We start from the raw sequence: 144,179 nt of genomic DNA on the forward strand, positions 1-144,179 counted from the left end.
GTGTAATCTGTATCTCATTCAGATGATACTCATCTATTACTTTTATCAGAGAGGATCTTTCAGAAGAGTAGAAAAGAAAGCCGAAGTACTTTCGTGGAAAAAGTAGCTAAAGAAAAATCGTTACGTGTTTATCCAGACTTTTTCATAAAAAAGATCTTTTTGTTAAAAGAGTTTAAGTAATCTCAATCTTTTCTTTCTTTCTTTCTCTTTTTTTTTTTTTTGAAAACTGATTACTTGATACAATCAGACAGTCATATTTTTCTATTGAATAATACTGAATGTATAAAAATTTAATAGTGAACACGTTGTGAAACGCATAATAAACGTTATATAGTTAAAAATGAAAAAGAAAAAAAAATAAAAAATGTTAAATTTGCATTCATGCTTCATATAAATATTGATAATATATGGATGAGCTAAGATTTAATTTAAAATTCTTTTTTTTAATTTAAAATACTGAAATTCAATTTAGATTTAAAATCTGTTTATTGCTCGTTGATTAATTAATAAATTACTTTGAATAAAATCGCAAAATAAAAATCGATATCTCTGTTAATTAATACATATGTGGCTTTTGCAATATTTCATTTGCATACAATTCCCAAATGTTTTACATTTTATTATCTGAAATAGAATTATCAACAGCAGTTTCCAACTAGGCATCAACTCTACTCTTGTTTTGTTTTTACCAGCGTATATTCGGCAAAAAAGGAACATAATTCGGATAACTCGATTAAATAGTAATTAGAAGAAGTAAGTAAGTAAAACTCCAAAAAAATATTCATAAAATCAAAGAAGAGAACAAGATATAATTTTCAATCAGAAAAAGTTTATTCATAAATAAGAAATTTTTTTCATCGACTTTTATATTATTTATTTGTTTATAAAAGGATACTATAAGTGATCTTACATTATAAAAGGATACTATAAGTGGATCTTACATTTATTTAGATATTTATCTTATGCATGTTAGATTATCTTTACTGCATGTATATACGTTTTACGTTGTGTCTTTACAAATTTTTATTTCATTATTTTTGTTCAGTAAAGATTTGATGTTCCATTATTTTTAAAACTTTATATACTTTCTCGACTTTAATATAAATAAAATATTTTAATAAATATTTTAAAATACTTTAAAAAATATTTTAATATAAATAATATAAATTTAATATGATATAATATAAATTATTTCGCTATTAATCAAAATTATTTTAGTAAACTATTAGAAGTAAATCATATATATAATCATGATATATATAATCATGATTGGACATAAATTAATTAATTGTTAAATTATAATTGATCAAAATTAGGTATAATCCAATCTTAGACATAATTGATATTAATTTTTTGAATTCACGTTATAACCATATATACTTATAATTATATATTTACGTTATAGCCACATATATGTTATAACTATATATAGTTGGAAACTCTTTAAACAAGATTAAACGTATTACAATAAATGGATTCATATGCACGTCACGGCAAAGTGTTAAAAAGCGTCGCCTATAAATATCTATCTCTCGTCCCGTTGGCTTTCGAGTTTTTGCATGATATTTCGCCGAGAATCCACCCCTGTTTCACCGACGTGCTCTTCGCATACACATATATGGCAGACGCGCACACTCCTTCGATGAACGCGTGCAAGGGCGTCTCTCGACTATAGTGCGCACTCTCATAATTTCCAACCTGAAAATTTATAATAGTGCTGTGCGAATGTACGCATTTTCTGAACAAAACGTTAAACATAGATATTCCATTCTTCGTAAAAGGTTTCCTTTGTGTTTTTCATATGTTAAAAAAAGTTTTAATTACAACGTGATACGTAGTTTGCTCATTTTTATCATAGCTTTTATGATATAATAGTCCGTTACATAATTTTAATTACATAACAAATATGGATATTATAATAATTTTTCTACATTTTTTGTCGTTAACCTAATATAGATACGCGCATCGAATCTTTTTTTAGAAGTAACAATTTTATCAAGTCTACTAATATTATCCGACTGTAATTTCTTTTAATTAGGTGTTAACAGTGCAAAGAATCAGTGAAAAGTTGGAAAACTTTTCAACGTTTCATCATTTTTTTTGGTGCCGTACATCCAAGGAGAAGAATTCAGGGAGAAGCGTTTTCCTTAGCCTGCCACGACCACATGGTGCTATATAACGGTTTTCTTCTCTACGTTTAATTTTCTCAATCAATCGATACACATCGTTGATACCACGAAGCAACGATATTGTATAGCTTTTTCCTAGATTGCAAAAAAATTGAAACAAAACATATAAGTCGCGATTTCACCCCTCGGCAAGAAAAAAGCGCCGGTAATAAAACGGCGCGAAGCTCTCGCACTTTTACCCTCATGATAGTGTCGGCCTCCCCTGACAACAACGCATGTCCACGTATACGTCGTGTCGGTGAGAATTCCTCCAACTGGGTGGGGCGGTATACAAGCGCCTGCGTTGGATATCCAGGAGCGTATCTCTTGGGTTATCCAAAATATTTCCGCTCCTATTATCCTATTATCAATTCGAATCGCCGACGACTTATCATTAATCATAAATTCTCTCTTTTCCTTCCTCTTTTCCTCTCTTCTCCCCCCCCCCTCTCTCTTTCTTTCCGCATAAAGAGTGTCGATAGACGTCGCGTCGTGTTCCACTTGACGTATATTCATACAGATCTTTCGCGTGCCCACGTTCGACTTTTTCTTTTTCACAGTCTGTCCTCGACTATACACATCCCCTTCTGCTACGCCAACTCACCCCTTTCATTCTTACTCTGTCTGCTCGGTAAACCCGGCACGATTCATGTTGGTTCGCTGAGCGAAATGATAAATCTACGGACGATGAGCGAAGTGTTTGCTCGCCTTCGCACTTACGGATCGACTTTTATCGAAGCCCGCGGGTCAGGCCTTACGTTAGTAAGAAGCAGACAACCGGTAGCAAAGTGGCAGCGGGAGGAAAATTTATTGGCGTCGGGGACAATGTCTCTACGGATGTATACCCATACCGTTACGCATGAATATCCGCCGGATCGGTAAACTTCGGAAAAAATATTGTACAAACGCAAGTTTCCTGTTAACTTTCAACAGATATAATATTACATAATACAATTTTTTATTTTCTTTTATTTCCGTGTTTCTAATAAATTCTATTTATCTGAGAAGGCGGTGGTGACTCGTGAAAAGAAATGATAAAGATCTATGAATGTTCTTATTTATAAATAATTTATAAAAAAGAACATTTATATATGTAAAAAATTTATATGTAAAATAAGTTAAAAAATTAATAATTTGCTTGTACATTCGTAAGAGGGTGGTTAATTCTCATTTTTTTCAATATTTTCTGTGACCATATGTATGTGACAAGAAGAAATTAACTGACGTCAACAAAGTTTAGAAAGATTAAGAAGTACTGCGTTTTATAAAGTTTCAAGAGAATATTGTAAGAGCGTAAAGAGAAGGAACGCTCATCTCAACTTATTGAAGCACGTAGAAAGAAACTCCCGCTTAAAACGTTGTTTTGAGCAAAGTTTTAAATCTTTGGGAAGAATGTTTGATAATTTTGAACTTTTGCGCAAGACTTGATAGATATAAATTTTTCCATAGATGATTGGCTCCGCTTGTGAAACTTTTAGACGATCTGACAAAGATTTTGCATCCTCCGGTGAAATAGTGGAGACTGAAGGAATCAACGAGCGGTTAGCACCCGTATGTGACGTGAAATTTATGGTCTGGTAATTTAGCGAGAATTTAAAACATTCTGTCGGAATAAAATTGCGGGGAAACACCTGCGCGCCAGCCTCATCAGAAGCCTTTTTCGCGTTTTTCGGATTACAAGACAAAAGAATGAACGTAAATGAGATACACACGGGCAGAAATTTGAATTGAGATCGAGTTTGAATTGATTTTTCTTGTTGGATAGAATTGGAGAAACTTATTACTATCGAATCGCATACTTGCTTATCGTGCCAGATGTATTGCGCTCTTTGATGAAGGAGTTGGGGAGAAAGAGATGGGAGGTTGTTAAAGAAAGGACGGATAAATCTCGACGGAAAGAACGGATAAATCGCACCCATCCACTAAGCACCTATCCGCAATAAGAGAACACCCCTCTCCTCTTTCATAAGCCGGCTGGCTCTTGAGACCCTTATCTTGCGCGCGAGCGCAAAATCCTATGTGACGATACAAAGAACTGGAGAAATTTTTAACGTAAAAATAAAAAGTTAACTATGATGTATGTGTGTGTGTAAATGGAAGATTTTCATCTCGTAGGGCGGAACGTGCGCTGTCGTGCCGGTGGAATTAAAGCGAGGGTAGATCGACCGATAAAAGGAGGACGATCGGAATTGTTCCGCACTTGCCTGTCCGTGACCAGCTCTTTTCTTGTCTATACGAACCTCAATCCATCCTCAACATGGCATTTTTCTTCGAGAAATTTACAAAAGCATATCGATTAGTTTGCATATCACTGGAATTTCCGGTCTTAAATGTCAGCATGATAAAAATTTCACTTTACTCTCTGATATTACAATATTACAAAATCTTGGAAAAATGTAATACATGAACATTTCGTTTTTTCATATATTATTATATCATCGTTTCTGATTATTTTTTATTTGAAACTTTAAATTTTAGAAGTAATAATTACAATATAAATTACAATATTATAGATTAAGAATTAAATTTGTACAAATTTAAATCCCTTTTGTGTAACACCTCTATATTTTATTTGAAAAAAATATCAAAACGGTACCATCTTGCGAAGAGAATATGCATGAATGGCTTAAGCTCGGTTTACGGCACGCACAAAATCTTCGTTGAAGCGTATGTTCCGCGATAAAATCCATCCGTCTGGTTAGCTCGTATGTGCACGCCGTCCCCGATTCGATTTTATTTTCAACAGTCGGTGAAAGAATTAAAGAGACGATAGGAAAGTCTCGCGAGAAATGGCGGAAGAGTCGCACACGTTTCTGTGAACGTTTATACGTCAGCAATAAGACGATCCAGCCTCTCGTTTTCCCGCTCCCTTCGCTTCCACACCCCCGAGATTTCGATTTATCGCAAACGCGCGCGCGAAAAACCGCCGTCTGGCGCAATGGGTGGCGCGGGAAAAAATTGTTCGAAGTCAGTTAAAAAAAGATTGGTGGAAGTTCCTCGTCGACGCGCGACAGGCGAAAGGATTAAAGAATGGATAGATAAATCTCATGAGAAATAGCGGATAAATCGCGCTCGTCCACTAAGCACACATCTACCCTCAATAAGATCCTGTCCCCTCCTGTTTCATCTCCAGCCTTTCCTCCTTCTTTTTACTCGCGTTCCAAAACTCGATTTATCTCACGCGCGCGAAATTCCTTCCGCAATATGAAGCGCGCAAGAAAATTCTCAAAGACGTATGAGTAAAGACAGCTCCACTCGAGCGAATGAATTTCCTACCTTGAACTTCCTGCTTCGGTTGAAAAGTTCGACGATGAGACAATGGAAAGAAACAGTACATATAAAGTTGCAACGAAATAGTGAAGTGATATAAATGAAACAATGCTGGAGGTATTCATGACGGTGGTAAATTTCACAAGTCACAACGCGTTTCGTTTAATCATTATGTATGGCATAATATAAAGGTGCTTTTTTACATGATATTATTATGCACAAACGATGATAACAGTTGCAATCTTTTGATGTATAGTTGTAGTTTATTCAATTTTATATTCACAGTAATAACGCGTACTCTAGAATTTTATTTTTATGCATCGCTTGCGCGTTATATGATCATTATGTAATCATAAATTTTACAATTTTACAATAATTTGTGCTTCTCTTTCTCTTTGTTTTTCTCGAATCTATTTAATTCTAATAATTTAATCTCTTGCGATAATATATATATATATATATATATATATATATATATATATATTATTAAACAATTAATATGTTAACCAATTAACACAAAATTCGATTATAAAAGAATAAATAGATGTGAAAAATTAATACAACGCAACAGTTTGAAATTGAATCTTGCACAATTTTCCAGTTTGCTAAGCAATAACGTAATTAATTTGATTATCTGAAAACCGATAGCAAGAGAAAACATCTTTTTATGTACAAAGCTATTATTTTTCATCCTATCTCAGGTTGATTTTCTAAAGTTGGTACAGACATTTATAAGACGTTACAGACATATATAAGTACATCGGAAATGGATTGCGAATTGAATCCTACTTTAACATGATTGCACCTTCGGAAATACATCGATTTACTGAATAAAATATGAAAAAAAAGAACACAAGAGTAAGAAAGGATATAGGACAGCGACATCACCAAACTGATCCGAAATATCGACTGACTATATCGGCCGATTCCCGACAATCTAAGCAGAATTTTCAACTTTTCGCGGCAGTAGAGCCGCGAAAAGAGAATTTTTAAGGAAAGTCGGCGAGACCGGGGCGAGAGGAAGAAAAAAAACGCGTTGTCACCTTCTTGCGCGTCTTTTTCGTCGACGAGCGTGTCGACGGGCAACGTACCACTCGTAATAAACGATAAAGGGAAATAAAAGTGGCTTCACCCAACAAAGAAGGGAAACCAATGCGACGGAAGAGGGACAGACGTAGTGGGCGACATCGTGGTTGGAAGCAAGAGAGGGAGGAAGAGAGGAAGGGAGGAAGCGGAGTGGAGCGCGTCGGCGTGTGTACCAGTCCGTTTCCAGCGACACGATGTGCTTCCCTATGCTTTTTGTTTTAATTTCCTAGAGGCTACCGGCTCCCCATTTCGCTCCCCTACTCTTCCCTTCAAGCGTTCCTTTTTTTCTCTCTCTTCGTTCTCCCCAACGTGTCTCCCTATCCTCCGTCACTGCTCGCCGTTTCCCTCGTGGGAGCTCCGCGAAATGTACCACGGCGGTTTTCAGCACTGTGGATGCTGCTAGGTATATATCCTCATCCTACCCCCCCTTCTACTTCCCTCCCTGCTTTCCTCCGTCGGTTTCCTCCATCCTCCCACACCGTCCCCACCGCGCCCTGTTTCTCGCTTTCTCTCTCTCTCTATCTCTCTTTTCTTTCCCTCCTACCCGTTTATCCCTTCCCCGACGGGTTCTCTCATGCCGCCATCCCTCCGCCACGGAGTAAAGGGCTGAACCGGCCAGTGCAATTCCCGACGAGATCGGCGTCGAACCCGCGTTCCTGGTCGGCGATCGCGCGTCAATCTCCGACGCTTCTCGTATGCGTCACCGGGACGTCTTTTTTATCTCTTATTAAAGAGTTGCGCTTTGAAGACGAATTATCATTATTTTAATCGAGTCGATGATGTGACAATCCGTCTGAAATATTAAATAACCGGACGTCAAGATCCTTCGGGATTGAAAGGGGTGGGGATTAACGAAAAAGTGAAAAACCGATATGGACCAAAAGTGATACCTGGCGGGGTGGACACGACGCGGGATATATATCTGAAAACACGGAATATAAACTCACGATCGGAATTTCGCAAGAGATTAATCGCCGCGATGTCAACACCGTGCGATGTTCGCTACGGCGCGCGGAACCGCGATCCAGCGATCCAATCCAGTGATATCGTGCCGCGACACGTAAGTCTCGTCCCACGCGACGCACGCGTCACGACGGATCCTCGGAGCAGGATTCTGCGAGAATTCGGTGGTCGCGTTGCGGTCTCGTATTGATCGGATCCACATCGTGGATCGTAGATGACGGGCTAAATCCTGGTGGTGCGGGTGGTTTCCCCTTCGCCCTTTCCGTTCACCACAGCTCCAAGTTATTTTCGGCGCCTGTTTGATGGACGGGTTATTCTATGCACGAATATCGTTATCTCTCGAGGAGACAGCACATTTCGAGATTTTTCGCGATGAAATTTTCACAATGCAATTTCATTCTCGACATTTTCGCTAATTGAACACGCCCGCTGATCGACCGATCGGCCGAATCCGCTTAACTCGCGAATCCGGGATTTAGTCCTTTCTTTTTTTTTTATGCGGAGTCCTTATGACTGTCGTTCGCTGGCACGGATGCGCTCGCCTACGGCGATTAATTAAAATAATCCCTTGGCGCGCCCACCGCGCGTAAATTATTACACGATAGTGCCAGGCGTGTCCGAGAAGTTCTAGGACTGAATGAATGAAACGGGAAATCAGAGCGAACAGAGAACGTAGATTGATATTGGCACGAATGTCAATCAATTGTTTCCAGATCAATTTTTGTCAAATTTACACTACGTTTGACCGATTGTCAAACAATAACTATCGCCATTTTGTTAAATCAATCTCTAGGCGGACGTAAAATCGCATTATTTAATTTCAATTCAACGTTATTTAATTTCCATGTCGCGTTATATTGAATGCTATTGTGCAGGTGACGTCGTCACTGTACCATCGCTCTTCGTGAAAAAGCCTTTGTTTGAGAGCATTCTTTATCCTCTTACAAATTTTTTTGGATATCTTATGACTGCGGCTGAAGTCAACATCAAAAAGGAATATAGCTTGGTATATTAAAATTATTACAGACTGTACACAAAGGAATTCGTAATACATTATTAAAAATTATCGAAACAAAAAAATACGTGAAAAATTAAGAATAAAATAACATAGATATAAATTGTTAATAAAATATAAAAAAAGATATTGAAATTGATAATCGATTAAATTGCTTTTTTAAATCTTTATTGTGATTAAAATATTGTGTACGTTTTGGAAACATAATTACTTTCAAATAATAATACGAATTTTTCTTTTATCCAAATTTTTAATTTTTCTTTTTATCCAATTTTATAATAACGGATATTAAATACACAGATTTGATTAATTGCAAATTAGTAGTTAAAATAATAATTAAATAATAAAATAATAATTAAATAAATTGTTACATAGCTATGTAACGTAGAAAAAGAGAGTAAAAAATAGGGTAAAAAATGGCGTTATTGCAGAATACTTATAAACATTTCTTGAGATTTTACCATTGCGTTTGTTGCAATCAATAATTGCGCATTACATTTCTTCCGCGAAAGATTTCGATGTTCCATCCAGAAGCCCTGAAACTTTTATTGGACACACCTTGCAATCCGTTTGACATGAACGTTACAATACGTTGCATTTCTAACAGATCAGTCAGGACCCCATTGCTGGATTGTATTAATTGAATCTCGAAGTAGACGAGACCTTTCTGATTTACATGAGGAGATAGTCTGATTTCTCTCGGCGACATTTTATTTCACTTTCTTGCGGTACATTAAAATATGCATGATAGAATTGGATCGAAGTTTGACATTTATATTCGACTAAAAGTATTTGATATTGAACGTATTCAGGTACTTTAGAAATAACTTGGAATTCGTTATCCTGTAATCTCTCAAAAAGAATTTTGCTGTTTTATGTATTATTTAAATCGGAAAAACTATACATGTGCGCGTTTTATTATTATCTTGTATGTTGTGTTATTATTCTTGTGTATTATACATATGTGAACGTAAATAAAATTGTATATAAATTACGATTATTCTCTCATCACAGAAACATCTAGGCTATATTACATCTAGGAAACATTATTTATATATCACATATATCTATCTTATTATCCATTATTCTTTTTATATTGATCAAGATTGCTTAAGATCAATATTCTTGGGATTCAATTATTTGTTTAATTTTGCATTATTTTTTGTAAAAATATAGAAGAATTTTAGTTTAATATTTAAATAATAAAATGTTTCATGAAAAAAGTGAGTTAAAAAGTGTGAAAATAGTATTCGATCATATTTCAAATTTAAACAAGTCAAATCAAGGAATATATATATCTAAAAATGAAAATTATATCCAATACAAATGCACGAAATATATGTGTAGTAAATGGGCAAATTCTTTACTACAGAAAAATTTGATTTTTAATATTACACGTTCGTATCATCGTATGGATAGCATCGTGCATCCGTTTGCTCTTGCTGTGATGAGTTCCAGCTGGTCTTTCGGGCGTATTAATTGAATCTCGTCGCGAATTCGAATCAGCCTAGTTATCATTAATTCAAGACGTACTTGGAAGCTGCGGAAAATATTCCACTTGCTTCTCCGATTTCTGCTTGTTATATCGTTCACGTGAGCATTTAATTGCCTACGTTTGTCTTCGCAACATCGCTACAGACACGAATTTCAGCCGTCCGCTGAGGTGTACTAACAAGATTTTGTCGTAGATCAGGATAGACTGGATCGCATTAATTCACGTGAAGCCCGTAAGCTGTGAAAGACGCGCTGCCGCATTTTCCACCTTCTCCGCGTTCAAATTTTTGCAAAGATTTATGGGAGATGTCTGCTGCATAGATTTGTTATGTGTTGAGCAGCGCAATTATGTTGTTTAAAATAAATGTGTTTTTCAAATATATATTATTATTTTTATCGATTATACCTATATTTTATATATAATTGTGTAATTAAACTCTTAAACTTTTCGACTCCCATAAGATTTTAAATTTTATACATTTTTATATTTTATATATAAAACAGTAAACATTTTTGTTATTTTATATTAATATATCTTAAGAATTTTAAAATTGAAAATATCACAGGAAACATTTTTGATATTTTATATTAATATATCTTAAGAATTTTAAAATTGAAAATATCACGGAAAATTTAAAAAATTCTTTGTAACTTTTTTATATTTGAACTTTATTAAGTGAAAAACTTTATTAAGTGTAAGTGGTTGATTTATATCTCTTACAAACCTCTTATTACATATTTTATTAATTCTTTATTAAGTGGTTACTTACTAGTGCTCCGTAATTAAGTTATTCATTACATTCCTTTGGGCATCCTTTATAAAGAGAATATTTAATGCTAGAAATGTGTTACGTGTTTGTATGCATTACAAACAAAGACTCCTACACAAAATTATTGTTTGTATGGCAAATGCGTACGGAGAATCGCGCTAATTTAATATACTTAATCATTTATTCATTCATCCATTCATCTGTAACTGTTAGTTAAATCGTTATTTTAAGCAATGTTTTTAATTTTAGCACCTTTGTGGAAATAACAAATGACTTGTTTTACGTAACAAGCATATTTCCGAGTCTTGGAAAATCTTTTGCTGTAACACGCTTTCGCCAAATTTTGTTCTAAAGATATGACTGTCGTGCGCCCGTAACACGAAACTGCAAACACTCTATTTCGACGAATTATTTTCCAACCCCCATAAAAATTGCACGTAAGTCCTCCCTGGGGTTGCGTAAGTTTTTCCACGTTACCGGGTCATGTCGTTGTGCTCACTTCCCCGTGTTGGGTTTTTAATAATTGCTTTAGTTGGATTTGAACTGATCCTCACGACGTGCAGCATCCTATATTTGAACGTATTAATAATTCTGGCGAATCAAGATAAAACTGACACCTCCTTTTATTTTCTGCGCCTTATTCTACCGCACGTGTGCCCATTCCGTATGCACGACTATATGTGGATTATTCCGTTTCTCGTGTATGTAGGATATATAGGAACTCTCTATACACAGTTGGTTCCTTTTTAATTGAATTCCTTGTACAGCTAGCTGCCTCTTTCTCAAGTAATATTAAATATCTCTGGATTTTTGTATATTTGCTCATAACAATATATGAAAAACGAATATGTTTAAGTTTGTAAAATAGAATAAAAAATTGTAATATTTTATAAAGAAAAGAATAATTTTACATAAAAGGGAAAATTATTTTTAAGCTAATTTTATGATAAATTTATATTTATATTGTTAAAGTATTATTTATATATTACTATGATAAAAACTTTTTTTGAATGTATTACAAAAGTTGTTTCTATATAATGAATAGTTATAGCCAGAATTTAATAGTTTGAATTAATAGCCAGAATTATATAGCCAGAATTTAATAGTTTGAATTAAAATATCTATTATGAATTAGATTAATTGTTTTATATAAAAAAATTATCTTGTACCTAAGTCTGTCAAAAGGTTCTTCATTTTATTCTCACGAAAAATCAATTTTTTGGTATATATATATATATATATATATATATATATATATATATATACTATATATATTTTGATTTTTAGTTAATCTGATTTTACTTTCAAATATTTTTAGATAATAGATATGTATAGTATAAACGGTTATTTCTTTTTTTATATCGATTTATATTGAATACATCTATTTTACTTTTTAAGAAATCTTATATTTATATATGTTTGCTTTTAACGAAAATTTTATTGCAAATTGTTATAAATATTGTAAATATTTTAATCTTTTAAATTTCTAGATACCTTGGTAAATGATATTTCGTATTTTTGATTATATATGTTAAAACAGTTACATAGAATAATGTAAAAGATATATATTTTTATATATTTTTATGGTATTATTATAATAATCTCTCTCTTTCATTCACATACAAGGCATTAAATTTTTATTTCTTATTAACATTCATATATTATTTTTATCATTTATTAACATTCATATATTTATCGAATTTGCATATACATATTGTATTGTGGAAAAAATATTTGCAAATTTAAATATTGGACGTTCTCTTATTTCCGTTTAAAATCCACTTGATATAAAAAAATCAACCCAAGAGTGGATTTAATCCGAGTTATAAATTTCCGGCCGTGGAGGGCGTCCAAGTTATCTTGAGTAATCAGGTACGGGGTTAATGAAGGAGGTAATTTCAGGGCGTAATTTGCGAGCTACGAAATGTTGTAGATGATTCGGTTGGTAGAAAAAGGGTCAGTTGAAATATTGAAAAAGCGAAAATGACTAGAAATGATTTTTCTAAGCAAGCGTGACTATTTCGCGAGTCGATCGAAGATATGGACGGAAAGAAAGAACCTAACTTGATAATTTTATTTTCCGGTAATATAAGCAGAAGAAACGTTTTAAACAATCGTAAATTGTATACGATTCTTTTCCAAAGTTCTTCAAGTAATCGTTTGATAAGAACGTGAATTTTTCCAAGTGAGCGTGAACGTACAGCTTATCGTATTGGAAAAAAAATAAGAGCAAAAACGCTAATGAAATAAATAATGAAAAATACTCTTACATTTTGCCTCTGTTCAATCTCTATCAAATTTTATTGCGACTTTTTCTTCCTCATATATACTTACATACTCTTTATTTTAATCTTTGTTTATTTTTATTTTCAATTATTGTACTTTTTAGCTTTCGTACTATTATAGACTTTTTATAGACTATTTTCTCAATAAAAATAAATGCCCTTTAATTTTTACAATGAAAAGATATTATTTTATCTTTAATTTTTGTGGAAACAATAATATCTTTTATCTTTTAATATCATTTATCTTTTAATTAATGTTATTATTTAAAATTATTAAAGATTAAAATACAAATTATTGAAATTATAAACTGGCGACTTTAATATTTATCTATTTAAATTGAAATTGTGTAATGTTTTATTATTCTATGTATTATGCCTACTCTATTTTTATATAATTATAAATTTTAAAAAATACAATTAAAATAATGATAAAAATAATATTAACGCGCATGTTTATTTTAATTATTAAAATAATCATAAAAATAAAACTCGCGCGCTATCAGATCTCAAGTAAAACAATTAAAATATTTTGCCGGAATAACTTGAAATGACACTCGGAACTTTCGGAGGACTCTTATATTCGGTTATGTCAGCATTAATATTGACATTTTGTATGCTCTTTCGTTTTCATTGAAAGTAATAATAACCTGTGACAGCGTCGTAAAAATGGACGAGCAATTACATTGGGGAGAAAAAGAATTTCGCGGAGAAATTTCGTTTCTGTTGTTTCTTGCGACTCCTGTATTTCTCTTTGCTCGTGAAGTGCGCTTTTCCGACCCGCGGCCAGAAAAAGCGGCACGAAAGAGTTTGGTTACATCGTATTTTACAAGATTACGTCCCATAACTGGACAGGTCGCTCGTCGAAAAAAGTTTCGTTCAGAAAAACGCGAATAGAAACGAGGAAAGAGTACGCGATGATGGGAACTGATTAATCCTGCACCTTGGCGCTAGATAATGCTAATTTGTCAGAACTTTCTTATTTCTTCGTTATCCACTCCGCGCTCAAGTCGACGATTGAAAAACTTCGACATTCAGAACCAAAGAAAGTTGTCACTCGACGAGCGATTGGTGACAGGGGTCGAGCAGAGAAGAGATATGGAGATGAGGGGTGGAAAAGAGAGACAATTAAATGCCAATAATTGTGGCGATTACCAACCGATAAATCGCCATTATCGACAACTTCATTTAACGCGTTAATTTCTACGGCATTGAATGGAACATGCGGTTACGATTCGTAAATGATTATTTTAATTGTACAATATCGGGTTTCCCCAGGCTAATTGCTCGCTATTCAAAGTGATAATATGCAGCAGCAAACATTGCGTTGATAGTTGAAGTAACAGAAAGAAAAAAGAGAATAGAGGAGAGGAAATAGGTCGAATAGTTTAATATTTGCACAGGCGGTTGTAAAAGATAAAAGAGACTAGTCGGTTACAAAAGGGAGCACTATCCCTTCCGCGGTCGGCAACAGTGCAGGGTTTGTTACATTATAAAAGAGGCTTGATTGTTTGAACGAACTTCAATTTTAATCGCGTGCGACTTTGCGAAACTATACCACGGATACGTCTGCCACAGTTCTATCATAAACAGTAGATTAAAGGTGCACAATACCGACTTCTAAGGCATAATCTCTTCGTAAGAAGGAAAAGCACAATGCACCGTTGGAAAACGTCACTGCCTGTTTGTCGAAGTTATTTTCCCAGAGGATCGCGCGCGACCAGATCTCAACAATTTTCTACTATTCCTTTTTTTTGTTTTCTTTTATCGGATACGTTTCGGTTGGCCGCGCGAACAATTGCGTCGCACAGAGGTTCTCAATCCTTGTAATCGGTAAACTTTTAGTCGTGCAAGCGTGTACAGATTGGATAATTTAATCAATTTTCCTAACAAAACAATTGCAACGATACTTTGACAAGAAAGACGTAAGAAATATATTTGTAATGTTCTTTTTACACCGCTTTCCTCTTTTCCCCAGGATATTTAAAAGTTTAGAAATTGATCTAACGTTCGGAAATAAATCTATCAGTGAAAACTATCATAGAAAAAAATCATATAAAAAAAGAAAAACGTTGAGCGCTCGAAAATCCAATTCCCGCGTTAAAATCAAACGAAATCAAACATATAACTTAACGAAGTATATTTGCACCGATAAATTTGCGAAGCACTGATGTAACGTACGTTTTTTGTGTGCCCATTGGTTTGTACATTTTATCGCCTTTAGTGGCGTGATATTTTCTATGTTCAATACGGAAAGAACCGCAATCTCTTACCCAACTCGTACATACATAATACGCACATTTGCGCATACATAATTTTTACGATATGTATTTTTGTTATCTTAAAATTATCTTTTCAACATTAAATGCAAATTAAATCGGATCTTTCTATAAAATATTTGCAATTATATAGGCAAAAAATTATACAATTATGTCCTCTTTAAATAGATAAGGTTTATCTTAAAGCTTCTTTTTAATAAAATACCTATGATTATTTCAGATATTCAGATAAAAATTATGAATCCGGATTTGAAATCCGGATATCCGAAATCCAGAATCCGATCTGAGATCCGGATTCGTCGCAAAATCTGGTTTCTCGGATTCTACAATTTTATGATAATGAATTTACGTTATATATACTTACACTGTAGGAGATTGTGTAATCAATATAGAGCAATCTCGTTGAGAAATACCTGAGTATTAGTTATAATTAATTGAATTAGCACATTTCTGATTCAGTAAAATAGCCTACTTAACCTAATAATTTGTCTAATGATATTGAGAAACTGAATTTTGGGGTCGGTGATGAATTTAGAACTCAACAAATCTAACTATTAGATCCACTTACTTGAATCTGTCAAATCCGGCTTATCAAATCTAAATATTCGGGGATTCATGCATCTCTCAAACTCTAAAATCTAGATTTATAATTCTCCTAGTTCACATTATATCTTTTGAAACAAAGGGAATTATTAAATCTTTTAGAAATGTATGAATACATTTTTGTCGAGAAAATGTGTACGAAATATTTTCATATTTATAAATAAATAGATTTTTAGCTGTTTTTGTATAAAGTAATTGAATAAATATTTTATCGCTCTTCTCATTCTTTATTTAGCTCTATAATGAGCTTTTTAAATAGAATGACATATTCGATATTGATAATAAAATTGTATGCGCTACGTTGCGCTTGTTATTTTTCTTGTTGGCAAGTAGATATTGTCCTGTCATTGTCGGGCAATTTGTGAAATGTACCTTTTATCGTAAAACTCTCTAGAGATTTATTTGTCCATCATTCAATAGTTATTATTAACAAAATACATTTAAGCTTTAACAAAATACTAAAATAAATAACAGCAAATTTATGTACTACATAAACTTTTCGAAATTATTTGTCAGCTATAATCATTAATAAAGATAAATCGTATGATTATTTTTTTCTTACAATTTATATTTTACCTTCTATATTATCGTTTTAATTCCTGTTTCTTAAAATTAAAAAAATTAAAAATTTATCATATTGTTCATACATTTATATTTTAGCTATTTTATATTTTATTTCGTTTGCGTATAATATTTTAACATCGCACTATCTCATATATATTACCTTTATTGTAAATTTTGTACATTTTAAAAACCTGCGTTATATTTTTACGATTCTAAATATATATATTTGCTGACAGAGAGATATAATTTATGATCACAAAATTTCTAACAAATTAAATATATAAAAGTATATAGTGTTTTTGTACTTTAGCTAGAAATATAATCGAGAAATACAATTGTTCAAGGGACATAATGAAGAAATGTAATCATCACGGCGCACTGCTTGTCATAAAATGAGGTGCATTATCGAGCTATCACTTATATCTGACCAACCACACTTTCGTTGCATATACATACACATAGCGCGCCACATTACTCTTTACTGCGTACATTTTAGCACCTAATTCCGTTATCAGGGGCGGACCCGCTTGAAACTTTAATGGCACCTTAAAAGCTCAACGTTTTATACTGCGATTAAATATATGTGTTAAATATATGCAAATTTCTAATTTGTTCGCTTCCATTATTTGCTCAGTATTACTATTTCTATGATGAATAAATACTTACAATAGGATACGATTACAGAGGAGCGACCGAATTTCATCGAATGTACATTTTATCGTTTAACTCATGCTGTAGAGAATTTCATTATTGTTAACAGCATTTTCAGTGTTTGCCATTGACATGGATACAAGAACACGCCTAGTCTGTCGGTGAGATAGATCGAATGTCCTCGTTGATTGCTTCCTTCAGTTTTCCTGCTGTTCCACGATGATCAATGATACTGTCGATAATGATGAACGACGTATCAGAACCGCATTTTTCTATAGTCGGCTCCCTCTTGAAACGCCCGATCGAAATTTCATACGCCGCTTGAAAGAAAGTAAAGATTTGTAAGTGTCTCGTAAAGATTTTGATAGAGCTTCATTTGCATGTTTAAATTCTATACATATTTCTCACGAAAAAAGATTTTGCTAGTTCATCAAATATTATTAAGAGGTAATTTTTGAGTAAAATGCGAATACATTTTCTCCCGAAAAATAGGAAACTTCTCAGTTAATACAATTTCGTCCCTGACGTTGCTCTATGTTCATATACTCTGGCATGTTAGGCAATTTAATCTCGTGCTCTCGCAATTTTTAGTTTTTGCACCGATCACGTGTTGATTTTGGTTCACGCTTGGTTTTGCAATTTTCAGAAAATTCTATTGCAGAGATACTAGGATAAAAAAAAGATGAAAAGTTTCTGCGATATAACAAGCGAAATACAGTTTATAGCAATTTTGATAACAGTCTCTCTTGTAGATTTAATCTTTATACGCGACTCGTAAGAGATTGCCTGAACAAAAGGAGAGCATATCGAAGTCTTTAATGGAAAAAATAAGCATAGTAACAATATATACGGCGTTATTTTCTATAAAGCTTTCAAGCGGAATAATAGCGCCAAGAAAAGCGGGGGAGTTAAGCGACACGTAAACAAGTTACACGCCACGGTAACATTTTTTTGCTACCGGAAGTCCCAAGCAGCAAGAGAGTGAATATGTCTCGATCGTTTGTCTCTCTCTTCCTCTCTCTCCAATGTGCTATAATATATCAAATGTGTATCACACATTTTTCTTATCATTTCTTCAATGTGTTCTCAATATAGGATTGCCTCAGGACAGTCTTTAGTGCTTTCTGCTTACGCGAATAACACCTAAAAACGCTCGATATCAATAATGTCATAAAACGCTATAACAAAATGCAGGCAAGTGACGATAATAAGTGATAAATAAAATAAGTGATTTTTAATTTTCACGTTGTAAACAGTATATTTACACTCTAAAATTATGCGCATAATTATTCTTGGATAATAATCGCGTAATGACATTATGAGAATTATTAAAACGCGTGCAATGGGCAATTTACCGAAATGGTTGCATAAAGTAATACGAATTTATCTTGTAGCTAATGACGTATGTAGTACAGTATATTCTTCGCTGAACTAATTGTAAGTGCAATGTACTTTATAAATTAATGATTTTTTTATATTTGCCCATATTTTAAATTATCTTATAAATATACATATCTTTTTAATTATTTATTGAAAAATGCATTGCATAAGCATTAGTACTTTGTTCTTCTCAAGTTGAATTTATTATGCAAATTATATCTATCTTTTTTGCGTATTTATATATATTTTTTATATTCTAATTTACATGTTCTCGCTTCAGTTTATTAAAAAAATCAATATATTTTTATATTTGTTTTATATATTGTTATACTATGTAATCTGTAAGTTTTACTTGTTGTCTTTTTTATATATATAAAATTTAAATAGAAACGTTTGAGTATTATCTTATTTTTTATATTTCTGCTAATCTTATGTGCTTAACATACTTTTAATTAAGATTTTTTTTATTTAATACTTTATTTTATAATGTTTATTATCATATTGCTTTATTCCCTCGTATTTCAAACATTCAGCGCGAAATTATTCATTATCGCTACAAAGAAGATTTACTTTATATTTTATTAATAGATCACGAAAAATTTATAAGAAACACAACAAAGAAAAATACCCTGCGAGCTTGAAAACACAACTTTAATTTTTTTATTTTTTCATATTATTAGGTTAGAGGAAGTTTTTCGCGCAGAAGGTAAAAAAAAATCTCAGCAGCGGAGGTTTAGAAAGTTTTGCGATTACAAAGTTTCTATTTCTCTATCTCATTTTTGATCTCTTATTTGTTTCTTTTTCTGCAATTTCAGTTATGATATTTTGTTTAATTGTTATCCTTATCTAGTCGAAATCTTTCTCACCAATTAAATTATCTATTTATTGTTGAATTCCATAAAATCATGACAATATAAGTGTTTAACAAAAGAGTTAGTCAATTTGCGAGAAACGAGTAGAAATTAATCGAGTTTTCTGGCTTTTGATTTGCTATGAAACCTCGTTTTTTCATGATACCAACATTTTTCGCTCTCTGAAAACCTCGAATATGAAGTTTCACGTTGAGGTCAACGGTACATATGCGGAAGGCTCGATAATCGAGTGCTGCACGTGGTAGAATTTTTTATCAAAAGCATCTTTTTGCCAAGATCCCAAAACGTTTCTCTTCTACATGGATTTTTAACATCTATCTACGGCCGTTTGCGACGCTAATTGCATATTTTTCCTACATTAACACTTCTGCAGCTGGCTCATTTTAAAAGAATTTCCGCTTTAAACATGCTAGTTATACTTCAAATATCCATGAAATTAGTTGATCGCTGCTTTTCCTTCAAAAGATATAATGGCTCAACTTTTCATTAAATATGAATATAGAAATAATTTCTATTAAAGGAAATTTTAATATGTAACATATTGAAATATATTGTGTATTTATATTTTATATACATATTTGAATATTTTTTTTTGCTTTACGTATGATACACTCGTGATATGTAATATTTAAAAATGTGCAAATACAATTTGAATTTAAAGCTCGAAATAATACCAAATATTGAAACTACTGATGAATATTATTAATAATAACAATGTAAGTTTCATGAAATCATTTTACCAATAATGTAAAATTCGTAGTATTTATTTCACAATCAGATTAATTTTTGCTAAAAATTTAATGCACAATTGCGTCAAATTTATTTTGTTAGTTTTATTTATACATATAAACAATGAATTTTTAATAAAATATTAACTTTATCAAACATGCGCTTTTTTACAAAATATGTATCTATATCTTGTTTAATTGTTATGCATACATGTTTACATCATGTTATTTACATCATGTTATATTTTTATTATTATTTTATCCGTAATATTTAATTCTATACAATGAATTATAACATTATAAACTCCTTAGAAAGCACGATTTTTTCATATATAAATTAAAAACAAAATTGAAAAAACTGTAAGGATGTTCTTATCATGTAATAAAAGTTTCAATTTCAGATATTTTATATCATGCTGTGTAAAAAGAATTTTTTAATTAAAAGTTGAAACAATATTAATTCCATACAGTAGGAACATAATCTTCACATTAACGTTAATGCTAACGTAAATGTTAACTATAAACTATTAATATGTAGATACACCAGTTTTTGCATAATACATGTCGATTTTTAAAAAATGTTAGCGAAACGCGTAACATTTACGACAAATTATGCACATGTATAATATGAGTCGATATCCAATGCATAATGAGATCGTAATATGAATGAATATTAGACATCGAGAATACAGGTTTTCAATTGATTACTTTTGCATATATTATACAGCTTTACAAGCCGCTTTTGATAGCATCCGTGGGGAAGAATGATTTTAATTTTCATCATGTTTTGAAAGATATTGTTTGCAAATGTCCAGCAAATTTTATGAATCTCGAGAATGAAGAGAAAAATTCAAATAGTGGTGCAATCGTTTTAATTTTTGTTTATGCTTTTAATTAAGATAGAAAATGTAAAGAATGGCAACTATAGAAACGTAAATAATACATTCAATTTAATTAAGTGGATTTATATTACATTAATAATTGTAATAAATATAATAAATAAATGTAATAAATATATACATATATTTATAGAATAGTGGATAATAAAACATTATTGATAATAAATAGTATAAATATTGGTTAATATTTAAAATGACGAGTAAATTTACTTTTTATTTTTGAAGAATTACGATAATATTATACTTAAAAATTCTTATTTCATAATATTATTTGTAAATATATTAAAGATATTTATATATATTATTCTTTCAATATATAATGATAGAATTTTAATAATAATTATTATAATTTATAATCATTATTTTAAAAAAATAGTTTTCCTCTTTAAAAGCTTACGCATTAAGTTGTTACGTCTCTTATATTATAACTTTTTATTCACCTTTAATATTAAGTTAAATCTCGAGTGAAATTTTTTTTAGAAATAAAAGATAAATCCATTATATTAACAGAGGTAAAAGCATAAAAATTTTCTACATTACGATTTAATCTTGAAATGTATCAATTTTTATATCTCGTAAAAATCACAAGATTTTCAAATTTCAAATTGACATTACTGAAATAATTCAGTTTATTTGATTCACTTTACTTTCAAACATTGAGTAGCGTCTTTGCAAAATTGTCAGAATTGTCTTGAATGACCCTACTTTGCCATTACTTCCGACCGACGCAAACCACCGAGACTAAACGCGACATTTGACAACGATTGACCCGGGTAATTGATACCAAGCCGTAGGTTAAATTCGTGCTCAGTATTACTAGTTCTTTAACCGATGCGAGCGACCACAGCTCAATTTCCCACACAAGCGCACATAGAGACACAGAAACGAAATTCAACTCTTAAGTAGAGCAGAGACGGAATACAATTTCGATAGGATACGAGAGGTACATTCGGGGAGACTCCCGATACTATCGGATTAGAGAACGAGATATTTTATTTTCCTCGCGTTACAGTAGGACCAGATAGAATTCTCGCATATCGCGATACAAATCGATCCAATACCTAATTTTAAACTACGAGCCTCTGCATTGGAGGAATTTCGCGATTTTTCTTGTTCGTTACGAATGTTTTGCTCGGCGTACGTTAATTTTTAAATATACTAGAAAATAATTTCGCGCAATGCTTTGCAGGCCAGAATTTTTATAAATATAATATATTGAAATATTCAAAATAATCATCAAATCGTAAAACCTTATATTTTATTTATTTAAGATAATTATTAATATAATAAATATTTATGAATTATAAATATTAAATAATTCAAAAAATAATTTAAATGTAAATATTAAAAATAGTAAATATAACACTAACGCATTAACTTGCTTATAAAAATAACATATATTATCCAGGAATTATTATAGGGATTTTAAAGTTAATATATTATTATTTAAACTCTTAGTAAAATTTATCGTTAAATCGATTTCATTCAGCCTATATCATCGTTTCGATTGTATCATTTTCTACCAATAGTATTTAGATCGCAAACGTGCCATCTGGCAATTGCCCAGAGAAACGATAGCTGCAGGGATTAATTTGAAAAAAAAAAATTTCGGCTTTTGGAATAGCATGGAATACACGAGGAAAGGTTAGCCGTACATAGTTCGTGGGATTCAACGCTTTGACGCAGCACTGTAGCTGATGCTAGAGTTAATTGCCGGATGCAATTGCCAGATCCAAACCGACAAGCTATATTCAGCTTGCATGCATGTAAAGATATGTTGCCGTCAGTCAATAAGATTTGCATTTTGCTATCTTGGTCAAAAGTTATATATATATGTCCTCAAATTTGTCATATAATGTTATGTTTCTTAATATCACTTCATACGAAATATCCAAATCCTAATACACTTTATATTTTGTTGCTTCAATTTGTGGAAGAGATTTATGATGATATTATGTAATATTATCAACTTTACTATGTCTGAGTTATTTATATGCGATGCTCATATAGATTACAAGATGAAAATATTTAAAAAAAGAAAAATATATAGTTACAACTTATTTTATATATATATATATATATATATATATATATATATATATATATGTGTGTGTGTGTGTGTGTGTGTGTGTGTGTGTGTGTGTGAATTTATCGATGTAAAATAAATTTATTATATATAAATATTACATAAAACAGGCATGCTCGGTTTTGCGAAGTTTAATTTTATTACTTTGGGAAAGTTATCTAGAACCTACAAAAGTGCAAATCGAACTTCTTCCTAAGAAAATATTTTCTAATAGAAAATTCTTTTAAATGTGAGGTCTCAATATATGGAAAGTTTAATAGAAGTATATTTTATCAAGTACAGCTCGAAACGTGTTTTGCAGTAGTTTTTCGCTATATCAACTAAAGATTATTAGAAAAATACATTATTTATAGAAGATATTATTTATAGAAGATATTATTTAAAACATTTTTAACAGTTTTTTTCATTTTAAAATTATCATATTTATGTCAATGTCAATTTTGTGTGTATATGTGTGTGTGTTTAATTGACATAAATATGATAACTTTAAATTGATATGATTTTTTATCTTTAACATTAAATAAATAACAATAGAATCTTGTATAAAATATCCTCGCTAATAAATAAATCATTTATAGAATAAGCATTATTTTGCAAATGGCATTATTATATTAAATTGTGTTATTGTCACGATCATTAGCGCACAAGACCGCGAAATTGTTATTCTTCTAGTGCACTTTAATTCTGTATGCGCGTTAATGCCTTTGTCTTGCACATGGCATGTTCAGGTTATAACTGATGTGATGCTTATTAGGAACTATATAAAATATATTACTCTATTATGTAAAATTGCACTGTCAACGTCATTTGCACGCCATTGCACACATACCTTAAAATGATGGCAAAATTGTGAATAATTATTTCTCCAAGATCATCTAAAATAATTAGCGGCAACTATATAACTTAAATGTTCGTGGAGTTTGCTTTAAAATAAAATTATTAAAAATTTACAAATACCTTATAGTTTTCACATTTGATGATTTTATTAATATTAATAATATATTAATAATAATAATATTAATATAATATTAATATCAAAACAATATAATATTAATGAACGAAAAACATCCATATTATAACAATAATAAAAAAAAGTAGCCATATTTTTTAGAGATAATTTCCAGTAAAGCAAAGTAAACAAATATGTCATGCTTTATATATATTTGTTTATTTAATTCCTTTTAAAAAATATGTGAAAATATTTTTAAAATATTATAATTATATATTTCTTTTAAAGCAGAGTTGTAATTTTTTATAAATATGTAGTAATTATCTATAGCTTAAATCAGCAACAGAAATTACCACTAATACATTAATTACATGAATGCAATTATCGTATAAATTTATTATCGTATAAATTGTAAAAATTAGTAATAAAATTTAATTAATTTACGAGCAGTAATAAGCTAAAAAGTTGAGGAATTAAGAACAAATAGGATTTATTTCTTGTTCCGCGATTTAAAAGTTTCAAATTTGCATAAATAAAAAAACTGAAGAACAGTCGAGCATCATTATAAATGTTAAATCTTTTACAACTTTCTGAATTTGTCTATTACATTTAATTTTTACTTAATAGAAAATCGCGTACTTAATAACAATAAACTAATTATAATAAATCACAAAAGCATATCTCTTTTTGTAAATTTCATGCAATAAATTTGCTTGACACTTAAGCATGCATAAATTTGCTTAAATATGAATATAAGAAAAAATTATTAAATACTCATCTATATACCTTCCATATACGGCCTACACATTTTATTCCTTCACACTTTGCAAAACCGCGGATCTCGACAACATAAATCCATATTTCCGCAAAACCGCCTGCGAGCGCGTGTTTCACGTGAGCTGTTATATCCGCAATGCTCGTAATTGTGTATATGCAGATAAAAACCTATTCAGAAGTCTAGTTTATTAAAGCGCTCGGCGTGTGCTTATACGCGCTTGTACGGGACGTATAATACATATCACAAAAGTGCCAAGCCGATATATTTCTACGCAAATTCACAATATACATACATACGTACTGTAAAAATTTAATTACCGAAAACAGATAGCGAAATTTGGAATGAATTTTGATTCGAATGTTTTCCGCATTTCGCATATTGTACATATACATATATACATATATGCATATAGACTTTTTGTATGCACTGAGAAAAAAATCTGGTTATATTAATTAGAAATCTGTTGGAATATGTCTGTTGGGAAATGGACGAATCAGAATTCTTTTAGGAATTATCAGATTATTAACTCCTATGATTAACTCCTTCCTGTCAAATTTACCAAATTTTCTTGTTAATAATACTAAATTTGTTAATAATACTAAACTTACTTTAAAAATGGCATTACTGTGTCCATGTTTAGTTAATATAACAAGAAGTTTTATAGATGTAACTAGAAAATACTAACCAAATCCTTGTAGTAGAATCAATTAAACGTTCTAGTTATAAAAAATCGAGTCTTATTGTAATAACTAAAAATTCTGTTTGGTTTAACCAAAATGCCTTCTATCAGATACGTCTTGTTGATACCACCAAAACGATTTTTCTTAGTGTGTTATACTTGTTAATTAGATGTAACACTGATTGATTTGCGTATCACGAACTAGATAGGTATCTTTCTCGACGTTGACGGAGAGATATTTCTTTTCAATGAGGTCCTCCGGGATATGACGGGAGAGCATCCGGTTCCCGATAAAGCCGATAAATTTCCGGCGCGGCAAATGTCTTCTCCGATAGCAATTAGTATTCATAAAGTGCGCTGTGGGGTCCCCCGGGGGGAGTTTTGGCTGAAACTTAATCCACCGTATTGCCGAACAAATGTCCACCAGTTAATCTCTAAGCGTTCTGTGTGATCTGCCTGATCTATCGCGTATATTCGTGCCGTTACTTTCAGTGGTTGCTGCCGCGTTGCAACCGCCGCTGCAACAATGATCGTTTCCGTTTCCCGCCGCCGTTACGCCTCATCTTTTTCCTTACTGCTGCTCGTTCTTATACCGAGGTCACTTGCTACAGTTCGCGCCGATGCTCGTCTTCCGCAGCTTAATGCACACCGTAATAGAGAAACGAAAGCACAACCCGTTTTCCGTAGGATAGCCTCTTTTTATAGGAATACGCCGTTGAGATCGAGACGTCTCAGGATGATTAACACGTATCGGAAAATCTTCCAGTGGTTGCGCGCAAAGTACGCCCTACATTTTTCGCTCGCTTAAATCAGCGAGAGAACGTTACGACGACGAACGATCGAACCGTAAAATGCATTTCTCGAAATACGAAGCGCGCGCGCGCGCGCACGACTATTCAGGTCTTCGATTGATCGGCATACGTCATTATCGATTTGACGTAACAGTAGTGCAGTTTCAGAAAAAGCGAGGTTTACGTCAGGGCACGTGAATGCTCCGAGTGAAAATGTTTCGTGTCTTTTTCATATGTCTCGTACCGTGCTACTCCGAAAGTTTATCTCGGCGCAGCGGTGCTTTGAAACGCAATGAATTAATCATTTCATCTCAACTTTCTGTCCGCACTTTATTTTTGTATTATATTAATTTGACTAAATTGCTTTTTCAAAAATCTTCTTAAAATATTTTATCTAAGCTAAATTATATAAATATAAATTATATAAATGCTACATTTGAATTATTTTTATCAGTCGCGATTGTTTTTTTTTTTTATCATTTCTTAAAATATAATATTTCTACGATTTTCCTATAAAAGACAGTCGTATTATAAAGATTTGGCAGAGAGAGATTGCAAAGAGAATAAAATGTCACAAAGAAAATTTCTCGAATATTGAATTGTTTCCAATGTATCATTTCACATTGTTCTCTTATCATTGTTTGATATCGTAAACTCGTTAGGAGAAAATGGCTTTGAAAGCTTTCCTCTTTTTCCGCGTAGAGCTCTGAGATTTTTCAGGAGCTTATACGAACGCGCTAATTAAATAGAAGCATTTCATTCTTATTGCTAGTTCTAGGAGAAATTTTTTCATGAAATTAATATGTAAATAATGTCCATCTCTTTCGAAAGATATACATAATAGAAATGAGATATATTACATAATAAGAATACATTAACTTATGCTGCTTGATTAACATCGAGACAAGTATAAAGAAATATTTTTAAGAAATTATAGTAGTATATAACGATTATTAATCATAAGAATAATTTTTTTTAACAATACCTAATTATATTAGTTTCTTTGATAATTTTATAGATTCTTCTAATTTTTGAGCAATGTAAAGGTTTCTGCATATTAAATATTAAATGTTTGAATTATTTTTTAATCAGTTTTGTATATAATAATCTTTTTTTATCTCTAAACGTTTATGTGAATATATGTATATATATATAAATTACTTAAAATAAGTACTGTAAAATAGACATATTATTTAGATTTTATATTTAATATGCGTCGAATAGTCGATTGATCTCTTTAACATCGTAAAGGCAGTCCTTCGCGTTTATATCCAGCATTTCGCGTTCGTTTCTTGAAATCTGGAATTACGGTTATATATACGATAAATCATGATATATGGGCAATTATATCTTTACGAGGTGCTCTTTAAAGTTGCGTCGTGTCCGTGGTAGCGCATCTCTTACATACCAAAACTCCTGGGCTTTCAACAAAAAGCAGCTTACTTTCCACATTTTACGACAACCCGTGCGTGTCCTGGCTACAGGGGCCAGACCGAATTGCTCCCACGAACTATATCCACTTTGCTCGAATTTCAAGAGCAACGGTGGATCCTTAAAGAGGCAACTCCCTCGTAATCCCCGAAGCCGCACATTCGAGGGAGGCTTTAAACCAGGATATCCTCTACGAGCTTTGGGTTCCACAAAGATGCGAACTGGCCGCGACTTGGATGTTCAACAGCATTCATATAATGTCTTCTCACAGTAACGATATACTCTCTTGGCAATTTACCGGGATCATGCTTATGTGCTATTGCAATTACGTTGCTTCGATCATCTCTATCGATACTTTGATAAATCTTACGGAGAGCATATATTGTAAGCTTTCCATGCTTAATTAATTTGACAGTTATCGCTGATAATAAAAATATTCTGTTATTTTGATAATATTAATAAATCTTTTTTTTAAATATCTTAAAAATATAATTTGAGATTTCGTGATTTGATAGCTTTTTTGCTTTTTTTGGTGATATTTCTACAAAAATGATAGATTTGAATTATTAGTAAATGATAGATTTGAATTATTAGCAAACGCTTTTAGGAGACACATAGCATCGAATTACTTTCAAAATGCGGATTTTACATTCGCCTAATACTACTTACTTTCCATATACATACGAAGTAACAAAGGAAACATTTTTCCACCTGCACTTTTCCACGCGTGAAAGTAATGGCAAATGTCTTTCCACACGCTTACCTCTGAATTCTCCTCGATTTTTACACAGGCAACTTTACTCGTGTAAAAAAGGCATAGTTTTTCTTGGAAGGATAAATATATAAAAAAATTATTCTCAAATATCTATAAAAAAAAGACAGTATATATAATTTTTATATTATACCAATCGCGGTATAACTTATTATTGTGATTCAAGTGATGATTGTGAAACTTGGCGAGATGAAAAGTTTTTTGTGAGATGATGCATACTCTACGATATTTTTTAACTAAATCACAAACAATTTGAGAAAAGAACACATCTCAACGATAAAACACGAGGATATTATTCACTGTCATAAACTGAAATATGCGGATATTATTCGGCGTAAGAGTTAAAAGATATTTTGAGAAAATTGAAACTAAATTTATCGCAAAAAATTTTCGATTGAAAATTAAACAAATCTTAAATAATCAGTAATTGTTTTTAATAATGGAAATTACTAGTGCGTGAATAGATTCTCATTCTTCTTATGTTCTCATACATCTTCTTTTTATTATGATTATCATATATATTTTATGTAAAAGATATTGATGTTGATATTGATGTTTACGATAAATTGGAAAACCTATAAATGTGCTTATGTTGGCCCGAAGGTACGATGTCTTTCTCCCTGAAGGGCATAACTGCGTGTTCTCTAGAAGGCTTTTGCTAACGCGTAACTTATGCCCACTCGCGCAATATCTCCAAAACTTATACAATATCCGCGAGACTGGGAGAAGGTGGCCCACATGGGTCTTCGAGTTTGCGTCTTCCTTACTTCCATGAGGAGAAACTTTGGCGCTACCCGGGAAAGAAGAAGTTCCATGACCTAGAGCGTTTCATGCCTCTTGTAATATTCCGACAGACATTGCACGCCACCGAGAATGCACCTGCGATGCCAGTGTGTTAGGTAATGAGCGAAAATTAATATTAATTACAGGATTGTCAACGCATAGTTGACTTTTGGTAACTCGCTCGAGCACTCGTCAGAATTGTGCAATTCAAAGTTCTAACAAAAGGAGAAGTTTCACTTTAAGAAATGTTGAATAACAAAGTCCCGCATTTGTACCCACACATATACACTCTTAAACACAAAGATATAAAGTTGATTGTTTAAAATTAGTTTACTGTTGCTTTGCCTTTCTTCCGAGCCAATTATTTCGGTATGCGTTATTTCATATTAAAATTATAGAATTTGAAATTTTTACCAAATTAGTTTACTATTGTTTTGCCTTTTTCCCAAACCAATTATTTCGATATGCGTTATTTCATATTAATATTATAAAATTGTTTGAAACTTTTTGCAAATTTCTGTCCATAAGCGTTTGTAAAATTACTTTAATTTTTGATTGCTCATTATCACAATACCGATTTTATCGAAAATAATATCTTAATTTTCTTAAAAACATTAAATATTAAAAATATTATTTTTAATACTTTTATTTGAATATAATTTAAATTATATATATATATATATATATATATATATATATATATATATAATGAATGAATACATTAAAGTGCTATATACTTGTTTGTTTTACATTATATTAAATATTTCGAAAAAGATAAGAAGTAACAATTGATTTTCTTGCTTCCAACAGATTCATCCACTTAAACATTGTATCTCTCCAGTAAGATACGTTTTCATCTGATTTACGTTACTGCACGTATCTTTACTCACAGTTGTCTTCTGTCAAGATAGAACAACGCAGTTTACATTATGCAAATCACGCGTACTAGTGTTTTCTCAAATGTCGCCCGATATTTACGTCCTTAAAACGCGTCTCTTTTTGCATCTCTTTCTCTCTCTTTCTCTTCAAGTTAAATAAATTATTTATAAATAAATTATCGATCTATTTATCTCTTTTTCTTTATTGCGGTAGCTTAATGTCACTGTTCGTTCATAGCAGAAAGACACAAATCGTTATTGACGTTATCGCAAGTTACTGACGCAGTCACTAACTTGTTACGACAGAGGACGCGTTGACAGTTGGATCACGTAGTTAATATTATGCCTGAAACAACGAGACACTCTAGGTGACAAAGCTAATGTCCCGTAAGCGCTTTCTTGCACGACATCGTCTGTCTTTCTGATGTCGTGAATGAATGTCTTTGGGACATTCCGAAGTGGCGTAACCTCAGCATGAATATTATGAGAAGCAGGAGATAGATCTCAAGTTACAGAATGCAAGCTTCAAATATATATATATATATATATATATATATATATATATATATATAGGTAACTCGATTTGATACATGGTATGTCGTCATACCAATTTCTTGAAATAGAATAAATAAAAAGATGGCTGTTCTCTTTATTTGCTGCAATTTTTGTGACTTAATCTAGGACAGTTATTTATCTCTATATTTAAAAAGCATACATCTCGAAGTAATTGTTCTTTGTTTTCTAAATAATAGTAAACCGTCATTCTATCAGTATTCTGTATAAGCAATATTAAACTAAAAGAAAATTAAATAAAATTCTTATAAAATATTTCGAAAACTTTGAAATTATTAGAAATCATGTTTTTTATATTTGAATTATCGTTCTTGACAGGTTTTTTGCTGAAACTTATTCTTTTCATTAATTTATTATTCTTTTATATTTTCTCACATTTTTAATTTTATTTATATAATATATGTTTAATTTATGTATAATATATAATTTTCCTCTAATTGAAATGTTTAATAATTAGATAAAAAATAATTTTTTTTTTAAATTATACAATCATATAAAGAGAATTAAAATCACATAGAAATAGCAAGATTTTTAAGAAACCTTTCTGAGATACAAAATAAATAACATGTATAAGAATTATATATTTTTTTCTTTCATTATTATTTTTAAAAATCATAGACAATGTTATGAAAATTTAATTATTATCTATAATTTTTATTAAAAGAAAAGTGTGTTTATGAGTAATAATATTGAAAACAAATAAGATATTTTTTACGTTATTATTATCTTTATGTGTCTGCTATTATGTCCTTTGAAAATATTATAGGAGTAGATAGTATAATTTGAATCAAATGTTGCAAATAGTTTATTTCGAAATTTGTCCTACTTATTTTTTTTTTCTTTTTTTCCTTATTTCTTATATCATAGTTGCACATCTATGTCAGTGTAGCGTTAAAATTTCCGCTTTTTGAACGTCACGTAACACGAATTCGAATCCACTAGCATGATTTTGTATACAAGGAGTGTACATGTAAAAGAGAAAAAAAGCACTCTATAAAATATAAAATAATATTGGCGATTGTTATGTTTAATAAAGGTTTTTTTTATAAATAAGAAATTATATTTTTATGTTTTTTTATGCTTATATGCAATATTCATAATTTCCTCTGAAAAGAAATTTCGATGCGGTAAAACAACTATTATTCTTTTTAAACTGTCATGAGATAAGAAATATGAACACTTGAAGGAGCCTCAAAAATCCTTCTTCCACTTGCTCTTTCTCTCGATGTTTCGTCTTCTCACATTATTTCTTCATTCAAACTCTCTTAAAACATTCTTGCTTACGGGAATTTCGAAGTACGACGACACAGCGGTGCACCACCACGCGTCGTTCCTCCAACTCTTTACTCAGTAACGACGCTGCTCTTCCGAGCGAGACATCAAAGTTCCTGTTTCCAGGACGAAACGTAGAGCAAAATACAAGCTGCCAAATGGAAGATCCGCACGCACGGCATCCGCATCGCAAGCCGGCGTCGCGACGTTTGAGGCTGCACGTCGGTGAACGCTCGGGCGCTTGCTGGAAAGCTTCTTCTGGGTCACGGGAGCGAGAATCTTCGGGAAGGTTACGCCCCATGTACCGACATGTGTCTGCTCCGTTATTTCCAACGCTCTCGCAAGAAATACACACAGCGCATCGGCGAAGCGGAAAGCCGAAGTTTCTTTCCCGTTTTCTGCGGAAGTGCCTGTGCGAAGAGAGGACTCGCTGTAACGAGCGACCGACCGATCCATGCTTACAAACGTAAGCGCGCGGAAGTTATCGAAGTAGTTCCGAAAGGGAATGGGAGAGATCATGCCGCTTTCCCTCGCTGCTTCCGAAACGAGGCGAAGATGCAGTCTGTAGATCGTGCCGTAGCTACATGTTGCCGGAAATCTTATGATAATGGTCATTGCGCCAGTTTGGACTAGCGTATCATAGCTGTGAAGCCTGGGATAAGGCGAGTTTCAGCAGCCGGCAAACGTTAACGCGGTTAGCGTTGTACTTTAGGTGATGAAGTTATCATTGCGCCGAAGGTGACGAAGTTAATATCGCGTCTCGGGTGAGATATCATCACCCGGTGGCGGTAACGCGGTTTAATCCCAACTATGGGATATTCTCGGGAACACTCTCGGAGAAAATGGAACTTCCTTTGAAACATCTAGCTTTCCTATGTCGGCTTCTAAGTTCCAGGAAAGAACAGACGGATTCGTGTGTCGAAGAACTTGTTGAACTTGAAGATATCAAGAAAGTTACATAGCGTTCGAAGTATACGGCCGATCCTTTATGTAGCTAACGTTACGTCTACGAGGCTGAATTTCGCGCCGAGTTTCAACTGACGAAGTTGACAGTATCTCTTCTACTGAATCTCTTTTCGGATCGTATTCTAGGCTAAGTTTACATTGAACACACAGTGCGAGTCAAGTCAATTGTTAGCGACTGTTTACCTGAAATGAAACGCGCACGTCAAGATTTACCGTGTATGATTACTTTAACTGTAGTAGGGCTTATTTTGCTTTATATTATTCTTGACAAATTAGAGCATGTGATTTTATCGCGATTCATTAAATGTTGCATCTGCTTATTTGTCTTTGTCTTCACGGCTGATAAAAAAGAGAAGTCGATTTGAAAATAATGTAATATCAAAAGTAGAACGATGATCATTAATCAAGAATGCAAAAGTGAATATAAAGGGAATCTTTCTGTAAAGGCATATTGATATTTTTTGATCTCGATTGAAGTTGACTGGAATAATGCTCAAGAGGCAATGGAATACGCGAGAGTAGACGCTTGCAAAGTGTAATGTTACGCTCATGCGAGATTTCAGAATAGAAGCGACGTTGCAAAACGCCCCCGTGATCCTTTTATTCAACGTTTCACATTCGAAATTAGCAGATGGAAGGGTAAGCTTTGATGTTTGAGCCGTTGGTACACTATATATATTAAGTTGCCGATGCAACGGTGGTTTTCGAGTAATTGCATCAGTGTAATATCGTCTTACGTGACATCAGTAGATGTCGGACATCGAAAAAAAGTGTCAAAATATAGGACTCGTAGAAAATATCTCACGTTTCTTTCTCGGATCCGATATTAATCTCACTCTCTTTTTTCAAGTCGCTGGAATTACGACGATGTTGTGCAAATAACTTGTAAAAAAAAATTCGATTTATTTCCGGATGTAATGGTTAGTTACTGAGTAAGCGTTTCTGAAGCGCTGCTTGTGAAGGATTGCGCACGGTTGTTCGTTCTTGCACGTTTCCGACTAAAAAAACATGAGATAAAAAGAATGAACGATAAGTCCTAGCGAGCAAAGAACGATTCTGAAAGAAGTTCCACGACATCAAGCTCATTAACAGAAAATTATCTAGCGTATCTAGTAAATAAAACTCTCGGATAAATATCAAAGTAATGCCACAAGCAGGTGCAAAAATTTCTTCCCAGGACTTATATATATGTGATATATATATATATATATATATATATATATATATATATACTTTTTCTTCTATCTTTAATATTTTAGAATAAAATTAAGAAAATTAAGAAAATTAATTTTTGATTATTTTTAATAAAATAAAATTTTAAATTAAGAAATTAAAATTATTAATAATTTCAAGCCCTATATAATTTACCTTTTGGTAAAATATAATGATATGTGATATTTTCACAGCAATTTTTCATTATTGTCGATTTAGGCAATTTAATCGATTTTTGCATTTTGAAATACAAGTTTTCTGACTTATATTATTGTTGGTAGAGTGTCAGCCAAATGAAGAAGAACAAGAGATAGGCGGTGCGAAGGAAGATTTAGGCGAACAGCATCGCTCGCGTTGAGTTGACACGCTCTAGACATGTCCTCCATGCAAACGAGCCCTGATATCTCTTGTTCTGTGAGAAAGGAATTTTCAAGCACATGACAACTAGAAATTTGGTTTATGTCACGCAATTTCTTAATAATTCCATAAAAAGCTTGATACAATATATCTAGTTTGAAGAAATAAGTTATAGTAGCGTCTATGATATTTATATATTGGAGATTTTGAAACAATTTGATTTTGATCACTTTGTTGTATTAATTTCTTTATTTTTTTAAAATTAAAATAATAATATTTATTAATTTTATTTATTTATTTGTTTATTTCATCAATTTTGATTTTGTTTTGTTGAATTTAGTTTAACTAATTTTTTAAAAAGTTACTTAGAAAAGAATATACATTTTTTATTGAATAAAAAATTACACAATAAATGTTGAAGTAAAGGTTACATATTAAACGAATTGCGCTGTTATTCACCGATAAGTCTGCATCTATTTTAGATATGTAATGATGTAAAGTGCGCAGATTTCTCTAAATCTCCATTGACCTTAATTCTGTTTTATCAAGCAGCCATGTAAAAATTCAGATTTTTTTTTTGAGCTTCGATATGTCGAATATCTCTCATCAGAAACATTATCGATATCGGTAGAGATTATTCGGAAAACTTGTTTAATCTTACGATAAAATCTAGAAATTTCGAGAGAACTTGTTTATTCGCATTAATCATCGATTCTCGGATATGGTAGAATCAAACTATGTCACATTTCAAATAGGTTTCGATTTTCCACAAATATAAAATTTGATCAATATCCTCAAATATTTGGCAAATACTTCCTTTAATTTATGTTTCCAAATTGTATACGATAAATTAATTTATCACATTCATAATGCAATACTTTACGCATAATGTTATGAATTTAAAAGTATAGAGATAATACATACAGTAAATGAAATAAAAATTTATATAAATAAAAATAAAAATATTTTTAAAAATATATATCTTTAAAAATATATGTATTTAAAAATATATGTATTATATTAAAGTTATATTTTTAAAAATATACATATCTCTGTTTTCCGAACGAATTCAAATTTTTATGGTGAATCTTTTATTTAGCGAAAAAATATAAGATTAAAAATATTTTACAAATTTGCTATATTGATAAAAAATACGGGATAAAACCGACATATACAATTAATTGCCTTTATTGAAACAAATATAATTAATTGAACAAATTATATAATTACTGCAATTAAAATTTAATTTAATTAATTTAATTGATTTAATACGATTGATTATTAATACAGTTGTATTATTGACATATGATGATATGCTGTTGTATTCCAACACAATAGTTTGTTTACTTATTCAATAAATTATTATAGCTTTTTTACATATATTTCGCAATATGTCAATTATATCTTTTTATAATATTTTTCTAAAATATATCCTTGAGATCTTATGAAGTAACGTTAATATTTATTTAATGAAAGGAGATTTCAACAGTAGTTTTCTAAATTTTAATGTTTCATTATTTTTTACATTAAAATGAATAATTCTGAAATAGGTACGTATAATTTCCAAAGTTAACTGTGAACTAAATCGTTTAGAATTCTGTCCTCATTATTGAATAAAGTGTCGTCGGGAAAATCAATAAAATCACGTTTGATACATCATAGATGAGATAGAAGTTTACATATACGTTCGTGTAACTGTAACTGTAGAAGGCAGCAGAGTAAATAAAAGTCGCATAAAAAATTTTGAAGTATCTAACTTTCAATGACCTACTTGTCCCAGCTGTTTCTTCCGCAAAACAAATTCTCTCGACGTCTCGATTCGCATCAAGCGGACGAAGAATTGACGTGTCCGCAGACGTGAATCGAGATCGCGCCGATAACTTCCGTGTTTACATCGTCGTGATGGTTTACATCGTAGAGTGCTGGTGAATGAAGACGCGAGGGACGCACGGCAACAACGGTGGCGGCTTTGAAGCAGGTTTGAACGGGCCAGCCGGAAAAATATGGTGCACGAGGGCACGGGTCTATGGCACGCAGCAGGATTCAACGCATCGAGGTGGCTGATGATCATAATACACGGATACCGAGCCACCACCCTCGTTCTGTACGTCCTGCTCAACGTATTGGTGCGCACCGGTAAGTATAATCATCTTCCGGAATTTCCTGCGATGGAGTTTTGTTTTCCCGCGTCTTGTTTGCGTACGCTACGTTCCTTGTCAAAGCTGAGCGGATTCTGGAGCTGCGTAAAGTAGATACAGCTTCGAGCGCTATTCGCATCGGATGCTTCTTTTCGCTTTACCTATTTGACATTCTTTCACATACATATATACACACATACACATATGCCCATATATTTACCTATACATATATTTATATATTTTCTCATAAAAATTTATTCTATAAATATTATGAATTTCTATAAAATTTATTCTATATATATTATATTTTTATTCTAAATATTGGACTAATAAAAAAAACGATAACCATATATGTGTTATTTCAATAATGACAAGAATAATAATAATAAATTTTTATAAAATAAATGACAAATTATTTGATAATTGTATCAATTAATCGTTTATGAATATTGCTCATAATTAATTTAAAAAAAGAGACTTTATATACATGAGATTTCCCGAGATATATATTTCATGGGATCATTCTCCTGTCATGTGCAGCCTTGGAATTATTTGATATCTATAAAAAATAGTTTGAATAAAATCTTTTTCTTTCCTCGATAAGATTTTACTAAGCTATTTCGTTTATATAATATATGAATTTGTAAATAAAACAAGTTTACAATTTATTTCTACTACTTCAATGTTATATAAAATAAAAATTATGAAAAAGAACAATGTAATTACGGACATTATTTGAATGTATAAAAGATTCTTGCGATTATATTGTATTAAATATTTTAATAACACACATCTTTTATCAAAATTTTAAATTTCTATTATAAATTAATAATGATAAATAAATCTGTTTTTATTGTAAATAATTTTACGTAATTATAATATTGTCAATAAATAATTAATAATTGCTCACAATTATTTTACGTTTATGACTCGCAAAAATTCATTTATATATATAAAAGAGCTTCATAAAATTTTATCGAAAATTCAAGTATACTTATCTTGCTTATCTCTCAAATATTGTAATAACAATGATAAATTGGCGTTGGCAATCTAGACACACGATATGATATGACGATACATCATAGTTTACCACTCAAAGGATTAATGCATTTAAATTACGTTCTAGTATGCACAGATATACTGCTGCATATCGATATGAGCATTAAAAGTGGAATCAGGCTGCATTTGTATTCACCATATTATGTTTTATGAATTCGATAACATCATTCGTAAATAAAACGATGATACACTTGCCATTCAATCACTTGCAATAAAATTTATAAGAACATTTATTTTTTTGCATCAATATCAATCATGTTATTAATAGAATTTTAATCATTTTGCATATTTTCAATCCCGTTTTAAAGATATATTTCATAGTAATCAAAATTGTGCATGTTTCAAAGATTTAATAAAAAATATTTATTTGCACAAAATAAATTAATAACTATATTAGGTAAAAAGAAATATATATATATATATATATATATATATATATATATATACATTATGTTTTGCATGTTGATGTATATTTATTCGAAATATACACATTAAAATTGCTATGAAAAATTAATATTCTTTTAAATGTATTTCAAATATGTGAGTTTTATATAAGAACGCTATAGCACTTTATATGTAAAACGTATATAAACAGATATGAATAAAAATGTGTGAAAAATATTCTAAACATCTGCATCGTATAAAATATGCGCCGAAAAATGCAAAATTTCGCGCACGCTGTTTTATTAAAAATATAACTCTTACCCTTTTTAATACAGAAAAACTTTATTTTTTAGCTGTGGAGATGCAACAGATAAAATCGAAGTTGCATTATTGTAAAATTATTGAAGGAAAACATTTGCTGTGTCTTATATTGTATTATTCCTAATATATTTTATTTCTATTGTTACATTGATTTCTCTCTTGTTAAAAATTAAAAAAATATGAATATGAATATATATTTAGTCAAATATATTCATATACATATCATATTCTTATTTCATCAAATGAAAAATATTTAACATACTTTATGATTCATATTAAATTATTTTAAATTAATTATATATATATATATATATATATATATATATATATATATAAATGATTATCATTTCAAAATTTTAAAATGATCATTTTTATTTGTTAATAGTACAATTAATGATAGCCGATTGAATGTCAAACATATACATAACTCTTAAAATGTTATATGTAATGTGAAGAAATATAAAAAATTGATATTTCAAACAGTCTCGAAGTTGTTGCTCGTAACAATTTTCACGATGACAAATGGACAACTCACTCCCTTGTTCAAGTCTGAAAATATTGCACAGCTTGGAATAAAACGTTTATTCTTAAAAAATAGATTCTATAAATCTACACGGGAAAAACTAGCCGCGCGATAAAAAGGGGAGTAGAAAAGCTAAAAAAGAATAAAACGCAGCTGTGTCAGTCTTTGGAGAAATTTGGTGAAATGCTCTTAAACATCACACCATGCACAACGCGCTGCCACAGTAAAGTCTTTATTGCTATTTGAAGTTGAACCTTTGAGATCATTATTTTTCGGGAAGTGCATCTATATGACCTCCTATATATGCGCAGCGATATTTTCTCTGGATTCTTCATTAGAAAGGATCCGTAAAAAAAGATCCACGATTGCGCACCGTCTGTTGCCAAATCAGCCTTCAACGGAATCTTTATACACTCTCAGTTCGACAAAGCAACGATTACGTCTATTCGAATACATGCCCTGACGGCCACGATCCAATTATCGGCCTGTAAGTTTCAATCAGTTCGAGTAGAAAGTATCCACATCCGACAGTTTCGATCAGCATCCCGTGAGGAAAAGTTTTGAACGTGAAATTTCCGATTCGATCCTAACTTGGACATTCGAAAGAGTGTATAACTAAGTCTATCTTTTTAAAATTAAACATGGTTAGGTGTGAGTACATAGTGATTGTGAAAAAGAAAGAAAAAAAGCAGAAATTTGAAAAAAAAGTACTTGAAACTTTGAATCAAAAAGAATCATCAGCTCATACTATTGTATTTCTAGCAAGAATATGCACAATATACATACAGTTTCATGTATAACTGATAGTTTTCAAAAGAAGATAACAAGTTCCTTCACTTCCATCATATATGAATAAATGGTTGAATAAATAGTTTGCACATTGTTCGCGTCGTAGCACGATTATATCATTTCCTGGATATTGCGAGTTGATAGCGTCAGTGGGAAAACGTATTTTCCTCGAGGAACGTAATGGTGAGAACTACAAATCGTTACGATATATGGCTCTCGTGATGTTTGAGATGTCGTTGCGCGTATGTGAGCGGATAAAGTTCTACAAAGCCGACGTCTCCGTTTAGCGGAAATGGTGTTCAAACCTCCATTTCCCGAAACAACGCACGTAAAAGGACTTTTGGCAACAAAGTTGAGAACTATTTTTGTGACACTTGCATTTAAATTCACGTTCATGTTCGTTGATTGTATTTGGAAATACATATATGTATAATAAACTTTTATTGACAAATTTCACATACATTTTATGAGTAATGGCGTCTGTTTATTTTTTAAAAAATTTCATTTTCTTTTTAAGCCAGAAAGAGAGAGAGAGAGAGAGAGAGAGACAGAGAGAGAAGGAAAGACATTCTCACATACAGTGACTGCATTAATAAGAAAAGTTTCTTAAAGTATAAATTATTTTTTATAGTGCAAAGTAATTTTTATCATATCATATGTAATTAAAAATTAAATTCTCATGCGGATTAAATTGCAGTTAAATTATAAGACATTTAACGACTCGTAAAACGGTACAAGAACTGTTAAAAGAATAAAACGATGTCAAACTAAGAAGTTATCTCCTAAAAACATGATGTAAGTACCGGAAATAGTTGGAGTATAAAAACTTCGTTCAATAACCAACCTCGAAGTAAATGACAGCTATATATTAATCATTAAAGATTCCATTTAAACGTTTTTATCGATTGCAAAAACTATTTTCACCAACTAATATTACTAATTAACTATTTTCACCAAACATTTATTTACAAATTAATATCAAAGGGCCTAGAGGGATAAGCATGTAAAAGTTGCCCCCGCACATATCAAGTCCAAGATTGGCATCATGGATTGGCACCTATGTGTAAAAAAATCCTGTAAATATCAACCTTAAAATTGCATTTTTGTAGTTATGGAGAGGGAAAGCAAAATAAAAAGAGTGATTTTTCTCGAAAACGGGTGAACCAATTTTGATGAAAAAAATATATGTTACGAACATCAACAAGACTATTTTGAGAATAAATTTTAAAAAAAATTCTGACAAAAAATACGTGTAAAAAAAATGTTTTAATATTTCAAAATTATTTTTTGAAGTTACGTTTTAGAGATACATCTTCAATTTTTTTTAAAAAAAAAAGATGCTAACGAAAAAGATGCTAACACAGCAAATCTCATAGCGTTAGAGTTCATCCAAAGTGATGGAAATTCTTTCTATAAAATGTGATTCGACATTTTTTTTGGTTTCAGACTTAGCATCTTTTTCGGATTCAGGAGGTGCCAATGGTGACATATGATTACAGACTAAAATTAGTTTAATATAATGTCAACCGGTCAGTCGAGATCGATATGCGTGGCTGGAGTGAGAGTGTGATGTGAAAACGTGGTGCATGCATGATTTTCATCATTTTTCCATGAAGTACCTTTATGAAAAATTTGGAAAAAATAGATGTTAAAGCAGACATTTTAAGATTTTTTTTAAAAAAAAATTGAAGGTGTATCTCTAAAACATAATCTCAAAAAAAATTTTGAAATATTCGAAAATTTTTTTTACTTGTATTTTTTGTCAGAATTTTTTTTTAAATTTATTCTCAAAATAGTCTTGCTGACGTTCATAACATATATTTTTTTTATCAAAATTGATTTAACCGTTTTCGAGAAAAATCACTTTTTTATTTTGATTTCCCTGTCCATAACTTCTACAAAAATACAATTTTAAGGTTGATATTTACAGGATTTTTTAGACACATAAATACCAATCTATGATGCCAATCTCGACTTGATATGTGCAGGGGCAACTTTTACATGCTTATTCCTCTAGGCCCTTTGCTCTTGGAGTTCTTTTCATATAGGAATCTTCTAAATTCCAAATAATTATTAGAACTAAAGTAACTACAGAGTTTTAAGTCCTATTAATGCTGTATGAGTTTCGAAATATGTATATGTTGCAAAAATAATAAGCAATATATACGGTTTACAACAAATATTAAACATGACAGTTCGACAAATATTAATTATTATTAAGCATTTTGGTAATTTACTTTATCTCGGACAAAGTTTCTACATATTTATTGTTAATTTACAGCTATATTTGTAATAAATTACATCAAATAGAAGGTTCAATTTAATGGAAAATGTATGCAATTGGAAATTTATTTAAATCAGCAATTGATTATCTTATTGATCTTGCTTCTATATAGATAGTATTAGATTTAGTTTATTCTATCTGATTATAAGATAATATTTTTATTTTTCTGTATTTTTTTGTTGTATATATATATATATATATATATATATATATATATATATATAGCAAAAAAATATGTGTATGTGTATGTGTGTGTAGCAAAAATACAGAAAACTAAACATTGAATAAAGATATTATCTCAGATAGAATAAGGATATTGTCTATATGAAAGCAAGATCAATAAGCTATATATATAATCTATTGCTCTCTCTCTCTCTCTCTCTCTCTCTCTCTCTCTCTCTCTCTCTAAATATAAATATAAATATAAATACATATATATATATATATATATTTATATTTATATATACATATTTTTATATATTTTTATATATACATACATGTAGAACGCGAGAATTATTATTATTATTATAATTTTTTCAATCTGACATATTTATGAACAATAATTTGTGAATATTTTTTGTAATAGATATGTAATTCGTTTCAAACTTTTCTTCCTTTTTTCTTCTTTTTCGTTTTTTTAATTATTCTTATTTTCAAACATAAGCTTCAATTTTCTATAAATTCATATATTCATCTTAAAGAGGATGAGTATGCTTGAGACTCACTTACATAATCACGCATTTCCATATTGCCACTTAGGTAAGGCATCTAACCTAACCATTGCCATACAGCGCACAAATTTCATTTCACATTTTTGTTTTTTTCATTCGAGATTTGTTTCCATTTGTGTGATCGAAAGTAAGTAAAAAAATATCTGAAACTTCTCGGTATTAATAGATTTCCGATTGGCAAAGATATTTCGCAACGATCTATTAATAGCAACATATTTTTAAAGTGGAAAGAATTGATAAAGATATTTATAAAACAGGAGCATTAATTTTCTTTTATCTTTTGGTATGCGCGAGGAAATAAAAGTTTAGTTTGTGTTGTTACACTCGAATAAAAGCAAAATCAGAGCATTGTCTTCGTTATTCACGCAATAATAGCATTTCATGTGTTGATTGGTGGAGGAAAGGAAGCAGCAACATGTATATCCATGATATTATAATAACACGAAAATCAGTTGCTAAGATAAGTGCCGGAATAACATTGCGGAAATAACAGCGAGTATATATTGAGGGCGACAAAAGAGAAAATAGAGGTGTGATATTGGATAGTTGTGATATTGGAGTATCCTCGAGAGATGATTTTTAATATTCACAGATACTGTTGCGTGTGTTGATTTTCTCGCTTTCAGTACATTCAGTCGTTCGCTGGAGAGTTTCGATGTGTGTATTTCTCGAAAACCTGGCTCTTTGCATACTTTAACACGATTTGAGCTGTTGACTGAAGAGGACATTTTATGGGTGCACTAACCCTTAACGTCAATGCACTTCTCAGTACTAGATCTTACGCATTGTTGAGTTACAGGCTGAAACGCATTGAATGGATATCTTGAATGAGAATTTTCCCGAAATACTCGATCCTTAATCGATGATGGGAAATCGAGTACCATATCAGAGATTGTATACAACTAAATGTTTTAGTTATTTTTTATTTAAAGCTCTCTTTTGTTTCCTTTTCAGTTCTCTTTCTTTCTTTTTTCGATGTTTCTAAAAATAGAATAGAAAAAAACATACATACCTCTAAAAATTTTTTAATTTTTAAAACTAATCTTTTTCTAATATTATCTTCAGTATTTTACCATTTCATCCATACTCATTTTACTATTACATCTATACATACACACATACTTCAGCATGGAACAAGAAATAATTAACACGATAATTAACTCTTTGAAAGTTAGATACAATTTAAAAAAAATTTGCAGTCTCAGATATTATTAACATGTCTCTTTCAATTAAGAATTCAGAATTCTCTTTTAAATGTATAATTATCATTATTGATCCACTCAGCAAAAGTCATTAAAGCGTCACATACAAATCGCGACAGTCGACCGAGGATTATTAATCCTAATTCGCAATTCGCACGATTGTAATTTCAAAATTTACATTCGAACATAAATTGATTCACGCAATTACAATTAATGTTTCTTCAATTTGTTTCCAGAAATGCTTTTCAATATTTCAATAACAAATGTTGCAGATAGATCGCCTGTGAATGCAATAACCTGATACGCATTGTGCGAGCAAGTCGACCCTATGAATAGAGTTTAGAAAGTACTGTTTTAGTTTGAGAGTAACTCCATGCGGGGTCCAAGCGAACGCAACATCGGCGAGTGTCATTGTTTTCGATCCCGGGACAAAAAGCACTCGATATGCGAACAGCTTCTGGAGTAGTCTAGAGTCTAGACGGAAGTGTCAATGCATAAAGCCATTGTACATTATGGGGTCATAAAGAATTTAGAACTACGAAAAGAAATCTAAAACTGCAAAGGAAATCAGCAAAGAGAGAAAAGAAGAAGAGAAAATGTCTATCTTGCAACATATACTTCTTCTCTAAACTCGTAGCCTCCAACGAAAACATGCTGTATCGCGAAATAAAGTTTTGCGATATGAATTGCCACGTAATTTCGCGAGCATTATTATGTTTGTCGCAAATATTGTATCAATCTCTCTGACGGGAAGATGCACTCCAATCCTAATGCAAAAACGTGCACAGCGCGAGAAGCTTAATGGATCGATCACCGCCCGTCAGGAATATATAATAGACTCAGCCGCGGCGTGAAGTTGTGAATTACTTTATCGGAAAAGATAAAAAGTCGGGTCGTGAAAGATTAATCGGCGTGCCGGCGACACGCTCCTTCATCAAGCGTGTGTACCCATCTTTGTGTATTCATCTCTGAAAACTGTCACCAATCGCGCGCTCGTCCTTATGCGCGCGTATTTGCTATTCAAATGAGCGGAGGGACGTGTCGATAGAAGTCCTTAAGTGCATAAACGACGAGCAGCGTGGAAGAGGCTCGGCTCAGTTCGGTCGAGGCGATAAAGCGACGGTCGACCACAAATTACGAAGACGGAGACGCAGTTTCGCGAGGCCGTGCTGCCTGATAATCGAGAGCGTCAATAAAGCGGCTCCGCCAACAATTAATTATGGATCCTATCGACGTACCGCGCACGTAACTATCGTTACTATCATTAGACCGCCGTTAAATCGGAATGAGATCGAGTGAGGCATCCGAGATATGCGGGGTACGCTTATGCAAAGAGAGCTGCGATATTTTCGCGACTGGAGAAAAATCACGGCACCGCAGTCGAGACGTTTCGCTTTAAGGAAACTTTTATCTACGTCAGTTTCTTTTTTTCCGTTGGATTGATTGCGAGACGTTGTCTCACCGATCGATTCTTGTTACGAACTCGTTTTATGTTTAATCCATTTTATCGTATAATTTAATATCATATTACCGAGATGATGTCGTTTGTAAGAAATCATTACTGGTTTAAGTTTTATATGTTTTTCAGGAGGATTATAAAATAAAAACATCAATTCTCTTATACATTTAAAGATATAAACGTCCGTGCAATCATTTCGATGTGTCAAAGCGATCTGAAGCGTCACCGATTCGAATTCATTTACACTCGTGCTCGAGAAATAAAAGAACGTTTTTAAAAGAGAGAACTATGACGGCTTTAATAATTCAAATAATAACATGAGATACAAGGAATAATTAATAAAAATTGCCGTCGTAAGGATAATGTATATACAAAACACCAGAAAGAAGGAGAGATAGAGAGAGGAAGAAATCTATTTTTAAAAGGAATCTTTTTCACATTACATAATATATGAAATTATTCATTAATTTAATAATTTCTAAGCTTTACGCTACTGAAATTTGTTATTTCCACACATTTGCTGCAAACATTTGTTAATCAATTTAAAAGATAAATAATTACCGTGTGGCAGTTTTGATCTAGTTTGTAAATACATGTGTGCATGTATATGTATGTCAGGCATGCGTAAAATTAATCCATAAATTTACTCGCCTGGCAAATCTCGCAAAGCATAGCTTCGCTATAAAAAGCACTTGTGAATGATTAATCTGATCGCGTTTGGAACTAAATTACCTTATTAATACCGTATTAAAAGGCGTATAAAATCCTGACAGCAAGAAAGTGCACTTAAACTTTGTACAGCCCGTTTAAGAATTAACAATCGGGAAATCATTAAGGCCGGAATTTCGCGCTCGATATTCCGGCGAAATTATTCTCACGGCCCTCCGAAAAGCGATGTAATACAGCGTAAAGCGTTTAAATATGCGATTTACACGCTTCTCGCTTTATTCTCTGATGCAAATAAGACAACTTACACACACACGTGCACAAGAGCAAAAGTTCCCCTCTGTTGCAAATTATGACACCGTTTAATACGCGCGGCACATACCGTGCGGATGCGAGCGTGTTCGCGGATTACACGCTCCGATACTTGGTAACAAACTGTGCCGAATTCGCGTGTGACAACGATATTCACCGCGGCGTAATAAAGCACGGGTTGCGGCTTCGATATACCGTGAAATTCAGGCTGGCGCTCGCGCCAGGTGTGCTACTTCCGTTTATCTTACACATTGATTTGTTTCCGCGGTGGCTTAAGCATGCGACCCCGAGCGAACGTACTCTGCGCGCTCAGGAAATTTCGACGCGCTAAAAAGCTTACCGCCGTAAGCTCGCCTCGAAGAGTTTCGAACCGAGTTTCTCGAACTGTTTAAGATAGTAGCGCGGTAGTGGTGATCGAAGTGACTCCGGGATCCACCCTCTTCTGCAAGGGATAGAAAGAGAGTCGGAATTTTGAGGGACCGTGCTTACTTCGTTAAAGTTACGCCCGCGGCAGACTTCTCGAGATCTTTGCGCGAGTTCGTTTAAAGACTTTCGTTACTGATTGGTGAGAATGTTAGATTCGCGGACTTATCCAGGATGATTTGAAGTAATTGGCGAAGGCAGTGTACTTGAAAACTTTAGGGAAAATCAGATAAATCAGAGAAAGATTTCGGATTTTATATCAGAAAATAATTTTATATTGATAATTTCAAATAAAATGTCTCTATCTCTACAGGGGAATTTATCCATAATATTTTATATTATTCATAAAATTATGTACGTATGTAATGTATAACGTGTTTTCGCACATTTAAAATGTATTAGATTTAAAATGTATTATTATATGATTCACGTATTTTGCATTTACGCATACGCTATGTATATTTTACAATATGGCTTAATAATTAATTATTTAAAAAAATTTTTTTAAGAATGATAAAAAAATTAAATGATATAATAGAGAAAATTTGTCTTTTATTCTTTTAAATATTTGATCATATTTTTTAAAATAGGTCCATTTCTCTTTTATGTGTACGAGTCGCATGTGGTTAATGCCGTGGGATTAAGTAACAATGAAAAAAAGCTCAGTTTTAGTGAGACTTTTATGTAATTATTTTAAAATTAATGCAAATTCCTCAACTGTAAAATCTGAATTTACGTAACTGCGAACTGCGGAATTCGCAAATGCGATATTAAGCGAAAACTTTTTCTCGGTTCTCGTTGCAGTTACCTTACGCGATAATCATAATGGATATAAAGGTTTCTTTTGTCGGTATGTGTGCGCGATATAATTTTATTTTTATCAATGTTATAAATTAAAATTTTACCTCTCCGTTATAATTCTTTGAATGCGTTAAATTTTACGTCATGCACGTTTGTGACACGTACTATTTAATCTGGTTAAACATGAACATTTGTGCCATCCATTGAGCACACACATACATGGCAGGAAAATATTTCTCTCGAAATATTAAAGATTGAAAACTTTTTTTTTTAATATAAAACTTGTTAAATATCAAAAGAAATATTTCAAAATGTTAAACAGTGGAACGATGAAATTAAAAAAGTAATTGATCACTCGAGATTAATATCTTTTAAATAACGACTCGTACAATCAAAGTCCAACATCTAAAACTGAATATCCCATGGCTTGTTGCACGGCTGAGCCTCTAGCGAAATTTTGAAGCTCAATGCATGGCTGAAAAGCAAATTAATCGCCGTAACTGTAACCGATGCTCGTTTGGCCGCTGGCTAAATTTACCACGATTTATTCGCATTCGAGCGCGCGCTTTCTCGCAGCACGAGTAGCGCAATTTCGTGACACTAAATAAGCTCTAGTAAAAGAAAATCAAGACTATACATCATACATGTCGCTAAATATACTTGCACGAGCCAACAAGAAGCGAGATCCGGGTGTGTTTCATACTCTATATATCCGAGACCATCTGCACGCTCGTCTGGTGGGAGTATCTTTCTCCTTTTCTCCTTTTAGTCATTTCTGGATTCTCGCACTTCTACGAGAAATGTCCACACACAGAAATAGTATATTTAAGTGAAATAGAATTAGCGCGTATAACATGTCAAATAAGTTTAACGATTTAAAGGATACAAAGAAAACGAACGACACAACGAAAAGAGCATGATATAAATGTGTCAGGTTAAAAAAAGTTATGTATAAATATAAATATAAATATAAATATATATATATATATATATCTGATATATATATATATATATATATATATATATATATATATATTGATGACTTTGTGTTCTATTTGTTAAATGTGTCATAAAATGTAGAGCCCCGAGGCGTGTTTCCTCTCGCAAAACCGCCTCTATCCCGTTGTAAAAATATCGCTTTTCCCATTTCTGATTTATTTTTTATAAATTAATGCATTGCAATGAATAATTAGTTACGGGTTTGTAAACTATTGCATTTTGTACATTATTGCAGTATTGTAAACTATTATTTTAGATTTTAAAAACATATTATATATTGTACTATATAATTGATCTTGATAATTGTATTAACATATCGCAATATTAAAATTTGTAAAAAGAGCCCTATCTAATAACCGTATCTTAAAAAAAAAACATAAAGTCGATTATTATAAAATAATTTGAAGTTGCTTCTTTCCCATGATGTCAATTAAATTTTGATATGCATTCTATATTTTTTCGTATAAATAAAGAAGATCATTGAACGAAAATTATGTAATTTGACAGCTTGAATGCGTAGTATATTTAAAAAATTAATATAGAATGTGGATAATTTTATTTGTTTGATGCGAATTTACTGCTTTTGAAGAACGAAAAAAATTGTAATATACTTCTTTCGAGTTTGTAATATATTGAAAAATTATCGTTACAGAGATTGTATATTTTCGCATTATTTTTAATGTCAAACGTGGGATTAGGATTCACTCGTGATGTGTTGCTTTCTTTCTTTCGCTATTGGTAGAAAATGAATAAATATTAAATTAATAAACAATTAAAAAGATTATTTAAAGATTATTTAAACAGAAACAAGTATTTTATTGAAAATATTTTTTTAAGAGATAAAGGAACTTGAATAAATATTTGATATTATGATTGATAACAAATAATACAAAATAATATAAAATCTATTAGAGATGTTTATAAATTATCCAATATTTACAAAACCTTTATACTATCTTTATATAAGAAATACAGTTCTTCCCAAGCGCCATTAATTATACTACTATTAGCAACTAGAAGAAACGGCAGATATATAAAAAAGGTCATAAACGCGGTTTGTCTACCTCGAAATGGAAATTCGAGATAAATTATTTTGCAGTTTGGAAGTGCTTTGTGACTTTTATAAAATTATATACCCGCTTTTCAGTAAAAATAGTACGTTTATTGTACGGTGACGATTTGCAATTATATATAGCTTTCCACAGTCAGTTGTCAGTTCAATCAGCATAAATCTCTATCCATCTTAATTTCAGTGTAAATACATCTACAATCCTCTCACTCGGAAAGCATCGCAGAATACTCTACGTCTAGTGGATTAGTATCTTAAGAGTAGAATCGATTGGCACTCACCGATGGATTACGAAAATTTCAAAATAAAGAATATTTCATCAAAATTCTTTTTTTTAAGCAATTAAAGTGCTGTTTTAAAAGCAATTAAAATGTTTAAACATTTGCATTTCAGTAATATTAAGTGAACCAATAGCCATTATTTTAACAACTGAATACAGCTTTTATAAAACTATTTCTTTGTGTTAGCTACACAGAATTACAAAAGCTTTTAGAGGCGGGAAGTACATGCACAAATTTATCTCGGAACAGTCGAAATTGTATTCAAAATAGAAAACAATGGAATAATGATCGTTTTATGTATTAGTTTCCAATCCGATATGGCATCTCCAATTATCCTCTGCAAATTGACGTGCAAAATATCATAACACCTTAATTGTTTTTCATTTTTAGCTCAATTACGATCAACTTCCGCCAATACAATTGCGCATCTTTATATGACGTGAAACTTTTACAATTATATATTGTAAATGCCGAGACTGTTTATACTAATGTAACTGAAACTGTAGAATTATTCGATTGATAGAACAGAGAACTTTCCAGATGCTCTTAGCTTGATAAAATCTAAATTCAAATAGTTTATTTTGAAAATTATTAAATCTAAACTATTTCCAGAAAGAATTATAAACACACTTATAAATATATAATTAATAACACACACAGTTACATATATTTACAAGATGCATACATATGCATATACACGAACCGCTTTTTCACGTTTAAAAATAAAACATCAAATTACAAGAGAATCTCACCATTTGTAATTGTCCTGTAAACAATGTAAATACATTTTTAAAAATAATCTTATTCAGATCTTCTTGAATATATCTTGCTATTTTCAATATTGTACTTTTTCTGACATGAATATAGTTTAACTTTTTTTATTATTGTGAAAAAAATATTAAATTTTCTACAATTTTTTAATTATACGAATTTATGAAACTCTTGTGCAAAACAAAAACAAAGTTATTTTGTTTCCAGTTCTAATAGTTTTACGTTTTAATTACGTTTAAATTATTTTTATGTGTTTTTATGAAGTATACAGAATGTTGCGGTCAGAGTTAGAATCGTTACTTCAAAAAAGTAACGCGTTACCGTTACCGTTATTTTTCGTGAAAAATAACTCGTTACCGTTACTTTTTATAATACAAAAATTAAAATAATTTATTTTAAAATATAATAATTATTTTATAGTATTTATTATAGTTGATTTTAAAATATAATTATTACTTTTATAGTCGATAATTATAAATTATTCCATCATTGATGTTCTTCATATTCAATTTTTCATTTATTGTAATTTAGAAATTTTAGATTTATGAATACAGAGAAAAACATCATGCATGTATATAATTTTCCAAAATATTTGCAAATTGTTTTGTAATAAGAACAGATTTTTCAATTACTAAGGGGATACTATCCAGAATCACAAAATTAAAGTAACGATAAAAGTAACAGTTAAATTCGTTGCCGTTACTGTAAAAATATAACGACGTTACCGTTACCGTCACAGACAGATAAAAGTAACGGTTACCAAAAAAAAGTAACGGTAACGGTAACGATGTTACAAGTAACGCGTTACTTCCCAACTCTAGTTGCGGTATACCATCCGCCTTTCCTGAGCATTGCCACATTTGTATTTTTTATTATACATTATAATAATAACAGTAAATATCAGAATGTTCATGCATAATATATTTAATTATAGAACAAATTTAAATGATCGCGAATATTTATGCGCACAAATGAGATATGATAAAACAAATATTCGGAACGATTTTAATATTTTAGCCTAGCTTAACCAGTATTGAAAGAAAGTTGAAATTAGTACGAAAGATGCACATTAAGTGGAAATTTAGGGAAATTACAGTTGCTTAATCACGTAAATTTTCAAAGTTTCAAAGTACATGCAAGTATTAAATCGTAATTAACGAATTTCGCAGTGGGGAAAAATTTTTACTTCCCTCTTGCAACCTGTAAAAAACTCGTCAAGGGATCAGATCTCATTCCTGTTTACCAAGATTTAAATCTTGACTGAAAACGAATGTTATTTATTTACATGTTTAATATGCACATATAAACATAGAAAGTCTTAAAATATATATTTTTAGGAAGTGCTAATGCTATATTCTTTCGTGTTTTTTTTCTTAATATATTGTAGAATTTTTATAGTTGAATAAAATCGTTTGGAATTGAGAAATTATGCATTTTGAAATTAAACGCGTCATTAACCGAAATATATAGGAAAGCAGAAAGAACATGACTGCTCTTGTTTTTCGTAAAAATAAGTCCATTTAGCCACATAATTACATAATTCATGAGAGTGACCATAGTTCGCGAACTGACATCAAACTTTTCCGGATACGTCTAATTCCGCGCAGCACGAGGACATCACGTTATTCCGGCTGTGTCACTTGCGGCTAACGCACCGTAGCCGCGAAGTGGTATGCGCGAGCTTAACGTCGTAATTTAACGTGCCGTGTTTCGCGAGGAAATGCATGCAATTCTCCGCGGCCGACGCTTTTAACGAAGTCGGCTAGTAATTAATCGGAAAACGCGGCGTAATCACGGTTACGTCAAGAGACGCAATCATTGAAATTGCGTTTACATAGAAGATAATTATAATTGCTTTATACTACGTTGCTTTCTGTTGTATGATTAGTGACAGATGTTCAACCGAATAAATAGATTGAAATAAAAACGAAGAAAACTACTCTTTGAATTTATTTTGTTTAATAATTTTAAATTAATTGAAAGATGTCGCTAACACGAACGTCTCATGAGAATTTTTTTTCTTTCACTTTTTAAAAATATTTTTTCACATTTTATATATTTCTTTATTAAATTATTATATTGTACAAATAAACTGTAATATAAAGTAAGTTAAATAAACTTGTTTCATGAAAGTTTGGAATAATCGTGATAAAGAAACTACCTGAATCAATAAAACATTAGAGATTCCTTATTTTCGAGAAAAATCTCGAAAACAAGGAATTATAGAAGAGAAATAAAAAATACGTGCTACTAACTAATTCGGAACATGAAAAATTTGAATCACACAACTCCTAAATTGACTATATAAAGTTGCACAAGTTCACGTTCCCATATACGCGTAAAAAGTTGGTGCAAGTTTCATTTAGAAGTTAGCTCAGAGAGATAGTCTTTAAACTTTAAATGATTAAACGTTAAAATACAGATTAAACAATTTTCAAGAAAATTAAACAATTTTCTTCGCGCATTTTTATAATGTCACAAATCTCGATAATTTAAAAAATACAATTATCCAAGAAAATTATACATTTTTATTTTGTACATTATAAGAACTAATAATAATTTATAAATGAAATAAAATATATTTCTTGATAAAGACTTGTTTAAAACAATAAATATCTATTTATAAACATTTAAGAACTGGGAGAAATACACAAACTTAGACTGAAAATTAATTACTGATTGAATACACAGTGATAGCGATTATTGATAAATTTAAATTTCTGTTTATGAAAATCAACGCAAAGGAAGTTCTTTCTGCTCGAAACAAATAGGAATAATTGACTGTGATTGATTGTATTATTAACATAATTGGGAAAAAGGTGTTTGAAAATCTTATTTTTTGGCCTATAATTTTTTATAATTTTGATGTGAATGTTCAATAGAATCAATAAGATTTCAAATATTTTCGAAGGTTTCAATCGTCCGTTGTACTTTCCTTCTTCGTCTTCAAATGGATAAATCATCTTTCTTTTGTATCTAAAAAAAGAGATATGTATAATCGATAAAAAAGAAATCGTCCATGGTTTTGTTAAATATTTATCTAACATTGTTTTATTAAAAATACGTGGCACGTAACCTTTCGAAAATAATAAAACTTTCGTGATGTCCTTAAACTTTTGCTATTTGTTTTTGCTGGCCTCCCGGGGTTTATCCCCATGTATTTCGCAGCAATGTGATGCTTGAGATTTAAAGTTGAACGTGAAGAGAAAGCAAATGAAAAAACAAAAAACCAAAAAAAAGAGTATGGTATGCGGCATAGTATGATCGAATTAATAAACGAAACTCACCTCTCTTATTTGCCGCACTTGTATTTATCAGAGTACAGGCCAATTTTATTGCGGCTTCGTTATATTGAAGACCGTTTGCTCGCTCGTCGAGAACCGCGCATTAGAGACGAACGATTCATTTCATTCTCCCGCAAAGCGAGGAAATAGCGGTTAATATAACCCAGCAGGTATTGAAAGTAACGGCCTCTGCTTATAAAAAGTTACTACGAAGGATAATGTGCCCCACGAGTATAACGTAGCGATGAAATTGAAACCTTTCACCAATCGTTAATTGAAATCATCGTGAAAAATAATCGCAGGAAGCACAGAGTTTTCTCGTTTTTGCTCTGCAACATCTAAAACGTTGCGCATTATTATTTAATAATTTTATCTTATTAAATATGTGTCCGATAAATAATCATAAACATGTCTGTATAATGAATTTTAATTATTTCAATTCGAAGTATGTTTAAAGGAGAGATGGAGAACAATTAAAATTATTTTTAAAAATATTTATTCAGAAATAAACTGAACATTAATAAATCAGAAATAACACACTATTCTCTCTTTCTTCATTTTTAAATGGACAAATGGTTAATTAACATAATTATATATTATTCGAAATAGAAAAGTTGAAATTTAAAAACTTTTCGAAAAAATGATTGTTCTACACAACGTCATATGACTATCATACACACATATATACATAATTAAAGCTCTTCTCTAGGATATGGTAATTAATTAATAAATTTAACGTACAATTTAAATATTCCTCGTCAAAGATAATTTGAAAAATTATTCACAATTATTATCATACATTCTTTTTATATATATTAAACTTTAGAAAAATAAAAATTTAGGAAAAAAATAGTAATATAATATATAATTTGATATGTAAATCTTATAAATTCTAAGCAAGATTAAAAAATTAAAAACCTTATGCAGCTTATCATGGAAAAATGGCGATAATGGAATAGTTTTTCTTTTTCTCTGTAAAATCTAAAATAGAGAAAATTATTTTCTTTAGTAAATGCATTATTTATCAATTATTATTCATTGAACAATTTCTCATTGATTATATATAATTATGTATACAAGAGGTATACGCTTATATTAAATTATTATAATTGTACAATGTATATATGCATACATAATGTGTATCTATATATTGTTTCATGTTCGATTATAATAACTAGAGTTCCGATTATAATCTCTCATTATTATTACTCAACATGAAATAAAATTTATTTTATAGAATGTATTCACACCCTTATATTTACATACTTCACACGTGATTGTATAAAAATTTATAATGTTTAAAATAATTTAAACTTAAATAATTTTTACAAATTTACTTTTATTATCTCTCTCCCTCCCTCCCTCCCTTCCCCCCCCTTTCTACACACACACACACACACACACACACACACACGTGTATATATATATATATATATATATATATATATATATATATATATATAATATAATATAATGTAACATGCATATGACATTATTAAATTTGTTATTATATAAGATAATATGTACTTTATATTTATCTTCTATTTTCTTATACATTTTGTAATATTTTATAATATTTTTGCAATTTAAAATTACAATTTATTTCTTTCTTAAACAAAGCATTTCAATTTTTCAATATACTTGCAAGTTATATATATGAGAAAGAAATAGAGAGAGAAGTTGTTGATATATATTTCTCGATTTGTTATAATATTATTCATGTTTTACATCTCGCTTTCTGGCGTCATTTTTACCTTCAAAATATATTTATTCTGCTCGATTTTACGAGAAGTATAAATATCAATGTCGTTAAATTCTAACTTTGAAATGTTTCTTTGAGTGAATTTTATTTTATATAAAAGGTAGAAATATATATAAAAATATTCTATTAACAAGATATCTCTGATTTTCATTACGTGCGTAATATATGAATACATATATGAAAAAAAATATATTTTATCTCAATTATATCTTTTTATGAATTTTGTTGTTCACTCTCTTTCATCAACAATTTAATTAATGCCCTTTATTGAAGTGTTTAACTTTATTAATCGAAGAGAATATTATCAAAACAAGATACACTCATTTTTAACAAAAGGCTAAATTAATAATATTCGAATACGCATATTTTTTCTAATAAATAATTCTATTTCAAAGTTTTAATTATAATTTAGTTAGTAATTAAATACTTATATATATATATATATATATATATATATATATATATAATATATTTATTATGTAATATGTAGATAAAATATAGTATAATATCATATTGTAATCCCTCCAATTTTTCCAGATATATAATAAATAAAAATACTCGGTTCTTTTTAGACATAGTATCAAAAATTTTTGTCCGGATTTTATTATTTCACATTTTTAATATTGAAAGTATGTTTTTATTTTTATCAATCAAGCTTGTATGTTCTTGTTTTCTATTAATCAGATCATCATATATGTATATTTCTTACGATCCAAATACTTTTAGTGTGATAAATACTATATTAAATAATGTATAACGCATCGATATGATGTATTAATATTATATAATCTTTTCGCTCAAAAAAAATGTAATAAAAGAATATATACGTATATATGAATGATGATTACATACATATGTATATGTATATACATATTCATATATTCATACATGCATATTTACTATTATTTTCATGAATAGATTTTTAGAAAATCCCGGATATTATATGCAATAATCTCTTCCAAGATCATACAAGAAGATTGACTAGTATATTAAGCATTATATCTGATGTACGATGTACATTATATATCATTTTTGAAAATTTATGAGGAAATCTATAGTATCATACATTAACCGAGCTACTTTACTGCGATAAAAAAGAAAAAAAAAGGAATCGCTTTACTTAAATATTTTCTTAGCATTATCGACCGTCTTCTATAAGTTGACTGTCATATTTGCAAGAAACTTGATTTTTCGTTGTCGATAATATAATAGTGTCCTCATTTATTCTTATCTTCCATAAAAATAAAAAATTTTATCAGTACTAATGATAGATGAGATTGCGCCGAAGGTAGTACTTTTCTTTGACGTAAATTTCACAAAATCTTTTCGGGCAACCAAGCGGGTTTCAGGTCACCGAATACGCCTTCATCTTGAGTGAAAAACGGGTCAAGAAGGACTAGCAGATCAAAGGACACGAGCACAAAGCTAATATCTCAAATGTATATCACGCGCGTTGCTCATGCCTCCGGCGAACAGTAACGTTTCTAGGAAATCGCGTACGGAAATTTCATCGTCACGAAATGCGAACAATATTCTCAGACATCCCCATGTAATCGGAACAAGGACCTTCAACCATGCTGAAATGTGCGCATCTAGTCTTACATTTATGTATAATTAATTATACATTTCATAAATTCATAATCACGCACCGTTGAGAAACGATCATAGTAAGTAACTATGTAAATTCTTGAACAATTAATCAATGGTAATTAGTGCTTGGTTGTATAGTTCCAAACTTTGACATCCGATATTTCGACTTGAAATTCATGGTAAATTAGTAGGATCTGAAAGGATTGTTGAAATTTAACTATAAGTTATTAATTATTAAGTTATAAATTATAAGTTATTAATTAATTATTACACAAAAAGATTTCGAAAACCGAATTTTCTATCCCAAAATTTATCCTCGTATTGATTTAAAGAAAAAAAAATAACAAGTTGAATTGCTACAATTTTCGATTTATTTCGCGCTCTTTCATCGATTTCTTTTTTATACTATTTTTATAGTTTATGTTGGAAGTTGGCACAATTCCAAACATCAGATTTCACATTTAAACTTTTTACATTTGGTGTTATCCTCTTTACAATTTCATAGCGTTTTAGCTTTTTGACGTTATATTTTATTTACTTTTATTCGGGTGAAATAATGGCCAGACCATCAAGGCGCATGTGATCGTTAACGGCGCAGCTTGTCAACAAAGGTCGCCGACCGGACGACTTCCTCGTGAGCATCTTCTAACGAATTCACCCCGCCGGTCATACTATATCGCCGAAGCCAGCGGTAAACGTGGAGTCTGAAAAATAGGCGTTAAATCAAAGCAGTCGTTACGAGGTCGAACGAGGTTTAACGGTTGCCCGCTCAAAGCCTCGGCGCCGCGCCGGAGGGATTCTCGTTAAGAGGCTTTCTGCTGGACTTTAACCACCCTCGTGCCGCGATCGTCCCTACACAAACATTTGTACGCGTGGGATATAGATTTTTTACTTGGTATCTTCTTTGCGGAAGCAAAATAAATGACTTTGCGGAAATCCGCGTGGTATGGACAGATAACTACCTTTCTGCATCCAATTTTCCTTTAACCATCGGGAAAAATAAAATTATTTCGATAAGACATAACGCGTCCAATGTAACGTAGCCACAAGAGCCATCACGCATGACCGGCAATATTCCGTAAATTTTCATGGATGAAAAGTGATGCATATAGTGGAAGGTACTTTTTAGCCACGTCACCAGTTTGCAAGCATCTTCAACATATTGAAACGCTTGCACGTCAGAATCGATAGACATGGGTATGAAATATGATGTAAAAAAAATTTTTTTGCATCTGCATTACTTATTTCCAGTTCAAATGGTAAAAATGCAGGAAAACAGTATATATCGGTTCTTCTTGTTGTGTGTGTATAATTAATACGCACGCTATAGATATCGCATATGTATATTTTATGAATTTCAAATATTATATCACAAACAGTATTGAAATTCATAAAATATGTTAATGAAGTGCGCATTATATTTTATATCATAATATTTTCTCTTAAATGACATGAAAATAAATTTGTTGCATACAAAAACTTTCAAAATGACGTTTTAATATGAATACAGATATACAACATTTACAATATAATATGCATTGCACAAGAATATTTTATTTCTTTTTCGATATTTTATACTATAGCTAGAAATAAAAATTTTTAACCATTAAACATGTTACAGAAACGTAAGAGAAATATAACATAGCTACATTTTTTGTTAAATATAAATGTTCAAGTAAATATAATTATAATAATAATTATGTAACTAGACATTTGAAGAAAAGAAAATTCAATATCTTCATTTATTTATAGAATTATAAATATATAATAATTATTTCTCAAAAATATATTAATAAGATCTTTTTTGTTGATTGTACAATTCAATTAAAACTTGTGATATTATAATATTATGTTGAAACAATTGATATTTTTTTTCGACCAAGGAAATTATTATTGTTCTTCTTGCAATATTTTCTTACATGTATGTTTGTATAAAATATAATTCTATATATTTACAATTACATTGCTTTAAAATGGACATTATAAACATTTCTATTACATTATTTAGATGCTACTGATATATGTGAAAATTATTATCATTTAATTTATGTGCTACTGATATATATGTGAGAATTATTATCATTTAATGAAATTTTATGATTAGATGCTGCATTAAAGCTGAAAAATCAGAAAGATATAAAACTAAGAGTTTGACTCATATTTATGCACAGACGAGCTCATATTATAACGAAGTTCGACCTCGTAAAAGCCAACGTGATTTAATGCCAATTTCTCGGCGCATCTAATGGCGGTTACCATCGGATAGCCGATGACCTCCGGCACCGAAAACTCGGCCGGCTTTAGCATCCGTACGATAAGAGACTAGGCTCGTTACATTTCACGCAAAATTGCGTGTATATGATAGCTATGTTGTTACTGTCGTCCATCACTTAACGGAAATAATATTCGTAAAATACATATTTCGGTATAATGCTAATGTCATTAATTAGTCTGTGACCTGTATGAGAGAAAGACTATAATTATACTAATTTGAAATTTAACAGGAGAACTAAAATAACAGTAACAGTCACACAGGAGAAATTACGTCATTGTTACATCAACGAAAATTGCTCAAATGAACATTGGATATCGTCTCCGTTCAGGCAAATATCAAGTTGATTATATAAATCATGTTAATGTAACCGGAAATTTTATCAATATATAATAGTTATAATTGTTGAATTAATTATTTCTCAAATTAATTATATAATTTATTCAAATACACCAATAGTACTTGTTTAAATCAAGTTAATTTTTTCTTTGATGTGAATAGAGTTTCTCTCCTATATTTTGACATTTATTTATATCATTATTGTAATATTATAGCTTTTTATTATTTTTTTATTCATAAGTTATATGTTCGTAAATTTGCATAAGTACAAAAATTATCGAAAGTTTGGCTATAATATAATTAATAATTAATTTGTTTCAGAATATCCAGTGGCGGTTACGGCGGAAATAGTCGATGTTAATATAAATGTTAACATAAACTCGGTGGACGGCACAACAGGGAGACCGTTAGACGTCGACCTACCACCAACTTTGCCAATGACTTTCGGCACAGAAAACTCAACATCAGTTTCGGCGCAATCAGGATCCACAGCCTTGATGCCCTGCGTTGTCCACAATTTAGGAGAGGGCACGGTGAGACTTAATTATCAGAACACATTTAACCCATTGATTATCGTGTGATGTACAATAAGTAGTTACATTCCATTATTGATTATTTTACAAATGCCAATCAAAATTGTCACTTTTTCAAAAGTAATATAAATAAGCAAAGAAATTTCTATGTTTTCCATAATAAATACATAAATTGTATGTATATCTAATCTGAAAATTTAGTTGAAATTTTATATGGATTTATTATTACGGCTTAAATTTTTTCATTGCAATAAGAAAAAAGAGAATTTACATTTAAAACAGTATTAATCATCATAAGCTTTAATCGATGGATTAATAGTCTTCAAATAGAGTACAACCATATGGTTACCAATATTCTATAATAAGCACAACGAGGTTTCTCTACAACTAGCATTATCACTGCGAAATTCAGATTATACCTATTAGTTAAATTCGATTTTATTTGTATCAGTATTATCATATATGATAAGGGAAATTGAGTTTTCTTTTAAAGTATAATGAATAATGCGAACATATAACACTAATCAACGAAAGTTTTCATTGAAAATATTATTTACAAATAATATGTAATTTAATATATATCATAAAACTGTATATGATAATAAATAGTACGGCAATAGAAAGTGGCGCAGGTTAAATTTAATATTAAATACAATCTAAGAATTCTTTGCTTTCTGCGCGAATTATTGATATGATTTACTTAAAACTTAAAATATTAAATGAGCGTAATTTTTTTCTTCTCTCTTATTTTTCTCTCATCAAAACATCAGTAAAGTGCTCAGTAAGTGCTTGTGATAATCGATCGATGCTTTTTCGTGAATAAATATTATTCTCAATGTTCGACGTGATGTTAGATTGACATTGTCGTGTAGCACTTTTATCATTTAAGATTTTTTTCTTGAAAATGGCTGATATTGCACATAATTAACGAAAGAATATAAATATACTATCAATAATACATGTATCAAAATTATTGTAGTAAATTCGTTAAATAAGGAAAATCAATCGATAGATTACTTCAATGCGCACCATTACTTGTTTCTTTTTTTAGTTGACCCCGAGAGACAAAACAGCGTTACGCTTATTTGCACCTTAATTACGTATGCAGGACGAACCGGAGCAACGTTCTTGCAATTGTACAAAGTAAAAGCATTAGTGTCATCTAATTTCGACGCGGCAAAATAAAAGCGAGGGTAAACAAGATTTTGTCGGTCTAAAGAATTTTCAACTTCAACGCTCTTTTCACAAATCTTGATAATACGATAATAATTTTTCTTTCTCGATGATACTGACAAACAAGATTTACAGTATGCAATAGATAATAGCTCCGTAGAGAGAGTTTATGAAAAATTAAACAACTCCGCCAATATGAGATGTGCATAAGTTATGAGATTTGTCGATTTTTGCCAATGCCAGGGGAAATGATATACATTATTTATTCTTTTATTTCTCCACATTCTTCTTTTTTACACTCATTATTCTTATCACACTTCTTTTTCTCGGTCTACTTAATTATTTATCTACATACATATTGCTATTTCTCACAATCATCCTTCCATTAGATGCAATATTCTTGCAAATTATAAAAATATATAAAAGTATTATGGTTATCTTATAAAACAACATAAAATAAAAATATGAAAAATAACGTTAAAATATAAAATTACATTAATAATATAATAATATAAAAGTGATATCAATAATAATAAATAATAATTAATGTATCATAAAGATTACACATTATGATTTCATTTATGTGCATGTGCAAAATATTTTAATACATAATATATTCACTTTCTCCCTCTATTTTAAATTAAATAAAGTGATTTTAAATATAATAATTCAATATTTTGTAATATGATACACAATGTGTGTAAAATTGAAAGGTACAATTTAATCATACTTAAATAAGTCATATTTAAAATATTTTATATGCAATCTTACATTTTATATATCATACATGCATTAAATTAGAAACACGTGTAACTTCGTAAATTTAAATTGAATCACTTATTTGGAAAGTCATGTAAGTCTAGTTTTAAAACATTATAAATTTCAATAATATGTAAATATAAATCGATGCAGTGTGTAGATCATAACTGGATTCTCGATGCTAAAGTTATTTGAATGTAGGTGATTCGATAGCTTTCCGGATATCGATAAGCTATTAAGCAATACAAATATCTCTCTAATGAGATTATGATGTAGAAAATGATAAAGAATTCAACATGCAAACATATACACATAAACATATTAATTCACAATCAGACCAACTTAGAGAAACAGATAAAACATTCTTCTCGTCACATAAAATTCCGCGGTATAATTTCATTTTGGAAGAATGGAATTCGTGGCAAAAGAATTAATGCCGATTACAAGTTTAAAGCGCCATTTAATTAATTCGATGTTTTCAACTGCATTCGCGGCTTCTTACGCAGCGCGGCAACTTTACAATATAGCAGACGCGCGAAACTCTTCTGGCGGTTCGCAGTTAACATTGTTATAAAGTTTGTTTTCTTTGTTTGCACAATAACTTTTCCACGCATATCAGCACGAAGTTTTTTCCTACGAAGGATAGCAACACTACAGATTTACATGTCGCAGTCGACAATGGTATCCGGAATAGAAAAATCCTCGTGAGTTAAAAATATATACGAATAATAGGAGAAGATCTGTGAAAATATCAAAGATATCGTTGTCATTTCAATAGACGAATGTCGGCGTAGCCTGTCATAACTTAAATGCAACTTGTACTGGTTTGCTCGCAATAACGTTACGCTGATTTAACATGCGACGCAAACATGGAGCAATACAATCAAATAGAGTTTAATGAACCGTTTAATGAACCTATTGCTTGTTCAACTTCATTCGCCATTGCATATACATATATCAAAGTTGGATAACGTGACGAGAGTATTAATTATTGACTACGTTTGAAATAGGTTTAATAATCGGGCAATTCATTGATTCGCGAAAAGTAAAGATAATATAAAAGTTTATAATAAATTATATAAAACTTATTACTTAAAAAACGTCAGTCTATAAAATTTTATTGTTTACAATTTTTTTTCTTGCTTGTGATTTCGCATTAAGAGCTATATATATCTCCAATTCAAGATTGTATAATTTAAATATAATGAATTTTCAATATTTATATAAATAATATTATCATACGCTTATTAAAAAAAATTTTAGAAATAAAATTTTTCTTTTATAATAGCAAATAACCTTTTTATAATATTATAGACTTAATAAGATTCTTGATTTTTTTCTGGAAGGAAATTTTAAAAAAAGCATCGCACGGAAGAATGTAATCCACTCTCGCGTACGACGTTTGACCATTTCTAGAATTTCAAGAATTTAATTAATTAATTTACAGTACCGTGTCGCGCGCGGTCGGATCTTATTAGAAATAGTTCCTTTTGCATCTTAGAAGATGTAGTTACGGCTAGGCGTAAATTGCCGCGCGACCGAAATTCCAAACTGCAATATTGCATTAATGCTACGATAAATTTGAAGCGCTATTTTAATTAATTTAATATTTGCGGCGCATTGGTCATCCCGTTATTTATACGCGCCAAACATAAGTGATGATATGCGATGCTGTCACGAGTAACATGAAAAATTACACGTAGAGCATTTTTCTTCTTTATCTTTGCTGTTTTAATTTGAGAAAATGTCGGAGCGAAGTTCTCTGATGTTCATACGCGTCCGAAGAAGTTATCAAAGAAAATTACATTGGAATGTGTCATAAGTAAAGAACAAATAATATCAGAGTTGCAAAGAGAATTTTCGAGATGAAGAAGGCAAATCTGTTTTGAAGTACGTTGATTACAGAAATTAAATTTTTTCTATTTATTAATATTTCCTATTTATTAATTATTGGGAATATATTAATTAATCTAAATAAACTAAATGTTATCTTTTGGTATTTTTTTTTGTTACAATCTCAGTAATAGACACTATCCTTTTATTCGATATGACTTACTTTCAAAAAGATAGAATGCTGTTTATCCACACACATTTACACAAATTCGCATTTCTTTATATCACATACATACGTTTACACAAATTCACACTTTTCCATTCACATACACATACACATATCGTCGGATAAATATATTGTACAACGTAATTATAAAGTCTCTTGAGATAAAAGAAAATTGAATGGATACGCAACATGTGTGATTTAAATTATATTCGGCGGGATTTCAACGAAGTATTTTATTGATATGAGCACGATATATTGGCACGGAAATTGCGCGACGAAAGATTAAAATTAGATAAAAATTGTTGGACATATTGTTCTCCAAAAAGTAATTGGAGTCATTCGTGGCATCTCGTTTGTCAGTTTTGCAGTCGTTTACTATCGCGCACGTTGTTCCTCGGGCGATGTTCCGGAAGTTATTACGGAATTATTACGCCCTTCCCACGAGCGCTCGAGAATAATTGGCGCGTTATAGGACAGAGGAGAGCAGGCGGCGCGCGTGAGTCAAACGGACACAGGTAGAAATCGATAGGGACAGCCTCGTCGAACGACTCGCCCGGTCGTCGTTATATATCCACCGTCATTGTCAGATACTACACGCGCGTCGTTTTGCGAGCATATAAGATTTCATTGCTGCAAACTGGAGCGAACGCTGGCTATAGCGAAAACGAACACCGGAGCACCACAAAGGGAGTCAAGAGATGGACTATAATAATAAGAATCAGCGTGCGCGCTTTTCCATTTCATCGAATTGGTATTTCAGAGAAAATTAGATTCGCCTGATAAACTCACGATGTGTGATCACGGGCAAGCTTTCGCTTATACGGCAATGTGAGAACCTCGTGCATACGTTGAGAGCGACGTGAATTATGATGCTGCATACGGATAACAATGAAGATAATAAATGATCTTTCGCACACATGCAAGAAAGAATATATTCCTGCAACTAAAATTTGTTAGTTCACCAGGATATATGACTAAAAAAATCTTTTTGTTTAATAAATAAAATTATTTTGTAAAATATTTTTGCATTAAACAATTAAATTATATATATATATATATATATATATATATATATATATATCATATACTTATAAAATAATTCTTAGGCGAATGTTCAAACGATATTTTAATATCATAAGTGAATTTCACGCCTTTTTTTGAGTGTCTGCATTGTTTGATATTATTACGATTTAAAATGATTTAAAATAAATACGCGTTTAATACAACGCGTTAAATGCAAATATGAATTGCGACAATAATGAAAGTACGAGGGAAGATTTTGATATTTCCAGCAAAGATTTAAAATCGTATAATTCGGACACGTCAAATCCATCGTAAGTTGCACAGCTCATACACTCTTGCCCTTTCTTCTCTCGCGGTGATTCATTTTTTTTTCTTCCGTTCGAGTGAACGGAAGTAACGACGTTACCATTCCGAGTACTGGGAGTTGCTGGTAGGTTGCGGAAATACAATCACGGCTGAGCGAACTAGGTCGCACACCGCCAACCTTTTTATCCGTAATTTACAGCAATATTTGGAATTCGTTCAAGAGAGACGAACGCCCGAGCATAAATCTAATTATAACGGGGTCGGTTAGATTGCGGAGCTCGGCAATTCGAAGATGTCTCGGTATGAAAATACACGGATGCGCTCGATTTCTCGATGTATCGGCAATCTTAATGAATGCGATTGTGTGTATTCTCCGGTCGGATACAAAAGATGCCGAAAAATTATCAGAACAATCAATCAAGCATTTGCGATAATTTATATTTATAATATTCTATAATTGCAGCCACAATTAAGGCTAGATTTAAAAGAGAAATGAAAGGGATGATAGTTGCATTCGGTCGTAAAGTAAAAAATGCTCTACTTACTAAATTAACTCTTTAACTATGGGTATGTATTTATTCTTGTCATCTATTAATATATTAATTTATTCTTGTCATATATTAATGACAACTCTAGTTAAAAGATTAATTAATGAATTCAATTAATAAATTAATAAGTAATTCAATTAATAAATTATTTACTTCAATTAATAGATTATTTGCTAAAAAATTTTCGTGAGATATTAAGAATAATAATACACATTATCTACATATATATATATATATATATATATATATATATATATATTTTTTTTTTTTAAATTTAATATTTTTTCACAATATTTCTTTTATTAAGAATCGTAAACGATACTTATAAATATTTAAAAAATATTTTTTTTTATTAAGAATCGTGAACGGTGCTTATTATAAAAAATATAAGAAAATTTTTTGTTTTATATATGCCGAAATATTATTCAATTCATGTATAAATTTTGAAGTTTTTGCGACATTTTCACATATATTTGGATATATTTTCTTTATTGTATTTTATTACTCACTAATATAGCTGCTCCACTAATTGTAGAATATTTTCCATTTCATATTCCAGCATTTTAACAAAAATTATATTTGCTCCTCTAAATTCATTTTATTGAAAGCGAAAAGAAAAGGGAATATGAATAAAAAATTGCTTTTTATTGAATATATAAAATAGATAGAATTATATAAATGATAATAAATATTAAAATATTATATAAATTATATAATAAATATTAAATAACACAATATTTATAAGAATCAATTAACTGGAAAATTTGTTAAAAAGTTTCAAACAATCAAGAAATAAGAAGAAGTTTTAAATTCTAGAATTAAATAAATAAAAATATGTGCTCTCTCTCTCTCTCTCTCTCTCTCTCTCTCTCTCTCTCTCCCTCCCCTCTCTCTCTCTCTCTCTCTCTCTTTCTCTGTGTGTTCTTTTACATATTTGCAATCTACTATTCTCTCTAACAATAAATAGATGACATATTACTTATATATTGCTATTTTTACTAAAATACACAGTCTGATATTTATAAACTTATGCGACATAACGTATGAAATATAATTTAAAAATTGTCTTTATTTGTATAGACAGCAAGTGCTACTTTATGTAACTTAAACTTATGTGCACGATTTTTTAACTTTCTTATATCGAATCTGATTCATATGCATAAATATACATTCATTTGCAAGCATCATAACATACATATAAACACAAAATGTATTCTTCTTTATTAATAATAATGTTATTACATCTTCATAAATTTATATGTAAATATGATTTTGCTCTCGTGCTTACTTACTGCGCAACAAGAGATCAGAGGAACTCGACCGAAAGAGAGAAAGAGGACGAGAGAATTTTCTACATTATTTTGTGTACTAAAATACAGATTGCATAAAGTTAAAGGGACTTTATACACGTGAGATGACCTATTTAACATTACTGTTTCGGAAACCATTGAATATTTTATGAAATGTATTTATTACAAAAATGAGATGGATTAGCACAAATATTATATCTGTCATATTCTTTCTTTGTGAACTATCAAAAATTATCAAAAGTATTAAAAATATTAAAAATAAATTATTTCACCTTTTAAATTAATTATTTTAAATTATTATTTTACTTTTATGAAATAAAACCATATCATTCTTGCTGTAAAGTTTGAAAGATAACCAGATCAAATTATGTGTAATAATATCTAAATGTAAGTAAACAATTCTGTTACACAATGTAAAACAAGTAACAAAATAACAATAAATAATAAACATAAGGATAAAAACAAAAATATATGTATTAATATTGAATATACACGAAAGCATTTCAATAAATAAAATAACAAGAGATATGGTATACAGAGTACAGTTACTAATGTTATTTTATTTATTGAATTATTGTAATAACAAAAGAATCAATTAAAATATCTCTTCTAAAAGAAGGAAAATACGAATGTCCAATATATTTTATTGAAATATAAAAAACTGCGCGTGCATTATTCGTGCAGAAAACGAAGAATTGAAAATATTAAAGGAATATCGATAGAACGAATAATAAAAGAAAGTATGGAATAATTATTCGAGCAAGTGTATATACGTACTCGAAGCGTTTGCAGGGCACCGTCATTACATCAAACGCAATCTTTTTCTCGTCATCCATAGTCGCGCCACATCGAACGGGCGACCGACTTGTAGTGGAAAAAAAATCACATAACAACTCGTCTATTTTCTGCTTTCCTCTCTCTCGCCCATTTCTCGTTCATTAATATCGCACTGGAGCACCGTGGAGAAGCGCGCGTATACGCGGTGCCATTAAAATATTCAAATCAAAGCGAGCACCGCGGCTTTTGTTGCTCGCACCGTTCTAGTGTGCTTTCCTTTTTTCTCTTTTTCTTTTTTTCTTTCACAAAAAATCGATTTTTATTTTCACTTCTTCGAGGATTTGAAGCAGCAGTTATTTCGCAATTTTGCTCGAATAATCTCCGAAACCTGCGCGACATCGTTGAAATGACGAAGTGCGCAATCTGTAACTCGTTATGCAATATAATGCGATGGCGAATGATTGGCGAATGCGGGAGTGAGAGACCATAGAATTGTGCGGTGAAAACTCTTTGGGAATCGCTAACGACCTGCAACTCGATAATTGGGCAGCTGCAACGAGAAATCTCATCTGCGCGTGAAAGCAACGCAGCATCGGATGTGCCATCTCGCGCTTCACTTGCACCCGGATATCGCTCAATAAACGTGCACCGCACTCGGAGAGACGCTCCAAGGTGTGTAGATAAACCTATACGGTATACCCGATGGCATTCCGTATTCGAGAAGATGCTGCGAATGCACACCTGCTCGCGCGTGCGGTCCATAAAAACAGCGCGGTGCCTCGAGAAATCGCGACGCGACCGATGGAGCACGGAAATGACGCGCGCGACTTCCGGAGAATTTTAACTTCACACGACGATGAAGAAAGTACATTGGGGTGCAGCAGGTGCATGATCTACTAAGCGGATGAAGTTGCATGAACGAGCGCGTCTCGCTTTGTCACATCATTTTTTCTCTTTGAGTTAAATAAAGATTGTTATTAAGAATCACGTGCAAATGTTATATGTGAATTTATAATTGACATTATTATTTATAATATTTTATTTTTATTTTATAATTAATATTTATTATCTTGATGAATGTTGTATTTTAAATGATAATCAAAAGAACGTTTTTAATCTTGATTGATGTAATCTCTTATTAACTTTTAATATTTTTACGTATGCTTTACAAATAAAAAAACAGATTATTCAAATCAAATAATAATGTATTATTATCAATTTTATTAATATACGTTAACAATAATTCTTTGAAACTCTAGACTCGATCGATATTTATATTTCTGTTGCATCGTTTCATTGAAATACATGGCCAGTATTCTAGGATATAAATCGATGTCGCAGGTGACAGTCAGGTAATTTCTTTTATCGAGAGAAACGATTCGAGGGATGCAGGGCATCGGGATTGTGAAGATGGACAACGGGAACTCGTGCCATGAACCGGAATCGCGCGCGGCCCGTTTCGTTGCACATAAATTGTACATGCACGATCGATGCAGCCGATACTTTCTAAAGAGTAAGACTCAACCGTCATGCTGGCACGTATGAGGCATGATGGTTACGAAAAATCGCATCGGGAAATGTGACGGGGGTCGAATGTTGGATATATTCGACGAGAATTTCTACTTGCCACGCGACGAACATGTGTGGCATAACGTGAGAACTGACAAATACCGCGCGAGTGCAGTGGATCCATGAAATTCTAGTATTCTAGGGCCGGAATAAGATCTGAAATAGTAGTAAATCGCACTGCGCGCTATAAATCAATTTACGCGCTTTGAGTTGCCAACGCTACCATTATCAGAAAGTTTATTTTTTGAACGAAAATATATCTTTCGGATGCAACATAATAATTGTTAAAATGTTTCTCGAATATATAAAATAATAACATATATAACATATATTTAATTTATCGTTATTTTCTTCTTATTTTTTAAAATTATCGAATATATTTATATTTAAAATTTATTTCATTTTATCAATATTTTTCCATTATGATTTATCGATAACACATAATAATAAAACAGAAATATAACATAAACATGCTAATTGAAGACACAATAGATGCATATTTTATAAATTGATATAAATATAATAAATCACTAGATATAATCTAATGTTATTACATTTGATTTCATAAATATATTCATAAATGTATTTTCATTGTTTATGTTGCGCTAAATGCATATGCGGTATATTTTATATATAACTAATGCATTCAAATTTATTACTCCTGAGGTAGCTTACACTCGCGCGAAATTACAGTGGTATCCATCACGCCTCCATGCTTCTCAAAATGCGTCGGGGCAACAAATGCGTTAAAAAAAAAGTTATACATTAGAGCAATTATATTATATCAAGGGAATGACTTCTCCGATCCTGGAAACGACACACCGCGGCGACTTTGCAATTCACAAAGCAGTGTTGGAAAAGCATCTGCATAAGCATTTGTTTGTTCTCCGATGCATTTGCATCTGTATCACATATAAATAGATAGAAAATTATGTCGCTCATATGCATATATCGCGAGCATTACTTAAGAACTCGCAAATTTAACCAACAAAACGAAAAATAGAAAGAGAGAGAGAGAGAGAGAAGAAAAAATATAAGAGCACAAGCACGGTGCATTACGCAAGAAAATAAACTCGTATGGCGGATATAAATAGAAAGATAAATAAATGTGACAAATAAATAATTAAATATCACATGCGCGACAAAGGCTTTTGTGTTCGATAAATACATCCAATCTTTATGACGTAAATTATTCGCTGTTTTATCTCTTGTGAGAGCGATCCGTATCGGTGAAAATTGCGTGAAAAAAGAGGCATGCGAAAGGCCGACAGCGGTGCATGCATTCATTCAAGAGGCTTTTATTGACGTCAGCGAGTAGGATCGATCCAAATTGGTCGAGCGCCGCGCATTCGGCGGTGCTCTCGGAACAATGAGTACGTAGTTAATCCATTTTTTTTCTTAACTGTCGACTTTTGCGCGAAACTGCACCGATCGCAATTCCGTGGCCCATAGGCGTTCATCGATGCAGAAAATCGATGGCGTAGCGAAAATGGAAAGAATGCAAATGCACATACATACATATTCTCGCGTGTAACGGTGTTAAGTATCCCATGCACGTATATATATATATATATATATATATATATATATATATATTGTACATATATCGTATGTATACGCGTATGTACTTATATGCGCCCGCGGGGATTTGCGCACGTGTGTGCGATTCATTCGTTGAACGGTGCAACAATAAGTTTTTGAAATGATAGCTTGATCATGAAAAAGTTTACATTTTGATATATAATTTTATCTGAGAGAGATTCGATATAAAGTATAATATTTTATTTGTAAAAGTCGAATTATTTATTCGATCAAATTGGGATATATATTTGTACTCGATAGTAATTTTTCTTCTCTATAGAGAGAAATATTACAAATATTAGAATATTAGCATATTCATTTAATTATATTCTTCTTTAACGCATTTTTAGTCCAGAGTTTTTATAAGTAGCTATAAAGAGAAAAATATAAAAATAAATAAAATACTGGCATACACTGCAAGTCGTTATTGGAATCTATTTTTTTTTGCGATTCACCGCGAAGGACGGTATTTGCATTTTCGAATTTTAAGTAAAACGCACTGTATACTAGAGCACCGCAAGCGTCAGTTGGTCAAAAAGTAGAACGGGTACAGCATGAAATGCATAAATCATGGTGCAGCATGAATTAGGAGTGATCTGCAAAAAATAGTACTTTTAGTTATATGCATACATGTATTATTTGCATCCAGTCAGTGAGTCACCGGCTGCACATATATAAATGCGATACATATGTGATGGTAGAGAAAATATATCTATAACCCGACGAAATGCATATTTCATTGCAGCATGAGATAAGTGCACTTGGTTAAAAAAAATTGCAGTTCCCAACGGAAGCGCTGATGAGAATTACTCTTAAATAAGAAAATGTATTTAAAAAATGGCTCCAAAGTGTAAGAAAGAAAATTCACAAAGCGGAGCGCAATTATCGCCCATTTATATTGGCGATAAAATTGGCGCTTTAACGTTTAATGAAGTGTCATATAATGCTGTTAAGTGAGACTGAACCTTACGTCTGCAATAGACTATTATTTGAAGTACGGTGCATTGTCATGAAAGTACATTTCACATACATTACGCTTCTTTATTCTTCGAGAAACTGCCCGAGAGAGAAATTACTCTAAGACCGAATTGGAGAGATACGGAAAGGCGTTATTATACCTAAGCAGTGTGTTACAAGTACGGGGCCTTGTATTTATCGCACTATTTCGAGAATGAAGGGAAGAGCGGAACGAGAGAGAGAGAGAGAGAAATTGATGCCGAAATGTATAACATAGCTTTTAATTAATGATTTCATTGTCTTGCACGCAAAATTTCCTAAGATAAATATAAAAAAATTTATATAATTAAATAAATAATGATTATTTGCTTATGGCTTGTTTTCCTTTTGCAATATTGTCAATTTAATATATTTTAATACGATATACAATTAATCGCTTTTAAGAGAATATTGAATTATATTATATTAATATCATTGCGTAATTAATTACGCTATTGATGTTGTTACTAATTAATTCATGAAACAATGAACTAACCTTTCTGAATAAATTATTTTACACATGATAAGGTAAATTGTGGAAATAATTGGAAATAAAATAATTAAAATGATACCCGACCTTTTTAAAACAGAATATGTGACTGCTATCTCATAATTTAATTAATCGGAATACAATCAAATTTAAGATTGAATTTAAAAAGGAGCGAATATTTGCCATTATTGTTAACAGCGTATACTGAGTACGCACACATTCCATCGTTTCCGCAAGCAATAAATGTGTGTTTATCACAATACTTTGGGAACAAAAGGAGAAAATAGCCGCATTCTTGTATATATACTGGAACAGACTTTGTTAGCCAGCGCGCGGTTGTACAACCATGTACACAGATCGATTTCAATTGGTGATTGTGCTATGCATCCTCGGATTTCTCTCATGACCGATACAGTTAATTCATTTTATTTCCCGTAACTTTTCAGTCTCCCATCATTTTTTAACGTACATCGCATATGCCGTCAAAAGCATCATCTTCCTCGTTTCAAAGAATCAGTATCGAAGAAAAATTACACAACAAAAGAGCCGATTGGGCTGTTAATTTCCGCTTCGTGTATTTTCATCATACACAATTATTTTCGATTCCATTAAAGATGCGTTCATTAATCAAGTGGACGATAAAATCGATTAGAATATGGGCGTGGTTATTTCAACCCCTTCGCATCGTTGCTACAACCTACTCTGTATCTTTTCTTATATTTATCTCCCCTGTGAGAAAGAGAATTCCTTCCTTCGGATAAATAAATATCTGCTTGTCCTATAACGGGGAAATATGTACCGCGACGGATGACATGATATTTGTTTTACCGTGCTCGTCCGATAGGTTTACGGGAGAAGGGAGAGACCGAGGAAGAGAGAGATTGTATCTGGAAGCTGTAAAGTGCAAGGAGTATTTATCACTTCGCTAAAGCAGCTTAATGATCCGTAGGAGCTCGTACCGAACGGAATTCTCCTGTGCAACGTATTATCCTGCTGTCCAGAAGACATTAACGTGCCAAGCGCTACTTATAGATAAAATATTTACGGAATGGGAGAATGTGCTTTTAATCAAAAACTTTATAACAACACTAAAACAAAACGGAATTCTAATTACTTGTAGAAAGTTCAAATATTTTTTAGATAACGTAAAAGGAATAGGATTTTGATAAGGTAATGTTCAACATACACACGCAATTTATTCGAAGAAGAGAATGAAGTTTCAAATGCCGCTTTGAAATCTTATTTATAAAATAGGACATTTTATTCCTCTCAGTAGAATATCAATTATCTTAATTATCCGTAATGTATCAATTAACTGAATTTTCGTAATTAAGAGATACGAATGGTCTTTATCGTAGATTGAGTTTTTATTTGTCTATTTAAGTCGCATTTTAAATCGAGATGCTCGAAAAATTGACTTAATTATTCTTTTCGTTTCCGAGAATTTTTAAAAAAATATTTAATTTTTATTATAATAATAATACATTCTATAATTATGTCATAATTATGTTTTCTCATAAGGATAAAGTTTTTTTTCTTCTTTATTCAACTCAATTATCCGAAGCATTCTTAAATCAATACGATTATCAGCGTCTTTTGTACGCAAAAAAAATCTGTTTTCGTAAAATATTCCATAAAATTCTTTAAAGTAAGGAAAAGAGAAAGATTGAAAGCACGATGTAATAAGCTCTGAAGGCGCTATCAATAATTCTTCCTTCAACCACGAATAAAATTGCAGCCGGTGGCTATGTAATACCCTTTTCGCGAATATGCCATAAAGCGTGCACGTTCTCGCATTCGATACGCTTCCCACGAAACGTGCTTCACGATTGACGCGTTAAGCACGTCTCGATTACTTACTACATCATCGATTCATGGCGTTGTCGTTGCCGGATTTGCTGTAAGCTGCTTTAAATTTCCGCGCTAGATGCGTTAGCTTCCCCCTATCATTGAGCCTCGCGGAAATACCCCGCTCTCATCCATAATTAGCCGAAAATTGAATTTGTCGCTTAATGAATCCTCTATTACGCGCAATGCACTATACGCATTATTACCTACGTTTCAATGGCATGGCGTTGATTTTCCTAATCAGCACAGAGTACTGCGTTTCTCCCCCGGAAGCGTTGCCGCAGTCTCGACGATGGAGTTGAGAAAGCACGCAAGAATTCGCCGACGGCCATTCTCTCCATTTATCGGACTCATCCCCTGCCCCCAGTCTGCATCTACCCCATACTCTGTTTTCCCGGCAATACAGCCAATTCTGTTCGCAAGTTGTGCAATCGTTCTCTTTTCTGCAATTCTTCTCGCCGGCTTTTAAACGGCGCACATCGTCTTCTCTCAGCTTCGTCCATAAAAGACTTCGCGAAGAAAATATCTGCAGACAGTGAGTAAACATTCAAAGCCTCATCTCGGAAATTGCGCGAAATCGTTCAGGCAATGCCAATTTTAGCGTCGCGTCGTGACGCTGGTGATGTTAGGATGAAGAAAGATTGAAAAGAGGCAGTTTAGAAAATAAGGCGGATAGGAAAAAGAGCAGGGAGAATATATATGATCTTATCACCAGAAAAAATGCCTTTCTTCTTCCGGATTTCGCAGTTTATTGCGATCGTTTCGAAAACTGTATCGAGTATCATCGAGATATTTGCATATTTTATTTCAGTTCACGAATCATGAAAGCAAAATAAATAGTGACAATTTTACAGAATTTTACTATCAATATAATTTGCTATATTTTATATGTCTATGTTGAAAACTGATATATTACGTTTTAGTTTGACTACAAAGTTCAAAATTTCTCTTTATATTTGTAAATCAACGAATGCTAACATAAAACATAATATCAATATTTTTGTGAATATAAGTTTTTAGTCCACATGCATATTTTACAGGAATAAATTTTAGCGATATTTTTCATGTTGTAATAATATATGACATACGAAAATGTATTAAAGTTTAAAATAAAATAATAAAATCTGAAAAAACAGATACGAGAAAATTGTATAATATCAAAAATCTTATAAAATGATTAAATTTAGAAATTGATAACAAAAAAGTCTAATATATAATCTAAATTAGATTTACAAATAATATTTGTTTTACGCTATACATATACATATATCTATGAATATAAAAATCTTGTTACATTCTGTGAAAGAATTATATATAAATATATACATACAAAATGTATATACAAAAAGTGTTGGCAAGATTAAACGAGTCATATATATAAAAAAAGGAACTGAATATATCATATAATACGTAACATACAAATGCAAGAAACCGTAAAGCGATAGCGGAAAGGAGGTTGGAGAAAAGAAGAATAGAAATATGTATATAAGAGAGAAAGGAGAAAAAAATAAAAATGCATGTACTACATGGAATAAAAAAGATAAATAAATCAGAAAAAACGAAAAATAAAAAATAAGCTTAAAATAATTGAGTATATTTTAAATAAGTTATTTATAATATAATATTATAATTATAATATATATTATTATATTTATAATATAATATTATATAATAAAATAAGTTATTTATTATATATATATATATATATATATATATATATATACAATATAAAATATAATATAATATATATGTATATAGTTTCAGTACGCTTAAAACTTCATGTTTAACGGAAAATTTTATTTAGACTTCATCAAAACTCGGTATAGTCCATTAATTGCTGCACGAAATGATTGGAAAGCTTGCATCTAAAGTTGTTTGTAAAACCAGGACAAGAGATTCATTTTCGACGATAAGACGCTCGCTGTGCTGAAGTTTATTACTGAATCTCGGACTTTCGTTAAATAACTCGAATACCTTTCTTTCGGTAGCGATAGAAAAAAGTACGGCTTTACTCAAAAGGAGCTATTTAATTTATCGAGCGTAATGAGAGATGTTTTTTCGATAAATTTTTCTTAGCAATTTACATTATTGAATAATTATCGGAATAACTATCAATAATTTGAGTTTAAGTTTGTTATTATATATCGTTATATTGGAAATAGAAGTATAGGCTTTCACAACGATATACTTTTTTAAAGTATATAATCTGTCAAATTACAAAAAAATTTAAATACAAAAATTAAGATATATCAAATATTTCTATTAAAAAGCAGATGTTTAACTGTTATATTGTGTAGATATATTTGCATCAAATGTTGTATGACGTATTCTCACATGTTTCTATCGATTCAATGTTGCTAAAGTATAACTACACAATAGGTTGGCATCGGCCCAAAAGAGCCAAGTCCAATTAGTAATCTAAGCGAGTTAGTGACCGATATCTAACGCTTCTCGAATTGAATAGGGCAATGTACAACAATAGTGTTATTCGCCATCATGTCATATGAAACGACAGGGCCATGTCATGCCGACAATAACAATTTCTGTCATTTACATTAATATATCTCACAGGCGTCTTCCGACAATTTCGCAATCATTAAATAAGCGGTCCCTGAATCCATATCATTTAACACAATGACTATCCGTTTGAGTTTACTAGCATATGCAGTAAGAATTTCTTGTACCTAGAACGGAATTTAAAATTCATAAGGAATAAATTAATTTTCTCGTTAGAGCATTCTCAAGTTTACGTATTTCTGATCGTATTCCAAATACATATATTTCTGTGTACATTTCTTAAAGAGAAAGAGAGAGAGAGAGTTTATATATTATATATAATCAATAGAAATACACGTTAAAAAAATATTCTCTGACAGTATATTTTGCGTTTTATTTGTAAAACGAAATTGTTACTATTTTAATTTCAAAGAAGAAATATTTTTCTTACTAGAAAATATAAAATAATATTTTTAAGTCTAAAATTGTTGAAATAAAAATAAAACAATATCTTCGTTAAAAATGAATAGAGTAATATGTCTCAATTTGTCGTCTCCTTTAAATGCGTGCCTTTTAAAAGAAAATTGTAATTCTAAGATATGGAGACATGTTTAAATAAATTGCTACCTGTATGTTTGTTATGAAATATTTCGATAAAGATAAGGAAGTCGAGTACTCTTATTCTTGATGAAATATGGTTGGCCCTGCGAATGAATAAATTCCCGGGACAATCTGACCGAATAAACCATGCGAAATAGTGTATGTGGCGGCAACGATATTTTACGTTCGACTTGCAGTACGGTGAACATATTTTTCAATTGTGACATGACGACAAATGCGATTACACTTAATTTATTTCAACTATGCACTGATATTATCAATATGACAAATTTCTTTATTATTAATCTAATATAATAGATAAAAAATCTAATATAATAGATATAATAATTTAGAAAATAATTATTAACATCGAAATATTCTGCTTAGCTGTAGGGACAGCTATTGCTGTTGATTGTCTCTTATGTTATCTCTATCTCTATACATTTTTATCAAATCATTAAATATCGACGTTATTTCAATGAAATAAATAGGAAATTGTTTCCTTAACAAAAATAATTGAATATATCTTTCCCATTATTTTCATTCAAATATTAGTTAATAATTGTTTCTATGGAAGAAGCGAAGCAGAAATGTTTCATGTTTAAAAATAAGCAAATTTGTCATAATAAAATCTACAATAATTACATTAATAGAATCACGATTGCACAAGATTGATTGAAGCGTTTCGATTAAAGTGATGTCGTTAGAACCGGACGATGGCGCGGCGTATGCCCGATCGATGGAATTCAATTTTCCGCGAGAAAAAGCTCCTCAATCTCGCTTTAGCAGGTGCTTAGAACTTTACGGAGAATATAAAGGCATATATGGACGAAGAGATCCTATCGTCGCGAGCAGACCTCTTTCTTTCCGATTTTGCTGGTCAATTCTGTCTAGAAGCGGTACCATCGTTCGAAGAGGATCGCGCATTCACCGGATAATCCTTGCCGATAGCTTTTCTTATGATGGCATATACTGACCGTTTTTAGGCATCGTAGATTGTTTGAGAAAACGCGAAAACGGATATCGATTGTTATGCTTATTTCCCGCCATTATTTCCTATAACAGAAATATCTCTTAGTGTTTCGTACTTTTCCGAATCTGCTTATTTCAAACAACATGATAATAGATATAAAGAATAAGAACCTCTTTTCTCCCATTGTCGTTTAATTTTTTCGAGATTTCAGAGAGTACTTTATATTGTGTCCAGTTGGGGAATAGTACATACGTATGAACTTCTTTTTCAAGTACTTTTAATACTTATATTTCTCGGATCCAATGTTCTACTTCGGACTAAATTGAGAGTTTTCTGTAATATTTCGCTATCGATTATGTGTTTTCTTGAAAGAGCGGGGAGATTATTTTAAATCATTTTATAGGGAAAAGTTAAAATATACGATAAAGTTTGCAACAATATCTACTATGATATATTAATAGACGCTTTTTGTGTTACACTATTAGAGAAAATATAGTTTCATTAAAATTACAGGTTAATGATATTGGCTATTCAGATGATACATAAGATATTTTTTCGTTATAAAGAAAATATAAGATTCTGGTTTGATGGCAATATACAAATAACGAATTACTACGGTGAAACCAGTTATTTGCAGTTATGAGTAAAAAATAATTAAATCTCAAAAATTAGTTGAATTTCATTTGTCAACATCGAAAAGAAAGTGCATTTAACTGAGTTATGATGTCACAAGTAAGAATTATCTGAGTTGGTGGAAAGCAAGTGAGGTTCAGAACTAGATTCACATTTATATACATTTAACCTTAAATATCCAAATTTTAGATAAGACATTTTTTTTAAGGAAACATATAAATCTCAAAATTAAGTGTTCATTTAATTTTAAATTTGAAAATTAGGAAACATACATGCTTTATACATATATCTTTTTAATTAATAATATTCATAAATATATCTTTTTAATTACCTAACTATAAATAATTAAGTATAATTAAATATAATTAATTTATAATAATAAAAAATAATAATAGCAATGATAAAAAATAAAAATTCGCAGAAATCGAGAGAGATGCCGTCAACTAAAATAAAAAAGTTAATTACATTTGGTTTTCTATGTGTAGTCTGTTCTTTTTATTTTTCTATATTTTGCACTGTGAATTTTTCTAGAAAAATTTTTCTCTTTATTTCTTATGTAAATTTCTTGGTATTTCTTCTAGTATGTACACGTATATGAATACATTACGAATATTTCGTTCTACTGTTTGTAAAACACTCTATGTTTGCAGACATTGTCTACATATTAGATGTACAGAGGCGGTTCAATTCAATAGAAACAAGTTTGCTATAAAACTTTTTAGTGTTTACAGTAGCCGATTTTGATGAAATTGTCTTTATTTACATTCTAGCACTCGGTTGCGTTTGATATAGTTTTCTCAGCTTAAATTACATTGAAATAAGTTATTTAAATTTTTTTTTAATTTGACACAATATAAAGTTAACTATTCTGTCCAGTAAACGACTAATTTAGATTTACATACTTTAAATTTCTCGTTCGACGAAATGCGAAAATGGATGGAACTGGCCAAGTTGTAGCAAAATATTTTCTTGCTGAGATATATCTTCTGATCAACTTCGTAGAAAATTTCTCTACGATATATTCTTCTACGAACAAATATCACCAGTTTATGCTGTGCGAACAGAAGCGGGAACAGTAATACATACCAAACTAATTCTAAGACGAGAACAGTAATACATAGAAGAATATTCGGTAAAACGATGTTCGAGCTTTAATTTTTATATTATTGTCACATATATATATTCACGAATAAAAAAAAATACATAAAGATACATTATAATATTTATAAAATCAATGTAGATGATACCGCTGATGATGCTTCTAATATAAACACTTTTCGGTTTATAAATAACTAATGTTTTATGCATCACGATACTTCTTACTCAACACGTATATTTCTCTTTATCGCAAGAAATGGTAGCGTGACAAAGGGGTAAAAAATATGTGGTTATCAAGAGGGATCTGAACGTCTTTGGAGTTCACGATCAATTCCGGTCACGAGCCCTACAATCATCTCACGGCACAGTCGTCGGATTATTCTGGCTGACGGCGCTTCTTGGTGGCTTTCAGATAGTCCAAGTGAGGTGGAAATACGTACGATAGTTACCGAGCGTTATTGACGTGCTGTAGTTACTGACCGTCGTATATACGTGTGTATATATGTGTACATGTATGTGTATATGTATATATATATATATATATATATATATATATATACATATATCGCAGTTATTGATTGTTGCAAGTTTTTATCAATTATAAGTTATGAGTATCCGGTGCGTGATAATGGTTGTTGGTATTGACGTCATGAACTTTATAACGCCTAATTTGGTATAGGTAACACGCACCTCTCTCCATCTCTCGCGCGCGAGATGTTCATAATTAACTATAGTGATGAGGGAGCCAAGCTAATGGGAATATTCATTGTTTAAGCTTTTAAGCCGATATCACGCATTAAAATGACTATCAGCGGAGATGCGAGTTTTACGGCAATGAAATAATTGATGCAAATATGCTTTAAAATGTAAAGAAGACTGTTATTGATTTTGTAGAGAGAAGTTATTCTAATAAAATTTAATACGTACATGAGAAAATGCATAAGAGGATATAAGTTGTAGCAGTTTTTTAAACAGAAATGAAAACCATAAAAATGTATAAAACGTATATACAATAATATAAATTTTTTGCGCTAAAGTCATTAAAATTGCAAATGGGATATTACAATATAAAAGCCAACCTTATACGAGGTTAAAAGAGAACTCATAACTTATGTTTTTCTAAAAACAGTTGTATACGTAAACTGTATTTCTGTAAAAATATAAGAAATTTTATTTGTAATTTTTTTTTGCAATTTATGCAGAAAAAAAGTAAAGTTTTTGTTTCTAAATTATATATGTGCATTTTGAATTATCATAACGTGTAGATTGCTGCTAAAGTATACTGAAATATTATTTGGTGTCGAGACAATCTAAAAGAAAAAAAATATAGCAATTTATGTTTTATTTTATTATTTACCGTCTTTATAAATTCATGTATTTATTCAGGATACAAATTTACTAAATCATGCTAAAAGCGATATATTTCGATTACGTATGAGATACTTCATATACATCTTTGTTTATATAACTAATCTTTACATAGTATAACCTACGTATGCAGAAATAAGGCACGAGTCATTAATGTAATAACAAACATATAATATTGTAGAACAGTAGTTACGCGCTGTAGTTACTGTTTGTGTTCTACGGACGTATCAGTAGTTGCGGATCGCCATGTCGGACAGTAGTTACTAACCGTTATAAACGGACAGTGATTACTGTTCATTATATACGGACAGTAGTCCAACGGTATGGCTAACAATTGTGACAGCTACATTAGCAATCTGTATTCTCACTTATTATATCAAATAAAAACTATAACAAAAGATAATTTCTTGTTATAAAAACTGAATACAGTGAACTTAAAATTCATTTTAGTTATTCGCACAAAATAATTAAAAATAATATAAAAAATTATTGTGAGGCATATTTTTATACATATTTTCATACATATTATATTATTTTTACTATATTTATGTATTTTATATTATATTATTCATATTTATATATAAATAATATAATTTATATATAAATAATATAATTTTGTTATAACATATATGTAAACTCTCTCTGTTCTATTCTCGTTGCGTAAAATCGAGAGAATTTTCCAGCAATTTTTTCATCTATGCATATATACGAATTAAATAATTTTTACATACATATATGATTTTAGAATTTTTTAATTTATTTTTCACTTTTCAATTTTGAAATTATGGAAATATTTTATCTCGTAATTTAACTTTGAATTTAATAATTTTTTTATATTTGCAGTTATGACGCAATTATATTTGTTATATGATGTAATTGATATAAGATTAAATGAATATTGATTTTACAGAGACAAAAGTTATTACACAATTAATGTATATTAATTTTTCTAGTAAGGAAAATAAAATATTTTGTCTAACTATCAAAGAATCACAAGACACAGACAGAAAATAAAATCTGTTGTTAAAAAAAAAGTTTTTTCTATTTTTTTGGACCGGAATACTGTTCATGAGTACCGGATTATCTTTACTAAGAAATTTTTTTTCTGTGACTCGCAGGTGTCATGGATCAAGCGAAAAAACGTACAGGAATTACTAACTGTAGGACTAACGACGTACGCCAACGACGAGCGGTTTCAGGCAATTCATTTCCACCACAGCGAGGATTGGACTCTTCAAATAAAATACGTCCAACCGAGGGATGCCGGACTATATGAGTGCCAAGTGTCCACTCATCCACCGACGAGTATATTTCTCCTGCTTGACGTCGTTGGTAAGCGCCAGACTTTATTACAAAATTAATCAGCAATTATACACTCTTGTCAATTATAATTTTTTATTACAATCATGAATAATTTATTATTATATAATACTTGCTTATCATATTCTATCTTCTATGTATATATGTGTATATACAATATATTGTATTTATAAAATTTTATTTACTTTTATTTAATATTTTGTCTCTATATAGCTTAAGGTTATGCATAGCTTAAGTTTGATTATAATTTATATTATTATTATAAATGTGAATGAATATATATATATATATATATATATATATTATATAATATAAATTTATAACAAATTTGCATATCATAAAAAATAGCTATGCTTCTCTATTATCTTATTTCAGTTTACATATTTTTAAATAATGAAAGCTTATAGAAGATAGCGATGAATGGATTATATTTAAAAGAAAAAATTATATTTTATTGATAAAGTACAATAATTTTTACAATAATAATATTTTTAATTCATAAATTATATTACAATATTTTCCTTTAGAATTCTTAACATTTCAGATATTTATCAAACGAGGAAACTTGTATGTGTATGTATAATGATAAAGTCGAATAATGATAAATTACTTTTTCCAGCAAAAAAAACTCGACAGTACATCTTGGCGTTTTCCTTCACATCTTTCATCGCTTCTCCTTATGTATTATATTCAACTCACACACACTTTACTATACAGAATAAATACATGTATATATGCAACGCGACGAACGCACAATTCGTGTGCAAACGTATGAGAAAAACGCGCAAACTTTCCCGTAGGTGGTCGCATGTACATAACGTATATCTTAGTTTTCCTATGAAAAGGAGGTCGTGAAGAGCATCGTGCGCAAAGAATGCTGCAATGCTTTTGTCCGTATGCTGATAAGAACGTGTCTATAGCGCTTTTTCCCATCGCTGTAATGCCTATCTAACTGTCTCAACAATTTGTGCGCTTCTGCGACATTCTCTAGATATTTCTCGCGTAACTTGTCTACTTTTATCCTTGATCTGGAGATGGGTGAAAAAACAGGAAAGCATGATTTTTAAGTGTTTATGCTCGGCTTTACCCTTCTGAATAAGTCACCATGCGGACAGTTATCTGGCGACAGACATTTTTATTTAGATTTTATTAAGTGACAGTAAAGAGGGGAGATCGATAGCGCGAAAATACTTTCCCGTTGTTGTGTCGCGGGAATTTCACAAAATACTCTCGACGCTACGCCCAGCTCTCGATGCACGCGCGCCAGTCAGCCGCATATTTGCATTTAGATTCGGCTTTTTCCGGCGCGGCATCTCTTATGCGCGAGGCTATCTAATTTCCTCGGGATTTCGGTGCCCTTTTTTCGACGTCCGTGCTCCACGCGGTTTCACCACTCTTTTCCTAAGGATGCTTTTGATATTTATGCCCTCGCAACACGCGCTGTTGAGCCTCGACCATTTACTCAACCTTTTGAACTTTAGCACTCTCGATTGCACTCTTGCACATGATTTTATGGATTTCTTCCAAGCAATAACTTTCAAATAGAGTACTACTAGTATATAGATTGAGTTATGATTGATGGCGATTGTTGACAATTAGACAAATTATTTCTGATTTTTTATAATATATATTTGAAAATACATATGATACTGATTAAGCTATCGCAAATACTTATATTATGTAGAAAATATATAAAAAATATGTACTGAGATATATACACATACATATATTATCGAGAATTGATTTTTATGTTATTTATATTTTTATATTTTGTATATTGTGGAACAAATAGAAAATAATTTAGATTAAGAGAGAGGATTTTTGAAAGAGAAATAAAATAGAAATATATATTTATATCTATAAATTCTTTTATATATATATATATTTCTTTTGTCATATTCTAACAACGCATCTTCCGTATAAATTATTATCAACGCGTTTCATACTGACAGATATTATGTATCTAGAACAAACAATATTTTATAAATTTAATAATAATCTTTATACATGTACAAAGACAAAATAAGCACAAGGACAACTAAACAGCAAAAGATGATTTATCTACTTGGACGAAATTTCTGTTATAGGATAATATCCTGTCTGAGATGTTACTTTGAGCAAAAAAATTTTCTATCAAATAATGTAGTGTATTTTTATCACGATAATAATATCTTTAGGAAATATATATCACTTTAATTTTTTCTTTTTTAGAAAGAACTTTATAAAACTTTTAAAAATTATATACATATATATATACTTTTCATATTTTCTTTTGCGATGCAAAAATTACACATAGGTGATTATATTATTTTTCAGGAATATCTGGTATGTATTTTTATAGCTTATAATTAATATCATTTTTCACAGCTTTTGTATGTCTATATAATACAAATATTCTTTTTCTTGATATTTTTTTATACAGAATATTTTGGAATCTGGTAAATACTATAATTTTATCTATATCATTTTCTTGAGCTTTTATCTTTGTTCCCCGCTATTTTTTGCCGAATTACATTCACATATATGTGAGTCACTACTTCTTTCATATTTATATACCATCGTCTGAAATGCTTTCAATACATCTTTTTGCCCGCACGCGCTTCTTCTAGCCTTGACATCTCAAAAGACGAGAGTGAAAACAATTTAAGGAATTGAACGCGACAGATCAAGCTCTATATTGATTGGACTGATCCTACTTCGATATGAATGTATAACATGAATATTTTAAGTAAAAAAAAGACGATATGCAAATATGTATAACTTGATTGAATTCACATATAACAATATCAAAAATATTCTATCTTCATGAACATTATTTAATTTTTTTAATTAATCGATCGAATTGATTTAAAATCTAATTATTAATAAAATGATTTATAAATAAATAAGGTGTATGTATGTGTGATAATATAAAATTTTTGTAATATAGGACATAACAAGCTGTGTTGATGTATGTATGTATACATACATTTCATATGCATATTTATATATAATATTTCATATATGTGTAATACTTAAGCAACGTCCTTCGAGGATCGATTTGTTTTCGATGATTTATTGTAAGATGAATCGCATTTGTGCTCTGATTACGTTTTCTTATTTATACCAGAGTTAATTTATAATGCCAAGTTATTTATAATGCATACTCTAATTCCTGACAGTATATATTTTATGTATGCAGCACCGCGTAATTTTCTCGAGATGTCGGTTCATGTTTTTGCTTGGAGCATCTTGGCACGCTATACGTAACTAAAGTCTTTTCTTACGTGTCTTTAATATTTATATTTTTCCCCGTAAGTGCTCTCGTCTGCAGAATTTAGGGTATTTTCCCCGTTGTTGACCTTTCGATCGCATCAAAGCTTCGGAGAAGATGGAACCTGATAAATGGAATTATCTGCTATCAAATATAAAAGTGCTCAGCAGAAAGCACTGATAAAAGCATGAACTTTTGCTTTCATTCTTTGAGTTCTAAAGAAATTTAGACACAATCTTACAATTTAAATAATAAATTCTTTTATTTAGTTTTAAAACTAATTATTCCAGCTTTCTTTATGTTTTTTATTTAAATTTCTATTTTAGAAATTCTGATTAAATTGGATATAAAATCAAAAATATAAAAAACAGAAATAATTAAAAGTTTATTGTATATAAAGTACATTTATAATAAGACTTCTACTTCCACTAACTTTCGTAAATTAATATTTTTATTTAGATTTCTATTTTATTCTCATCGAATTGATTATTAATTTAATTTCAAGTAATGTGACGTGAATAAGCTACTTCCGTTATTTCATAAAATAGAATAATTTTATAACGATATAATATCTGGTTATCTTTATAATTATTAAAAATAACCATCTTATTTATTTATTGTAATTATACAAATATAATACTCGCAAGTCTAATCAAATGTTAATTTTCGAGGATGCATACATCCTTATAAAGAAAATTGAAATAAACCTGTCGAAACGCAGCGCGCAAGTGGATGAAAAAGATCTAATTGAAAATACTAAGAATAAGAACTCAGAAGGAAAGGTGAATTTAATGAAGGCAGTGAATCGGAAGGAATCCGGAGTATAACTTTCGAATCAATATGATCGTGATATTGTCTTTGAAATGAAGATAGTTTTAAACTCGGCCTTAATGAGCTCTCATTAAAATACAATTGCCGAGCAAGATGCGCACTCCTTCGTCCATTTGTTCTAACTCTGAACATATTTTGTTCTTAGAAGATTATTCCGGGCTCTTCTCTCTTTCTCCCTCTCTCTCTCTCTCTCTCACTCTTTCTGTATCTCTTGGCAAAACCACTACGACTTTGATCACCCGATACCAGTACATCGTCCTTAAGCTTCCAATAACCGATGTGCACGCGATATAATATTCCATAGCACTTTATATAAGCCGCCCAATTCCCTGTACGTAACATCTCGAATTTCTAATTTACACGGCCCTCTTAGTTTCCCATTTAATTACTATACGGATAACATGCAACACGTCTGATAAGTCGCGAATGATACTCGGCTATCAGCATCGCCGTTATAAATGGCTCAACGCTTCTTTTCCACGTCCGCGAGAGACTTTGAATTATTAATCCTCAGTGGGTCGGTGTTATTTCTCACGTGATATAGTTTATGCCACGTCGTGCGATATTTATGTCAGTTTTATTATACTTATATGCGACGGAATAGCAACGTTTCGTTTGCATTAACGATCCGCGTTGAGAATTTGTTTTGATTACATAAAAAATGCTACAAAAATATCCAAAAACGATAAAAAGAGAGATAGAAATGTATAAATTTATTCGGTTATTTCACACGAGAGTGTAATATATGGATTGCTGTTTAATATAAAGTGATCTGATTTAAAAAACATTTAATCTGTTTGTTTTCTATAAGACCCCCTATAAAAATAAAATAAATATTACAAAATTTCAAATCTTTTTACTCTTTTTTTTCAAAATAAATGATTTTATAAAATATCTTCAAAATTTTTCGTAAATATTGTAAAATTTTTCAAAAATATTGTAAAATTATACATACATATAAAGAAAACAAAGAACTAAATGAAAAACATCTTGTTTTAATATTTTTCCGAATAATATTTTTTTAATAGAAACACACAATTGAGTGATATTAAACAAGATGAAAATATATTACGTTGAAATATTCTGTGCTATTGTTCGAGCATAAAAAAAACTAGAATATTTTTCATCGTGAAAAGAGCAAGAAGTCTGTAAACAAGAAGTGAAAATTTCCCCTGAACCCAGTTCATAATCGAAACGTCGCGTTTTACAAGAATGACATCGGGCCTCTCATCGCGATAAAGCGGGGGTGGCCCGCGTAAACGCTTTGTAAAGGTTGTCAAAAAATTGTTCAGACAAGCATCGGACAAGGGTGTACGCTCTAGCGATTTTAAACTGCGACAGTTCCCGCAGGAATCGACGTATATTCACTCCAGGATCGGGGATGCCCTCAGATCGCGCGCAAACGTTTCGAATCACATCTCGACTATCCGTTCGGGGTCGTAACAGTGATCGGCCAGTAAAAGCGTATCTAGCTGGAGTACGCGAATATTGGTCGGCGTGTTTACAGTGTTCTCTCTCACACATCTGATCCACTATAATGCCTTTCCCCTCTCTTGTTCCCTCGCCGTCGACGCGCGGCGTGTCAGGTCGCGTCGAGTGAAAGGGTGAAACGCGCCAGGGCGTGAGCGGACTTAAAATTCGCCCTCGCTCCTCGCGAGATACCGCAAAACGTGAGTCATCTCGACAGTATTTCTCAAAGTCAGGATCAGAAACTCCTTCAAAATTTTCCTGTGTCAAGAAACTCGACCAATGCTTATAAATGATGCTTGCGAACATATCATAGTATATCTTTCTTATTCAAGTTGAAGAGAAATGTTATGAGGTTGTAATGCAAATAATGCAATAAATAAAAGAAAATAATAACTTGTGCAGAAAGAGTGTAATAGATATGGATTTTTATTAAAAACGCAAACATTGAAACGTATAAGATATTACACTAATAAAAAGAATAGTTGTAATTATCATAAATATAGTTATTTTTAACGCCAACTGTAAAGTTATTATTATTAATCAATATATTATAGTGGTAATAACTATAAAAATAGAATCTCAACTATGATTTTTTTACTATGCAATTATAGTTGGCCTCTTTTTTTAGTGTATTATAATAGCTAGATACTCAAATCAACTCTAATCAACAAAAAAGAAAAAAATAGAAGACGCTTTTATATATCTTTATCTTATAAAAAAAATTCACGAAAAAGTCACGCTTTTTTTCCATCTTTATATTTATCTTACTATTGTCATATACAAATAATATAACTCATGAATAAAAATGTTTAACACATACATTGCAATATGTCAATAATATTTATAAAAATACTATTGGAGCGAGTGTTTTTGAAATCAATCAATTGAAATGCTTGACATCTAATACGATGTGCTTCGCGAAAGTAGATAACCAGCAGACGTAAATTTTTTTTTTCAAAATATGCAGCTGTCAAAATATCACATGTTCGTAATCGCTTTGAAACGTTACGTCCAAATCGTGAATTTATCAATCCAATTCGTTCGATTTAAATATTTTGAAAATTCTGTGTGTCATATATTGCTCAATACTATTGATTTATAAATTTCAAAATCAATATAAACATCCAGACGAAAGAATAAATGGCTTCAATTCACGTTGAAAGTTGTTAAAAATTCTGTACGAGTACAACAATTAATGATAGAACAGATATTAAAAGAAGATTATCTTTCCATGATTGATTCCACTCTTGATTGATTAGCACTACATGGCGATAATCCGTGATAGTATAAGGTATTATATATGGATATGTATACGCAATTTTCAATTTTCATTAATATATACCATTTTCATTCAAATCATTTTATTAGGTTTAGTGAAAATAAACAGCTTCTCAATAGAATGTATTAATTTTCTATGGTTATACATGAATATCGAATATCAATTGTTGATTGTTTAACAAACTAATAATCGTTTTAGAGTGATTGTTCTAGGAAATATCGCGTTGCACTGAATAGCAACTGATAAAGTAATTAAAGCTATTAATGTTATGAATTATGGAATTCATAATAACATTCTTGACGCTAGTATTTTACGTAGCTTGAATAGAAATAGCAGCAATTATCATTCTCGAGTATTAAGTTGTCATTCTTGCCGATATAAATTGGAATTTCCGTGAATAGTAATATTTATCATACGTGACAATTATTCTACAGAAAAAAGCACTCTGTGGAGCATACTGTCCCAGAACATCGTCTAATTGAATACTTAATTAATAGACAATTTACTCAATGGGGAGTGAATTGTTCGAGAAATTAATTATCTCAAGAGATTCGCTCTTACTAGGTAATTAATCATGATGGAAAACGTTTCGTTGAATCATATTATCCAATGAAAAGAGCTTTCTCAGATCTACAAAATTTTAAATTTTCAACGTTGTATTAATAATATATGTAATATAAACAAATATAAATTCTTTTGTTCAACCTGTATTTCAAGCTTGAGTGTTGAAATAAAAAATTAATACTTTGTTGTTGTAAAAAAATATCGTATATATCATATATCGAAATCATAATCAATATTCTTCAATATCTGAGTGTCATAAATGCAATTGACATTCGACTAATGGAAATATGTAACAACATACAGACTTGTTATTCCAAATGAAAAGTTAATAATCAGATGCTTTTTCATACAAATGCTGCTTACAAACATATATATATTATAATGCATGTTCATTATAATTTTAATATTATTGGATAAAACGTCATGTCAGCATTTCCGATAAATCATCCTGCTGTGGCAATTACATCAATTGCCTATTACGTAAATCTCGTAGACCAAATATCATTGGGGTTTCCCTCATCAGAAGAGTATTGAATTACAATTAATAAATTATAGCATACTCGATCGTTAATAATTGTCAACTTATTGCACGCATTTAAACAGCTATTTTAAGAAGCTGATAGAATATAATATCAAAATAAATGAAGAGAATAGCTAAATTTTTTAAAAAAACAAGGTAAGATAATAAATTAAATTACTATTGTTCACATTTCTTTGATAAACTTTGAAAACAATTAATTAGAATTATTAAAAAGCATAGCTTGTAATATTTATTAACGAACACTTTTCACCAATTATACATTTGAAGGGAATATAGTATAAATATAAAATTTAATTATTATTCTATCCAAACAATTTTTCTAAAAAAAACTGCATATCATTAGTTATCATTTTCTGTTATAACATTTTAAAAAAGATTCATGCCTAAATACGATGAATTTTTCAAGATAATCGCCCGCTATGCCAATCTCTTTACCACAGCCATTTGAGAAACCCTGGCACTACGTGCCCGAGATCCTGTCGCTTCCCTGTACGAGCTATTCTCTCTTCCCGGTTCCTGCACACCCGTAGTAGTAAACAATACCCCGACGTCTATCCGGGGCTATAAGCGGCTCACGTCTCACGTGTCACGTTCGGCCATTTTCAGAAGCCAGAGCGGAGATAGCCGGCCCGGCGGAGAAATTCGTGAGGCCCGGCAGCACGTTGCAGCTTCATTGTCTGGTGAAAAAGTCGACGGAGGTGCCGTTATACGTCTTCTGGTATCACAACTTCCGTATGATCAACTATGACGTCGATCAGGGCGTCAATGTCAGCACTGATCTCGCAAATCGAGAAAGCTGGCTGGAGGTGCCAAAAGCGTCGGATCGTCATTCGGGCAATTACACTTGCCAGGCTAACAATGCTCAACCGGCGCGCGTCCTGGTGCACGTTTTCAAAGGCGACAATCCCGCCGCTATGCAACACAGCATGGCATCGTCGCCGTCAGTGATGGCTTGCACTGCTTTGCTCACCATGTTTGTCACGCTTAAGCTGGCGTTGCAGACGAACTGGACTTTGTGACGTGCGTGAGTGTAAGACTCCGTGCATGTTGAATTCCGAAATGTGTGTTAGCGAAATTGTGTAATATTATCATTTTATCGTGTCTCTCATCCTTTTTCGCGTGACTTCGCGGATTGTATCGTGCAAGGATGTGAGTGCCCTAGTTTGCTCGCCGAAGTTGTAAAACGGCAGTATGTCATGGTGTTTCCAGTTGAAGACACATCGTTATTATTGATATCGGTGGTATCGGAACTCTCTTGGAGCTGCGAGATTGGCTGTGATTGATTACTATCCCTTCGGATCATCAACTTCACCTAACATTGAATAACGAAATAACGTCGGAAGACCAGCTGTGATCATTTGCGCTATCGAGCAGTTTAGTCCGTCGTAAGCGCATTCAATTACAATTCAATGAGGGATATGTAACAATGCGATATGCTAATGCAAAACATAATGTCATCACTAATGCAAAGGATAATGTCATCACTACAAGATTATTAATGATCGATCACGTGTATTCGTCTATATATTGACGCAAATTTTGTGGATTCAGGAAATATCACGTTTAAGCAAAGATCGATGTAATAAGGGTATCGTAATAGTTCACCTGTTCGCGCGCACGTAATTGAACGGTCATCTGTCGAAATCAAAAAAGTTAAATCCTGGAATAAAGTGCCATCATAACTTTCAGATGAATCACACTACATCATCCGTTCTTCTATCGATCGATCGCTTACATTCCGTGTCGCATGTTGGAACGAGAAATATTAGGTCGTAATGCAGAGGCAGATGGTATTGAGAGAGTGTTGGATTAACTCCTGGTAAGATAATATTCACGGTCGATCGTTTACGATTCGCATGCACATTCGAATGGAAAAAAAAATTAACGTTGATACAAACGAAGACAGACTAACTCATCAATTCTCTCTCTCAGCAGCTAATACGAAGAGTTCGATAAACGTCTCGTACCGATTTCAACGAAGTGGAATTTCTATCTCGCGTGAATGTAAAACGTATGTATAAGATTGAAAGTTGTTAGACAGATATTGATTTGTTTATCGGACAACGTATGTAATTAAACGGTTAAGTCTAAACTGGTAGAAAAATCACATACGCGACAGACACTTTATTGAGAATGCTCACCCTATTTACGGCGCGCGTGAAAGTAAGATTGATAACGTGGGTCGGAACTATTCGTAATACGTCACGATGCGTGAGCATCAGCGATCGCCAGCGACGGATGCATTAAAGTAACGAGGATGATACATTCGCCGTCATCGTTAATCGCACATTGTTACTAGCTACTTTGTTCGCGACCTGGCAGGTGTCATATATACAGCAAGTGGAAGAAATACAGTTTCGAAAAGTTGCGAAAGTATATAAGTCTTTCCTTATGGACGGCCTAAGATGCTTTACTGGCAAGTTTTAACAAGGAATATCTAGGATATGATATTATATTATCTTTTCTCTGATGTGTACCGAGTTTGATGAGTGATAAATGGTGGATACAAGTGAAATGCTGAGACTTAAGCAAACAAACTCAACTTGCTACTATGTGTTTTATAGAATGACTCTCGCAAGCCGCGCGCGCATACAAGCGAACATCTGTTAAGTGCTCCTGGATGCGAAACTATCGTGCCAAGATTCTTTTATAATTAGAAGTTTACTGAGAAAGTCAAGTCTAAGAATTCTTAAACCACTCGCAATCAGAAAAGCATATTTGCATTTGTAAAAAATGTTTCCGATAAATTTAATCCCATATCGAGAATTGTTGCTCAAATTTTTGCACAATCTTTTTTTTAATTGCAATTATTGATTACAATCTAAACTCTTCTATTAAAATTTATTAAATTAACAAATTGTTATTAAGATGTATATTAATAAATTAAATATGTCTCTTTTTCTCTCACATTTCAAATAAATAACAAAATGATTAAGAACTTAATTGAATATAGAAAATGCATCATATTATAATGCTTTTATGATACTATCTGTAAAATTAATTATTTATTTTGTATTTATTATTAAACGGATTTTTAAGAGAAATAAAAAATCGAAATGAAAAGAAATTAAAGTTTATTTGCAAAAATTATGATTGTAAATTTGATTAATTCGCATCTTTTGAATATCAAAGACGATGCGATCGGCTTAAGTAACGTTATAGTTACTGATGAATTATTATGGATTATTAACGATGATAATAAGTACAGCACAATATGTCGCGTTAATTTAATCTTTACTAATTAAAACAGTAGACGCAATGTTTATTGAATATTTATCTTATTACATCATTCAAATTTGAAAAAAGATAATAGTACTTCTTTTTTTAGTAAACAAGGAAGGCTTTTTTACGCTTTTCGAGGAGCATAAAATGCATGTATTCAAGCGACAATCTATTCGACATAATTGATATTACAAGCAAGAGTGCGGTGCATATGGCTTTTCCGATAATGAAACGATAATTGTTTAATCGGTCTACGACGAGTGTCATAATTAGCGACGATATTTCCGGGCTGCTGCACCGTCATTTCGCCCGCCATAATTTTCCGTAATTTGCCTGGATGCGACCTTGCTCCGAAAACCAGAACAAGCTGCTAACCTTGCACGCGTGCATCCCCGATTGAAAGTGCAAGCGCTGGCTGCCGATAATCCTTAACCACGCGCGAATATTCTGACACTGACAAATTACGGAGTTTAGAACTTGTTAATCTTGATTATCACCCTCTTCACATAGACACATACATAGCACCGTCGCTGATGTGCGCGATGAAAAATTGTAGGAAAGAATGTACGTCTGTATGAACGAACGAACGAGGCCGGCAAAGTTAAGAAGTATTGCGTGTTTTCGAAAGTTCTCTAAGCTGACGGTAAATTGCAAACTGCCGGAATCACCGAATTTAATGCACAGCACCCGTTGGGAAGTTGGCACAACGCGAGCAAACTTGAGTCGACTATTGCTGAACGGAAAGAATTAATTAATGAATTGACTTTAGAAACTTTAGAGATACATTTGTTATCAAGAATTTCAAGACAATAGTAAATCCTGGATTTTTTATCTCTCTGAGCATAGTAGTCGCTTTGTATTTTTTACAGAAATAATTGAGACAACTCTATTGCGAACCGTATGTTTAAATATCTTTTGAATAAAATCTCACCTGTAAAGAAATTATCAATTAAGAGAGATAGATGAAACGTAAAAAATTTTTGCAAATTATATCTAAAAATATTTCTCTGATATTATTAGGAAAGTCTCACATCTAAAATGGCAAATCTATATGGAAAATCTTACATTTTGAATTATTATTACAAATTGTTACAAAAAATTCATTTTTTTTTTTAATTTTACTAAATGAGAAGAAGGAATAATCTTGGCTTATCTGAAATATTCCAAATATTAATCACATATGATTTCTAATAATCTCGTAATTTCTGTCGGTTGGGCTCCATTTCAGCGAATTCAAGCTACATCCGAATGTAAGCGACACGCACGCACAGAATAATCTTGTATATTCGGTCTACGTAACCAGCGCACATAATTAATCGCGATAATTCTGCCGTGATGCAACGCAGCCTAACGATATTATCCTCCGTCGCTGCGCCGCTGACCTTGTTTATAACGTCGAAATTAGTTATACCCGATGTTCACCAGAGAGATGTTTCTGGCTACGAGTTGCAAGGAACATCTCCCTGCGGATTTCAGCGCATGCAACGCGCTGTTCGCGTTTAACCTTGGGGCCTCGTACTAGGAATAGAAATGGATAAGCGAAAGGATTTGACGTTAACAAATACTATTGGAAAAAGAAAAAGAGATAAAAATCCAGTCTTAATGGAGGGGATGAGATTTTCGCTGCGTATAAATTCTATGCGCGATGCTCCGGCGATACAATTTTCGCTCTCGCTCGCACGCGTCTGCTCTTTTCCCGGATATTTCAGTAGTGAAATATCGTGAAAAATATGTCGCGTTGGATTTATTCGCTGTCGAAGCAGTAGACTCATACGATCATGACCCATTGTCCATTTTTGATGATTGCTACTTTTTTTGCGTTTTGCCGAGAAACAAAATCCGCTGGATCGCTTCGATCTCTACTAGACTTGTTTCGCAAAATAAAAGTGGCGGTCGTGTCACTGTTCGCTCGTGTGATGATTGATACTTTTTTTGGCATTTTGCTGAGAAACAAAATCCGCGTTTTTATCGTTTCGATCTAATGGATCCATGTCACTAGATAAAAATTGGATGATGGTTTCAAAAGGTTCACCTTTTATAAGTTATTCTCTTTCAAAATGACCGACTCAATTAGCTGAGTGATCAAATGTACCACGCAAAATTACCAAAAAGGAATTTATGATCGCTATAAATTTTTCTACCCATCAACGAGCAAAAAACGGGAAAAGACGGCGTACCCAGCGGTCGGCGGTGCTGCGAGTTTAAATACATTGTTTCATTTACCCCCGTCTCCTCCATTAATTCATTATCCCGCAATAGGTGTCCCAAACGGTCATATATCGTGCATTTTCGACGGGAATAATCCCTCGTACTGCGAATAGCACTCAACAAATGCACCATTCAGCATTGCTGAATGAAGAGTTCTCGCTGATGCGTGAAAACCCATGCAGCGGTTTCTCCCCTAGACTAAGAGAATGTTAATGACTGGACAATGCTTTGAAAAAGAATCGATCGCTCGACGCGCGATTTCAAGTAACTCTAAACGGTAATATCTCTGTAACTACGTTGTCTGGAATATTGTTTAATCAGTAAGCGTATAATAAATGGTTTAAACAATCATATACCGATTTTTCAAGTGCAATTACACTCTTGTGTGTCATATTTTACAAATTTAAGATAATTACATACAATGCTTCTAATTAGAAAAAAATGATATAAAAGTAATGTATTTTTAATTTCAGCAATTAATCATTTTCAGTTATTATCTTGTGATGAATTTTATATTATTCTTATCATCACAGGATATATACATGTAAGTGTAACACAAAATTTCCAGGAAAACAATTTCTTATTTAAACATAATGTATAGTATTATTAAGTAATACAACTTAATATCAATATATAATATCAAATATATGTAAAAAATGGTAAATTGTAAATTGATGAGATAATGTAATTTATTGCAAGATTCAAACAATTTATGTTATTGGTCTCTGGTAAGTGTAATTATCACGTTGCAATTTGATGGGTTGACCTCGATAATATCAACGTGCTAATGACATTGTTTACCACATTAAAATTGACGTTCCCGTTCGACCAGCGCATGTCGATCATTGTACCATGTTCGAATAGCGCATAGATGGATAACTTCTCATTAATTTACGAAAGGAGACAATTACGTTCCTGAATAGTTCCACAATAGTTTCACGAAATTTGTGGACATCGCCAATTAATGCTATTATATTTTTAAAAATGCATCGATTTACGATTATCATTTAATTGTATCTATTGAAAAATTAATATATTTAAAACTTAAGCACCAAAATTAAAAGAATTTTCGATAAAATCTTAGATTTTATGAAACTATAGAGTTTGCAATTATATTTAAAGATAAATTTTATGTTATTTTAAATGAATTATCGAGAATTTAACTATTTTTAAAAATTGAAATAATCTAGCATTGTTAAAAATTTAATGCTCAGTTGCTGTGAAATGTAATTTCACAGAGATTAACAACGAGATTAATTATATTTATATCTGCTATTCTTAATCTATATAAATACATATTTTCTAAATATTATAGTTATACTATTTTTTATAATTTTAGTTTTAGATATTTTTTAATTTTTATTTTAAACAAAACTTATAAACACATATTTAATTTTATAGTCTCGTTTTGAAGAAATAAATATTTACAAATATATACTTTCAGATATTTACAAATATATACTTTCAGAAGATAGAATTCAAGCGTAATAACTTGTACAGGATTTCCTATGATTTTCCTTATGATCTCTCTCGGTCTGTACACAAAGTTAAATTCCGATAATCGTTTGATCCGTGTAGACTATTAGATTAAAGCCTCGCATGTTATTCCATAAATACAAATGCTAACTAATACTAATGAAACAGTTCGTAGCCAAGAGCACTGATTACCTTGAGAAAATCAAATTTGCACGACTATGTTCGACGGAATATAATCTTATTCATGGTGTTGAAATTGAAATTTTAATTCTGAAATGTACCGTTTCCTTGCGTCCGAGTTCGTATATTACGATTTAATTACAAAATTATCCTGCACATTTTGACGATTTTAATTCCCAGCACAGTAATGTTTTGACAATTCACTTCATTTTTGCATATTTTCTATTCAAACGTTTAGACATTTAATTAACATTTTTATTGTATAAATATTTATAAATGTCAAAAATGAATCAAATGTACTAGCTTAAATGGAAGAGAAGAATTAAATTATTCTTTATACCTGTCTATCTTGATTAACTTAGCAGTTAAGTTTAATGTTTCTACGTATCTTTTATGCCAGGTACATGTAATAAAACAGATTGTTTAAAAGAGAAGCATGATATATATTATAATATACTATTAAAAAATAATTATTGCTAAAATACTTACTGTTATTTTTTATTAAATAAATTGTCATATTCTTCAATTGCTATATTCAAATAGATAAGTTTTTAATATATATTATATATATTTGCAAATATACAGGGTGTATTTTAAAAAGCTCCCACTAAGCAAGTAGTGTTATTCCTGATTAAAAACCGAGTCGAGAAGTCCTGAACTATTTTTTTCCAATGCTTAATAAAGCAGTAATTAATGAGTAAAGTCGCGCCAATAAAAAGACAAACTTCCTCGTTATCAACATATAAAGATTTGGATAAGCAAAAAAATAAACCGTTTTGTGTTAATTTTTAAACAATTTATCTTTTCAGAAATCTTTTTAATACTTAAATCTGATTAATTATTTAATGAATCTTGGAAAAAAAATGATTCAGGACTTTTCGACTCAGTTTTTAATCAGGAATAACGCTATTTACTTAGTGGGAACTTTTTAAAATACACTTTGCATATATATATATATATATATATATATATATATATATTTATATAATCGATTACTTTATAGTTAGCGATTTTATATTTAAAAGTTTCCTGCTGGGCAGTATAAAACTTCTGTATACATACATATTATTCTGTAAGTAATATATTACTTATAAAAGATAATTTCTGGCGAAATATCCATTATGTAAGTATTTCATTAAATCGACAACATTCAATATAGATTAAATGCGATAAATAGAATGAAATTTTGTGTAATATGCGCGATTTTATATGAAAAGAATGTTTATGAATATTAATGAATTATCAATATACAAGAATTATAATTTTTATAATTCATGTTAAAGTGAATTTTTTAAAAAATATTTTGAATTATATTTGCTTAAAAGAACACAGATATTTTTCTGAATGTTCGTATTATTTCGGTTAATGCCTAGGAAAATGTTATTAAAAATTAATCTATTATCAGATTAAAAGTGGCTTTCAGGTGATTGATTGCAGGATTTTTCACACCGACCAGCCTGGCAGGCGTTAATCTCCCAATCGCGCGTTAAACCCGTTCGGGTTTCACCCTCCGAGCCGATCTGCAAATAACGATTCATAATCAGGTGAGCGCATTCACGCCCAAACACAAATCAACAATTCCGGAGTAAACGACTACCCTTTCGGAATCACACACTCGACGCGCTCTACGGACGTGGGGAACAATCGATTTGAAAATCTCTTCTTTCTCCAGTGTGGTGAAACCCTTCAGCCGATCGGGAATTGAGCACCCCAGCGCGGTCCCAGCCGACATTCGTCGATATCTCTGGGTAAATATGAAACTCACCCGCACATTCGCGCGTAAACACGTTGCATATCGATGCGTCGATTTCGTACAACAAAAAAAAAAGGGAAAAAAAGATCTCAATACACAGACGCAAGCGAGGCACGTCGGTCGTTGCCGCAAATCGAATGGATGCTGCATTCGCAATCAGCATCCGATATCCGAGCGTGCTAAATTTGAATCGTTAATATCGCGGACCGACACGTCGGTCGTCATTATTCCAGAAAGATGACTCTAATCTATCCGCGCCATCTCGTCATAGGCGTAGAAGCGACTATATTGTTGATTCATGTTTTCGATAAGAATATCGTTGTAGTTAGTTGAGCGTAGTCAAATCTCTCTTTCTCTCTCTCTCTCTCTCTCTCTCTCTCTCTCTCTCTCTCTCTCTCTCTCTCTCTCTCTCTCTCTCTCTCTCTCTTTCTCTCTCTCTTACTTTCTCGGTTCACCACGACTTGTAACAACCTTCCTCGTTGTATCCACTACGGATCTCGAAGTAACGTTGGCTGTCTACATTGGGATAAAACCCAGATTATTATATGTTCCCGCCATATATATCTTCCCGGACGAACGGACAGAAGGGAGTATCAGCGTGAAAGCCATGACGGATACTGGCCTCGCTTCTGATAACAATGCCGATAACCGTCTGCGCGAATCTAGTCATGTTACGATGTCCGTTGTTACGTCCGTTGTTACGAGTCATGGTTGATTAATTTACGTTGATTTTAATTTTCTCCTCGGTAAACCGAAAAGCTCAAAATATTTACGGAACAATGCATCAACGTGGAAATATCTTCGATAATCCGAAATCGTTAATATCGTATTGCTTTGTATTAGAGCATTAATTAAAATAATCTGTTCAAAATAAAATGATAAAAATAAAATGCGCGAAAGATGAAAACTGCACGACATAGATATAAATTACGTAATACAAAGATATTTAAATTAGATAACAGAAATGTATATCTGTAGTCTAATGCAGTTATTTGCAATTCTCCGTCACTTTGCATATTTTATAGCCAGTCATGACATACAATTCCCTCTCGGATAAGATCGGATTAGCGTCAGAGAGAATAGCTTATATATAATACTATTTGGTACATTGTTACTTACACTAAATTAACGCAAAAGCAAAATTATTATTTTATTAAAATTATTATTTTAATGTATGCATGTCTTTAAACTAAGACTTTAAAGATAGAGAACAATTAGACATGGTTGATATGATTTCAACCGGCACTTAAGTATTATGTTATAGGAGAACAATATATAAATAAATTTTACTTGTAACTAAGACAAGTACTTGTAGATAAGATAACAAATAATTGAATTAGATTTACACACACAAATTAGTAAAAATTATTAAATATTCTTTTATTCTTATAATAAATAAATATTATATATATATTTGTGTTCACATAAAAATTAATAAATATTCAGTCAAGCAAATGTGAATACCTCTCTCTTTTTGGATATTTAATAATATATATCTTAAATTTTGTTCATGCATGTGCGTCTCTTTTGATGTTTTTGGTCGTTTTCATTATAAAAAATATTTTTTTATTTTTTTTTAATTTCTTTCAATTTCTTTTTCTCTTTTTTTTAAATTTAATTGTGAACTATCTTACATTAAATTTTTTATGTCATAAAAAATGTTTTAATAATACATAATAAAATATATTTAAATAAATGCTATCAATCCTTAATATTATGAAAATTTGTAAATATAAATAGATATTTTATTTCTTTTATAATATCCGACAGCGACATCTTAACATCATATGAATAAATTCAATTGTGCTCAACATATAAAAATTATGTCCTGTTCTTCTATTTTTAATAATATTGAAAAGATCAACTTACAACATTTTGATCAATATTACGAAGATTTTTTTAATATATGAAATTTAAAACTTTAGAATTCATAGAAGTTTTAGGTATTTTATAAAAGATCATTTTTTTCTTTTCTAAAACATTAATTTTGCAGAAGAAGAGACATTATCTGTGTATGTATATTTCATTGCTTGTGTTGAGATGCGAGGTACAATTTTTTTTTTTAGGATCTATACGAGTCATGTCCAAACCTACAAAATTAACGATTTCGTTATATCGTAAAAAAAATTTACGGTATTTTTACGAGTTTAATATAACACACACGTATACTTTTTGTATGTCTAATATAAATAAAACTTCCAATGTAGAAAACTACTTTTTTCTACCAGAAATTTTTAATTATCTAAGATAATTTCGATATTATTTTTGAATATCTACGGCAAATTATATCCATAAATAATGAAAATTTAAATATTTATATTTATACTAATATTCAGATAAGACAATATTTGAACATGTGATTCGATAATGTCAACTTCATGAATTAAATTAACTTTTGTAACTTCAATAAAAAAAATTTATTCACTAATTAATAATATAATAAATACTTTCATAATAAATATTTAAAAATATTATAAAATTTATTAATTTCTATAAATTTGGGTATCCATTCATAAATTACATAAAGTTTCAAAATTCTTTCATTATATTTCATAACATTTTAGAATAGATTTTAATTGCTATTTGCTAATGAATTAGACATATTAAAATATTATTAATGAGACTTAAATGATTAATTTGCTTTCAGCTGAGTCATTTTATCGATTCACTCTCATCCCAAATCATATCGAAACCGCTAAGGACGATGGGGCACTTGAGCAATCAAATCAAGATCCTCATAAGGACCACGATGAGCTCTCTGATTGTAACCATCGCTCTTGTAGTCCAATTATTCCTAATTGGTCAACAATTTCTACAAATTCTCCGCAAATAAAGCAAATTTTCTCTTTATTTCTATAGTCATCAGTAAACAAAACATTTCTTCAATTTATAAATTATTATATATTCTTAATAATCAGATAATTTAGATACATCATAATATTCTTGACCTTTTTCTTAATTTTTACCTTTAATTTTTAATTTTTGTGTTATGTATGCTTTTCATTTAGAAAACATTTAAAAATAAATAACTTTCTGAGAATTTTAATAAATTATGTAATTTTTAATAATCTAAATTTGTTTTTTAAGAAAAATTTAATAAGTATTTATATTATACATTCTCTTGTAGATATTTATTTTTATGATACGTATGTAAAACTTTGTGATTTAATATTTTATCTTTTCATTTCAATTTTATTTATTTAACATGTTAATTTATAAGTAAAAAAGAAAAGATTACAACATTTTTTTATATAAAAATGATTCTTTAAATAATAAAAAAAGCATTTGCACAATTGCCGAAATAAAAGACAGCTTAATATATTTTTCCGAGGTTAATAAAGATAAAGGATTGAAAAATAAATATATAAAATATGATATGATAAAATCATGATTCTTTTATGTCTAACATAATAATTTACAATCCGACTCTATATTTATATTCCCATGGGTTATCGATATTCAAAAATATCTATTCTATTGTCACTAGGATCGGTAACACAACCATTTTCAAAGTTTCATCCAACGGATATGTGAAACCGCATATCGTATTCGTTAACAATGACTAGAACAGTGTATAGCTGATAAAATATTTATTGTATATTTATAAAATTCATAAAGTTTTGCTTACTCTGATGTCATTTTCATTAATATTTTTACGAAGAAAATCTGACTTTGAAATAAAAAATATATTAACTTTTCAAATTAAACTGCATATAAATAACTTCTTATAAACTATATAACATATCGGACATAATTTATCGGACGTAACATTATTTTTCATAAATTTCAAATGGATGGAAGTACAGAATTTAAATTTCATGTAGATTTGTAAATCTGATGTAAAAACAAAAGAAACTTTCTTTTCGAGACAGTTTTTATATATTACCGCGTATATAAAATGAGATGATATAACTTTACACTTTTCCCCTTTGTATTTTAAAATTTTCTAGAGAACTTAAGTAAAACTGTAAAAATCCGACTTTCTACGATATCGAGAATTTCTGCCAATATACGTGATAACCATATTAGAGTAGCATAATAAAATAAAAAAGCTAAGAGGATATAGTCATTTTTTTATAACAATATTGAATATTATTGAATTTATTAGCATATCCAACTTCAATAGGTGTGGATAATAACACGGATGCGGAGTGAAATTATTTCGTAGTAGTGATCAAATCGGAGAGAGCATCGACATTCAAGACCGCTGGTGATATCCGTTTATAATTCCAGACAGAGGCGGACACAACCGTTCGAAGTTCCGATGGAATTACACGGAATTACCACGACTACCCAATCAGTCCTGTACTCTAAAGTCTTGAAGTCTAAAATTTCGAGATTTTTACTGGCCTGAGAAAGCATTTACTGAATTATAACTTTAAAATAATTTTTAATTCTAATTTTTCAAAAAATAGTACGACAGAATTAAGCCTATAAGAAATTAATATTTATTAATTTTCAGGAATTCTTAGAAATCATACGTATTAAATATTGTTGGAAATATTTTTTTATTGATTCGAAAATTGTTTATAACAAAGAGAATATGGAAATAATTGTCAATAAAATTTTGCATAATATATTCTTTATCTTTTTTTTTTTGTTAATTATAACATAATATTTTACTTAGCTTTTTTATTTTTCTCGTTTAAAGTTATATGAAGAATATAAAAAGGATTTTATTTCATTTCAAATATAAAAAAGAACATTTTGTTTCTAATTCAACCGTACGAATCAGGTTTTAAACTCGTCGTAATTTCCAACATGGAAATTCTACTTCTAAATTCTCGATAGAATTAAATGCAAATTCTCTAAGCGATACCAATCTTTTAATCTTTCTCTCTGTCCGGCTTTGGCAACTGGATATAATGCTAAGAGAAACTTCCGGCCAACGCGTATTTCTTTCTTATTTTTTTGCAACGAGATAATCTAGAGAAAATGCATATTACCGTATAATGACGTTTGACAATGTTCACAAGATTCTAATTAGAAAAAACACAAGAAATAAGAATAATGCAATAGAATAAAAGATGTTGAGGATTCCGAAAATATCAATGATGTGATTCTTCAATAGTCGTCATGAGTATTTTAATGTCACATGTATTTCTAAAAGCTTTGCTCGACATTTTCATCGTAAAAATTATGAGTAAGATTTTCTCTTTGCTCTTCTCTATTAAGTGTAACAGTTATAACATATCGTAGCGCGAAATCTTAGCTATAATTTCTAGCGTTTGTCGATTGCAATATTATTCATAGTTTTCATGAAATAAAATGCAAATTTTTGTTATATTGATATCTTTCTTCGCGCCGTTCGGCGATTTTATGTACTTTGTACTACAATTTTTACTATGTAGAATATTACGTTGGTAAACTCATACTTCACATTCCTCCAATATGCATTGCAAAAGTGCTCATCAATGAACAAAGCGAAAGTTGACATGAAAGGATCAATAACATGTTTTGTGCATCACATATTTCAAAAAAGTTGCTCCAATTTTTCGCGAAATAAACATAAACATAATAATTGATAACAGATTATAATTTAATTCAAATAAAAACATGAAAATCTGACTGATTAATTATTTATTAAAATTTCATTGTCTTCTCTTTATAAATTGCTTATTATAAATTACAACTAGTGAATCTTTTTTTGTTTTTTATATATTAATTTTATTAATTTTACATTTATTATTTTTATTTTATATCTATTATTATTTTACACCTTGTTCAATATCCATCGCTTTGCATATAATGAAAACAATTTATTTTCAATTATCTTTAGTCTTATCACCATTTAATGTAAATATATATTTACTTGGATGATATTTATTGAAAATTTATGCAGTTAATAAAGAAAATACGCGAAAAATGAAACTTTATTAATCAGTTTGCGCGCGCTACTTTGGTTTGAATATATCTCCGTAAAATAAAAAACGAGAATTTTTTAAATACCAATAAATTCTGTACAATGTAATTGCGAATACTATGTGCGAAATGGTATTTCAACCTACAAATGATTTTATAAAGATCTTCGGTATGTCTTTCACGTAGCATGAATATTAAATATTAAAAACTATTCAAGATACATTTTAATAGCAAATTATCATATATTAAAACAACGATTTGATTGTCCAGTAATTTTAGTGCATAAAGCATATTATAATAAAACTATTTCTGTATATGACAAGCATGCAGTTATGAAAATTACTCTCGGTGGAAAATTCACGGATACATATTCATGAACTCTCTCAAATTTGTAAACTACAACAATGTATATATAGTTTTAGTTCCTGTTTAGCAAAACACATGTTTCTCTCTCAGTTGAAAGCACGTATTTGTTGTAACTTATACAAAGTTTTCTTAGCATACTTTACTGTATTATATTCATTTATAAATTACTAAACACTTTATTATAACATAAACATAAATCTATAAATATAAGCTATTCTCAGTAAATACAGTGAATATTTGTTTAAATTTTAATGTATATTTTTCTCGTTTATGTTTCTTAAAAGTCTATTGTGTGTATGACAGTTGTTTACAACACAGTAATAATATATGTTATAATAATACTACTAAAGTTTATTATAGCTAAATATAAATCTATAAACTATTTTCGGTTAATAGAATAAATGTTTGTTTAAATTTTAGTTTAAATTTTCCAATTAAGAGAGTCTATTGTGTATGTTACACTTGTTCACATACAGTAATATATGTATAATAATTATGTAATAATTATTATATTCATTAAAATGATATTGTATATATTTTTCGTCATATTTTTATTTATTTTTTATTTATATACTTATGTTTTTTCATTCTATATTTTTTTAAATTTAATTAAAATTAAGAATTAATTAACAAATTTGAAAATTTTGGAAAAAATTGGAAATTTTATTTCAATTTATATAGACAGCTCTCTCGCCACAAAATATCTTTATATTAAAAAAAATATCGTTTAAAATTTTTAAAAGAGGGAGAGAGAGAGTATAAATATTATCTAATAACATTATTTATAAATATTATCTAATAATAGATACATAATAATATTGAATGTATTTAATCAAAATTAATATTGACAATTATTTAATCGAAAAACACTCTACACTTATTCAATCAGAATAATTCTATTAATTGAATTTTTAAATAAAAAAATTTAATTAAAAAAAATTTTATTAGCTTATTAAATATTGGTTATTATCTCATATAATCATTTTTATAAAAATATAATAATACTATATTTTGAATTTTTAGCCATTAAATTTAATATAAATTAAATAAATTATGGAATGAGATTGCAAATCATCACACACACATACACACTCATACACATACGCAATTTAAGTAATAATCAATTAATCCATCGCAATAAGAATGATGTAAAATAAATTTAACTTGTTATCGATTATTAGAAATCGCAATAAGATCGTCGTATTTTGCGATTTCTAATTAAAAATTATTTGCACTAAAGAAAATAGCAACAACTTGAACAATTGGAAAACAATTAATCGAACGTTTTGCCAGTAGATATTTCTCGGAAAAAAATAGCTTACGTAAACCATGCTCCGCATGCCTCAGGAATCATTTCTGCTCAATTTGTTCATTAAGCGAAAATTCATAAACATATTTTTCGCATGCATTCGTACGGCCAGTAATACATCTGTGAATTCAATGTACTTCCATCCCGCAATTTGATTCGTTGCCGAATGTACATACGTGCTTTCAATCGACATTCCGTAAATTTCATAGCTACGGGGATATCTCGTGTGTGATTGTTCAGACACCAGGCCATACAATCTCTCCTCCGTTCCTGCGAACGAGAATGATCCCGAGGATGACGATGATGACGCGTGCATACCTGGCCGGCTCCGCGCGCATCGTCAAATGATCCTGGGTTCGGCTCATCCTTCATGACCTCATCGACCGCATACGAATTGACAAGCCTGACCCGGCGGCGGCAGAGGCTCTCCCGTCAACGAACCGTGATAAGCTCAGATTATTATACACGGGGCACCGACTCCAACGCGTTGCTGCGGCGCGGGATTAAATTGCGTTGTGCGGTGCGATGCGGCGCGACATACAACTTCGACCTACATTCCAGCAAAGGACATACGCGTGTGTCAGTGCGCGCGTAATCTCGGATGCATCTATAGGAGAAAACGGTATATATGTATGTGTACATGCATACGCATCTACGTTTGCGATTGCGAAGCGCATCCGAACGAACTGATTTGCTAATTTACCTGTCAAAGACATCTTACCTACGAATTTGCGGTTTTGTTTTGGATGAGAAGGCAAAGAAATGACGCCTTCGCGGATATATCCATAGAGAAGTTCAAAGTTGTATCACAGAAATTTACCGAATTCAAAGCAACAGCTATGCAAAACGAAGATTTATCATGTTGCAATGAATAACGTTGGGTTCTTTGACTAAACAATGATTTGCGAAAAGATATATTATTATATTGTTGTGCAACTCCAGTTAGAATATAAAGTTTACTTATTATATATTTCTAAGTGTGTATATGTATTCTGTATACGTATAAATATATATATACAGAATTCATACATATAAATTGTCCAAATTCTGAGAGTCTTTATGAGAGAACTTAGAACTTTGTTGTATATACTGAACGCGCGCTTCTTAGTTCTATCATAAAAGTGTCAAGTAATTGTGATTTACTAAAGATATGATACAGAATAATCTTAAACAACTTCTATTTTCTAAACAAAATTTAGTTTCCAAATAAAAATTCTTTCTAGTAATTTTTCCTCTAATTAAAATAAGAAAATTTGGAATAATAAATGAAGCAAAAATTTTTTTATTTGTAAGTAAATATATCTAAAATTACGCGTCACAAAAAAGGTATGTAAGATTCGTTTAATTTTTAAATTACAAAAGCGGATTAAGGGATTAAAAGATAAGATATCTAAAGCGATAATCTTATTAGAGTTTCGCTTTCATTATACGTTGATGAACAACGTGATTCATGATTTATAGTTACTTGGGAAATTACCTGGTAGTTCAAATATGAAGGCAATCATAATTTTAAGTAAAGTTTCAAATAAAATTAGGTTCAGAAACGATGACTATACCCCGATCGGAATAAGGATTAACTTTACATAGGAAACTACCTGAACAGTCTATGCGCGACTGACAAAATCCGGCATCATGTGCATCCTGGCGAAGATAAATGCATCTGCTACGCGTAAGTAGCATGCATGCATAATTCGGAGGTTCATGATTGTATATCATTTGCGCGGCATACTAATGCATTAAATTGAACTAAACTGCAAATTAGGTGAATGTTTACGCACGAAGGAGGTAACGTCGATGGTGTTGATAACGCTCGTCGTTAATTAGACCGTTAATTAAATATAAAGCACGAGCGAAAACGATATGTATTATGTTTATGAAACGCGACAATAGTATCCATAGGAGACAATGTTTGGCGGATAATCGGGGAGAAAACTGATGATTAATATTACCTGACATCTTTCTTGACAAATGACAAATTGCCTTTTAAAATTTGCACATACATATGTCAAAGCGACATATTATGCATACGTTGCATCTCCTACGCGTCGGATTTCTATAATTTTGCCCCAAGGTATTACGCAAATAATTTTGTCATCGAGTTATGGTTATCGCTTCAGTGATTGTCAGGTTAACGCTATTAGCCTCAACTTTGGCCGCATTCCTGAAATTTCCCGTCATAGTTGCCAACGTCATATCATTATATTTTTTTAACAAGATATATGATAATGTAACAATCCTATCGGATTGAATAGCTCATTTCGTCCGTTAACTTACGAACACAAAAACGAGCTTAATTGGTAGCGGCCGGCAAATAATTACAATGCTTAGTATGTACTCTTTTGATGGAACTTGGCAGTGTAAATGATGTTTAATTAATGATGTTTAATTAAAAGTTTGCAATTCAAAGTATTATTTTGAGTTTAAATATATATATTTAAAAAATATATATTTATATATACAGCCTTCTATATATGTATATAGCCTTCTTTCTTCTATTTTTTTTTTACGAATAAATTATATAAAATTTTAAAAATGAAGCTCACATCGATTTTTACACACATGTAAGCTTGATTTTTCACAAAGACATTTTACAGGCTAAAGAGAAGACATAGTTTGTCCATTAAATCACTGCAGAAGAGACGCATCTTTCGCAATAGGAAGTACAGTAATGGTAGCGCTTCGAGTTTACATAAAGATTTTACAAGAGAATGCACGTGTACTCTTCCTCTAGTGAGCACAAAAGTGAGGAAAATACTTCTTGCTAAACAAGCGTTTCTTTTAAATATATACGAAGGATATGATAAGCGCAAGACGATTATATTTGTGTATAACGTAATAGTTTTGCTAATATGATCGTTGCAATAAATATGTTGTATGTTCAAAGCAGAAAAAATCAACAAGGATCCGGAAGCATCTTACGATCGGGAGATATCTTATGAATGTCGTGCCAGATACGAGTCCTTAGTCTACCAATAGACAACTCGGTTAAGATCCCCACTAGGATCTATGCTTCTCTTCGATCAGTTCGCTTCTTGAAACTTTCCAATTTCATCGTGATTGCATAAGATGCACGAGACTTCGGTAAAACTTCGGTAAGACATCGTCAGGTAACTTTGAGATAAATATTAAGCACAGAAATACAAGCACAGAGATGAAACTGGATGCATCTATAAAATTCATTTAAACATAAAGGAAAAACATTTCGAGAATTAGAAAAAAAATGTTAAATAAATTAAAATAATTAGCATAAATATTTGATTAATAAAAGGATTAATAAAGATGTTAAACTTATAAAAATTAACAAAAATTCTCTTGTATAAATAATGCTATGATTTTGAGAATAAATCAATGCACAAGAGAACGAAATACATCCACTGCACGTGGATACAAATTTTCCAGATTTGAGAAGCAAATCTTCTTCGAGAATCCTAAACAAGCTACTGGCTTGAATGCACACATAGGATTATAAACGAACACAAAGGTGATTATATTTGCATACGCGCTTGTACAGATGCTTTACTGTATTGTGGCATCATCATAATAAAATAAACATTTAGCGCAAATAAAATACATCATAATCTGGATCAGAATAAAACACTTTAATGACGCATTTTATATAATATATGATCTTAAAGCTTTTCTTTCAAGTTCTCCAAATCCAGCATATTTTTTTCCAGCATATGTGTGACCTTATTCGAAAAAAATACAGGACTTATAAGTAAAAAATGGTATTTTAATTAATTTAAGATTTTGATTAAGCCACTTGAAACTCAACTGAATATTAAATAAAATCGGTTGCATTATTCTATTTTCAATACTATCAATGGCCATTTAAAAATATTTTTTAAAAAATCAATAAATAAATACATAATATCTTAATTTTTAATCGAAATTTTATTACAATAATTAACATAATGGAATATTGAAATAAAAAAATAATAGTAATGAACATACGATAATCTCAAATTAATAAAATCATTTAGAAGAGCGCAAAAAGCAAAGAAAAAGTTTACTAATTAAGTTTTATTATTCCTATATATTACTTACTTAAAGTCATATTATGTATTAAGATTTTAAGATTTTTAATAATTTATATTATATAATTATATTGATTTTTTTGCATTATTAATTTATCTATTTGCAATGTAATATATATGTTTCATAACTCTTGTTTAAACTTGAAATTATTTGATTAATGTTTAAATAGTTTGCAAACAGAAAGTAATATTTTATGCAGTTACTATGTTGAATTAAATTGAAATTATAATTTAATTAAATTAGTTAGTAAATATTCTCTTAACTATTGTCTATATTCCAATAATAGAACAATTGAACATTATTTTATTAATAATTTTGTGAATTGTTTAGCGCAATTTTGATTTGAAATAATTGTTTAATGAAAGAGATGCTCTCTATGTTATGAATTCATAATTTTTATATATATTATCACAAAAGATATATATGTAATCAAAAATCAGAAGACATATATTTATATATTTTTATACATAATATATATATATATATATATATATATATATATATTTTATATAATCAAAATAGATTTGATTATATTAGGTGTATAATTAAATACAATTTGTTTCTTGAAGCAATCCATTGATCGACGCATTTTTGGACTTCTTCGTAATTGAAGAAGTGTGTATCGGTGAGCACGTGTTGCATTGATAGGAAAAGATAATAATCCGATAGGACCAAGTCTGGAGAATAGGTTAGTGCAGGAGAACTTCGCATTCGGACTCCAATAGTGTTTTTTTTACAATTCTTGTAACAGGAGGTTGCGCGTTGTCATGCAAAAGAATCACTTTACGTCGATCACTAGCCTTTTTCGCATCAATTCATCATTCAATCGGTATAATTGTTGTTGGTAGTGATCAGCCGTGACTGTTTTAAAAATCAATCAATGAGCTTCAGCTGCAATTTTATTTAAATCAAAGTAATGAAGAAGTACATGTCGAAAGAACAACTTATCGCGTTTCATTTTAAATCGATAAAAAATATCTTTTTCACAAAAAATGAATCTTTGTGCAATCAATTTTATTGACAAATGCCTAACTTCACTACATTTGCAGCTGAAGCCATTTAATTATGAGCGGCGGGAACTTAGTTATATTCCTAATAAATACTCAAATTTTTAAAAAAATGTATACATGTCATATATTTCTATTTAAAATATATATTATTTTTAGAGTGATTTTAAAATAGATGTTCTGATATATATTTAGCAAGTTTGGATTATCTTTTATTATTCATTATCCGATCAAAATTTTATTTTAATTATTATTTTTGAGAATGTTTAATATTTTCTTGTGATTTAATCTTCAAGACTAAAAATTGATATAATAAAGTCTTATTTTTTTATTTAATTTTAATTGAAATCTATACTTTTTAAATAATACAATAAATTGGTACATTGCTATATTAACTAGAAAGACTTAAAAGGTTTCAACAACGGAACCACTCAATTGGCTCGCTTTCCCGTAACTTTTCGATTTCGTCTCATGCTTTCTTTATTGCGTAAAACGGGTTTCACCCCTGAACGAAGTTTTGAACATAAAAGAAATTGCGCTTTAAGATCACCACCAGGTATTCCCTAGATTCGTGCAAACTTTTGCGACTTAGTAGTACGCCAGAAGTCGAAAAACTCGATCGTTGTGTGTTTAATTCTAGGTAATTTTAGATAATTAGTTCTAGATGATTCTAGATAATATTATTCTACAAAGCAATATAGATTATTTTAAATATAGTAAATACGTTTCTAGAATAAAAACTTTGATCGACGGAGGAATTTCTCTTTTTTTGCAGTGCATGATGCTTAGATAGTCGAAGCGTTTAGCAACTTGTAAGAAAATGCATTTCGCTTCTCGTTAGGAAAATGGAGCTAATTTCGTTAAATTGTAAGTGCCAGTAAAATCATTATGCTTATACGTTTTCTATTTTGCACCGCAATTTTTATGGCATGTTTCCCATATTATATAGAATTTAATAGATTTAACTTGTCGTTAATATAATTACGAATTATATACGAAATATTCTCGATTAAAAATATTAGAAAATAAATTAAGTCAAAATATTAAAATATAAAATATATGTTTATATAATTGCAAAGTATATATATATATATATATATATATATATATATATATATATAAATCAACTTTTTCAAAATTAAAAATATCTTTATAATTTAATTTATTTAAAGAATAAAAATAATTTGTGTATTATTTCAATTGTAATTAGCAAACTGGACGTATTCATGTTAAATGCTTATCCAAGGCCATCGTGACTTACACAAATATTCTAATATTAATATATCTACCTTATATTAATTACTTACAGAGATAGAAGAGATTCTAGAAATAATTAAATTATATTAATTTAAAAAAGCTCAAATCCTCGTATATTTGGCATTAAAAAAAAATATCAAAAACAATATATTGATCGCACGTTCGTACGCGCTTTTCACTCATGCAACTTCCATGACAGGTTTTCCAGCGCGCACATTAATTAAGCGACAATGAAAAAAAGCTCTCCGTGGCGCGATTCCAAAAAAAGAAAAAAAAACAGAATTTATCGTCGACGCGCGACTTCGATGAATATTAATTTTCGAGTGTACACATGCGAAATAGAGAAAGAGACGGGAAAAGAGACATGTTTAACAGCTTGACAACGGCGTTGTTTAACAAGCTTTAACTTCGAAACAGATCGAGAAATTTTTTATCCCACTCGTGTTAATAGTATGGTGCACAGTATGGTCATAAGCTCTCGCATCCAGAATCCATGGATTTTATTTTTTACGAAATCGAATAACGAAATCAAGCGTACAACGCGTGCATTTAAAACCCGCCAGGCGGGCGCGTCCGCTTAATCGATTTAAAATCCATCGTCGACCCAAATCACTGCCGACGGATTGCTACCGTAGGAAACCGTCGCCGCCCTGTCGTTGGAATCCGACCCGAAATTCATAATGTCCTGTGCAAATGTTCAAAGCGTCGCCAATATTTGCGCTTCGCGTTGGTTTACCAATGTCGGTACTCATCGCGCGTTGCCTCGTTCAATTGACATCACTCCATTAACGCAGGCAACGGTCCCATCAATGAAGCATAACCATTTCATTTCGCGCACTGCCGCATTTTCTGCAATGCAACCCAGAAGCAAGTCGAATGGCACTGCCGATGTGTTTATAAAGAGATATTATCTACAAATACATTATTCATTCTCTATTCATTCCAATTTTGCATGTTCGTAATTCTCGTGTTGAAAGCTTCTCAAATCCTATATTATCATGAATCATCCTACCGAATTTTAACAAATTATTTCTCATTGACTTCTCTCTTTATAAATCTTTTTAAAAATCATCAATATCATCTTTTGCAAAAAATTCAAATACATCGAGAATTATTTCGATTCTTACTTTTAATTTTTAATTTTTAATTTAAATATTTCTTTTAGTAATATTATATCGTTTTAAATATAAATCGATCAAAGTTACAGAAAAAAGTTTAAAAATGCATTTTAATAAAGTCAAAAGAAAATATGAAATATAACGATACATATATAAATCATGTTGAAATTTCATGGAACATGCAATCTTCCTGGCCCTCTCTATAACTTGGTGGTGACCCCCGGAGTGCTCGCCAGGGGTTGCCCACCCGTGGTCGGAAAACCCTTCTCGTACATCGTATTTCCCTATAATAGGAAACTGTACAGAGTGGTGTGAGTGTCCCCTTGGCGAGGCATTAATGAAGCTCAATGTACACGTATGCGGATAAAGATGAGGGCATAGTGCATGGTTCACGAAGTCAGCGGCCTTGCTCGTAAATTGGACTAACTTGGGAGTAACAGTGGTATCGGACATAGTAACATAATGCATTATATAATATCCGCATCTACCATCTATTAAATATATCTCTTTGAATACAGAGAACATTTCAAAAGATTTCGCACTTTTATATAAAATTCATGCATGATTCATGTTTAGTAGATTCATGTTTACGTAGATACATTGACTGTGTGCTAGAAAATGTTAAATCAACAAATGTTTAATTAAAACACAAAGCAAACATACTGATATGCAAAATTTTAATAAAAATTCTAGATATATTCAGTATAAAAGGATTATGAAAAGTAAAAGAATATTGCATATGAGTGGATAATAATTTGCTTTAATAACTGGCAATTGTTAAAGCATGTTGTACACATTTACTTTTGCAATATATGACAAAGAATATGTATTTGATATTTCGAAGAATGTAACTAGCAAAATTCCTTTTTAGCGAAATTTGATGTTTTATCAAAAATTCTCAATATCATAAAAATACGCATATAAAATTGTATGCATCTGTATATTCTCTATATTGTATATACGTATACGTGAGATATATTATATGATATTTTAATATTAATATTATTTCCATAAATTCCTTCCTTTTATATCGATGTGAATATATTCAGGATTTTTACTAAAACTTCGCACATCAATATCTTTGCTGTATGTTTTAATTAAATATTAATACATACATATGCGCTCAAGTATGTGTGCAATTTTAATCTTTAAATTTTAACAATAAGTACATTATATATATATATATATATATATATATATATACATATTCTAAAATTTTATAAAATCTAAAGTATCAATTCTCAATGCACAAATCAGACATAATAAGCATACTTAACAAGTATGTATATATAAAAAAGAATATTAATTTTTTTTTTGCAAATATCCAATCAGTTTTACTTATCTCATCATTTTTCATTGTATCAGAGTTTTAAGAATCCCTTCGTTGCCGTGAGTTGTATTTGTTTTATTTGTTTCTAAAAAAATTGTTCAATTTCGCGGATTCTGTTTATTTGTTTGTTTGTTCGAGTATTATGTAAAAGCAGCTAAACCGATTTCTGCAAAACTTTTAATATATCTTATGGGTGAATCCAATTTGAAATGTAAGTTATATTATGTTAAAGGAAAAGGGGGAGAGAGAGAGAGAGAAATTTATCAAAAAAGATGATTGTGAGTCGTATTATCAAACGCGCTATGTTTTATCCTCTAAAGGGATACATGCAAAAGTTATCATTTCTGCCCTAAAATTTCCAAATGATACAAAACATGACCAACCACCATAGAAAATATAAATACCACAAATGTTAGCATGTTCTGATTTTAACAATAGGTAAACAAGCAAACCTAATTAATGTTTTATATCGTGCCATTTTTAATGCAATGACAGTTTAAAAATATATGTGAACAGGAAAAGGATAGAAGAATATGATGTATGGATCAGGAAAATCAGTTTATAATTTTACTAATTCCATTATAACATCGTACGCGTGAAATAAATTCAATAGATTTTACGTTTCATAATACAAGTGGCACATTTTATACACCATTACCTCGCAGTTACAAGTGGCAATCGCAGCAATATGTCAAAAACCAGGCTGTGCATTTTGTTAAATCAAGCTAATTAATATTTCACTATGTTGTCGACAGATACCAAGAGAATGCATTTTGTATCTGCTATGCATATTTATATACGATATGATTCTATATATGATAATTGATTTCTAATTGTAAATTAATTTAGTAAGCGATAAATTGACAGTCGCATTATTTGTAGTCATATTACGAATTTAATTACTAACAAATTATTGTAATAATAGAATAAGAAAATTGCAGATATTCAGATATACAATGCTTGTTCCGTCGTTCATAATAAAATTTTTAATTTATCGTGTGTAAATATGTATATGAAAATAGTTAAACTTAACTTGCGTGATTTTATCCATGCATATGAATATATATGAAAATGTTTAAACTTAATTTCCGTAAGTTTATCTATGCATTATTAAATAAAAGTTTGCCTAGTAAAGAAATATTTAAAATGAAAGATATGAAATAAGGATTTTCCACCATTTTCACATACTGCCTTTTCTGACCACACGCTGGGCTGCACAGTGTATGTCACATAATGACACTTCGCGTGAAGAAGAGCACTTTCAACATCGCGATGCCTTATCTTTGCGGAAGCAAAGACTTTGGAATGCCTTTGCAAAAGGTATTCGATGTAAAATGCGACACCAATATCGTTTGCCAGTGAACACTGCGACATATCTCGTATTTTTCGCTCAATACCTTCACATTATTTGCGATGGAAAAAGCGTTCATCGTTCACTTCAATTTTTACGCTTGCTAGAATTTAATGATATTCACTTCATTATTCTCATTATCATACACGAATATCACGACATATGCAGGAAATAAGCGTGGAAAACATAACATTTTTCTCCATTTTTTATTTGAATTTGTGGTGTTAAATCCATGATGCCCGTTATAATAATGTAACGTGTCCGTTTCCGATCATGCTAATTCGCTCAAAGTTTAACTACATTGCGCTAAATAACGTTATCAATTGCGAGATTTTTCCGGGATGTCCAATAAATTTCAACGCTTTCAAGGCACGGGACGTACGTTGATTAAAGGAGCATTCCACATGCGCGCGTTTCAAAGAAATGAATTAATTTCAACAATTTTGAAAGAATATTCATTTGACATACAAAATCAAATCAATCATCTCGAGAGTTCATGCGCATATAATATATATTTTCTTTTTTGATTTTAGAATTTTAATTTGATTAATTTTCTTTTAAATATGAAAGTTAAACCACTCCGAAAATTAAATCATTATATATTGAATTCTTTAATTAATTATATACAATTATATGTGTAATCTTTCGAAAATTTATAGCATAAATCTAAAAAAAAAATACAGGAAAATTTTTATTCATAAGTTATGCATTAATGTGCGTTTTTAAACTGACTCCGAAACAATGTGTTTACTTGTAAAATATTCTACAAATTCTCCTTCATGCGACAAATTTAATTGCTTGTCGCATACAATTACAACATTGTTGCGTCGTTAACATATGTTAACTCCACCACATGAAGCGACATGTGTCTCGGTTTGGCAAATGTACATATTGTAGTAGCCTATAATTGCGTTTGACAGTAAATTATAACAGTTATATTTCATAAACATATTATTAAGTAATGTTTTAATCAAAGAAATACAATATTAGATGCATACAAGATGCTATATGTATGCACGATAATTTTTTAAGGAATTACATTTTGTGCGACGAACATGTATACTACATACATGTATATATGATATACACAATTTTTACATATAAATCTGTTATCTTAAAATATAAAAAAATAATTTAATCCTCACCATAACACAATATGCAACAGCAGAGTTCTAATACACAATATTAATTTGTAAGATATATGAAACTAAAGCAGTATTTAAAATAATTAACATTTTAAAAAATAATTTTTAAAATTAAATTATTATTTTAATTTATTATTTGTTTTTTAAAAATAAATATTTATTAACAAAAGAAGTATATAATTTTTAAGGTAATATTTTATTATTTGTCATTTAAATAAATATTTATTAATAAAAGTATATAATTTTTAAGATAATATTTTTAGAAGTCATTATTTTTTATATTATAAAATATAACAAATTAAATTCTTTTTATATAAAAGCAATCATAATAATTATAAATCTTACATTGTCCGAAAGATTTTTGAAGGATTTTTCTTAGCATCCTCTCACAAAAAAGGGATCATCATTGGGCTAAAAAGGGTTTTTAAATTTTTTCACCCTTGGTACCACGGAAAAAATTTTTCATTTATTATTAATATTCTGTTAAACAATGGTTATTCTTTTAGTTTCATTCTTAACACAGTATCCGATAGATTAAAGTCTTTCATCTCTTGTAACAATTCCAATATCATTCCCTCTTTCCCTTCCCATTCCTAATCCTTCTTTGTCCCATTCATTAAAGAAATTTCAAATAAACTTCTTCCTACAGTTAACATTAACCGAAGATTAGCATTTGTAAATAAGTTATAATTTTGTTGAGTCTCTTTTTGTTATTTCAATACACAGATTAAATGGCCACGAATTTAATTAGAATGAGACAAAAATTTTAAACAAAGAACTGTTATATGAAAAAAGAATAATAATTTCCGATATGATACATATTTTCCAACAAGAGAATGGTCTCAACATTCAAAATTACACAGAACAGCTAGACAAATCTTATCTTCCGATCAAGAAATACTTTCTATATTCAAAGTTTTCTGATTCCTGTCCATTTTTTTCTTAGTGTGATGACTTTTCCCTTCCCATTTCCTTCCCGCATTCTTTCATAGTTTTTATGTACAGTTCCATCTACGCAGTCATTGAAATTCTTTTTTATTTTTCTCTACGTACGCTTAATATTAACGGCTCATTTCTTCCTATTTCTGCTTTAATTATATTAATTTCTATGTGTATTTTATATGTCTTCATTTTTATATAATTTTCCGCTAAATTTTATCATGTTCATATTTTTATACTTTTTGATTGGATTGTCTTGCGAGTCTGTTCTGCTCCGTTCAGTTTCTCTCTTTTCACATTAGCTCTTGCTAACCCACGCTTTTCGCATGCATTATTTCGAGATTTTATATTAGTAGTGGTTGCAGATTTGTGTTACTTTTTTTTGCAATTTCAATTTACTCCTTGGATATACAATTTCTTATTGACGACGGGTTTTGCAACCTACGGGAGAATCTTTTATTTTACTTTTCTGCTTTTTTTACAGAAAATTACATGGCGACGTTTTGATAAAAGTGAGTGACATATACTTCCATATATCCGATTCAAAATATTTTTCCTTTTCTTTTTATATTAATTTTCTTTTAATTTGTGTATTTCAGCGATTACTGTTAAATAATTTAAATGTCTTTTGTGTCGAATTTTTTCGTTTACCGCTTATTTGTATTTTTTTATCTCTATATACATGACATTACTCCGGCGATATTTATGTTTGTTTCATGTACCGCTTAGATTTGTACAACATACACAAAAGATCTGGATAAAACTGAAAATGTTGCGTTTGTCTTTCTATAATATTTAATTTTTCACAGCTATTTTTTACTATCTCTTTTTAATTTTTTTTTATAAAAATAATTTAATTAAATCTCAATTCACGTACTAATTTCTAATCCTTTTTAAACACTTTTTATGATTGATTAATAAAATTTTGATTTAATAAAATTATATTTTTATTTTATAAAAAGTTTATAGATCTACAAAATTTTTTTAATTATACAATTTTTTTATTTTCTGTTAAATTTGATTAAAAAATTCAATTACATATAATATGTATTTTTTTTTAAATATATGTTATTTTAAAACTTGTTTCATAATTTCAATATATTTATACACGGCAACATTGTAAACTATACAATTCCACAAATTGTTGTGCATTTATTGATGGGTTCAATTATTTTGTATTTTAATCTCGAAATAATAAATGTGTGTGTGTGTGTGTGTGTGTGTGTGTGTGTGTGTGTGTGTGTGTGTATGTATGTTGGAAAAAGAGAAACTTTCGATGTAACATGATAAACAAATAATTACTTGCCCATTATCTATTTTATACAAATATTGTACAGATAGATATATTAACATGATATGTATATCATATAGATAATTTTAATATCATAGAATTGTTTAGCAAATAATCTATCTCTTCGTAGTGTTTCTCATTGTGAAAGAATATTATACTATATTTATTTATAATTATAATTTTTACAAGAGTTAGCAGATAACTTTTTTTAATGAAAATTAATGAATCTTAAACATGAAATTATACTATCACAAAATTACTTAATTTTATAGGAAATATAGAAAACATCCAAGCATGGAAATAAAATAATAAGTTTAATTCTTTAATTAATTTTAGCTGGATTTTAATAGAACTTAAATTGATGCTACATCAACAAATTTAATATCAGATAATTAAGAATTTGCAATATGCGGCCACTTATCGAATTTTTTCTGGGAAAATCTATTTTAACTAAATCAAGAAATTAATATGTAATAACAAAGAAACACAAGAAACAAGTAAATTATTAAATTTAAGGAATTAATTTTGCATGCTTTTTTTAATTCTTACTTATACAACAATTTATAGTGCAAATTATTAAAGAATTATTAAAGAACAATAAGAGTTATAGGCAATAAACTTGAAAACCCAAAATAAGAAGAAATACGACAAATTACGTCTCTCGAAATTATCCCAAATTGATATCTCGATACTTTTCACGTGCAATATTGCGCGCATGGTCGTAACTTCCAGCACGCGAGATAATTTACTGTTGACGTATTTCTAGTTGCCTACGTTTATCTAGACTTGCATTTGTTACGCAGAAAGCTGTTACGAGAAGTGTAACGTGCTGAATAATCCTTTTCTCACGTAAATTCAAGATTAACAAAATGCGTAAATAGTCTGAAACAATTAAAATATACATGTCACATGTAATATCACTCGTGTGTATCGTTAATTACGTTGAGTAAAATTTAGTACATTAGCGTAATTTTCTTTTCCTAATTTTAATTTTTGTAATTAAATTTAATATAATGCATCTCTCTGTATCACTCGATCAATAATATACTTTAATAAAGCGTGAACGCCCGCGCACACGATGCAATAATAATCTGTTAAAACTTTAAATGAGTTTATTTCACGCGTGCAATCATGTATTATCCCGACATCTCTATGCTGACTATGGTCATAAAAGTTGGCATAATTCAAAATCAGCACGAAACGCGAGGAATACTACTGACGTTGCAATGTACAATATATGTCGTGTTCCAACGGAAATCGGAATGCCAAAATATCGCGGTATGTTGTGTATTATATTTCCAGGTAATATTTATCTGCGAATATACAATTATGGTAAGTGCGACGGCGTGTCAACGTGCGTCGAGTGCATTTTAATAATTATGCGAAGAACAGACAATGTGTATGTGTGTTGAAACGCGTGAAATGAATTTTTCGGTAAATAACTTTTGTTGTTTCAATTACTGTCACTATCCGCCTAAAGGTACATAACGAGTAAATTGTTCTGCTACGTGAATCATATTGTCCTTGACATGGTTTTAGAAATAAAGCTAAAAATAGAATTATCGTAACTTCAAAATTCTTTTTGTAGAAAATAATATAAATTTTAATTAAAATTTCATACAATGTATTCGAGCCATATATATTTTAATTTTAAAATTAATACATTTAAATATAAAATATTGTATTTTAAAATTATATCACATATATTAGATTTATAGATTACAAAGGCCTGCGAGAGTCAGTTACAAAAAGCAAAGTAAATGAATGTAATGGATTTTTTGACGCTGAAAACGAATTTGGCCGCAGAATCCCAGTACGTCAGGTTTCCGAGTAATTTATAATTAAATAGTCTAAAAATGGCAATTTCAATAAATTCCATGAATTTGTTATGGAAGAAACTAATTTTTTTGAAATATTTCTGCCGATGGTATCGTATAGTACTAGTCTTCACCTTTTAAATCCATTTTCGATTGTCCCTACACAATTTTTTGAGATATACAAGTATGAAGTTATAAGAAAATTTATGTTAAGGAAAACTTACACATAAGTATCAATATGGCAGATCCACCATCTGAAAATTTGAAAAGGCTTACATGTATCTGATTCGATTGTTCAAAAAAGTCCTGTAATTCCCAACGGAAAATAATTGGTATTAGATATCCACTAGATATTCTTCATAGGCTTAAGGATATCCACGAATATATAAAAAATAACTATTATAGATACTGTAGATATTCAAATATCGGCAATTCGAGATTTCATAAATATCTACAGGATATATAAACCAATATCCTGTAAATATCTGTACAACATTCAGTGGATATTTATTATATATACATTTTTTATTACGTGTATATTGATATTTATTTTTGGATGGATATTCATTTAATGTTCTGTATATAGATATAGATGATGGAATTTAAAAAAAGTTAACCGTTTGCGGTTAATTATATAGAGCTTTAGAGCTCCTTGCAAGAGCTAGAGAAGATGCGGTTATAATAGTTCGCGCTCTTTGACCGATAAGCCGTGATTCGTGGGACCTGTATGCGGCCTTATATTATTGCCTTAGATGAATTTTACTTTCGGGTTTTCCTTTTCGCCACTTAGCGGCGAGGCGTGAAGCTCGTGAAAGTATATGAATATTTCTATTTATCCATTGGATATCTTTGATAACTATTTGGTGAATATACATTCACGCAAAAAAAACGGGCTACTAAATTTTAGCAAAATATTTTAATATCTTTTAATGGTAAATAAATCAACAAAAAATCATCGTATTGATATGAAATAAAACTTAAATTAAACAGTCCTCTTAAAAACTGAAAAAAAAACCGATAAATGTGCATAAAAGGTCAAACCTCGTCGATTTTATCGCCACTGAAATATGTTATAGAGGAACTTTTTCTGAGTAATTCTACGCAAGATATAAATGGGAAATAACATTGATTTAGAAGATATAACAAATTGAAGTTTCACAATTTTAATGCTTTTTATCTCTGAAAATATTCATTTGAAAAAAAATTTAGGCAAAAAATAAAGGCTCTGAAAACCCCTATAAAAAAGGTTATATGCATTTTTTATATAAACCTATTATTTTAGCTGTTATATAAAAAAATAATACATTTAATACAATTTAAATTTATATAAAATTTAATACAATTTAATACAATTAAAAAATATCACAAATGTATGTGTACACACAGACTAGAAATAGTTAACCAAACATCTTAAAAAGACTTTAAAAGACGACTTCAAAAGACGACTTCAAGTCAATTAAAAAATATCGATTATCAATCGGTAAATATCCAGTCGTGCTGTGTGGAAAGTCAGAGAGATGGCATCACTGGTGTGTATCGAGATTTGAATCGAGAAAGTCAAGTGATTTCCAAAAAATGGATAAAAGAGAATTTGACCGCAAAATTGATGGAGTTAAGGTTCCAACTCGTTCCGCATACCTCCTATTCTCCAGATTTGGCTCCCTCGAACTACTACTTGTTCCCCAATATGAAGAAATGGCTAGTGGGAAGGAGATTTTATTCAAATAAAGAGGCGATTGCGAAAACAAATGCCTTTTGCAGAGTTGAACCAATCCTATTATTCGGAAGGGATCAACAAATTGGAGCATTCTAAAATGGAGCAGTATTGGACGAAGTGTATAAGTCTAAAAGAAGACTAAAAAAATGAAAAATAAAAAAAGTTTATTCCGAAAAATTAAGTAGTTTTCATTTTTACACGGACTTTTCAAACCACCCTCGTATAATGTGCATGTTGTCTTAATATATCACATAATTTTTATATTATATTTTTATATTATATAATGTTTCTTTATTTTAATACACTTTCTTTACATATATAGAATAAAAAAATTATATATAATAAGTATCTGCTGTACATTATTATTTCACCAAGAATTAATGATCCATATTCAATAAATGTACATTAATTAAAGTGAAAAACATGTTACTCAAAACATGTTACTCAAAAACATTAAAAAATATATAAATTTAATAAAAAAATAGTTACTTATTATTATCTCTCTTTATTATAATTCTTTGAATATATACTTATATTTGAATATCCAAATTATATTATTTTGAAAATTGTATTTAATACAAACAAAATGAGGTAATTTCTTATGCAAAAAAATGTACAATAAAATGTTTTTTCAAATAATGTTTAAAACTCACTAATTATGTACTATTATTATATAATTAATAGTAACGTTATTATATATGATATACATAATATTACTATAAATTCTCTAATAAACAGATAATATATATAATTTGTATTATAAACGATAAAATTCTTCTTATAAAGATAACCTTTATATTAAACATTAATTTATTTAATAATATTTGCAGTTATGGTTATGCGTAATTTACTTGATAGAATTTTTGTATTATATAGAAACTTCCCACAATTAAATTTAATTACCAAAAATTTAATAATTTGTTTTATTGGTTGTTTATAAGAATATTTTAAATTATGATTAAATTATGTTGACAATAGTTCAAAAATCGTATATGTATATGATTTTTTATTTACTGTAAATTTATTAGGCACATCAAATAAATGCACATCAAATAAAAATACATTGTGATAAAATAAATACAAATAATATATATAAAATAACGGAACTTTAAAAAGTACAAATTCCGCGATTTGCGCGATTAATTAATTCGATAAAATAATGCATATTTGTGCAACCTGATTTAACGATAAACTATATTAATATTTTGTTTTAACTGTATGTGATGTTCATTCATGACAATTATTGTACTATTCATGTTATTGTAATTACAAATCATTTAATTACATTTTAAACTCAATGAGGGAAGATTATTACAGTTGTTTGTTCAAGTTTTATTGCTTTAAAAAATATGATGTAATAAATGAGAATCAACCTTATTTAATATATATATATATATATATATATATATATATATATATATATATATCTGTTTAAAATTAAACTAATATGCTTTAAATTAAAATATAAAAAATAATATATATATATATATATATATATATACATATATATGTTTCAGATCATTATTTTTTGCATATTTCTAATTTTTATCATCATGTATCTTTTTAACTAAGCCTTAAATTAAAATTCTATTAAAGTAAACTCTACTTAAAATTAACTAAAGAATGTGACTTTATTAATATTTTATTCCCATAAGACTTAGTTTGCGAAAAACCCTTTATTTTCAATCATTTGTAACTCGAAAACTATTAGTGCCTCGACATTTTTGCTGAGGAAAATTCGTTTTTAAATTAGCCAGAGAATCTACTTTTAAAATATGAAGCGGTAGTTTCGGGACACCCTGTATATATATATATATATATATATATATATATATATATAAACCAATAAAAATTAAAATATTATTTAATTTAAATCTTATATCACACGAAATCTGTATGATCATTAATATTATCATAAATTGTTACTCTATTAGAGAGAGATATGATTCGCTATCGTATAATAAATAAAATAGTAAAAAGTAATGTAAATTATAAAACTGTAAAAATTGTAAAAAAAATTGTAAAACTGTCATATATTCAATTTCGACTTGTTTCTACCGTTGAAGAATGTTCGTGTGGAATTGTCACGGAATAAAATATCACCGCCAGCAATTTGCATAAAGTGAGAAATGACGCCTTGAAATTCCTGCTCTGTATAAAACGAGGAAAATTTTAATTTTTCTCGTAGATAACTTTTGAATGTCGGAAATTCTAAAATGTCGGTTATTATAGTTGCCTAGTAGGGAAAGTTAATAATAGAAATCTTGAGAGAAAGAATGGTTTTCCTTTCAATAAGGAAAACATACGGATGTGAACAAAGGACTTACGTTAATGAAGCATGGACAGACATTGCACATCGAATTAATCCGGAATGAATGATTCATGGGACCTCGATCTATGCGACCTAATGTTTGCTCTGCAGCCGTAAGAATGGAACAAGGGTCGTCGCCGAGACGGAATCGAAAATGTGGAGCAGTCTATGTTAATTAACGCAATCATCGATACACTTCTATACATTTTAACGCCAATACAAATAAATAATTGCAATGGTCGCGCATATTGCGCGAATATGTGTATGTGGCAACAGTCGATTGCCACATACACATATTCAAAGTATTCGGTCGCGTATACTTATATACTTTATGGCCACTATTATCGCGCGCAAATAAATATCGGCGTACTTCTTGCGCTCGTTATCACGCGCAAATAAATATCACTCGAGTCCTGTGCACTCGCGGCATTATCGGGCTCGTCCTGCGCGTCACAGATGCATTAATTATTTGAGGGTAGATTGCGCGAAATTAGGTATTACATTGCAGTTGCATTCTGCAATCTAATGTTTACACTTTTGCATTATTACGACGATTCCGCATTGTGATTATGCGAATGCTACTAGATACACATATCGATTATATAGATGATTAAAATCAAATGTAGGAAGAATTGTGTATAGATTGTCAAGCAAACTGCATAATTGTCATACATTAATGATAAAATAAAATTTATTTAATTTTATGCAATATAATAAAAAATTCTTTCTCTCTTTTCATCTTTTAAGTCAATTATTATTATGGATTTTGATTCTTTTCACGCTATGGATTCATTTTGGTTTATTATATCATTTTTTTGTAGATTGCAAATTAACTCTTTCGTACCTCTGGTTTTCCCAAAAAAGATGTGTTTCATATGAAGACAATTTTACAGATTTTTGGGGGTGCTAATTCCAAATTTACCAAATCAAAATTTAAATTCAAAATGGCAGATTCAAGATGACGACAATGGAAAGCTTAAATATCAATATATTTAAAATATAAGCTTTCATTTTATTTTGATTTTTTTTTTAATATATATTATGTTTTTTTCTGAATATACACACACATGTTCGACTCATAGCGTTGTTATACATTTTTTTTGCAAGCCGCGAGACTTGGATGCGTCGTCTTACTTTAATTACACGTATAAATTATTATAATATTTATCATAATAAAGTTATAATCACATCTAAATAAAATTTTAAGTTTATAATTAGCGCATAAATTTTATAATTTTTTTATTAATATGCTATTAATCTTCATCCTCTAAAAGTTTGATTTTTTCCAAAGTTTAGATATATTGTAAATATTACATTTCAAAGTGCGTGATTTTTTTACATATATCTTGAACCTTCTTCTTTAAGACAAGCCTAGATAGAAGTCGATAGGCTTATTTGTTTAAAAGTTATGAATTTTTTCGTAGATGGGACATATATGTCCCGGAGGTACGAAAGGGTTAAAATAACTACAATCAAACATAGAATCAATGGAATAATGAACAAAATAGTTAAAAAATTACATATTATTATATTTAAATATTAAAAACATTCATATATATATATATATACAGGGTCTACCAAAAGTGTGGAAACCCCTAAATATCTCGGAAAATATACGTTTTACAGAAAAGTGTTTCCAACAAAAGTTGTAGGGTTTAAGAAGATCTATATACTGATTCTATCAGTTTGACCTTGGATGGCGTCGTCAAGGTCAGGTCAAGGTCACATTGACTTTTTTAAATGACACCCCCTACATTTGATTGCATATTCTTATAGCTTAATTCAAGAGCTTTCCAAAACACTATAATAATGTTTATTTTTATTAAGTACTTTGCGAGTTATGAGGGTTGAAATAATTTCTTAATTTTACATAAACCATAAAATATCTAGTAAACCATTCATTTTTCGATTATCTTACCTTCATACTTTTATGTACAAATTAATGAGAGGAATCAATTGGTGTAAAGAAAACACATAGTTGTTTCTAAGAAAAAATATGTAATTTGCAATTAACAATTCCATATTTTTTCTTAAAAACAACTGTATGTTTTCTTTACACCAATTGATTCCTTTCATTATTTTGTACATAAAAGTATGAAGGTAAGATAATCGAAAAATGAATGGTTTACTAGATATTTTATGGTTTATGTAAAATTAAGAAATTATTTCAACCCTCATAACTCGCAAAGTACTTAATAAAAATAAACATTATTATAGTGTTTTGGAAAGCTCTTGAATTAAGCTATAAGAATATGCAATCAAATGTAGGGGGTGTCATTTAAAAAAGTCAATGTGACCTTGACCTGACCTTGACGACGCCATCCAAGGTCAAACTGATAGAATCAGTATATAGATCTTCTTAAACCCTACAACTTTTGTTGGAAACACTTTTCTGTAAAACGTATATTTTCCGAGATATTTAGGGGTTTCCACACTTTTGGTAGACCCTGTATATATATATATATATATATATATATATGAATGTTACATCTGCAGGAACGGGACGCAGAGACACAACACTATATATATATATATATACAGGGTGTCTGCTAAACATGCGGCAAAAATTCAGGGGGTGATTTATTGGGTTATTTTAAGACTTTTTTGTTATCTGATGATTTTCGAAAAAATGCTTTGTTTCGAAAATAAAAGCAATAAAAGTTTTTTTACCAATTTTTGTTTCTCGAAGACGTTGATGAATTCTTTCGAAGGTTTTTCTATCAGGAACATTACGGTTGGGAAATCATTCAATGTACAATCGCTTAGCCCGTAACGAATTTCCATCGGCAAGACCATACATGAAATGCATGTCAGTCATCTCAGCGTTCGTATAGCGATTCATGAACACTAACAAAAGTTTAACTATCAATGGCAAATAAACAAATTTTGTTATTGTTTTCAACATCTGCACTAGCTTGCTACGTTTATTTAGACTACGTTAATACTTGAAAAAAACTTGTATCGCCTGTTATCTATGGAATAAAAAATTGATCAAAAAACTTTTATTGCTTTTATTTTCGAAACAAAGCATTTTTTCGAAAATCATCAGATAACAAAAAAATCTTAAAATAACCCAATAAATCACCCCCTAAATTTTTGCCGCATGTTTAGCAGACACCCTGTATATATAGTGTTGTGTCCCTGCGTCCCGTTCCTGCAGATGTATTCACCACCCCGTTATATCTATTCGGACGCGTTTACAAATCGGTATAGTATTTTACGTTTTTATCCGTTGTTTGAGTGTATTGTGTTTTTATTAAAATTCCACATGATTCTTAAAAGTGTTGTTTAACGCGGTCCGTGAGTGCCGATCGATTGTATCGCGCGCGTTCGATATATATCGTTCCGCGGACAATATATTGCTATCTATAGAAACAATAAATAAAGTAATAAAGAAAATAAAATGACTATTACAGTATCCTTTTAGCTACTTATGACATTTTTATCTATCTTTATGTTCAGTATTTTGAAAGAACTTTGAAACTAGTTGTCAAAGCAATCGATCCGATTAACAGAAATATTGAATTCACACTATCAAATAAAGCAGAGTCTACATACACACACACACACACACACACACACACACACACACACACACACACACACACACACACACACACACATATATATACATATTAGACAGAAGGTAGGAAACGGGCTATAGTTTGACAAGGAGAAATTACGACTTTCGAAATTTCAAACTGCGCCACGCTTTCACGTCTAATTAAACTTTGACTTCTCTCGTTTATACGCCGTCAGAAGCTAGAAATAGCATGTTGCTAACCGTAATCGAATGCTTGTGCCCAGAACATCTCGCAATTCGATTTTGTAATAACATTATCTTCATCGCTAAAGGATTCAGACTTCTATTCGTGAGATATTTTAATAGTATAAGTTAGCTGTTCTTCGCCTCGAATGTTTCTTAAATTAATCTACCTATCTTTTTCTCAGAATACAATTTATTATATCAAACAATTAACAATAATAAAACTTGAAACTAATAATAATTTATTAGTGTCTGATTATTACTAATATCGCTTTGAGTTTGTAACGCAAATATAAAATGCGCTGTTAAACTAACATTTAATAATTTAACTAACATTTAATAATTTATTTAACACTTCAAATATTTTGCATAAAATTTATCACCAATAATTATATCACAATAATTATGTCATTGTTAATAAAATTATGACAACTATGTTCTCTTCGTATTATTTTTAACTTATAGTTTTCTTTATAAAATTGATTTTATATCTGTTGTGATTATCTAATATTGATATTTTATAATTTAAATAAATTAAATCGCAGATCATTTATTTTTTGAATCAAAATCAGAATTTATATCGTTTTGATCTGCAATGTTATAACAATCTTTTTTAAGAAACTTATTATATTTTCAAATAGAATTATATATAGAATATATATATGTATGTATGTATATGCATGTATATATATGTATGTGTGTGTGTGTGTGTATACTGTATAGAAAATATATAAAATATATAGATACATATTGTATAGAAAAAAATTCACAAAACTATTTTGCTAGTATTCTATTTGTGATAAACTCATACGGTTTCGAATCGTTTCCTTTACTTCAATATTGAGTAATCACTATATATATATAAACGCGGATTTTTCACAACAATGTCGCCGTAAAACTATCATCGATCGCATTCAAATCTCGTCAAAAAAATATTTGTTCAGTTACTAAAATAGTTTCACAGAAAGAAACAAATTGAAAAAGAGCAAAAAAAAATACAGTATGAAATTAATAAACCAATAAAATAAACAACATACTTATATAATTCTTTTTCTAAAATCTTAATAACGTAAATCATCAACAAGTTGAACATAAATTTTTATATATTATAATATCTTTTATAATATAAATTTAATTTAATAAGACAAATTTCTCTCGAATGTACGTCGCGCGTGTGATATGATTCCCATTAATTTAAATGCAAATATATTTATTTAAGAATTGCATTTAATTATGTTTTATTTCATATTTTGAATTTTCATCAAAAATGCAGATTATCACTAATAGATTTGTGTGTAAAACTCTTCACTGTATTTCTTCACTGTATTTCTTATTTAAAATAACTATTTCTTCCTTTTAATGATCAAGTATTATTTGACATAGCACATCTATATACCATTTGTTTTCTAATCTAATTTTTCTTAATTAATTTATAAAGAATTATATATATAATTAATATAAAGAGAATTATATCCTATTAAAAGATAGCATAAATTTAAAAAAGTCGCATCATATTAGTTCTTTAAATTATTTATAAAATTATTTATAATTATTTACATTATTATTCTAATCGTAAAAAAATAAATAAAATATTTTTTTCTTAAACGATTTGGCACTAATATTCTTCTACAAGACAGAAGGGCAGAGTAATTTTAGGGAACCGACAGCTTGCCTATTGAGAGAAATGAATGCACCTCTCAGAGATAGTATCATGATCAACACCGTAAGAATAAGTAGAACATCATCGGCGTATTCTATTTTTTCCAAATAGTATATCCATTTCTTTTTGTAACCGTAACACTGTGATACTATACCGATAACAAAACCGGCGATGCCCAGAAAATTGTGAAGGAACTTGATAACCACCGGCCGCACGAATTTGCGTAGTTTCCACGCGATCCACACTGGATATCCAAAAATCGTTACCGTGCACACGATTACCAGAGAAGCAATGCCCGTAATACCGTGGATCGAATTGAAGTGTACTGATTTGGCTTGGATCATCAGACTCACACCAACTAAATTGCAGATCAATCCAATGGCTTGCAGAATCCAATGGAGATGTTTGTTGGCGCGACGGGAGAGAGAACCAGTCAGAATATTATCACCCGTCAACACAACAATGGCCTCCGACATCAGTAGAATGTACTGAAAGAATAAGATCGATTCGTGAGCAAGCGCAGAAAAAAAGTTTGGATCGTTTGGCTAAGTCGTTAGTAGTTCTTTGGCTATCTCTCTTGGCCCAAACTCTCCTGATGAGGAAGGAACCGCGCTCGATACTACGGCAATTCTACGCCGGACGTTACACAACGGGGCAAGTGGATGTTGTAATTTGAGTTTCGAGAGTCGCTGAAACTCAATTACGACATGCACTATATAATATTTCTTACTGTTGCATACAATGTGATTAAAAACAAGTATGAGACATATCGATTTCTTCTATCACTTTCGATTAGGTCCGAGTATGCATAGCAACTGAATAGTTTTTATACAAATATTTCTATGGCAAGATTCCAATTCTTAAAATTTATTTTATAAAAACAAAAATAGAACTGTATATCATAAAAATAATTTATATGAGAATAAAATCCGATTCAAGATATAAAATTCTCAAAATATCTTCAATTCAATTTAATTAAAATAATTAACACATAAATACTTAATTTTTTTTAAATAAATTGATAAAGAATACAGCTCTATGTATTTAACAACATGATAATTAAGAAACGAGCAATAAGAGCCCAAAACGCAGATGGTAATGCGTAAATTTCATAAACATTAATTGTTCGCGAAAAAATTTTTTAAGACGTGCACAAGGCATTTATACATATATTTTACTTGGTGTATATGCCAAGTTATAGATTCTCGTGGTTTGAGAATTCTATAAAACCCTCTTTACCCCCCTGAAGAGATGTAGACAGGAAAAATATCGAGGCGAACATCTCTTCAGGGGGGGGGATAAAGAGGATTTTATAGAATTCTCAAACCACGAGAATCTATAACTTGGCATATACACCAAGTAAAATATATGTATAAATGCCTTGTGCACGTCTTAAAAAATTTTTTCGTGAACAATTAATGTTTATGAAATTTACGCATTACTATCTGCGTTTTGGGCTCTTATTGCTCGTTTCTTAATTATCATGTTGTTAATTTTTTTTCTTGTATAAAAGTCGTCTGTTTCATTGTTATAGGAATAAAGTTTTACAAGACCGTGAAATTTTGTTTTACGATATTTTACTTAAAATACGATGCGCTACAAAAAATAAAAATAAAAATAAAAACTAAAAATTCGTATATTGACTATGTATGCACATATATTAAAAGTTGAAAAATTTCTTGAATATTTATCAATGTAAAAGGAATAAAACAAATATGAAATTGAGAATAACTAACGCAGACTTTATCTCTGCGCAAAGTGAAAATATAACATTTTCGCATCAGAAAAAAGCAGATATTATTATATTCGAATGTATTTATTATTAAATTTATTAAAAAATATATAGAGAAAAATTAATTACATTTAATGTGTTGACGTGGTTTGCAAATGGATCATTTGATAGAGGAATGTATTTGTATATGCAAGGAATCCTTAGTTTAGACGGATCAAAATTAATGATCCATCCACGTTTAAGCTCCGCTTTGCAAGGATAAGCGGGTATAAGCAATTATCGTTGCAGTTGAAGCCCGAGCAAACCGGGACTTTGTTACAGGGAAAAGATAAGCGTTACGATTCATTACAAGTTCGGTCGTAAACTCGCATATTGATGCGACGAGTTCAAGGAAGAACGTAATTTCACATGATGGGCTTTTCTTAATGCAGCATCGCAAATATACATGTCAGAAGCATATCAATGAATTACTTAATAAATGAAAATGTCTTACAAACGCGAATAGAAAAAGCTTTTAAAAAAAGATTTACATAAAACTTTTATCTCTCTTTACAGCTATATATAGAAGATTTGAAGAGTAAATATGTATATATATGACATATGAATCATGCAACAAATTTCTTTTTTTTCTTTTTTTTAACGAATTTTCAAATGGTGCATTACGCTACTTAAATTATTCATCACAATCCATTTGAAAAATTTTAAGTGATTTTACATTTTTTATAAATTTTTTTTTATAAATGCGACTATAATTGCTATTATATCGTATAATAGGTGAAATTAAAAAGCATATTAATCTTGTAAGAGCAAATAAGAAAAGTACAGACAAAACACGACATTTTTTAAACTGAATATACGCACTTTTGTTAATAGATGTTTTCGATATTGTAATAAACAGTGAAATTAATTATTGCTATGATTTGTGCCTCGAGGGCAAAACAAAATTCGATGCGCTTGTGTAGATTATATAAACTTACTATATCGTATCGTATCATATACGAAGATATATACGATACGAATATAAAGTTTCAGAACTTTGAAAATTCTATAAAATAATGTGTTTTTTATTATTATTTTAAAATTAAAAATAATATAATTATATAAATATATAATTATGTATATAAAATTTATTGATTATTATTATAGATAAGATTGTATAAACATATAATGTTTATATAATCTTATCAGTAAAAAAGCCCTTTTAATCACATTTTCAAATATTTTAACGTCATATTTAATGTAATTGTAAGAAAAATATATAAATTTCCTATCGCTGTAGAATATTGCTTGCGTAATTTATTGTAGTCATATCGCACACTCGAGATTTTAAATTGAAGTTGTATGACCTAAAAGTATTTTAATTAATTTCAAATATTTGTCTAGAATGCGCTCAAAGAAAAGTATGAAGAAAGTTTGCTTTGGCACTTGATTACGAAAGCAGGGATATATACAACGCGATCAATTTTAACAATTTACGATGCTTTAGAAAATAAACGACGGAGAAGGAGAAGGATCAAACGCATGTTTCACGAGAGTGGAATACTTACTCCGATAGTGCAGAGGATTACATGTATATTTGTTACGTAATGTATGTTATTCTTCGCCGTGTAATATATGAGGTACGTCGTTACTGCTATGATCAGTGCATGATTAATCGCGTCGATTGCAGAAATAAATATACGTTGAACACTACATCCTAGTCTTCTGTTTTCGGAGTTTACGATACTTTCAGCAGAAACGTGTGGAAGTCTCGACGTAGATTCCTTCGATTGAATGATGAGCTCCATATTGTTTTTATCCGCCATTATCCTGAAAAATATACAATTTGTTATTGATACTATAATCACTTATCAATTTCTGGAATTTCTGCCGATTTGTACAGAACTTGGTCAGGTTTTCTATTTTTTGAACCTAATTTATATAGGCAAATTGTTATATATTAACTGTTATATATTAATTGTTATATATTATATATATTAACATAGAATACATATAATTATTATTGATGTAAACAAATATTTTACTATTAATATGCATTTATTTATAAAATTAAATATAAAAATGTATAAATATTATCTATTTATTAAGAATAAAACATTAAATTTTTTAGAAAAATTTTATACTTTTATGTTTTATTTGACTTATTATTGTTTAATCTCTCATAAAATGTATTTATGTGAAAATATTAATTCAAAATGTTAAATTAATTTGTAACAATTTGAGTTTTTTCTATAATCTAATTTTAATATAATTTTGATATAATTTTATATAATATTTTATGATTTTATAATTATTTTTAAAATTTTTAAAAATTTATTAAAATTAAATATTTATTATATATATTATTATAAATTTATTATATTGTTATATAAATAACTATTTTATTAAAATGATTACAAATAAAATAATATATATTTACATATATATTTTTCTCTCCGTATTAATTATAAGTACACACTTACGATATATCACTATCAATTTACAAGTTCGAATTGTTATCTATTCATATACTTAGAACTAATATACATATTGCGCAATGTTTACATGGAACAACTATGTTTAAAATATTTAAATGATAATATTATCGCAATTGACAAATGTTAATTGCCCTAATGTTATTTGCGGAAAATACGCTTTGAAAGCTGATTCATACTTATTTAATACGATACGCAGAATTATTTTTCCTTTATTATTATCTTTTTTCCTCTATTGGATTTTATTTAATTATATAATTTTTGTGACACATATTGTGGTGCTGTAAAAGTTAACGATTATATCTCCATGACATGTAAAAATACAACGTTAGATTGTGCTCAAATAGAAATATGATATAATGAGATATTTAATTTAAATGTGTGGTCTGATTCCAGATGAGGCAAATTCATTGTTTTTTTAATGGACAGGATATCTGTTTTGTACATGTGATTAATTTTTCTTAATATAATATATTCTTATATAAAAATTTAAATAAAATTCCAATTCTTCTTAGAAAAATCCTTCTTAGAAACTTACTTACGTATTTGTGTGAGCAACATACTATTAATTTAATTTTATAATCTATTATTTTTTAATTTAAATGTCTTTATTTCATTTGTTTTGGAATTTTAATTAATATCATCGATAACATTTTAAAAAATGAACATTAAATATGAATGAATCATATTAACTCAAGCAGTCAGAAGGATATTAAATACGTGTTATTATTAAAATTTCACTACACATATATTGCGAATATAAATACTGAAATATTAATTAAGCTTTAATAATGCAAATAACAATTGATATTATTTTTAACGCGTCTTAGTAAAATGATCAATTTATGCCATAGAATGCAATTTCACAAATTTAATTTAAAATATAGATGCTACCTATATAAATAAATTTGATATTTATGTAACTTATCAAATAAACAATTAAGCAATAATTAATTTATTTAATCAGCAAAAAATCAAATAATACAATACTATAATAATCGCATTTCGATAAATTTTATATGATTGTTAGAGAATTATATTTAATTTTTATTGAACAATCTTGCGAAAAATTTATTTATTATTTATTTATTATTTAATCTATTTATCAATTAACAACCAGAATTTCCCTATAAAATTTATCATTTATAATTATATTATGCTAAACAAAAATTTGTTTATGGATAATATAATACATATAAGTAATTATCTGAGTTTATTCTAACCAATTTAAGCTCTACAATTCTACTATTTTAAAAAATGAGTTGATTTTTAAAGCAAGCTCTAAAATTGAATAGCTTAAAAGCCTAAAAAAGAGAGAAACCAAAATCAATCTGTACGCGGAAAAAAGAAAATAGGCAGTTTGTCGAACGAGGGTGAATTTATTGTGCTTCTTTGATCTACTTATTCCAATTTGTTGTTCTTTAATTACAATAATCTTTATCTTTAATTAAATTTATTTTTAAACATATCTTCTTAATCCACGGTTTAAAGAATTTAATATTATAATAATTTTACACATATATTATTACCTCCATACTCCCTGTATCCAAAAATAATAACTAAATTTAATGGAATTTCCTCGTTTTTTTTTAAACAAAAGAACAAAAGATAAGATGTCAATAAAGTGAATAAAACATTGTAGAAACATTTTATATTATATAAAATACATTGCAAATTTATTATATAAATTGCAAATTGTACACATAAAATATATTATATATACATTTAAAAATAGAATACCCAAATAATACATTACAATTATGTAATGTATTATGTAATATATCGTATATACATTTAAAAACTACATAGTACCTATAATATATTTATTAAAACTCTTAAAATCATAGTATATCATAATATAAAATAACAAAATTTTTGTGAAAAAATTTTGAAAGTATAATACATATAAAAAAAATTTTTAAATTAATAATTTTTAATAAAATAATTCTTGAGATGCATGAATTAATACAAAAAACTTGCTTAACGATTTATTCTTTTTTTTAACCAAAAGATTAATTTTGAACTTAGTATAATGTACATATATTCTCTGTTCGATAACTATAATTGTCAAGAAAAATTTAAGTTTATAAATAAAATAAACTAATTCCCCTCTGTGTTTGATGAATAAATATCAAAGTTACAACATATCCACGATTTATTTTATCTGTTTAGTATGTGTATTTTACACATAGCTTATCATAATTTACTTTACACATAGCTTATCATAATTGACTTTCGTTTCAAAATTGCCTACGATGTATTTCAAACTTGTTTTTAAATCATTATTTCTTAAGAATAACATTCTTAACATTCTTAAGCGCGTAAATCATTTTGAAATATTAATTGAAGAAAAACTCATCAGTCTTTTGCAAAATACAATCGTAAATTTTTACAAGTAACTTGACATATTTCCGCTTAAAAAGATAAATTAAATAAAATTGAAAATGCAGATTTTTGTAAATTCGATAAATATTGTATAAAATATATTTATAGTATAAAATAAAAATTGATCACAATTTGTACACTTGCTTTGAATTACTGAAAATCAAACTTACAACTTGTTACCGAACATTTTATAACAATAATTATCATTAATTAATATTTTATGTAAAATTATATATACATTTATCACACATTAGCAAAAGGACAATTAATTTAAACCTAAAAAAAAGATGATGAAGACTTACATAAGTTAATGCCGCAAATGCATATGCAAAAATAGCGCTAACTATCTTGAGCGACGTACGACGATTGCCTACGAAAGGAAAACTACACGAGTGTGCGAATTTCTTCCTTATAATATATGCCGACGACGCGCGCGATTAAATGCGGACGGTGCGCGGGGGATCAGCAACGAGCCGAGAGATCGATGTCGGGGCCATTGGTCGTAAGATTGAGTTCGCGCTAGTCGAGGGAATCTTAAGTAAGTGCAAAAAATGCGGGATGTCCCGAGCGGGATTTTTGTCTACGACACATGACTGATAACTGCACGACGGTTGCCTCGCGTTACATTAATAAGACAAATGCGACACGTACTGGACATTATCGGATGTCTCCTGGAACGTGTTAACGGCGTCACGTTAATGACACTGACTTTTATCGCGATCACGTACACTTTATGTGCGCCCACTAGTGCAAGATGCAAATGAAACAGAGAGGGATTAAACCGACGCCACCGAGGATATAATCAGCTGGTCTAACTCGAATTCAAAGGCTCGCCTTTCTTGAATACCTTTGCAGATCTCTTGATGCTTTTTCGTGTTAACTGACCACCATCTCTCGAAATTACACAAATTTTCATATTTATCCGAATATAAGGATATTATATCTGCATCTTTGAGAACTCGCCAAATTATATATGTACTTCAACACAATAATGTCACAAATTAAAAAAGAATTATACACACACACATAGTATATCTATTTATTAAATATATATAATATATATGCATAGAAATAAGAATATATATTTTTAATTATGTATATTTAAAACATAATATGTTTTAAAATATGAAAATTTTTAAATATGAAGATTATATACTACCAATTTGTTTGCGCTCATAAGATATGATTAATAAATAGAATGATTATATTTATATTTCTTTTTCAGATAAGGAAGAAAATTTAAATCTTACAATAATATCTCTTCTTCTAGTTAAAAATTTTTATATTATATTAAATCGCTAAAATAGAAAGAAAATAATATAGAAACAAAAATAATATAGAAACTATTTTATAAAATATCTTATTAGTATATTCTTTTTTATGTTTCTTGATGCTGTTTTTACATACAAAATCTAAATTGAAAAAGCAGAGATAAAAGAAAATAAAACTAAGTTATAATAACAAATTTTAAATACAATTAAACAGTGAGAAAGGTCCATAAGATTAAAATAAAAAAATAATAAAGGAAGAATTATTTTTTCGAGAAATGAGATTAATCCAATTAATAATTTTAAAGGAACTTTAGTATCTAAGCTGTTGGAATTTCTTCGGAATTTTGCTTTTGAGGTGAGCAGTGCATTTCTTCGATGGATGTTGCGGACACAGAAAATCGGTTTTTTTGTTTATTTTTGTTCCATATCGATCTATTGAATTTAATGTTGCGCTCTTATTTAATTGAGTTTACCTAATTGTTTCGGTTGCGTGCGATTTTGATTTCAATCTTCTGAGACATTGTAAATATAGCTTTTCATATGTTTCGATGTGCTCCGAAGTAATGTATATTGACAGTTTCTTTTATCCTGACTTTGCAATTTTTATAACATCTTTTTGACATTGATAATGATTCGGAATGGATCGAAACAGCGTTTGTCATAAATAAATAAATAATTAGAGAGCTGATTATTATACTTAATATGTTAATAATTCTAACTCTCATAAATGACACCTTTTACTTTCGTTCTTGGTCCAAGAAGTCTTCCTTTATTGTTTTTTGATAACAAATTTTATTTAAAATTTCTATTATTAAAATATTTTTTAGTTTCATAGTTAATTATATGAAAATGCTAAGTATTTTATATATAAAACTCTAAATTTCTATCTAAGGAATGAAACGCGTATAGCATATGTTTACATAATAGATGTTTAAATATCTAAAAAATACGTTGTTAGACAATACATATTATTATAAAAATTTAATATAACAAATGTATAGACTTGCGGCAGTTCTTATTTTTTATAAAATATATTGAAATACTTACTTAAATTTAATGATAATAATTATTGTAATTCATTTTTGATATTATTATAGATATTATATTTTTATGTTAATGTGCAAATTATTGAATTATAAGTCATTACAATTTTTAATAGCTAAACTCAAGTATTGCGTATTTTAATAAAGAAAGAAGAAAAGAAAAAAAAATATGTCATGAGCCGCCAAACGAGATAACATTGATAATATCTTGCTGCAAATTATAATAAATTTATCACATCTATTTGAAGTGAAGTCATTCACGGACAAAATAATACGAAATCGCATCTGTTAATTCTCACGTAGCGATAACGTTTTTTCGATATCAATCATATGCTACTGCCCGCATGATCAATTTTATCGTTATATTAATGCTATTAAGATATGTCGTATGATAACGTTATCTTCTATTTTGTTCTATCTAATGTCTAGTGACCAGATACTGAGAATCAGTAATTTAGTTATATTTTATCTTATATAATTTTATTAATATATAATTTTAAATTTGTTAAGGAGAGAGTAACATCACGCTAAAACTCGAATATATCTGAGCAATTAATCAATTTTAAGCACGAACCATCTGAGATTCGCATCTTGTATTTATTTCTACTTTTAATGAGATTTTATTGATTCTTGTCATTTCATATATTTTCATTTCGTAATAAGTTTCAAATTATTGACTTTTTAATCGTAACACAATGTAAATACAAACTTTTTAAAGATATGTACATTAATTGTTTTCAATATTTATTTAATGCAATTCGATAGAAAGTAATATATGAAATTATGAATTTTGTGAAAGTTGAACGAATCAATTTTGCTTTTTATAGTCTCTTTTTACTTTTATAATACACATATATAATTAATTTTTTATTACTAAACGAAGAAATGAGAATTTGGCTTTTAAGAAGATTGTATTTTTATACTATGGGTACACATATATGTGTGTGCGTGCATGTGTGTACTATATATTTTATTTTACTAGTGTGTGTGTGTGTGTGTGTGTGTGTGTGTGTGTGTGTATACACACTAGTAAAATAAAATAGGAAACACTTTTTGAACTCTAAAAATTGGACTATGTTTAAACCGCTGGACTCGTCGAAAAATCATCGTAGAAAAAAAATTAAAAAAGCATTTTGAAACTTGATGTTTTAACTTTAACACGCAGTTGGTAGTTTAAAAAAATTTTTTTATTTTCCTTATTCTGAGTTTTACAAAAGGACATTGTTTTGTCCCTTAAAATTACGTATTTTTGATACTCTGAAGTTCGATAAAAAAATTTTAAATTAAAAAAGAAGCATTTTGTAGGAAAAATATTGTAATTTATGGAATTTAAATTGAATTTCTCGAGAAAATTTTTAGGATTCAAAAAGTGTTTCCTATCTCTTTTTACAAATGAATATGTACACACACACATACGCGCGCGCGCGCGCGCGCGCGCACACACACACACACACACACACACACACATATATATATATGTATCCATAGTATAAAAATACAATCTTCTCAAAAGCCAAACTCTCAATTCTTCTTTTAATAATAAAAATAATTAATTGTATAATTATGTATTAAAAAAAGAAAGAGTGTAAAACGGAAAATATATGTAATGGCTTTATTTTTTATCATTTCATATCATTGATGAAATCCATATATATATATATATATATATATATATATATATATATATATATAGCGTGCATGTGCTCTCTCTCTCTTTCTCTCTCAATCTTTAATAATAGCTTTTATTGAATTTGAGGTTGATTTCTATATGAGAAATAGTTCATCAAAATTTTAAAATCTATATGTTGTTTCATTATCTACTTACTAGCTAGAAATTTTTCAACTTTCAAAATTATTATTATTAAATTAGTTTATCTTCATGTTTATGAATATGTGAATATGTAAATAAATTTCAATACATACATTCTATATGCATATAACATATATGCACATGCATAATATATATACACTATATACGGATATATAATGTTATTATATTTATAAATATTTCTACATATAATGACACAATTACATATTATGTTATGGTTAATTAAAATATATATTATTTATTCATTTATTAGAAAAATATTAAATATAGCAATAATAAGTAATAATAAACATAGCGTTAATCTTTTTTATATTTTTTATATTAAGTAACAAAAACGCATCAAGCAATATTTATAGTTATTATATATTATAATGCGAGAATGAGTTACACCAACTTAATTATATTAGTTATTATACGTAATCTTGCAGAATTAAACTAATAATATTGTTATAGTGATACTGTATTCTATTTGAAATAAAATTCATTTCAATATTAATGTTGAATTGTATAAATTATATTTGATTTTTAATATATTATAGATCAAGAATAAAAATCTTTATATCTTTTTTGTTAGAAAAGTTATAAATAAGTATGTAAAAATAAAACCTTATTTTTCTTCACTTCATTTCAACTAAATTAACTTTAACGTAAAATCTTTCTAAACTTTATTACAAAATATTCAATATTATTCATTGCAGTGAATTACAGTAAATGATCATTTCATTCTTCTTTTTCAAAAAAATTTAGTTCTCGTTTTATATAAGAAATCTGCATTTAATTTCTCATCTTCATTACGTTACTAATCATCTTGCATAGATGTGACGCTTTCAACATTCATATGAACTATGATTTTTACATGTTAAATTTAATTTTCTCTTATGTATTCTGGAAAATTAAAATAAAACTATTTTAAAA

The 144,179-nt window shown here is 30.0% G+C and overlaps 2 protein-coding genes across 2 annotated transcripts; one reads left to right on the top strand and one right to left on the bottom strand.

Moving 5' to 3' along the window:
- Nucleotides 1–7,160: 7,160 nt before the first annotated feature.
- Nucleotides 7,161–94,166, top strand: LOC105258812. The gene is made up of 5 exons (XM_011270323.2): nt 7,161–7,584; nt 36,470–36,687; nt 60,332–60,543; nt 83,269–83,482; nt 92,015–94,166. Exons 2-5 carry the CDS (start codon nt 36,555–36,557, stop codon nt 92,425–92,427), a joined length of 972 nt encoding a protein of 323 aa, XP_011268625.1. The 5' UTR covers nt 7,161–7,584; nt 36,470–36,554; the 3' UTR covers nt 92,428–94,166.
- Nucleotides 94,167–132,002: 37,836 nt separating this feature from the next.
- On the bottom strand, nt 132,003–139,778 carry LOC105258813 (probable ascorbate-specific transmembrane electron transporter 1). The gene is made up of 3 exons (XM_025411104.1): nt 139,425–139,778; nt 135,811–136,072; nt 132,003–133,019 (listed from the first exon to the last, which is right to left on the bottom strand). Coding segments are annotated over exons 1-3 (786 nt in total). The 5' UTR covers nt 139,427–139,778; the 3' UTR covers nt 132,003–132,497.
- Nucleotides 139,779–144,179: the final 4,401 nt, after the last annotated feature.

The sequence above is a fragment of the Camponotus floridanus genome, unplaced genomic scaffold (assembly GCF_003227725.1).
Source record: "Camponotus floridanus strain SB8 unplaced genomic scaffold, Cflo_v7.5 scaffold104, whole genome shotgun sequence".
NCBI lineage: Eukaryota > Metazoa > Arthropoda > Insecta > Hymenoptera > Formicidae > Camponotus > Camponotus floridanus.

Excerpts from the sequence above, each read along its gene's own strand:
- LOC105258813 (XM_025411104.1), bottom strand. Across the intron at positions 133,020-135,810 it reads TAATCCTCTGCACTATCGGA|TACATTCTACTGATGTCGGA; the intron begins GTAAGTATTCCA and ends TTATTCTTTCAG.
- LOC105258812 (XM_011270323.2), top strand. The coding sequence starts at position 36,555 with ATGGTGCACGAGGGCACGGGTCTATGGCACGCAGCAGGATTCAACGCA. Across the intron at positions 36,688-60,331 it reads CAACGTATTGGTGCGCACCG|AATATCCAGTGGCGGTTACG; the intron begins GTAAGTATAATC and ends AATTTGTTTCAG. Across the intron at positions 60,544-83,268 it reads ACAATTTAGGAGAGGGCACG|GTGTCATGGATCAAGCGAAA; the intron begins GTGAGACTTAAT and ends TGTGACTCGCAG.